The 129578-nt window shown below is 55.0% G+C and overlaps 6 protein-coding genes across 8 annotated transcripts; 3 read left to right on the top strand and 3 right to left on the bottom strand.

Annotated features, from left to right (window-relative positions):
- Positions 1–7882: 7882 nt before the first annotated feature.
- SH2D5 (SH2 domain containing 5) lies at positions 7883–12979 on the top strand (the record flags this gene model as incomplete). 3 transcript variants are annotated; one of them, XM_084243416.1, is made up of 9 exons in its annotated part: positions 7883–7969; positions 8259–8339; positions 8727–8801; positions 9710–9856; positions 10758–11006; positions 11164–11332; positions 11437–11545; positions 11957–12116; positions 12776–12979. In XM_084243416.1, the coding sequence occupies 9 exons, from the start codon at positions 7883–7885 to the stop codon at positions 12977–12979; spliced, it is 1281 nt and encodes a 426-aa protein (XP_084099542.1). The 3 variants fall into 3 exon arrangements, with proteins under 3 accessions (XP_084099542.1, XP_084099541.1, XP_084099543.1); XM_084243415.1 differs by having other exon boundaries at positions 8256–8339; XM_084243417.1 differs by having other exon boundaries at positions 7888–7947.
- A 4257-nt stretch (positions 12980–17236) lies between these two features.
- Positions 17237–45918, top strand: KIF17 (kinesin family member 17; the record flags this gene model as incomplete). Its single annotated transcript, XM_084242589.1, has 14 exons — positions 17237–17467; positions 22573–22719; positions 23619–23720; positions 28473–28662; positions 28758–29210; positions 31339–31448; positions 32857–33004; positions 34455–35011; positions 37074–37285; positions 38590–38821; positions 42971–43229; positions 44316–44386; positions 44706–44826; positions 45740–45918. 14 exons carry the CDS (start codon positions 17237–17239, stop codon positions 45916–45918), a joined length of 3012 nt encoding a protein of 1003 aa, XP_084098715.1.
- Positions 45919–48553: 2635 nt separating this feature from the next.
- On the top strand, positions 48554–55848 carry DDOST (dolichyl-diphosphooligosaccharide--protein glycosyltransferase non-catalytic subunit; the record flags this gene model as incomplete). Its single annotated transcript, XM_084243562.1, has 11 exons — positions 48554–48707; positions 48908–49018; positions 51930–52016; positions 53054–53157; positions 53297–53391; positions 53630–53723; positions 53922–54070; positions 54456–54603; positions 55066–55186; positions 55282–55388; positions 55466–55848. 11 exons carry the CDS (start codon positions 48554–48556, stop codon positions 55613–55615), a joined length of 1320 nt encoding a protein of 439 aa, XP_084099688.1. The 3' UTR covers positions 55616–55848.
- Positions 55849–56565: 717 nt separating this feature from the next.
- On the bottom strand, positions 56566–68099 carry PINK1 (PTEN induced kinase 1; the record flags this gene model as incomplete). Its single annotated transcript, XM_084243712.1, has 8 exons — positions 56566–56858; positions 57508–57744; positions 58061–58188; positions 58931–59094; positions 59549–59731; positions 62204–62304; positions 63555–63842; positions 67704–68099. The coding sequence occupies 8 exons, from the start codon at positions 68097–68099 to the stop codon at positions 56601–56603; spliced, it is 1755 nt and encodes a 584-aa protein (XP_084099838.1). The 3' UTR covers positions 56566–56600.
- Positions 68100–77999: 9900 nt separating this feature from the next.
- CDA (cytidine deaminase) lies at positions 78000–94112 on the bottom strand (the record flags this gene model as incomplete). Its single annotated transcript, XM_084242004.1, has 4 exons — positions 78000–78116; positions 81375–81432; positions 87109–87220; positions 93959–94112. The coding sequence occupies 4 exons, from the start codon at positions 94110–94112 to the stop codon at positions 78000–78002; spliced, it is 441 nt and encodes a 146-aa protein (XP_084098130.1).
- A 19573-nt stretch (positions 94113–113685) lies between these two features.
- On the bottom strand, positions 113686–114993 carry FAM43B (family with sequence similarity 43 member B; the record flags this gene model as incomplete). The annotated part of the gene is made up of 1 exon (XM_084242878.1): positions 113686–114993. The coding sequence occupies exon 1, from the start codon at positions 114676–114678 to the stop codon at positions 113686–113688; it is 993 nt and encodes a 330-aa protein (XP_084099004.1). The 5' UTR covers positions 114679–114993.
- Positions 114994–129578: the final 14585 nt, after the last annotated feature.

Genomic DNA, 129578 nt, shown 5'->3' with positions numbered 1-129578 from the left:
TTCTGAATGGGTGAACGGGAATCTCATTTTAACCACTGTATGGGCAGTTTGTGCAAGACCGAGTCTGAACTTCTCTTGTAAAAGTAAAGACCTTGTAAAGACCCCAGCTCAAAACACAACCACATTGTGAGATACAAAGAGTCAGGATTTCAGCATGGATTTGGAGGTGCAGGTGACACAATTCATAACACTGTCTTGGGATTTTTTTTTTTTTTTTTAATTTCCATTCCAGCTCACTTTGGGGGCAGGGGAGGGTGAAATGCTACGGACAGCCCTTAGCACACACCTGGGAAAGTGGGGTAAAGATGCTCTGGGGGCAATGACTACCCACTGGCTGAAGCAGCTGGAGCAGAGGCAGGACCAGCTGTGAACCAACGCAGGGCTGAGGCCGAGCCAGACTCTCCTGCCTGGCTCCAGTTGTCCTCCTATTGTTGAGATCAGCTTCAGGACAATGTTCCTCCCACTCACATTCGTCAGCTGGCAACTGCAGCACCAGATTTCTGGGATTTGGGAAAATAAGGTAAGATTGTGCCGGCAAGCTCACGCCTGTAGGCAGAGAGACGGTCACTGACTCAGCCGGAAATACCAGGCGCAGCTGTCGCCCTGACACGTTCGGGGATCGGCACCCCATCCGGCTCGCCTTCTTTGTTCTTTTTCCTGGTTAATACCCACGGCTTCTGGGCCCCATTGACTTGAGTCATGAACCCAGTGGCTGCAGTTCCACACCTGATGGTCTCCACGGACCGTGCTGCCGTGAACCTGAGATTAGCTCCGCGGGGCAGGCACTGACTGACCCAGATCCTCCCTGCCCCCCACCCCCCATTTTGCAGACCCTCTCCCATTTCATGCTCTAGTCCTAAGGGGCACAGACTGCCTCTCCTGGGACACGGCCGATGCCCACTTGAGCGTGTTTTCTGTGGCGCAACCTCTGAGCTTGCACATCTGATACACCTTTAGTCTCTGTGGCTGATAGAAACTGGGGGTTTCTGTGCTTCCATGAAATTAGATTCATTGAATTTAGTAATCTGGGGGAGTAGCTAAGGTGGGCAGCTCCATGACAGCAGGCCCCAGAATAACGTCATCCATTCCGTGTTAACTTGTATTGATGGAGGCGTGGGGCGTTCAATTCCCAGCCAGGGTGGCTGTTTGTGTGGCGTTCGAGCATTCTCCCTGGGGTTTTCAGCCACTTCTCTTGTTCCTCCTACCCCCACCAAAGATGTGCCTGGCAGGCTCAGTGGCCTCTCTGAATCGTCCTGAGTGAGTGTGGGTGACGGTGTGAGCGGAGGGCTCCTGTCCAGACTTGGTCCCTCCTCCTTGTACCCTGAGTTGCCAGAACAGGCTCTTGTCAGGGGGGCTTAGAAGATGGATACAAAGTGCTGTTCTGAAGTGTGATATTTTTGTGACTACAAATATGCTGTAGGAACTTAGCTCTTGTTTTTCTCAAGCAGCCTGTGGTAAAATTGATTCTACTGTGTGTCGTTTCATTTTGCTTAAAGTGGAGGTTTCCATTTTATTTAGTACATAAATAAAAATGAAGGAATGAGGGCCTTCCTAGTGGCGCAGGAGTTAAAGCCGCAGCGCTATCAAGCTATCTGCAGCCACTGCAGCAGTTTGACCCCCTGCCAGGATGCTGACCCACAAGGCTCAGCAGACCTCTCCTTGTCTCCCCTGCTGCTCCCCTCAGCAGTGTATTTCAGTCAGTCTGCCTGTTCTGCTCCCCACTCTGTCTCTGGTGAGTCCTTTCACCCCCCCACACCTCTGGCCTACACCCCAGTTCTTGTATGCATAAATAAAAAATGAATCTTTAAATAAAAATGAAGGCATGAACTTCAAATGTATAAATGCTTTGGGGCTGGAATCTGTTTCCCCGAGTGGAACTTAGGTGTTGGTCAAACCACGAACCAGCGTCACACAATCTGTCACACACGCTTTCCAGACACAGTTTGTATGATGTTTTGTTTCACTGTAAAGTGCGACATCCCTGGGGGCCCACACAGTGGCAGTCACGCTGATTGGACCCTCCGTCTTCTCCCTAAGAGGATTTAGAAGAGAGACTCGCCTGGGGCTTTAACTAAGTTTGTCACCTGAATTTAATTCCTTGATCTTTTTGACTTGAAACAGACCCCTATTTAAAGAATTGCGTGCATCGGAAATATGAGTGCTGGCAGCACAGTGCGGCTAACCCTGTGTGTATCCCTGAGTATTCTCCAAACAGGGACTATGGCTTCAGTAATTGACAAGTCCTCTTTAAAAATGTATTTACAATAGCTAAGCTGTGGAAACAACCCAAATGCCCAAAAATAGATGACTGGATCAAGAAGATATGGTCCATATACACCGTGGAATATTACTACGCATTCAAAAAAAGATAAACTCATGCCATTCACAGCAACATGGATGGAGCTGGAAGGGCTCATGCTCAGTGAAATAATCCAGAAAGAAAAGGAAAAATACCGGATGGTTTCACGTTTAGGCTGAATGTAGAGGATCCAAATAAGGGATGAGGGGGAAAAAAAGTAATAAAGATCAAAGTCAACAGGCAGCTATAAACCAGAGACATTCTAGAGGGGGATTGGGGTGAGGGGAGCAGTAAGGGACTAGGGTGACTGGGTGGTGGGAATCGCATGGGGGCTGTAACTGAGATGAGAAAGCATACATTGTACAAAAATGAAGAAAGATGTAAAAAATATGACATAAAAGAAAACAAAAAAATGTATGTGCCCTCTTAGAAAGCTAGTAATAATCGACTCTTTATCCTCTGCGTACCCTGAGTTTCATATATTGGATTTTTGGAAAGCAGGAGCAACTTGTAAACCATTGTGATCCTCCTCATCACTGGACTCAAGGTTTTCATGTGGCCTCGTGGAAGGTTCCAGTAAACACTTGCCATTCAATTCGATTCCAAGGAAACCCAGGAATGCAGAGTCTAGCCCCAGCTGGTATTTGCCCAGCACTTCACTCACGGTGGGGTCGTGCACTGTGCTCAGCACTAAGCCCACAGCAACTCATCACCATCCCCCGCCCCTGTGAGTCAGGTGTTAGTAACAGGTGCTCCACTCAAGGATTAAAAGTGATTATCCTGTTTGCCCAAGGTGCCACATCTACAAGGGGAAGTGCCCATATTTGGGGCACAGCCTCTAAGCGTTACATTTCTGCTGCCTCTGGACAGGCCCCCGGGCGCCCAGGGAGACAGGAGGCACGAGTGCCCAGCAGGCCAGAGCTTCCAACCCACCTCCTGGGAGGCCCCCACCAAGGCCCCCAGCTCAGGGCTGCCTCACCCGTGCCCACCTCTGGTGGATGCCAACGGTGCAGCCTGCTCCCCCACTCGCGCTGACACCCTCCCGCCACCCCTCAACCCCCTCCCCGCCCCGGTTTTCGGAGGTGTTGCCCACCACTGGCAATTTTTCTGCTGTTTCTTCTCTGCAGATTTCAAGTCTGATACACACCAGAGGGTTCGGGGCCTCCCCTTGCTGTTTGATGCTGACGCCTGCAGGGCGCTGCCCCGGCGGGGACAGAGGTGCTCCCAGCTCAGGGCTGTGCCGGCGGCTGGACGGCGCCCCCCGGCGCCCCCCGCGCGGGCAGCGTGACCGAAGGGCACGGCCGGCAGCCTCCGCGGCGGCCTCCCGGCGCCGGCCCTGGCTGGGCAGGCTCCCAGGGCGACCGCCGGGCAGCGGGAGGGCGCGCCGCCCTCGCCTCGCCACCGCCGGGCGCTCACTCCCGGCCGGGCCCGGCGCGCACGGCGGGGCTGCAGGGACGGGCGGCTGCGCGGGCTCCGCGGGGAGTCGCGGGCGGGCCGGGAGGGCTTCTCGGAGGAAGCGCCGGCGGCGGCCCCGCTGGTCGGCTGGGCGCTCGCGGGGGCCGGGGCCGGGCTCTCCAGGGACGGCGCCTCCGTCCCGGGGCGCCCGGCACCCGCGCCCGGGGAAGCGCCGTCCGCGGCAGGGGCCGCCCCCCCCCCCCGGCCTCAAGGCGGAGCCCCGGGCGCGAGGGCGGGGGCGGGGCCAAGGGCCCTCGCGCCCGCTGATTGGGCGGCCCGCCGAGTGGCGCCGCTCTGCGGGCGCCGATTGGTGGGCGAGGGCCGGGCGCCGCGGCCAGGTGCTGCGCGCAGGTTCCCGCGGCCACGTGGGGGGCGCGCGGGGCGGGGGGGCGCGCGGGGCGGGGGGGCGCGGGGCGGGGCGGGGCGGGCGAGGGGGTGGCCGAGACCTGCGGGGCCGCGCCGGGGTCGCCGCGCGGAGCTGGGCGGCGGCGCCCGGGACTCGGCGGCCGCGGTGAGTGAGCGCGGGGAGCCGGGCCGGGGCCGGGGGTGCGCGGGTGGAAGCGGGGTTCGGGCCCCGCGCGCGGGCATGGGCGGGGGCGTCTGGCGTGGGGCGGCGCACCTCCGTGTCCCCCCGCGTCTCCCCGGGGTCCTGCCTCGCGCCCGGGCGCCGGGGAGGGTCCGCGCGCGGGGCTGGGGCTGCCCCCCCCCCCCGGCCGGGCCGCGCCCCGGGGCCGCAGGGGAGCGGGGCTGACGGCCCCGGGGCGCTCGGCACCCGCGGCGGGCGCCCGGGGTGGCTTCGGCCCGCTCGGTCCTGAAACACTTTCCTCCCCGCGGCGTCTGTCGGGGAGGCCGCCCGCTCCTGGGTCACCCCGTCGCCCGTGTCCTGCTCACCCCGTTGTATTTTCCTCCAAATCACTTAAGCCCCCCTGAAATGCTGGCTTCCTGTGCAGCCCCATCCGGGCGGGGGCCGCTCGAGGCCGGGGCTGTCGTGGTCGGGCGCAGCTGCGCTGGGAAAGAGTCTTGGAAGAAGCGGATAAATGAACACCCGCGGGGGGTCCCTGCTGGTGTCCCCCCTTTACAGTTGGGGGAACAGGAGGCTGACGGGGTCGGCAACTTGCCCAAGGTCACATCACCCGACCTCGCCTCGGGGGCTTGGTTCAGCCTCCTCCCACCTGCTGGGGCAGGTGTGTGTGTTGGGGGGCGGGGGCGGAGCCCTCTGTGCAGCTGAGCTATAGGTAGGGGGTGAGGCAGGCGAGTGGGGGGGCTCTGGCAGCCCCTCACCATCCTGGGGGAGCCAGGCAGGCAGAGAGCGCAGCTGATCTGCTCAGGGCTCAGCCCCCAGCCCCTGAATGTTCTGGCTGCCTCCTCCTTCCCCCCTGCTGCCCGGGGTTGGGGCGATCCACCGAACTTCAAACATGGGTCCCCTGTTTATTTGGGCTGTGTGAGCAGAAGGGCACTGTGGTGGCGGAGGGGGAGCACCCCAGAGACTCTTGGCCCAACTTGACCCCCCTCTTTATGCTTCGTGACCCTGGACAAGGGAAGTCACACTCCGTCACCCCCCGCCCCCCAACTACCCTTTGTTAAGCCCAGAGTCTGCTGACCCCATGGCCACCCAGGTGGTGGGCACAGCTCAGGTAGGTGTAGCCCCGCCGCGCCGCGGGGGCTTCTGTCCTGGACTCTTGAGACAGAGCAGCCCAGCCATTCCCCTGGCACCCTCGGGGGGCAAGCGCAGAGCCCCAGCCTCGCTCCGAATGCGTCCCCTTAGGAAGATGCCGGCCCGGCCAAGCTCCTGGGCAAACCCTTGGAAAAATAGGTCCACAGAGATAGGTGGGTGTTTGTGCCACGGCTGGGTGGGCAGCTCTGTTCGCGGGGTTGGGGGCGCGCTGCCCTCCCTGCACCTTCAGCTCTGGGGCTGCGATGCAGCGTGTCCCTCCAGCCGGAGAGGGAGGGAGGGCGGCTGTGTCCTGGGCCTAGGGACGGTCCGGAGGTGGGAGGGGTGTCCGCAAGACGGTCTGTGAGCCCCCCACCTGGACACTGGGGAGTCCCCCAAGAAAACTGCAGCTCTGGATCTGGAGGGGGAGCCATTCAGTGTCTGCGCCCCTGAGAGTGCAGCTCTGGCTCTTTCCTGGGGCTGAGGGCTGCCCGGAGGGGCTCGGCCCCCTTCTTCGCTGTCTTCTCACGCCTCTCCCCGCTGCCGCTGCTGCTTCTGCTCTGTCCCCTCTCTCCCTTTCACCTGCTTGTTCTCCGGCCTTTGCCGGAGGGTGCAGAGCGCCCAGCCCGGGTGTGATTGTGAAGTTACAGGCGGGCGCCCTGGACGCCCCGCGTCTGCCCTGGAGGGGGCTGCCCGCCGCCTGCGCCCTTCCACGCCCAGCCTGGCTTCGGTGCCACACAGACTGTGCAGCGGGTACCGGGCCGGCGTGGGAAGTGGTCGGGGCAGGAGGGCCCGGAAAGGCAGGAGGGGTGCAGGGGCTGGAGGGCTGGGAACCGCCTTCTGGGGTCTTCCTGCAGGCTGCTGGGGCGCCCCGCCCCGCTCTGAGCCTGGGGCTGGGGGGGGGGGCGAGGGGGGGCAGAGGCGGGCGGGGCCCCTCCTGGGCTCCTGGAGCTGAGTGTCAATTCCAAAGCCCCCTCCTTCTCCAAGGACCCCCGAGGTGGGTGGGTGGGCGCCGGGCGCTCCCTCTGGGGCGGCTTTGGGCCACATCCCGAGACTGTCCTTGACGGCCCCGCGCGGGGTGCCTGCGCCTGACTCCTGACTCCTCACCTGCTCGCGGCCCCCCGGAGCCGAGGTGAGGACGCGGAGGTGCAGAGAGGGCCGGAGGCATGGCCAGAGCCGCGCGGGCTCGGGACCCCATGCGCAGCGTGACCAGCTGCCCCCGGGTGACAGCGCCGCCGGGGTGCGGAGAGTGGGCGGCGTCTACGTGGCCCCGGGAAAGACTGGTCTTGGGGCGCAGGGGAGGCCGGTGGGCCTTTCTTCAGGCCACCTCCCCGCCAGCCGCGCTCCTGGGCTTGGGGGAGCCGCGTGTCCTCCCTGCCCTGGGGCCAGTCTCGGGAGGGGGGTTTCCTCTCCCCCTCTCGGGGGTCTGGGAGCGGGGCCTGGAGGAGGCCAGACCCGGGCTGGGCGGGCTGCGGGCCGGGCTTCCCTCCCTGCCTCCCCACAAGGCGCCAGCGGGGCCCGGGACGCGGGAGGCAGCTCTGGCCACCCAGCCCCTGGGGGTCACGGCTCCTGCCTGGGCCCTGCCGTGGCCCCCCGCTGCCCACCAGGTGGAGCCGAAACGCGTGGAGAGCGGCTCGCAGCCCGGCTCTGGCCCCGGGCCGGCTCTCAGGGGTCCCCCTGCTTTCGCCCCCGTCGCCCCTGAAAGGTTCGGCGCGGTAAAGGAGAGGAGAGCCAGGCTACAGTTCTCGAAGGGAGGGAAAGGTTATTGCGCCCAGGGCGGACCTCACAGACCCAAGGCGGGGGTCCGTGGAGCCGCGCACGTTGTCAGGGGGAAGCAGGGTTTATAGGGTGAGGGGAGGTCAGGTGGGTAGTTGGGCTCCTACGGCGGGAAAAGTTTGTGGGGCAGGTAGAGGTTCTTTGTCTGAGACGAGACTCGTAGGGGGTGGGGGGAGGCTCATCGTCTGAGTCCTCCAGGCAGGTATCCGCGTTCCTGCCCCCCAGGTGGGCTTCCTGGTTGGCTCCTGCATTCCGGCCTCCTGCATGGACCTTTCAGTACCCCCACTCTCGGGCGGCCGCTGCCGGGCTGCGCCGCCCCTGCGCCCCGGCTGGTTGCCGGTCCGTGCCCGCTCGCTCCAGCCAGGGCAGAGGCACGGCTGGCCCAGGGGGTGAGCGCCCCCCACCTTCCTCCGGCGCTCCCCGACGCTCCCTGCTCCGTAGGCCCCTCGGCGGCACCTCATCTCCCCGCGCTGCCCAGGAGGACGCGGTGCCGCGAGGGCAGGAGGGCATCTGCCATTTTGCTCAGGGCTGCGTGCCCCGGAGCCTGGCCCGGGCGACAGCGGGGCCCCGGTGGGGCTGGGCCGGAGGAAGAGGCTCACCAGCCTCCTGGGGGAGCCCCTGGCCCATCTGCCCCGAGCCAACCTCTCGCCCTCGCCCTCTGCAGCCGCAGCCTCGGGGCTGGGAGCTGGGCCCTCGGGGCCATGCAGAAGGCTGGGGCCGGGGCCCGGAGGGCCTCCGACTGCGGCCCTGCCCCTCTCCGGCCCAGGTGCATCACCAAGTTTGCCCAGGTGGGTGGGGCTGCCCTACGGGGGGTGCCCTGGGGGCGGTGACTGGGGCCAGGCCCTGGGATGGGAGGTGCCCAGAGGCAGCTCTGGGGTCTGCATGCAGAGAAGACCAACGGGGCCTCCTGGGGGCCGAGTGGCTTGACCCAGGGTCACCTGCTGGGAAAGCAGAGGCCAGACCCGCCCCCAGTGCTCTGTCAGAGTGTGTGTGTGTTGGGGTGGGGCGTGCACGGGGACCAGGAACCACAGGCCTGACTCTTCTGTCTCTGTCCTCCTGCCCCCCCTCCTCAAGCAGTACGTGGGCTCCTTCCCCGTGGATGACCTGGACACGCAGGAGAGTGTGTGGCTGGTGCAGCAGCAGCTGTGGGCACTGAAGGTAGGGGGTTGGAGACCGGGGAGGTGTTTCTTTGGTGGGGATCACAGTCTGGTCCACTCCAGCCCCCCCATCACACGGGTGGAGCAAGTGAGGGGCAGAGAGGGGCAGGCCCATAGCCAGGCCGCTAGAACTGGCACCTCCACCCCTCAGGCAGTGGAAGCCACTGGTGCAAGATGAGGGGGTGACCTTAACACAGCCACCTGTGGCCCTGGTTGGGGGGATGGTCAGCCAGGAGTCACCCACACTCCCCTGGCTGCTGGGGGCCCCTTGTCCAGTGTGGTCCCGGGCAGGTGGTGGGGGATGGCTGACAGCCCAGTGACTGGTACTGAGGCTGGGCTGGGCAGGGCCTGGGAGGTAACGCCTGCCCCACCAACTCTCTCCACCCAGGACTGTCCCCGGCGCCGGGCCGTCATCCTGAAATTCAGCCTTCAGGGCCTCAAGATCTACAGCGGGGAGGGTGAGGTAGGAGCCAGTGGGTGCGGGTGAGGCCTGGCCAGGACAGGCAACCTTCTCCCTCTGGACCCCTGGGCCTCTGTTCAGCTCTTGCACTGCCCTTGAGTCTTCCTGGCTCCCAAACTGCTCTGGGCCTTTCTATGTTACCTCTCCAAGGGCCCCCCAGGGCAAGCTCTGGCAGCAATCTCACCCCACCCGCCCAGGCCCTCCAAATTCTTTTCCTGAGCAGCCTCCTGGCCTGTGCATCAGGAACACCTGGCTCCATGAGGATCCTCTGGCAGACTGGGGGGTGCAGCCTCCCCGGCTGTGTAGCAGGGGAGTCCCGCTGAGATGCCCATCGTCCTCGTGGTGCAAGTCACCATGTGTTGAAGACCTACTGTGTGCCACATGGTGCCCAGAGCTCTAGGAGCTGCTCCTTTAAACCTGGTGTGAAGGGGCACCCAGAGCTGGGCAGCACGGGCCCTGGGTCAGGTACCCACCACGGCTGTGAGGTCTCACTGACCCCACCTAGCCCCAAGGTGCTGCTTTGACACGAGTCATCCGGCTCCGCGGGCATGGCAGAGCAAGGAGGATTCAGATGGGGTCTCCTGGCTCCAGAGACCAGGCGTGCAGTCCCAGGCCGCCACCACCGCCTGCTCTGTGACCCCGCGGGCCGCGAGTCCTTTGCCTCTCACTTCCGCATGTGGGCCTGGGCCTCCCACCAAGCAGGTCTGAGGTGGGGAACAGGGGACCCGAGCCTACTGGCCACGTGAAGTTTGAGGGTTCTGGTTTGAAGCGGAGTGTGGGTGGGCCTGGGAGGAGGGACGTGTTCGTTGCCCTCGGAGCCACATGGTCCTCAGCTGGGCACGCAGGCCAGGCGGGAGAGCAGGTGTGGGCCCGCGGTGGGCAGGGGTGGGTCACACCTGCTGCCTCTGCAGGTGCTCCTGATGGCGCACGCCCTGAGGCGCATTCTCTACTGCACCTGGTGCCCCAGCCACTGCCAGTTTGCCTTCATGGCCCGAAACCCCCGGAGCCCGGCTAGCAAGCTCTTCTGCCATCTCTTTGTGGGTAGCCAGCCTGGAGAGGTACCTGGGGCCCAGGGAGGGCCCACCCTGAAGCTGGGGCAAGGGCTGTGGGGGGCATCAGCCTGGGTCCTGGGCACGTGACCTTGGCGGGCTTAGCCAGGTGGGCGTGCGCTCCCGCAGGTGCGCGTCTTCACAGCACTGGCACCTTCTTCGGCTCTGCCCACTGAGGGCGCCATGAGAAGTGAGTGGCCTCATATCCCAGGGTGGGGAGACCAGACCACGTGCTTAGCCAGAGGAGGCTCACACAGCCAAGCCTTACTGGTGCTGCTCCCTCTGCCTGGATGCCCTTCCCGTTCACGGCCTGGCCACCCAGCCTGCCCTTGAAGGCTCGGCCGGTGTGTCTGTGCAGCCCACCTTGGTCCCCTAAACCACCCCTTCCTTCTGGGCTCCTGTGGCGTGAACTGCTTTCCATCACCCACCTGCTCCTAAGAATGGACACCGGAGTTCTTCGAGAGCAGGGCTGGGCCCATGTCTTGAACTGTTCTGGATCTCAGCCCGTGTCCTGGGGTGGGGTGAATGGGTGGGCAGGCCGCCAAAGCCCTATGTCCACCGTGAACCACAGAGGCTGGTTTGGTTCTGTCCAGCAAGAATTCACTGCCACGTGGCATTATGTCAGGCTCTGTGCTGGCTGCTGGGGTGATTGGAGGTGGAGATACGGCCCTTGATTTTCTGGAGCTCCTGGTTCCAACATGGATGATGTGTGTGGCAGTGGAATGTGGGAGGCTGGTAGAGAAGACTGCATGATGTTGAGGTTTTGAGGGATAAGTAGGCGTTTTCCCAGGAGAATGGGGAAGAGCTTCCCAAGCTAAGGGGCTGTGTGCACCCATGGTGAGTGGGTTGATGTCTAAAGGGGATCCGTAAGATGTCTCCCCAAACTGAGCCCATATTCCCTCCCCCCCAGGTCCAGATCCTGCACCTGCTTCTCTGCCGGTCCTTCCAGCTCGCGTACCTCTTACAGCACCCTGCGGAACGGGCACAACCTGAGCCCTGCCCGGGGCCTGCGGGGGATGCGCCCCTGAAGCCACTTTCCAATCCTGGGGGTCCTCCAGGCCTGGTCCGGGAACCCTTTGGCCGTGATCAGCTCTCACAGAACGTTCATGCGCTGGTCTCCTTCCGGCGGCTGCCGGCGGAGGGGCCCATGGGTAGTGGGGTAGGCAGCATCCTAGTCAGGGAGTGCGAAGCGGGCATGGGGGCTGGGCACGGGTTTAGGGGTCATGTGCGGGGAGGCTGGAATTCAGTGGGAAGGGGCTTTGCCTGACCTGAGATGCCTCTCTTCCCACCCCCTTGGGCCTCTCTTGGTGCCCCAGAGGGAGCTTTCAGAGTCAGAAGGCCGAACCCGCCATGCCCGCCTGGGGAACCCCTACTGCTCGCCCACGCTGGTACGAAAGAAGGCCATTCGCAGCAAGGTGATCCGCTCCGGGGCCTACCGAGGCTGCACCTATGAGACGCAGCTGCAGCTGTCTGCTCGGGAGGCCTGTGAGTTGCAAGAGCACGTGCCCCACCCCCACCCAGGGTGCTGCCTCTGGCTGGCGGACTGGGCAGGGAGCGGAGCCTCTCCCTGACCCGGCTGGTCTCCATAGTTCCCACTGCATGGGAGGCGTGGCCCCGCGGTCCTGGTGGCCCCTCGTGCCTGGTGGAGACTGACGGCAGCCTGACGGAGAACATCTGGGCCTTCGCCGGCATCTCCAGGTAGGGGGGTGATGGTCAAGGGTGCCCAGCTCCTCGGGGTGGGCAGAGATGGAGCCCATGGCCTCCCCATGCACTTACCCACCCTGGGCCTCATCTCCTCAAACATAAAGTGGGTGTCATGAAGAACCATCGTGTCCTGGCTGTGGAGAGGCCCACACAAGGTCACCCACGTAGATCCCTCAGGCCCACAGCTGCCCAGACGTCAGCTCTTTCCAATCTTCCCTGCCTGGGTCGTAAAGTCGTCAACTAAACCGCTTAGAAACTTTTCAGACAGAGTCTGCGAGCTGCTTCTCTCCGGGCTCGGCCCTGTGCTTCCGACAACTGTGGGGCTGTTAAGTTGTTGCCCCTGGGAGCTTCCTAAGACGGGGCCCAGACTCGGGGTCTCCTTCAGCCTCACCTGTGCCCTCCTAGGCCCTGCGCCCTGGCTCTGCTGCGGAGAGACGTGCTTGGGGCCTTCCTCCTGTGGCCCGAGCAGGGCGCCAGCGGCCGCTGGTGCCTGTCAGTGCGGACGCAGTGCGGCGTGGTGCCACATCAGGTGTTCCGGAATCACCTGGGCCGCTACAGTGTAGAGGTAAGAACTGGGGGTGCAGGTTGGGGGAATGAGGAGGGGGGTTCTGGACCCGCCCCTTACCCTCAAGCCTCCCCGCTCCTAACCTCTGAGATCCTGAGCCCCTCACCCTCTTCCGGCCCCCCATCGGCTCTCTCTGGCCTCACCCTGATTTAACTCTCCAGTCAGGGCCCGTCATTGGCCCTGCTGCCCCGGGCCCCACGACCCACCTGGTCCCTCCTCTGTTGGGCTGTTGGGGCCAGAGCTGGCTTTTGAGGGGACCACTAGTAGCGCAGGGCTGGGGTCATGCCTCACATTTGGAGGGGAGACCCGGCTTTTAAATGTCTCGCCGTCCTACGCCCTGAGCGCTCTTTAGAAGAGGAGGAAACTGATTCAGAGAGGGCAGGGTCTTGCCTAACCCAGCACAGCCTCTGAGGCTCCGCCGGGTCACAGATTTCCAGGGACTGGGAGGGGGGCAAGGATTCTTAAATGCACCCCCTCATGCTGAGGGCACCCTTTTGAGTCCAGGGGTTCGTGGTGGTGGCGCTGCCGTGAGCCGTGCATGACCTCTGAGCTCAAATTTCCCCCGATAAAGTGGGGCAGGATCTGGCGCGAGGGGTGGTTGGTGCCCTTTGAGAGACAAGGAGAGGAGGGAGCTGGAGCTGAAGCCCCTTCCCCCCCAGCACCTGCCGGCCGAGTTCTCCAGCCTGGAGGCCCTGGTGGAGCACCACGCTGGGACCGAGCGCAGCCTCTTCTGCTCCCTGGACATGGGCCGCCTGAACCCCGGCTATGAGGAACAGGACTGTGGGCCCGAGGGCAGGCCTCCACGGACACTGCGGCCCCTGAGCCACGCCAAGTCCGAGGCAGAACTGCAGGGCCTGGGCTAGAGGCTGGGCCGCCCACCCACAGGCCCCGCCTCGCTCTGACTCCTGGGCCTCGGCAGGAGGCTGTGTCCTTCCTCCACCCAGTCGCTGTGCCCCAGGACCATCTTCCATCACTTCCCCGCCTGTGGGAGGAGCCCTGGAGTTGGGGATGGCAAGTGACATGTGATGGCTTGTGTGGCCCAGCATGAGTACAGGGTCGGTGGGGCGCCGGGCGGCTGTGGGCGGCAGGTGGCTGGATGCTTGTTGCCTCCGGGCTTCACTTTGCTCCTGGCGCGCTCTGAGGCGGGCAGTTACATTTCAAGATGATGGAGGTGTCGCTCTAGAGGCGGGGCCTGGGGGCCCTGACTCCCTGGGAGTCTCCAAGGGCAGGAGGGAGGGAGAGGTGTTCAGGGAGGCAGGCGTGAGTTCTCCCTTTGGGCACAGGCCTGGGGCTGGGGCCAAGCTGCACCCGGGCTGCCAGATGGAGCAGGGCCTGTTCTCACCTGCGAGAAAAGCAGCTTTCCCTGCGTTCTGAGGAATGGCAGAAAGGACAGGGAGGACGGCGCGGGGCCACCCAGAGCCCGTGCGCAGGTGGACCCCTGTGTGCAGGTGGACCCCCGTGTGCAGGTGGGCCCCCGTGCGCAGGTGGACCCCCGTGTGCAGGTGGCCCCCGTGTGCAGGTGGACACGAGGCTGCCAGAGCACCGCCCGGTTCTTCCTCAGGCTGGCAGGACGACAGCGTTGAGAATAACTGCCGTGGCTTCCAGTACTTTGAGGAAACTTCAGACCCTTCTGTGATTTCATGTTGGAGCATTCACTGTGTCCCTGGGGGGGGGGGGGGGGGACGCTTTCTCTCTTTGCGGCGGCTGACCTGAGGAGGAAGGCATAGGCAGGTTTCTGCAGAAATGCAGAAGTGATGATTCCGTGAAAGGCTTCGAGGGGCTGAGAAAGGCAGGAATCTTTCAGGTGCAAAGTGATTTTGGACCATTAAGTATTGGGGGGGTGACATCTGTGGACGTTTGTCACTGACCTGCTTCTTGACATGAAACATGAGCATTTGGCCTGAGGAAGCGTCTCTTGACAAGCCATTAGCAAACGCTGTGAAGAAGGAAGGGCTGCGAACCAGCGACAGGGCGTGGGATCTGTGTGCTGCTCAGCGAGGCGGGTTGGTGTCCCTTCAGAACCACGGGCTTGTGATTTCTGCCCTCGTGGAGTGATGCTTCCCCCCAAGATGTGCACCCTGGGCTCATTTCCTTTGCCCCTTTGGGGGGCGTCTGCCCTGAGCCTGAGGCTTAGAGGGCTGACTCGGGCCCTGTCATGAGGCCCAGCCTGGGTTTGATGACTCCCCGGGAAGCCACCCCATGCTGGCCTTCCTTTACGAGACACTGACCGGGGCTGGCAGGGGCCGCACTGGGGAGGGGGTCAGAGCTGAACCATCCAGAGGCAGGACTGATGTGGGTCCTGCCAGAGGGCGGCCATCGGTGGGCAGCAGGGGACCCCGAGAAACGATTCTCATCTCGGGCGATGGTCCTGCGGTGACTGGCCCGTCTGGGCATCTCCGTGTAAGGAACCTTCCCGGAGGACAGAAGTCTGCTGAACAAAGTAGGGAGTCGTTCGCCCTGGATGAGCTGCTGTTCCTGAGGCTGAGCCCTGGGCACGAGTCAGGGCTGCTCCCCCCGCTCGCCTCCCTTCACGGGAGTGGCATGGGGCAGGTCAGAGTCTTGGGAGAATCACATTTCTGACGCCCAGAAGATGAGGGAGCCCCAGCAGAACAGATCGCAGGCTCTCCAGCTTAAACACTTCGCCCAGGAACCGGCCTCGGCCAGGGACTTGCCATGTGGCTGCAAGGGACAGGCGGAAGCTGTCCTCTGGGGGCTTTCTCTGGAACCACAGCACTGATTTTTACGGGGACTCATTTTATAGCCATTTTTCTGGATCCCGGGCCCCTCGTGGGAGGCCCCAGCCTCACAGTCCTGTCCCCCACCCCCACAGAGAGGGTTTGGTGCCCCAAGATCACAGGACCAGATGCACCTCTAGGAAAACCTGGTAACTGGCCCGGGCTGTGCCCAAAGCTTCCATCTGAGGGATCGGTTTGTTGCCCAGGTCATGCATGTGGACACAGTATCAGGGGTGTCCCGCCCACTTCAACATTCCCTCCCGTGATCCCGTGGCACATTGTGGCGATGCCTCCGTGTCTTTATTACACATCCCAGTGTTCTCTGTTGCAGCCAGCGCCACCAGCTCTCCTGTTGTGTGGACTCGAAACAAATAAAGTGCATTTCTTCAGATTGTCTCGTACAGACTTTTTCTTTGAAAGGCAAAGTGTCCGATTCACCAGTTTTTCTATTTGCTCGGACACACCTGCAGCTGGTGCTGAATGGTGAAACAGACGGATTGTGTTCTCAGGGGCTCAGGATGTCCTGAAGGAATCAGGTAGGTAGGTAGGTAGGTAGGTAAAGTCAAATCATGTCTCTCCTTAAAACCTCCAGTGGGTATTTCCTCCAGGAAAAAGACTCCAGACCTTGTGCTCTGGCAATGTAGACTTTCCCTCTGTTCCTGCCACAGGACCTTTACACAGTCTGGATAGGTCTCCTTGTCTTTCCCCCCAGCCTTAGCCTGATTAACTCCTCGGTCTTACCATCTGGGGTCCTGTCCATCTCAGGGAGCTGCCAGTACAGCCCCGGGCCCCCCACCCAGCTGGGTGAGTCTCCTTGTTACATGTTCCATGGAACAACTGGTCCTTTCGTTTGTAATTACTCTTTTATTCTTGTGATTTGTGTTTGTGGGATATTTGTTTCCAGTGTCAATCATCCCAGTTAGACTAGACTACAGGCCCCAGGGGAGGCAGGGGGTGGCTGTCCTCCGGCACCTATCACGGTGCCTGGCAGGTAGCTGACAGCGTCTGTGCTGAGGGGACTCCAGAGGGGGCATGACAGATGCTAGTCTGGCCAGAAGGACTTGCGCTGAGCTAGGAAGAGAGGCCGTGTAGGGGCAGGAATGGGCACAGTGCAGGTTTTCCATGATTCCAGCAGACGCGATAAAGGAGGAGAGAGTCCTGGAGCCCTCGGTAGCTTTCAGCTTTTATTAGGATTTACCAGCTACACGGCAGGCAGAGATTCTGGGGGGCTCGGAGGCTGGCAGGCCTCCCAACCCCCAGCAAGTCTTCATTCTGTCTGGGCTCTCCGGCGTTCTCTGGTGGTCTCTGCTTCTCTCGTGGTTCTGCTTCTGCTCTCCTGTTGATTCTTCCAGCGTCCCCGTGACGCCGCCCTTATAAGCCCAGTCTCAGCCCAGGTGAATCCCATCTACCTGTGCCCACACCCTCCTCCAGGTGCCCGCCATCAGGCATGCATTCAGGACCACGAGGATCCATCATCTGTCCTGATGGCGGGAGGGCAGAAAAGCCTGACACTTTACTTACCCTACAGGCCGCCTCGCTACGCAAAAGACTTGCTTTCAAAACTTTTGGGTTTTTATCAATCTTGTCTTTGAAAGAAGACGGAGCTCATTAGGAGGAAGTTTGCCCTGTTCGAGGGCCGTGACAAGCTCTGGGCCAGCCTTCCAGAGTCAGCTCAGGGATGTAGATTGAGAGCCCGAGGCCCCTGTTGCTTTTCTCAGAGGGCCTCTCCCCGCTGGGGTCAGGTGTCTCCCCGGTGGGTCAAGCCTCTCCCTGGGGGGGGGTCAAGCCTCTCCCCACTGGGGTCAAGCCTCTCCCTGGGGGGGGTCAAGCCTCTCCCCGCTGGGGTCAAGCCTCCCCCCGCTGGGGTCAAGCCGGCCTGGGCTGGAGCGGGCAGCCCCGGGCAAGCGCTCACCCTCTGCTCTGTGCGGGCCGCGCGGATCCGGAGGCATCGGGTGTGCAAAGCCAGAGCCGCCGCCCCGGGTGCCCCCGCGCCGGCTGCAGCCGGGGAGACTCCCGCGGGGCGCCCCTCCGCGGGGCGCGCGGCCCCTCCGGGAGCCCCGGCTGTGACGCCGCGCGCGTTGCCCGGCAACCGCGAACGCCGCGCGCAGGCCAGCGGGCGGCCGGGGCGGCTCCGGGGCTCGGGTCCTGCGGCGCCTGCTGCAGCGCGGATCCCCCACTTCCCCCGCCCGGGCCGGGCCTCAGGGACAGGCGAGCCCGGGCGCCCCCCGCGGGGGGCGGGCCCCCCCGCCGCGAGGCCCCGCCCCCGCGCCCGGCGCCGGCCCCGCCCCCTGGCCCCGGCGGCCGGGGGACCCCCGCGCCGCGCTCGGGGGCCCCGGGCCGGGGCGTCGTCCTCGGCGGGCCGCGCCCCGGGGGCCCGGCCGCGCCATGGCCGCGGAGTCCGTGAAGGTGGCGGTGCGCTGCCGGCCGCTGAGCCAGCGCGAGCGCCAGCTGGACTGCCGGCCCGTGGTGACCGTGGACTGCGCGCGCGGCCAGTGCTTCATCCAGAACCCGGGCGCCGCCGACCAGCCCCCCAAGCAGTTCACCTTCGACGGCGCCTACCACATGGACCACTTCACCGAGCAGATCTACAACGAGATCGCCTACCCGCTGGTGGAGGTGAGCGCGCCCCGGGCCCGCGGCAACTGGCTGGCAGGACCCCGAGCCGCCAAGGGGTCCTGCGGGGATGTCGGCCCCAGCCGGGTGGTGGGGGGCCCCTCTGGAGCGGGCGCAGCAGGACCCACGGGTTCGGCCTGAAGACCTGATCAGGCAGGAGACGGTGGAAACCACCTCCAAGGTGGCCGCCTGGGCTCAGGGCCCCCAGGGCCACCCAGGGCCCTCACCCCAGCCCCGCAGACCCTCTCCCGCAGGAACTCCAGCCCCAGGACCGCGCCACTGTCATCAGAGAACTTCAGTCCTCTGGAAGCCCCTGCCTCTTGCCGGCCCTTCCTTGCCGTCCCCGGGACCTCTCCTCCTGCTCTACCTGCTCCTCTTCCTTCCGCTCGGCCCCCCAACCCGTGGCTTTCTTGCCCTCAGCGCGCAGAACTTTCCCTCACATCCCTCTGGCTCCTGACGCCTGCAGGCAGCCAACCTAGGCTTGAGTGCGTGTGTCTTGCTAGTTCCCTGCTTCTGCAGAGAAGCCGCTGGCCTGGCCCTGCCTGCAGGAGTGGAAACCCTTTAGCTCTGGTCTAACTTACCATTTTCCTCGGAATAGGGAGGCAACAGAGGTTGCTCACTCTTTGTAAGGTTGTGCTTTCCAGAGCACTCCCGCTGGGCGCAAGTGTGGGCCTCCCCTCAGGAGCCCCTCACACCTCCTCAGGCCCTGGGGCGAAGAGCCTGGCCAGCTCCACCGAGGGCGTCTGGCAGGACTGGGCTGGAGCAAGCCTCCCGCCCGCAGCCGAGCCCTCATCCTTTCCGCAGCCTCTCCCCAGCCATTGGGTGAAACTTAGTGAGATGCCACAGGTTGTTCCGGGGGAAAAGTCTGGGAAATGCTGCCGACAGGAGGAGCCGCACATGGGCCTCCCTCGCCTAGCTGCGACCCTGGGGTCTGGAGACTCCCACAGCAAAGAAACTAGTTTGCTATTAACCAAACTAGATCGTTTCCAAAACAGATTTGACCATGGAACCCTTTTGTTCTCCAGCTCGCCACAGGGGCCCAAGTTTACTGCTACTTGGGGTTTTCAGACACCTGCCTCTGGACTCCCAGAGCTTCTGCTCAGCACCCCATGCATTCTTTCCTTCCACCCGTTCCTTCATTCAGCTAATGAACAGCAACTCCAGAGCAGCCCCATCCAAGGCATGGGGACCACCACCCTCAAGGATCTGTGGGCTCTGCCCTCAGGGAGCTCACGTGAGGTGGGGAGCTCCGAGCGAATAGCTGTGATCTAAGGCAAAGTGTGGGGGGAGAAGCCCAGGGATTTGGGTGCACAGAGAAGGCTAGGAAACCTCGGCTGGGAGAGGAGGTGGGGGGGCTTCCTGGAAGTGGTGAAGGTCTAAGCTGAGACTGAAGGGAGAGAGCATTCAGCCGGCTGGGACGGTGGAGAAAGGACCTTCCAGCTGGGAGAGGAAGGAAGAGCTGCCGCGTAGCATTGGGCCTTCACACAACTCTGTGGACACGCGCAGATCTGGAGTCCTAATTCCTGAGGGAGAACCCGAGGCCTGGAGTGTCACAGAATGAATTGGGGCCAATGAGTTGGGGTTGGTTTTGCTTTCCAGCAGGTGCCTAATCCCCTGCCCCATCCTGTTTCCTCCCCTTTAATGAGCAGCATGCAAATCATATGCTCAGCATGTCTTGGGAGGCTCTGAGCCCAGAGCAGCTGCACCACCAGGGCCGGGTAGCCGCGGGTCTGCTCTGCTGGGCTCTGATCCCACCCGCAGGGAGCCACCTGCCCAGGACTGGGCCTCCAGGTCCCGCAGCATGAAGCCCCCAGGGTGGCGCTTCTGACTGCCCGTTTGCTTCTGTCCCTTAAATCCAGGCTCCTGAACTTCTCTGTCACTAGGTGACCTCTTTAATTCCCCTAGGTGCCTCCCCGGAGCTCCTCCCCTCCACGGCTGCCTGCTCCCTGGTCTGTGCGCTCTTTCTCAGCCAGTGGCTTTGCGTCTCCTCCTGTTCACCCCCACGGCCTTAGAATTGCCTCCCCACCCCTGCCCCACCCAGGGCCCAGGCGCCATGGCTTCTACCCTGCCCAGACTGAGGACAGTGGGCCTGGTTTCCAGAGACATCCATACAGTCGAATCTGTAGGTCTGGCCTTGGATGGGGCACAGAGCTGTTCCTCTGTAAGGGGGCTGAAAGAGGCATGAGGCGTTTTAGGACAGACACTGCTTATTTCCACTTCAGCAGGGATGTGTTTACTGTGAAGTAGAAAAAATCCTTAGCACATTCGACCTATAATGTGATTTCATGGGAATTATTGCTGGGAATGACACCAAGTTAAAAGGAGCCAATTAGCAGTAGAGTTCATGAGAATCATCTAGCAAATAATAGCACAGGGGGTGGTGGCTGAGCCCCATGGAGGGGATGCAGCAAGAGACATTTAGCACCTGTACCAGTGTGAGCCTGCAGGATTGGGGGTGTCAATTGATGTGTGAAGCTTTTTTTGAAATCTTATGTGTTGCTTTACAATGCATGTAAAATAGTTTTCTTCCCTCCAGTGTTGTTTTGTAGAACTTTTTGTGATGGAAATGTTCTGTATCTGGACGGTCCTGCTAGTACCCACCGGCCTTATGTCAGGGCTTGAAATGAGGCTAGTGACCCTGAGGAACTGGATTTGTATTTAATTTATTTTACATTGATTTATTTATCTAGACTTTTCTAATATGTAATAGTCTCTAGGCCTATAAATGTTTCTATCAACACTATATTAACTGTGTCTGCAAATTTTGATCTATTTTCATCTTTATTCATTCCAGCCAAGTTTTAAATTTGCTTTTGGACCCACACGCTATCTAGGAATGTGTTTATAGTTTTCAGGGGTTTGGAGGTTGTCCTGTTATCTTACTATCATTGATTTCTTTTTTTTTTTTTTAAGATTTATTTATTTATTTATTTATACAAGCAACAGGTACAGTCAGAAGCGTGGGAGGGTGAGAAGATTCACCAGAGCCAGAGCGGGGAGCAGGAACAGGCAGGCTGACGAAGTACACAGCTGAGGGGAGCAGTGGGCGCAGCAGGAGAGGTCTGCGCACCATGTGGGACCCTCGCCCAGCAGCCGGGGATCGAACTGGCGCTGCAGAGGCTGCGGACAGCCTCGCAGCCCAGTGCTCAACCACTGCACCAGCAGGGGAGGCCCTATCATTGATTTCTTTTTTGAGTCCATGAATGTGGTTACATTTAAATAAGTAACATGAGCCAGGACTTCCTGGCTCTCACCTAACGCTTTCCAACACAAATAGAATGTGAACCACAAACATACTTAAGCATTTCTAGTGGTCAAAATTTTAAAAAATGAAAGCAAACCCGTGAAATTAATATTGATCATGCATTTTATTTAATCCAGTATATCCAAAATATTGTTTCTCTGAAATATAAAAACAACTTTTATTATCATTATATATGAGGGAGATATTTTATATTTTTTCTTCATACTCAATCTTCAAAACCTGGTATTTCCACTAATAGCACATCTCAACTCAGATGCTGAATTGTCATTGGCTAAAAGGAAACATAAAGTTACGTTGAATGCAAAGGTATTTTTTACTGCTTCTATTTTTTTTTTAAAGATTTATTTATTTGTGCATATAAGAACTGGGTTATAAGCCAGAGGTGTGGGTTGAGGGAGGATTCACCAGAGACAGAGTGGGGAGCAGAACAGGCAGACTGACTGAAATACACTGCTGAGGGGAGCAGCGGGTGAGTCGGGAGAGGTCTGCTGCGCCATGTGGGTGGCTCCCTGGCAAGCCGGGGATCTAATCCGTGCTGCAGTGGCTGGTGATAGCTCCCTGCGCCACCAGGGAGGCCCTACTGCTTCTATTTTTAAGTGTAAATGAAATAAAATAAATTGAGTTCCTTCCTGGTTGCACCAGGCCCATTTCTAGCTCACAACTGACCCACTGGGTGGTGCAGCTCTGTTTATTTTTATTTAAAATCCCTTCTCTGGCTTGGGTCGCACTGACATTCTGGAAGCTGCGCTGTGTTGTTTCTGGAGCTCCATGTTCCCCTGAGTCAGAAGCTGGCCCAGGCTCCTGGGGTGTTGCTTAGTCTGCCTCTCTCCCGGGTGCTGGCTGTGGCCCTGGGCCTGGGCCGAGCTGCTGGAACCCATGTGGTGGTCCGGGGTTCCCTGGGCTGCAGAGAGGCTGTGGCTCGACTTCTGGTCCTCCTTCGCAGCGGTCCCGGGGGGCCCCTGAGCCCGGTTAGGTCTACAAGATGGATGGTTCCAGGGGGACCGGGTGAGGACGCCACGTGGACCCTCAGGGCCCGGGAGCAGCTCCCTGGGCCCACGTTCTGACACATCACTCCCCCTCCGCCTTGCTCAGTTCTAGAATTTGTTACCTCCGGCGCTGTGTGCGGGCAGGAAGGGGGATGTCTGCCTTGTTTGTTGCTCTGACTCCAGCTGGCATGAGGCTGGATAGAACAGAGAGAACCTACAGAATGGATAAAAGCTGGGGTGAATGGAGAAGACTTTAGGGGTCCTACTCAGTTTGCCTCCTAGCTTCCCAGTTTCAGCCTTCACCCCGCAGCCCTGGCTCTGCCTGCTCTCCCCGCTGCCCGCTCAGCGCCCCCAGCCTGGAGCGACTTTCTTCTCCTGTCACCTGTCAAAATTCAAGCCACCCTTTTGACTCCCCCAGCCCTACTCTGCCTTCCTTGAAAAGCCTAGTTCGCCCCACTCTGCTCTTTCCCCCTCTGCGCTCCCCCCTTGCCCTCTGTCCGGCCCCCCACATCCCGGCAGGTGTTCAGGAGCACCCCTGGACCCAGCCTTTCACGCGCCCGGCCTGATATACGCCTCAAACCTGGCACAAACCTTAGGAGGGGCGCTGTTCTCATCCTGCATTACAGACGGGGAAACTGAGGCTCAGCACCTACATAAGACCAGCCCCGGGCTCACCGTCAGTACAGGGTGGCACAGCTCTTCCCCACAAGCCTGCCCCGGCAGCGAACCCCTCAGGGCAGCGCCACACCTTCCCCACCTCTGCCCTGCCCACCCCCGTTTAGGGAGACGCAGGGAGGAGCCCTGGGTCGGAGGGAGTCAAGAGGCAGCCCCTCAGGCCTGGGCACTGTGCCCCGCAGGGCGTCACCGAGGGCTACAACGGCACCATCTTCGCCTACGGCCAGACTGGCAGCGGGAAGTCCTTCACCATGCAGGGCCTGCCGGACCCGCCCTGCCAGAGGGGCATCATCCCCCGGGCCTTCGAGCACATCTTTGAGAGCGTCCAGGTATGGCCCTCCAGTGGGCGGGGGCGGGGCAGGAGCCGGGCATGGCCACGAGGGCCCCGGGCGTGGCCTGTGCCCGGACGGAGGTGGCTCGGGAGCCAGCCTGGATCGGCGCGGGGGTGGGCGCCGGCGCGGCTCTGCGAGGTGGTGAGAGGGGCACTGAAACAGAATGTTCTGCCTGCCGGCTCTGCCTGCCTCGCTTTTCCATTGTGACCTTTTGCTTGACCTTTCCCGCGGGTCCGAGGATCCCCAGCAGCTGCTGAGACGTGGTTGTCATATTGTGGCGCCCCCTTTTGTTGAGCAGAGGCCAAGCCTCCTGCAGAGCCCCCCGTAGTTACGGCACTGAACTCCCCCGGGCCCAGGAGGTGACCATTAGCCTCATTTTCGAGATGCCGGGACTTGGTGATGGGCTGGGCTGAGGCGGTTATCCAGAGCCCGGGCAGCAGGCGAGAGCGACCCTGGAGACCGGTCGGCAATGCGGGGCTTCCGACAGCGGGGGGACCGGGGCGCCGCCAGCTGCAGGGACGTGGCACCTGGTTCCAGGACTGGTTCTGGTGACCCACAGGGACGCCGTGACGGGCAAGCTGCCACGCATCGGCCCGGGCCAGGCCTTGGTCCAGGCCTTACCTGTGGCTTCTCCACGTGGAGGCTTGCAGAGGGGGCGGAAGACAAGTGCGTTAGGAGAATCATGCAACTCTGAGGAGTCTGACCACCGCCCCCCACACTGGCTGGGGAGGAGGGGGAGCTGGGCAGGCAGGCAGGGGCAGCCGGAGCTGGGCGCTCCCTCTCCGTGCCGTCCCCCCTCCTGCCGTGACGTCCCCCGGCGTCCTGGCTGCAAGCGCGCCAGCCCAGGCCAGAGCGGCCGCAGCTGCTGAGGCGTCCGTGCTGTCCCCTCCCGCCAGTGCGCAGAGAACACCAAGTTCCTGGTTCGGGCCTCCTACCTGGAGATCTACAATGAGGATGTCCGCGACCTGCTGGGGGCCGACACCAAGCAGAAGCTGGAGGTGGGCACAGACCTGGCACGGGCAGGTGGGGGCTGGGGGAGGGTGTTGGTCTCAGGCCGTGCTCCCTGGAAATACGGGCAGGAATCCTGAGGGCATGGGTGCTGCTTCAGACTGGAGCGGGGACATGTTGAATTCTGAACACCTGAACTTGAATTTCAGAGAATTCTGAGAGCCTGGGAGGCGGGAGGTGGGTTCATGGGACGCACAAAGAGTGGCTGCACCTTACCTGGGGTGATGCCACCCGTGCCTGTTGACCGTGATGGAGTTTCATGATCGATTTCATTCGAAGGAAGAGCTTTCCTTCTGAAAAGTATTTCGAGAAGTGTCCCCGGGCCCTAGCCGGGAGAGGCGGCCACGGGTGATGGTTACGGAGGACTCACCGCCAGCAGGCTGCTTTTTGCTCATTATCCCATTGGACACAGTAACCTCATTAGCGAGATGTTTTCACTCCCAATTTACCGGCGCAGGAAGGGAGGCTTCGCGAGGTGAATTATCTTGCCCAAGTTTCACACAACTGTAAGTTGTGAGTCTGGATTTGAACCCAGAGCTGTCTTGAGCTCAAGGTCCTGAATCTCAGACATTTCATGTTACGGCTGCTGCTGGGCTCAGATTCAGGGTCTCTGTTCCCCTGAAAGGGGGCAGCCAAGGACCGTCAATGCGACCCCTTTGGGTGGTGGCGAGGGTTGATGAGCTGGCCGCAGAGGTGGCTGCTCACATGCGAGTTATTTCATGCAGTCGGGGTTCCAGAAAGGACCGTGAATGTGATGGGGTGGGGCGGTGGGGCCATGGGAGAGTCAAGGACTGATGGGAGTGGCCAGCTCAGCGGGTCCCCTGCATGTGTTTCCTAAGTTGTCCTTGGTTTCCCGGGATGAAAATCGGAGTGAAAATATGCCCGTGGGGTGAAGCAGAGTTAGATGCTTTGAAGGTTCCATCAAGACAGGTGGGAGTTGGCTAACCTTTAGGGGAGCTCGCAAGCCCAGGTGACCTGCCAGGACTGGATTGCAGCTGGTGGCAAGGCTGGTCCCAGGTCCAGCACCCTTGGGCCTTCACCTGGTGCGAGGCCTTGGTTATGTCTCCTATCTGGGACTCCAGTGCTGGGCAGGCCTGGTCTGATCCCAGGAGGAGAGGCCAGTGTGGGGAGTTTGGCCCAGAGGTGGCCGCAATGCTGGAGGCTGCTCCCCCAGCTCTGGTGCTCCTTACCGGACCCAACCCATGGGCACCCCCAACCCCAGAGGCCCACAGCTAGTGCTGGGGTGGGCCCACCGCCTCCTTCTGAGCCAGAATCCTGGAGCTGAGAAATATCAGTCCTTGCTGAGCATCAACGTGGAGGTGACTGTGCAGGTTCCATCTGCCAGGTGCGAGGCCAGGCTGGGGAAGAGGACTTGTCCGGGGGCCACTGGGCTGGGAAGCCCGAGTTGAGGTCGGACATTTCCCTTGACCCGAACTGCTGAAATCTTGCCAGGGCATTCACCTTGTCGGCCGGGGTGAGGGGTGGCGGAGAACCAGATGAAGGGGATGCTGCTGATGCCCCCCAGTCCTGCCGCCCCCTCACCAACCTGTGAGTTGGACAGGCTATTGGGACCTGATTCCTACTGCATCCCCTACCGTGTCGGGGCTGGGCTGTTTCCCTGCTCAGCTTGAGCCTCCCTCCTACTTGCCCAGGTTTATTTGGGGAGCTGTGACGTCTCCTCTGACTGGCACCCACTCTGTGGCCCACCTGAACAAGTCAGACCCCAGGGAGTGGCTGACTTGAAAGACTTGCTCTCGCTGCGCCCATTGGGGAAAAGTCCTAAAACAGGGGAGCCCAAAGACCCTTAGGAGCTTCCAGCTCGGGCCCCTCTGGGTACAGAGAAGAAGCGGAGGAGCCCCAGGGAGGGCAGGGATTTGGGTCACACAGTGACCCTCTGGGGACCAGAACTTGTGGGATTGGGGGCTCTGGTGCTTTCCTCCCAGTATTGTTCAGGTTTGGCAAGAAGCAGCCAATAACGGGGTTCTAGTGGAGGGAGGGGGGACAGAGCCCCAGCAGTGGGTTCATTCATTCAACCCACCTGGGAGATGTGCAGGGTGCTGGGTGCTGGGCCAGCACTTGGGGGTGAGCCCCTCCCCCACCGGCCCCTTCCCTGCTCCTGCGCCCTCACACGCACAGTGATGCTTCACCCTCTTTGCAGGCGCTCCAGCCGCCCACTGGAGTCTCTGCTGTCTTCTCTATCCCGGAGCTGCTGAGTCATAGCTCAGCCCCCAGACAGAGAAATGGGGGAGGGAGAAGGCTCCGGAAATTACTCCCACATGCCAGCCCCCAAAGGCCAGCCTTATGGGATCAGGGACTCAGTCCTGGTTCCTCCCCTTTGCCACGGTTCAGCAGGTGGGGCCACGCCTGGTGCAGGAATGGCCCCTTCCCCAGAACCCGCGGGCCAGGGGCTGGCAGCCTGTGCACCTGCCCCAGCTGGGTCACGGGCCTCAGGTTTGGTGAGTCAGGTTGCCTGGGGGTTGCGTGCGTGGCTACTGGTGACAGCTGTGCTCTGAGACACGCCCCATGGGTGTCACCAGGCTTTTGCTGTGCTGCCTCGTGGAGGAAGGGCGGGTGATGTTTTGGGGTAAACCTGGCCTTAGGAAAAGGCGCTGATCTTATCCTGTATTATAGATGGGGAAACTGAGGCTCAGCGTGCCAGGGTAAGACCAGCCCGGGAGCGCACAGTTGCAACGGGTGGAGACTGGATTTGACCCAAGTCACCAGGCTCGGCAGCACGAGCTCTTAACCCGTGCTTAGCTCCAGGCCTGCCATTTTGGTAATAAGAGGCTATGAGATCAGCCAAGGCCGGTGAGAGATTTTGGGCAGCAGTGACACCTCCACACCACAGTGAAACCCAACCCAGACCCAGCAGGAGTGAGGGGGTGTTCTTAGGGGCCTAGGGGTCCCCTCCATTTGGTTCTCCACCCTGTGTACAGGTAGAGGGTCAGGCCCCTCCTCCCCGGGGGTGTTTCTGGTTCTAGACAGACTGAGGTGGATGGTCCTGCCAGCCAGCCTCTTCCCTGCTGGTTGCCATGGCGACGGGTTCCAGCTGGGAGATGCGGTTCCAGCTAACCAGGCAGCTGCGGAGAGGGAGTGGGGAGGAGGCACAGCATGGGGAGGGGAAGGAGCCAGGAGGGGGGCAGGTCTCCCTGGGCCTACAAATGGGTTGGGTGGGAGATCCCGAGGTGGGGGGTCGCCTGTTGCTCCTTCCCTTTTCCCGCTAGTGAGGTTGCTCGGGCCAGGACAGAACAGCCTCATCCTCTTCATGACCCGTGTCCACTGAGCCCTGCGAGTCGCGCTGGAACTTTCCAAAGATCCAGGCCTCATGACGGTATTGCAGAGACAGGGGTTCATCTTCCCCTCATAGGGGAGGAACCTGGGGTTTTGACAGGAGACTCACTTCCCCACTAGCAGGTGACAGGTCTCTAACCGGGGCCTGGCTGACTCATTTCTTCCCGAAGCCTGCAGCAGCCTTTCGCTCACCTGGGCCTACTACGTGCTAGTGTGTCTGTAGGGTCTGGGAGTGTGGTAGAAGCCCCCCGGCAGCCCCTGCGCAGTCAGCTGGCAGGGAGCACCGCACTGCGGCGGCCCGCAGGCTGGCCTCAGCCGGGCTCTGTGTGGGGTCTCCTGACTCTGCCCCTTGCGCTCCGTCTCAGAGCCACCTCTTAGGTCAAGGTCAGCTCTTTGTCATTTCAAGCTTCGGTTACTGCCTGGCGCTCCAGCCTCTCTCTGAGCCCTGCCTCTGCCGTCTTCTGCTGTGACCCCATTGCTGCCCTGTCACTAAAAGCTGTGTGACCTTCAGCAAGTCCCTTAACCTTTCTGTGCCTCAGCTGCATAACTGCACCGCAAAGCCCCGTCCTCCAGGTTGGGTCTGGCTATCTCAGCAGTTTCCCATCACATTGAGCCTGTTCTCACCCCCTACCCCCCACCTCAGTCTCACCGCACCCCCCTCACCCCCCGCCATGCAGGAGGGTGCCCAGGCCCACCTGGAACCCCGAAGCTGCCCAGGGCAACGCATCTGTGGCCGCTGAGGCTCTGACCAGCAAGCAGAGCCCTTTGTCCTGACTCATTCTGCTCCTGCCAGGGTGGTTTTATTTCCTCGCACTTGAAAAATATTGCCTTTCACAACTCTGTATCAGCAGCAAAACAATTTGGCTGCCTGGAGAGCAAGCAGGGAGCAATCAGATAAATGAATTTACTCACTGCTGTTGCACCAAGGCCTGGGGGCCACTTGGAGCTGTGGGCCAGAGGGAGTGCTGGGCAGCAAATGACCCCTTCCTGCCGGGGCCTAAGGGTCTGGTTGTGCCCTGGAGCCCAGCATAGGGGTGATGGGAGCCACTGTGGATAAGGCAAAGGAGAGGGAAGCAGTCAGAACCCTTGGGGGACTGCAGGAGCAGCCTCATGTGGCCAAAGCTCCAGACTGAAAACCACCATCACGACAGCAGCACTAGCCACATGCGTGGTGAGGACGGCGGCTGTAAACTCCCAAGCGGTCCTATGTGCCAGGCACTGGGCCAAGCATTCAGGGGCCTTAGTTGACTGAATCCTCGCCAGCACCCTAGGACATGGCTACTAATACCCATTTTACAGATGTGGAAACTGAGGTTCTGAGGTTAAGCCACCAGGCCAAGGTCCCACAGGCTAGAGGCAGCAGTGGGTTTGAGGCTGGCTCCACGTGGCACAAACCCTCAGCCGTTACCCGGTCTCCGAGGGCCAACCTGCCCTGCCCTTCCCGCCCACAGCTGAAGGAGCACCCAGAGAAGGGCGTGTACGTGAAGGGGCTGTCCATGCACACGGTGCACAGCGTGGCCCAGTGCGAGCGCATCATGGAGACGGGCTGGAAGAACCGCTCGGTGGGCTACACCCTGATGAACAAGGACTCCTCCCGCTCCCACTCCATCTTCACCATCAGCATCGAGATCTACGCTGTGGGTATGTGGGGCCGGCGGGTGGGCGGGGGCCGGGCACCCCAGCTGGAGGTCCTCCCTGCCCGGAGGGCCTCACCCCTGCGCCCGGCGTGCCCGCAGACGAGCGGGGCAAGGACCACCTCCGAGCGGGCAAGCTGAACCTGGTGGACCTGGCGGGCAGTGAGCGGCAGTCCAAGACGGGCGCCACCGGGGAGCGGCTCAAGGAGGCCACCAAGATCAACCTGTCGCTGTCGGCGCTGGGCAACGTCATCTCGGCCCTGGTGGACGGGCGCAGCAAGCACATCCCCTACCGGGACTCGAAGCTGACGCGGCTGCTGCAGGACTCGCTGGGCGGCAACACCAAGACCCTGATGGTGGCCTGCCTGTCGCCCGCCGACGACAACTACGATGAGACGCTCAGCACGCTGCGCTACGCCAACCGAGCCAAGAACATCAAGAACAAGCCGCGCATCAACGAGGACCCCAAGGATGCCCTCCTGCGGGAGTACCAGGAGGAGATCAAGAAACTCAAGGCCATTCTGGCCCAGCAGATGAGCCCCTCGAGCCTGTCAGGTGGGTGGGGCCCCGAGGAGGGCGGGGTTCCCGGCGCCCGGGTTAGGGGGTGCAGCTCAGCCGGCTGGAGCGACCAGGGCAGGGCTGCCGCAGAGAGCAGCAGGAGGCTGAGCAGTCATAGCCGTTCACGCCCCGCTTCTTAGCCCCCGCGGCCTCAGTTTCCCCATCTGTAGAGTGGAGGTGGCGTGGCGGGGCTGCAGCGGGGCGGATGGCGTGACGTGCGCGTGTGGCCAGGCCCCGGCACACGCGTTCCTTAGAGCACACGCAGGCTTTAACTTGACCGTGGGGCCCCGCACCCGGGTGCCCGGCTCAGAGCCCCCAGTGTTTCCACCATGTGGTCCTGCCCACGGGGCACAGCCGTCCGCTAAGGCTGCCCGTCCTGCCCCCCTGGTTGCTCGATCCAGGGAGGGGCCCTGAGGCCAGCCTCACCTGCCTCCTTGCCACAAGCTGACTCAGGGCCCCCCTCCTTGTTCTGGAAACCCTTGCTTGCTGGACTCCTCCTGCCCTGGCTCCCGGCCTGCCTGACCTCCCCGCGGCTCCTTCTCCGGGCCTCGCCTGACGCCTTCCCACCCCTAACTCCTTGGCTGCGTCAGACCCTCCTCTCTGCACTCGCTCCTGCGGGGGTCCCTCTGGCCTTAGGGCTCAGCTGCCCTCTCTGCACTGGCGGCTTTGCCACGTGGCCCTCGGCCTGGGCATGGGGCCGGCGCCGGTGTGTGGAAAGGTGACGCGTGGTGCATGCGGAGGTCAGGGCAGTGGAAGGAAAAGTCTGATGATGCTCCGGGACCCTGGAAACAGGCAGGTGGGCGGCTGGCGCATAGCGCCAGTGTCGCTGGGGAGGTAGGAGGAGAGCTGGGTGGGGGTGGGGGAGCCAGGGCCCCGTGGGGTCTCTGCGGGAGAGGGCGGCGGGGCAGAGAAACCGTCAGGGTTGACGAGGTTGAATCATGCTGGTGGGTTTGGGACTCGGGTCCAGACCCGGCCCGCGGAGATCCAGGGCTGGGCGTGCCGCACTAGACCCAGGCGGAGCTGGTGCGTAGTTGGTGCCGCGTCTGGTGAGACAGGCTGAGACTCGGGGTGTCTCCCCCCAGCCCGGCCCCGGATGTCAAAGCGTCGTCAAATACAGACAATTTAAAAAGAACCCGCTTACGAGGGTGCGCCCTCGCGCTCCGGACTTGAACCTCTGCTGCCTCGCAGTCCTTCGAGCTGGCAGTGCCTGACCCCAGGGCTGGCTCTTCCCGAAGCTGCTGGTCTGCGGCCGCCCCTGCCCGCCCAGCCTCGCCCTTGTCCTTCCCCACCAAGTCAGCGTTTCCCTGCCCTGTCACCCCGGGGCTGGGCCTCAGTCCCTCTCGGGGTTCAAAGTAGGAAGCGTGGGGTCACCCTTGGCTTCTCGTTTTCTCCCAAAGCCATGTCCAGTCCGGCAGCAGACCCCGCTGCTCTCCCTGAGAGCCTGGCCAGAGTCTGCCCGCCATGCCCCCTGGCTCTGCGCTCTGGCCTCGCTCATCTGGATCTCGCAGCAGCCCTTGCGGATCGGCCTGTCCCGTGCTCTGCACACAGCAGCCGGGGAGCGCCGGGGAGCGCCCTGTCTGACAGCGCCCTCTCTGCTGCCTGATTTTCCTGGACCACACCTGCCCCAGGGCTTTTGCACTTACTGCTCCGTTCCATTTGGGAAACCTCCCAAGCTCTCTGCCCCCTGCTCCCCCCACCCCTTCCTCCAGGCCCCTGCTCCCTCCTCACCTGTCTGGGGCATCTTCCCTGAACACACTGTGGAAGCTGCAGCCTCCCCGGCTCCGGCTGCTGCCACCTCCCTGCTTTCTCTCTCCACGCAGAGCACAGCTCCCTGCACCGTGTCAGGCACATTTTCTTTGCTTTTCTCCCCCCGTGGGACTCTCAGTGTGGACGCGAGCCCCATCTGTTTGGTTCAGTGCTGCGTCCCCACCGCCTTGGACCTGCAGGCCCCAGTAAATATTTGTTGAACGGCGGCTTGTCAGCACCTCCCGTCATGGCAGCCTTGAAATCCGCTCAGGGCTCCGCAGGCTCTGTTGGACGAGCACGTCGCCCCTCCCGATGGCTGCTTAGCTTCTGCTGACCACGTGTGCCTCGGTCACTGGCCCTCGTTTCTGTTTTCCCCCAGCCCTGCTGTCCAGCCAGGTGCCCCTAAACCCCGTCCAGACAGAGGAGAAGCTGTTGCCCCCCGCTGCGACCCAGCCCGACACGGAGGCCGAGAAGCAGTTGATTCGGGAGGTGAGAGGGCAGGGGGCGGGCGGGCAGCGGGGACCATCTCCGGAGCCTCAGCATCTCGCCCCCACCATCACCTGGGGGTGGTCCTGCCGTCTTGCTCTGGGAGCCCCAAAAGCTGAGGCTCAGAGAGGTGCCATGACTGCTTCAGGTCTCACAGCTAAGTCAGTCTTGAGCCAGGATTTGAACTCGGGCTCCGGATGCTGGGGTGCAGCTCATGGGGAGAGCAGAAAGGAGCTGGGGGCATCTAAGGAGCAGGATGGGCTGCACTGGACTATGGAGAAGCCACTCCTGGCGGTGGAGCCACCCTTGCAAAGGTGTCATCCGGCCAGATGGCCAGGCGCGCAGGTCAAGTTGACTTAGATTTACCCCTCGCGCATCAGCTGCTGCGTGACCCAGTGCCCCTGTGGGCCTAGTGCCCCTGTGGGTGCTCTGTGACGAGGCTGGCGGCGGGAGCGAGAGTGGGAGGCGCAGGGGGGAGGCTGTTTGGACAAGGGCTGGTGCTGATGGCAAAGATGGAGGGAGGAGCTGATGATCACAACCACGTGCCGTCACTGGTGGGCGGAGGACCAGAAGATCACAAACAAACACATCCAGTGGTTTTTTTTTTTTAAGATTTATTTATTTATTTATTTATTTTGAATTATAGAGGCATGTTTTATTTATTTTATTTATTTATTTGTTTGTTTGTTTATTTACACAAGCACTGGGTACAGTCAGAAGCGCGGAGGGTGAGAGGATTCACCAGAGCCAGAGCGGGGAGCAGAGCAGGCAGACTGACGAAATACACTGCTGAGGGGAGCAGCGGGCAGCAGGAGAGGTCTGCGCGCCATGCGGGACCCTCCTCTGGTAGTCGGGGAGCAGCCGGGGATCGAACCGGCGCCGCAGAGGCCACGGGCAGCTTCGCAACCCAGCGCTCAACCGCTGTGCCACTGGGGAGGCCCTAAAGATTTATTTTTGTACAAGAATTGGGGTACAGGCCAGAGATGCAGGGGGTGAGAGGATTCACCAGATAAAGAGCAGGGAACAGAACAGGCAGACGGACCGAAGTACACTGCTGAGGGGAGCCGCGGGGGAGACAGGAGAGGTCTGTCCCGCCATGTGGGTTTCTCCGTGGCCGGCTGGGAATCGAACTCGTGCTGCAGTGGCTGCGGGTTGCTTCATAGGCTGCGTCTCAATCCCTGCGCCACCAGGGAGGCCCCAAACACGCCCAGTATTAACCCGTGAAGGACACAGGGAAAAGCTCACAGGGGTCTCCCCGCACCGTGGAGGCCATTTTATGTTTGTTCTTTGGATTTATTTGTCTTTCTGGAGCATTTGGATGACAAGAAAGGAATCCTGAGAGTTAGGTTTTGAAATGGTGATAAACGCCCCCCTTCCCCCCGCACCCCCCATGTCCACCCCCATCCCCCAGGAGTACGAAGAGCGCCTGGCCCGGCTGAAGGCCGACTACGAGGCGGAGCAGGTGTCCAGGGCCAGGCTGGAGGAGGACATCACCGCCATGCGCAACTCGTATGACGTGAAGCTGTCCACGCTGGAGGAGAACCTGCGCAAGGAGACAGGTGGGCCTGGCCGGGGGGCGGGGGGCCGCGCCCGCCCACCTCAGGGGCTGCCACTGATGCAGCACTCTCTGGGCACCAGGCCCAGTCTGGTTAGTCCTGGCAGTAGCCCGCTGAGGGAGGTTCCTCAGTCACCTTCACTTTATAGGTGAGGAGGAAACTGAGGCACAGAGAGGGCAAGTAACTTGCCCATGGTCACACAGCTCTAGAGTGGAGCCAGGGTTCGAACTTGGCGGCTTAACTCCAGAGCCTGTGTGAGTCTTGACACGTCATCGTGAGGCCGCCTCGGTCATGGCTGGGCCCCAGACCAAGGCCGACTCAGACTTGTAAAGTGTCTGCCGTACTCCTGCGAGTGTCTGCGTTTTCTGTCTATTCTCACTATTGAGCCCATGCATTGCTGAAGTAACCACATCGCACAATAAGCTTGCAATTCTTAGCAAGAACATTTACCTTCCTGGAAACTTTTGTCTTCTTTCCAGCCTTCTAGAAGATTCCACCCCACGACTCTCATTCAAACACCCATGGTGCCAGGCAGCCCAGACTTCCTAGCTCACCCAAATACTGTAAAATCCACCCTGTAATAAGGACGGTGTTGGGAACCCCACTGGTCCCCTTTATTGGGTATTGTCGCATGCCAGGTGCTGGGTGCTTCCTCTAACCCTGAGGTACGTGGGACTAGCACATCCTTGTGCTGCAAGTGTGGAAACTGAGGCTAGAGAGGTGCGGGCCTCCCTCTCAGCACAGGGCAGGCCAGCGCTGTGTCAGGTCGCGAGGGATGAGGAGCTGGACGGGGTGCGGAGAAGGTCCGCGCCCATGAGCGGGAGCCCCGGGAAGGTGTGTGTGAGCACGGTGCCCCCCAAGGTGGAGGGGGACGCCACTCTGGGTGAAGACCCAGAGAAAGAGGGGAGGGCAGTTTCAGGCTTTTTCTGTCCTTCGAGGTGTGCCCTCCAGCCTGGCTTAAAGATTAGGCCTCTGTGGCCAAGTCATTCATTCACGGTGTTCACTGAACTCCCACGGATCTAGCATAGCTCTGTCGGGCATGAGCCCTGAGCTGGGCACTCCAGCAGGCGGCCTGGGGTCTTGGATGTGAAATCTTTTCATCAGGAACCCCAGCCTCAGGGGCAGTAAGGCCACGGGCTTATACATTAAGAGCAGCCCCAAAGCAGGGTGGTAGGAGCCCAGGATCTCTTGGTGGGGGGAGGTCAGAGAATGCAGAGATTACAGTACTAGTCAGGGAAGGCTTCCTGGAAGAGGCAGAAGGAGACGGATTGAACGGATTGAATTCTAATGTGGGGAAGGGCAGCGATGGGGAGCTAGTATCTGGGAGTGGAGGGTGGAGTGAACAGGACTGTGGACTCTTACCCTCAAGCTGATTTTGTGGACATGGTGGGCTTGGGCAGAGTGCCCCCCTGCTAACCTTTAGAAAACCAAGGGAAACACCCCCTCTTTGCAGAGACTGTCCTGAAGGCAGAAGTCCTCTGCAAGGCTGAGGTCATGTCCAAGGCTGAGTTCGCCAGCAGGTCTGAGTATTCACCCACCTTCCAGTATGAGACGGCCATCAAACCCGAGATCTACTCCATGCCCGACGCTCTGCCCAGTGAGGACGCCTCCAAGACCGAGGGTGTCCCCGGGCTGCGGGAGCTGCCCGAGGTGGAGACCCCCAAATCTGAGGTTTCTTTTGGGTCTGACGAGTCTTCCACATTCGAAGAAACCTGCATGTTTGAGACTTTCCCTGGGCCTGAGGAGCCCTCCAATGTGGAGTTTTTTATGCCTGAGCTGGAGGCCAAGGGCAGGTACTTCCAGGACGAGTGTCTCAGCCAGGAGGCCACGGAGCCGCTGCTGGAGCGGGAGCTCTACTTCGGGGAAGAGGAGCCACAGTTGCTGTCCCTGGGGCTCTTGCCTGGCCTGCCCGACCCGTTCGCCGAGGTGGAAGCCAAGCTGGCCAGGCTGGCCTCCTCCGTGGCCGGGGTGGATGTGCCCGCACCAGATGTATCCCAGGTCCCCACTCAGGTAGCCATGTCATGTGGGATGCCCTGCAGAAATCCAGCAGGGGAGCTTGGGCAGAGGTGCAAGGATGCCGATCCTCAGACACTCTCCCGCCATCTCCGTGGTGGCTCTGGCTTGGTGGCCGGTCAGGGTCACTCATATTCAGGGGGCTGGGAAGGAGGCACTGTCTTATGCTCTCTGAGTCGGTAGGAAGGTTGGCATGGAGATGCACGCTGTGCCAGATGGGCACCTGTTCTGCCGCCTGAGGGACACCTACAAGGGGAGTTTGCTCAGTTGCCATAGTTATATAAGCTTCAAGTTGAGCAGCGGCGAGGGGTGAGGTGGGTTCTGCAGAAACCCAGCTTCTTTCAGGAGCCACAGGGCCCCTGTGCTGCTGCTCTTCCACCTCCTGTCCCTTCATCTGGCCGCTCTTCCCAACCCTCTGTTCTTTTTTTTTAAGGATTTATTTATGCATACAAGAGCTGGGGTACAGGCCAGAGGTGTGGGGGGTGAGAGGATTCACCAGACACAGAGTGGGGAACAGAACAGGCAGACTGACAAAATACACTGCTGAGGGGAGCAGCGGGCGAGACAGGAGAGGTCTGCTGCGCCATGTGGGTAGCTCCCTGGCCAGGGATTGACCTCGTGCTGCAGAGGCTGCAGACAGCTTCATAGGCTGCGTCTTAACCCCTGCGCCACCAGGGAGGCCCCAACAGCCCTCATTTTTTGTTTAATTTTTTCCCTCCTTGTGTTTATTCTCTCACTCTCTCTCTCTCTCTCACACACACACACACACACAAACATCCCAACTCTGTCACTTTCTTACTTGTGTGACTTTGCACAATCATGTCTAGATCTCGGCTTCCTCATCCGTGGAATGGGGGTGCTGGCATGCAGGTTACCCCCAGCTCACAGCATTAGCTCCTCTCTCCCCCATTTTCTCTCTCCCATCTTCTCCCTCTTCCCTGTTCTTCGCCCCTTCCCACACCTCCTCTCCCAGCAACAGGCAGGAGGTGGGGGTGCGGGTGGGGGCAGCCTGGATGCTGAGTGGGAGCAGAGGATGACTCTGGCCCCCCATGTCCCTCTCCCCCCACTTTTTCCACAAGCACGCCTCCCCGACAGATCCGCCCGAGCCCGGCACCCTCGGCGCTGAGGCGGCCGCCGACCTGCCCAGGACTGTGCGTGGGGCTGGTGGCGTGGCAGGGGGGAGACCCAGGGCCCTGCTCTTCCCGCTCACGGCTTCCCCTCCCGAAAGTGGGCCCGCCGAGGCCTGTGGGCCCGCCGAGGCCTGCACGCCGGCCAGTGGTTTCCAAGCCTTCCTTAGCCTAAAGCGCAGGGGCCAGTGCGTGGGGGGGACAGGGCCGCAGGGCAGAGCCAGGCGCCAGGCACTGTTGGGGCACCCCCATGCGGGCGGGGGGCATTTGAACAGTGCTGCTCGGGGACCCCACACTCTTCTCTTCTGCTTAAGGACGCGCAGCAGGACGGCGGGAGTGAGAGGAAGGCCCCGGCTCAGCCCCCGCCCGCGGAGCAGGAGAGCCAGCTGCCGGCCCCCGGCCCCCCGCCCTGGGTAGGAGCCGATGCAGGTGGCAGGGGGGCCCTGGCTGCCGGGGGACATTGAGAGGGCGCCCGAGCAGAGCCGGGGGCGGGGAGGAGATGGAGTAGAGGGACAGCAGGCCAGGCCCTGCGGCTGGAAAGACCTCAACTTTCTCAGCACCCGCAGCTAAAGCCAGAGTAGCTGCAGGCGGGATGGGGGGCTGGGGGTGCAGGGAGGCAGGAAGCTGGGGGGGTGTGGGAGGGGAGGCGGCCACAGAAGAAACTGGGTTTCCCTGCAAGTGCCGTGGGAATCCATGACGGGGTCCAATCAGGAAGGGGCTGTGACCAGTTCAGAGTTTCCAAAGGCTGCGCGGCTGCTCCGGGGCCCGGGCGGGGCTGGCGGGGTTGGCGGGGGCCGAGAGGTGCTGCTGGCGGACCTGGCAGCACTACCAACCCGACCGGGTGCGCTTCTGTGCAAGCGGGTGTCTCCGAGCTGGGGGTGATCCGCGCCAGCCTCGGAGGGGCCAGACCCCTCTGGTTTCTCCGTGCTCAGGAGGCTGATCTGGGAGCGGACGCGAGCGAGGAGGTGCTGCTGGCCGCCGAGCCTGGCGCGGGGCTGGAGGTGGACGTCCAGGCGGCCCCGGAGGCTCAGCCTCAGCCCCCGCTGGCCACGGCGACGGCGAGGAGGGACGGCGCGGGCGTGGCGGTGGCCGCGCTGGCTGAGGAGCGGCTGCCCGTCGTGGACCAGCAGCAGGTGCTTGCCCGGTGAGCGCTGGAGCTGGGGCCGGGGACCCCGGGCGGGGCGGGAAGGCGCCAGGCCTGGGCTCTGGGTGCCCGTAGATTCTCGGCCTCCCATGAAGCCCTCCCCAGCTCTCCCTCCTGCCGGGGCAGAGGCGGCCTGGTCCCCTGGGGGGGGGGTGGAGGGAGGTGGGGGGTGGGCGAGCGGCCTCCTCCCTGCCCACCGTCCAAGCACAGACGTCAGCTAAGCAACTGCCACACGCGGGGCACCCGCAGGCAGGGAGGGGGTGATTTGTCGTCTTGGCCTGAGAGGGGCTCCTGGAGGCGAGAGGCGGGAGGTGCTCAAGGCCCAGAGGGCCAGGGTCTAGGCAGCCGTGAGAGGCCAGTCAGGCTGGGCCCGCGCCGCCGCCACTCCCTCCCTCCTCCTCTCTGCGCCTCAACATCTCGTCGACAGAACGGGCCGCGGTGGCGGTTCCTGTTGAGATGCTTGGGAAGGTCCGAGGGGATGGTGCCCGCAGAGGCGGCAGCTGGCCTCCCGCCCGCAGAGACCCGGGGCACGAGCCACGGCAGCTTTCATGTTGTGGTCGGGAGTGCATCAGGGAAGGGCCACAGGAGAGGGGCCGCCAGGATACGACCTGCGTGGCGCCGCCTTGGTGGCAGGGAGGTGGCGGCACAGCCAGGGCGGCCCAAAGACGCAGAGAGGGCACCGCCTGGTGTTGGAAGCTCGGGCAGCGAGAGTCAGCTGGAGGCTTCGGGGCTGCGGGCTGCGGAGGGAGATGAGAGAGCGCGGCCCTCTGTGCCCCCTGGGGCCCGGGCTTCTTCCAGATGGGGACCCTAGAAGAACTTGCACCGGGTTCCCCTGCGCCTGAGCCCCCTGCGGGGCTTGCAGACTCTCCGACCTCCTGCCCCGCCCAGGAATCCTCCTGACGCCTGTAGTGACAGGTCCCTGGCATCGTGGCTTTGGAAAGTGCCAGCGTCGGGACACTTCTGCGGTGCTTCATGGGCAGCGAGGAGTCCGCAGAAGCCTTGCTCTGTACTTGGTTAAAAGCTGTCCTTGAAAGGGCAAACCTGGAAACGTGTGTCAGCATGTGGAGATACACGTTCCTTCAGCGTCGCGCCCAGACGGCGGGCCCTGAGCGTGTGGCGCTCGACTCACGCCGTGTGGTTCTTTTTGAAAAAAGGCATAGGTGTCCTAGTGCAGGAACATCCCCTGAGCCTCCGTGTCCGCCCCGGGAGCTGGGCGTGCGGGGAGGAGGTGGTGACGTCGTGCGGGACAGAGGTGCAGGGGCCGGTGGACCCCGTCACGCTTGCTTCCTCCTCTGCGCTGGCAGTTTGCAGCTGCTGGAGCAGCAGGTGGTCGGCGGGGAGCAGGCCAAGAACAAGGACCTGAAGGAGAAGCACAAGCGGCGGAAGCGGTACGCGGACGAGCGCAAGAAGCAGCTGGTGGCCGCCCTGCAGAACTCGGACGAGGACAGCGGGGACTGGGTGCTCCTCAACGTCTACGACTCCATCCAGGAGGAAGTGAGGGCCAAGAGCAAGCTGCTGGAGAAGATGCAGAGGAAGGTGAGCCCCCGACTCTGCTCCTGGACCCTCGCCCAGGTGGCCCCCGGCAGGCCTTCTTCTGTTCTTGACCCTGACACTCACACGCGCCCGCTGTGTGCGGCGCCCCGCATCTCGGCTCTGGGGGAGTGTGGGTTCCAGGGGGAGTGTGTGTGTCGGAAATCACACAACAGACAAACAAGCAAGAAGAGTCTTGGGGTGATAACACTAGGAAGAGACACAGGGTGGGGGGTGTGTGTGGGGTGTGGGAGGTCACTGTGTTTTCATCCTTTTTTTTTTTTTTTGTGGGACCCTCGCCGGTGGTCGGGGATCGAACTGGCGCTGCAGAGGCTGCAGGCAGCCTCGCAACCCAGCGCTCAATCGCTGTGCCACCGGGGAGGCCCTGTGTTTTCATCCTTATTGAAGTATTGCACAGATCACGCACACCCTAATTCGCTTCCACGAAGCGAATGCACCCATGAAACCAGCACTCAGATCCAGAAACTGCACATCAGCAGAACCCCAGGAGTTTCTCGGGCCACTGAGATGGGGGTCAGGGAGGTTGTCAGGGAGGTAGTGACTTCCGAGGTGGGACCTGAAATATGAAGAGCATTCCAGGCCCCAGGGGGCTTGCAAGGGGTTCCTGGTTCCAGGAACTGAGCACAGACCATGAGGGCAAGGGAGGTGAGCGTCCCCTGCAGGGACCTGGCACAGTCAAAATGCCCCCCCCATGCCCCTCATTCTGGTCCCACCCAACACTGGCAACCAAAGGATTCCGCCGAAGCATAAAGTGCTGCCTTTCTCTTAGTTAAGCCTCACATCTTTTTACATTTTCTTGACCATTTTTGTGCCTTTTTCTTAATATACCCCTTGTTTCCTGTTCCGTTGGGTTTGTTCTCCTGCGCTACCTTATCGTGTGGTCCGCATATCTAAGTTTTTAAAAATCTCTTTCCTGGGTTTGCGTAGTGTCCCATTTTGCACGTCCTCCTTTTTGTCCACTTTTAAGTTGTATTGATTTCTGATTTGAAACTCGTATCTGTGCAGATGCGTCAGGAAATTTTATTCATGTTGAGCTGTTGGGTTACATTTTCCATCTGCTCGGTTCTGTGTGCTTTGGAGGTTCTGCTGAAATGCTGTGAATTTCATTTCTCTTTCTGATAGTAGCTTTGATTGGATGCATCTGCCCCTTTCTGTTTAATCTGCAAATGTCTTGTTTCTCTGCACTTCCGGTAACAGATGACTGCAGAGGTGAAGGTTCGGGTTGCTCCCCAGTCAATAGCACCCTCTTCCGTTCATATGGAGAAATGCAGCTTTACCTTAGTCTTAATTTTTTTTTAAGTCAATGAAATTTCTTTATTTAAGGCTTCTACCCTTTTTGGTTTCTGTACAATTTGCAAAACTATTCTGGAATCTCAGTATATACGCAGAAATCTGCAAAGAGTGCAAATTTAGGAAATGGTAAATGCTTTGCCAGGTACTTTTAAAAACTCTGCTACAACTGGGCTTTTCCACTGTCATTTTTTTTTTTTTAGATTTATTTGTTTTTATTTATTTATACAAGCACTGGGTACAATCAGAAGCGCGGGAGGGTGAGAGAATTCACCAGAGCCAGAGCGGGGAGCAGAGCAGGCAGAAGGACTGAAGTACACTGCTGAGGGGAGCAGCGGGCGGCAGGAGAGGTCTGCGCGCCATGTGGGACCCTCCTCCGGTGGCCGGGGAGCAGCCGGGGATCGAACTGGCGCTGCAGAGGCTGCGGGCAGCTTGCAACCCAGCGCTCAACCGCTGCGCCACGGGGGAGGCCCTCCACTGTCATTTTTTAAGAAAGATTTATTTATTTATGCACAGAAGAAATGGGGTATAGGCCAGAGATGCAGGGGATGAGAGGATTCACCAGAGACAGAGTGGGGAACAGAACAGGCAGACTGACTGAAATACAAAGCTAAGGGGAGCAGCGGGCAAGACAGGAGAGGTCTGCTGCACCATGTGGGTAGCTCCCTGGCAGGGGCTCGAACTCATGTGGCAATGGCTGGCCATTGCACTGAGACTTTAACTCCTGAGCCACCAGGGAGGCCCCTCTCGTGGTAGTTTTAATGTGCATTTTTCTTACTGTGAGCAAAGTTGAGCACTTTTTCACATTTTAGCACATTTGTAGTTTTTTCCCCTCCAACTCATGTTCACCTTTTTCACCTGTTCCTCTACCAGAGGTTCTGAAAAGGGCACTTTGTCTCCTCTGCTCACAGAAGTCCTCAATATCAGGAGTATTATAATTTACATTAGGAATATTCACTTCAGGTCTGTGATTAATATTTTTTCCATTTTCATTTTTTTTTTTTACTTTGCTCTGTGATGTTTGTGTTGTATAACATTTAAAAATTATTTTGTCAAATAGATCAAAATTTTAATTACTGCATATGATTCTGAGTTTGGGCCAGTCAATTCATGTGTGTTTTCTTCTAGAATTTGCCTGGCTTCATTTTCTTTTACATTTTAATCTTGGATCCACTAAGAATGTATCCTGCTAAAGGGCCAGTTCAGCCTTGGCCTTTTATCCTCCACTGCATTCAATGCTGCTTTTATTGACTACTGAATTTCCAAAGGCATTTAGATGTATTTCTGGATTTTCTACTCATTTTTAAAAAATATTTATGTATTTAATTATTTATACAAGCACTAGGTACAGTCAGAAGTGCGGGATGGTGAGAGAATTCACCAGAGCCAGAGTGGGGAGCAGAACAGGCAGACTGACGCAGTACACTGCTGAGGGGAGCAGTGGGCGCTGCAGGAGAGGTCTGCGCGCCATGTGGGACCCTCTCCCCGCGGCCGGGGATCTAACTAGCACTGCAGAGGCTGCGGGTAGCTTCGCAACCCAGCGCTCAATTGCTGCGCCACTGGGGAGACCCTCTGTTATATCTTCTAATTGTATTTTACTTGTAAAATGAAGGCTAGTGGTTAAAGTATTTTAAAAAGTCATCATGAACTAGAAGAGAGGATTTCTTAACTCATTCCATGAGGCCAGTATCACCCTACTATGTAAATTAGACAAAGACAAAACAATAAAGCTATAGACTAATGATCCTTTTACATACAGACCCAAAATATTCTTTTTTTTTTTTTTTTAAAAAAGGTTTATTTATACATACAAGAACTGGGGTACAGGCCAGAGTTTTGGGGGGTGAGAGAATTCACCAGAGACAGAGTGGGGAACAGAACAGGTAGATCGACTGAAATATACTGCTGAGGGGAGCAGCGGGCGAGATAGGAGAGGTCTACCGCGCCATGTGGGTCACCTCCCTGGCTGGGGATCAAACTTGTGCTGTAGAGGCTGCGATGAGCTTCATAGGTTGCGTCTTAACCCCCTGCGCCACCAGGGAGGCCCCAGACCCAAAATGTTCTATCCAATATTAGCAAACCAAGTGCAGCAACATACAAAAGGGTTGCTACACCATGCTGAAGTAGGATTTATCCCAGGAATGCATGATTGCTTTAACATCCCCTAATCAAGGTATCATATCAATAGAAAGGACAAAAACAATCACACAATCATCTCAATTGATGCATAAGAACATTTGGAAAATTCGAAACTTGTGATAAAAACATTCACCGAACAAGGACTATAAGGGCATCTATAAGCGACTGACAGCTAACACTGTACTTAGTGGTCAAAGGCTGGACAATGTCCCCCTAAGGTTAGACACGAGCAAAGGATATCTGCTCTCACTGCTTCTGCTGAGTTCTGGTCTGGAGGTTCTGAAAAGGGCAGTTAGGCAAGAGTGTGATCTGAATCAGGAAGAAAGAGGTAAAATTTTCTCTATTTACAGATGACGTGGTCTTTATATATATAGAAAATTCCAAGGAATCCACTAGAAAACCTACTAGAATCAGTGAACGAGTCCCTGCTTTCTGTGGGGTTGCAGACGCAGTAGATACTAATTTAAATGCTGGGCAGAGAGGTGGAAGAGTGATGGAGGGGTGGACGGATGGAGGGATGGGGGTGGCAGGAAAGGAGAATGCATACACGGGAGGTGGCTGGGCAGCCGGAGAGGAGCTGGACGGACGGCTCAGTCAACAAACAGAGGAGTGGCTGGGGGGCCAGGCAGTGGCCGGGCAGGTCGAATGGATGGTGAAATGACTTGGTGTCTTTCCTGCTCACTGCTTGTCATTCCTTTGCTCTAGCTGCGGGCAGCAGAGGTGGAGATCAAAGACCTGCAGTCGGAATTTGAGCTGGAGAAGATCGACTACCTGGCCACCATTCGCCGGCAGGAACGGGATTCTCTGCTCTTCCAGCAGCTCCTGGAGCAGGTGCAGCCCCTGATTCGCAGGGACTGTAACTATAGCAACCTGGAGAAGATAAGGCGGGAATCCTGCTGGGATGAAGATAATGGCTTCTGGAAGATTCCTGAGCCCATCATCATAAAAACCAGCCTCCCAGTAGGTCAGGAGCTTGGCTGTGCCCTCAACTCTCCCCGCCCCCCTCCACAGTCTGCCACCCTGTAGACGGACAGGGAGACATGGGCCTCTCCCTGCTGGCTGTGGGGGCAGCAGACACATGACCTGGCTTCCCAAAACATTGGGGGCCTGAGAAAATGGTATATTCTGGAGCCAGACAGATGTGGGTTGGGATTCTGGCTCCACCACTCCCTGTGGGACTCAGGGCCTCAGTGTCCTCATCTGTGAAATGGAGATTAGTAACAGCGCCCTCCTTAAAGATCACTGGGTGACTTAAAATGTGTTACTGTATTACAGCCTGTAGCCATACCTGGCACCTAGTAGGTGCTTGCTATCACTATCACGATTGTCACTGAGTAATTACAATGTATAATTACAACTCATCCTACAACAACCCAGTGACAGACGAAGATGATTCCATCTGTTTTCCATCTGAAGAAACGTCATCTCAGAAAGTGTGATTTCTCCAAAGTCACAGTATGGCCGTGGTTGTAGGCCAGGGATAGAAACCGCTGCTCAGACTTTCAGGCCTGGGTCAACTTCTGTGTGTCACTGAGCTCCTCCCGAAGGTCACTGTCCTCCTCTGGGCCCCGGTCCCCTGATCCTCACAAAGAAGGGCTGGTAAGGTCGAAGGTCGCTCCACCTCTGTGGAGTCTGAGAGCACGCCAGGCTTGCAGCGGCTTCTCCTCTGCTCAGGGGCGGTTCTGCCCCTCACGCAGCCTCGTGCTCTCACTCCACTGTGCTCCCCATCAGTCCTCCCCATTCATATGTGCTCCTCTGGGTCTTACATCTCTGGGGTTTCTGGCCAGCCACTGACACGCCAGCTGCTGCAGTGCCCACAAACTCTGGGCAGCAGCCTCCTGCCTCCTGCTCCCAGCCACCTGCTCTCTAGTCCGCAAGCAGGGAAATGGCTTCTTTGGCATCTGAGTCCTCCAGCTTATTTTCCAGAGTCATCCCTTGGGCTGGAACGTGTCCCTTCCTAGCTCTGGGCCATGCCAGACCCCCCGTTCTGGGGAGCGGCCTCTGGCCCGCATGCCAGGCAGCAGTGACTGCAGCTCTTGTTTTCTCATAGCAGTTTCCACAGGGCCTCAGAGCAAACCAGCCCGCAAAACCTCTGCAGTGGACAGCGGCGAGCCAGGCCTGGTGAGTCCCCTGCGAGCTCGAGTAAGGAGTGCAGCCTGCGGGCCTGTTAGTCAAAGTCCAGTGACTCTAGAGAACTCGACTTCCACTCTCATCCCACCTAAGGATGAGTGCAGGGGCCGAGCCTGGGTCCTTTCTGAGTAACTTGGGTGGCCCCTCGCTGCCTCAACGCCACCCCAGGCGTCAGGGCGGGTACAATAGGGTACATCCAACTGGGCGGTGGGCTCAGGGCAGCCCCCCTCCCAGCAGGTTCCCAGGTTAAGGGCACGGGTAAGAGTTACACAAAGGAGGAGCCTTGCCCCGTAAGGATTTCGAATCTCAGCAGGAGGAAGACCGCTATAAGCTGATGCTCAGCCGGAGCGACAGTGAAAATATCGCGAGCAACTACTTCCGGTCCAAGCGGGCCAGCCAGATCCTCAGCTCAGATCCCATGAAGAGCCTCAGTGAGTGCCCTGCCCTCCTCCAGGCCTCCAGCCCCTCAGAGAGCCCTCCTGGCCCCTGTCAGCCGGGAGAGGCACGGCGGGGTGGATCTGGATCATGTAGGCCGAGTTCAAACACCCTTGCCCCGGTCTAAGCCTCAGTTTCATCAGCTACTCAGCGAGGAGGGTGGTGACGCCTGCTTCTCGGGGTTTGGTGGGGGGCGGGGGGCGCCGCCAGGGCCGGGCACATACAGGTGTGCGGCCCACGGCTTCCCCACCCCGCCGCCCCTTGGCTGCTGCGGAAAGGCTTGAGTCATGTTCCCCCTGACGGGCGGTGGGTGCTCAGTACAGCCTGGGGCCCTGCACCGCTGCTCCCCAGCACCCTCAGAGGCTGGTATTGGGGCGCTCTCCAAGTGAGCCTGGGGGGCGAGGGGGGGCGAACAGAGCCACAAACGTTAACACCCGCTTTTGAAAGCAAGGATCAAAACTCAGTCATCCTTCTGCTTTTAAAACTAAAATCAAAGATCACAGCGCTCCCAATAAAACAGCAGCGATGAAAAGCAAGTTTCTGTTTTCTGTTGAGGTTATTTAAGAGGCAAAGGGCAGACCTGAGGGAAAGAGGCAGGAAAGAAACACCCGCTAGTCACCGGCTATTGTGCCCCGGAGGCAGATGAGGAGACTGAGGCGTGGAAGTGGCTGCCCAAGGAGGCGGAGCTGGGCTTTTCACCCGGGCGTGTGTGGCCTGAGACCCCTGGCCGCCTCAGTCTGGGGCTTGAAAACTCCAAACTCCCATCCCAGGCCCTTTGGCTGCAGATGGGGCGCTTGATCAGCTTTTCAGAGCTGGGGGTCCCGGCTGTAGGCCCAGGCCCAGGCTGGGTGGGGGTGGGCAGAGTCGCTGACTCCACACCCGCTCACCAGTGCCTCCTCTTCTCCACAGCACATCACAGCTCGCCGCCCGGCTTCAGCTCCCCGCTCGGCAACACCTCTGCCATCCCACCCGCCCCGGCCCCCGAGATGCCACAGCCCCGGCCCTTCCGCCTCGAGTCCCTCGACATCCCCTTTGCCAAGGCCAAGCGTAAGAAAAGCAAGATCAGCTTTGGCAGTGAGCCCCTGTGAACACAACTGCCGGCTGCTGCCCTGCCTGGGCTTCGGGAGCTCCCCCAGGGCAGCCCCAGCCAGGCTCCCTGCATCTGCCCCCACAGTGACTGGGGGCCCAAGGCAGCCTTACCCTGGAAAGACATATTCCCTTCCCTGTTCCCCAGAGAGCCCACCTCAGCCCAGGGCCACCTGAGGCTGGACTGTCCTGCGCCAGCTTTCCACACCGCGTCAGTGTTTCTCTCTGCTCACCTGCCACAGAACCCGCCCTCAGTGCTCACTGGTGTTCTGCACCCCGGGGGGCTCAGGGCCTCAGCTCTGCCACCAGGCCTTCACCAGCAGCCCTGACGGAGTGGGCAGCAGCGTCCACGTGGTTCAAGCTCAGTGTGCTGGTGATCGAAATTGTGCCTCTGTCCATCCACTTGGCCCACTTCCTGGGCGAAGCCCTGCGGGCAGGGCAGAGGAGTCCTGGAACGGCTGTCCTGGGCTGCCCACTCCTGACTGGCCTGCGGCCCAGAGGCCACACATTAAGCTGCTCCAATAAACTGCCTTTTACCAACCAGTGCCCCCTCCCTGGTCTTCTGACCACACCCCGCTGGCTGGCCTTCAAGGGGCTTTCTGGAGTGGGGTCCTTACTGCCTGGTACTTTTAGAACAAGCAGGTCCAGGGTTTCTGACACTGTGAGTACAAGAGCATTTTTCTGGGGAGAGCATTTGAACTGTCATTAGATTCGCAAAGGATCTGTGATACAGGAAGGCAAAGTCCTTGCTCTGGAAAAGAGGCCATGTGTTGCTGAGGCCCAGAGAAGGTGCAGGTTCTCAGAGGCTGCGCTGGAGAGGGGCGTCTGACATCGTGAGAATGAATCTGGGCCACCCCAGGTATCTAGGACACACCCCTCTCTGCCTATTGTGTCCCAAGCCTGCCCTGTGGAAGGGGCCCATAGTTTGAGGGAGAAGACGTGGCCTTGGGTGCTCTCTTAAGCCTCCTTTCATTTTCATCCCTGAAATGCAGATAACACCCTCCCCACGGGAGTCTTGCGAAGGTTATACATGAGATGGTCTGTAAAGTACCTGGTGGAGCAGGTGCTGTGTTAGCCCCTTTACTCCTCCTCCTCTGTGTTCTGTAATCCCTACGTGGTGGGTCCCACAAGCCACATAGCTCATGCTCTGGAGCAGCTGGGGCGGAGGGTGCTTAGGTAATGACAGATCTAACTAGAGGCAGTCCCAGAGAGGGTGCAAGATCAGCTCTATGGGGGGCCAAGTGCCTGTGTGAAGGGAGCACCACTGGGCGTGGATACCATGGAGAGACACCAGGAGACTTAGGATGGGAATGCGGGGCAGTGGCACCTGGCAGTGGGAGCTGCATGAGCAAAAGGCAGGGGGTGGGGAAGTTCAGGGTGTTGAAGGTTGGAGGGCCTTTCACTTGTCCCGAGGAAGCCCTGGGCAGGGAGGGAGAGGTGGTGGGAGGGAGAGGTGGTGGAGGAGGCCGAGATGAGTATAGGCCTTTCGTTGTTCCCGAGCTTGGCAGACTCCTGAGCATCCGGTTGCACCATCAGGTCTGAGTTTGCGGTGCCCTGAAAGTGTGTGCAGAAGGGCGGGAGGGCTGGGCTGCCCTGCAGGGAACGGGGATGACAGGCTTAACCTGGGGTTGAAGCCAGAGGGGATGCAGACTGAGGCCATGAAGGAGAAGCCGGAGGGAGGTTTGAATCTCGCCTCACACTTGACTTGGTGGGCAAGAGTGAAAGGTCACCCAAGATCTGCTACCGTCGCTCTCCACCGCCAGCCCCAGGACCGTGGCTGGGGCCCGGGGAACGGCTGAAGTCTCGGGGCGGCGAGTAGTGAGTTACTGAAACCCGTGGTGGCCTCAGGCAGGTCCGAGGTGGCCGCGCGGCCCCTGGAGCCTCATCGCCGGGCGGAGGGTGGGGCCCGACGCGCACCGCGCTCTCAACCCGCGCGGGTCCTCCCGCGGCCCAGGCTGCCCCAAGCGCCCGGCAGCCGGAGAGCCGGGCCTCGCCGCCGCTCCTCTCTCCCGCCTGCAACGCGGCCTGCGGGGAAGTGAAACGCCCCGAAAACGGGCTAGTGAGGGGCGGCGCCGGGACGCGAACCCAGGTGGGGCTTCCCAGTGGCCGCCAGGCCGCCGGCCGGCAGGAGATGCCCGCGCCGTGGCCCGTGGGCCCGCGAACGGCCGGACACTCTGGAGGACCCTATTTCCCGATCTCCTCTCCCCGGAGCGGCGGGGCCCGGCCTCCACACACTAAGAGAACCCAGGCGGCCACAGAGCCCGAACCCCGAAGGTCAACGTCACGGCGTAGCCGATAAGGAGGCGGGAATCCAGGCTATGGGCGGGGCCAAAGGGCTCTCGGTCTTGTTGATTGGCCCTGGCTGCAGAGCTGTCCCTCTGGGATTGAGCCTTTTCCTCTGGGGAGGCGGAGCCTCTCGCTTCTTCCGCCAATAGCGCTCAGAGGCCCCGCCTCCAGTCCGGTCACTTCCGGCAGTGCTCCCCGTTCCTTACCGCCCAAGCTGCGTCCCCGGACTCCTGACCCCGGCGAACGCGGATCACTTCCGGGTGATACTTCACCACCGCGAGCCGCGATTGGACGGCCGCAGGGGCCGCTTCCGGCGCCCAGGTGCCCGGGTTCTCTGGCTGGAGGAGGAAGATGGAGCCCTGTGCTGCAGCCCGCGCTTGGTCCCTGTTGTGGCTGCTGCTGTCCTTGCTTGGTGGGGCCTGCGCCAGCGGCCCCCGCACCTTAGTGCTACTGGACAACCTCAACTTGCGGGAGACGCATTCGCTTTTCTTCCGAAGCCTGAAGGGTGAGAGCGGGGCCCCAGGGGGCGGCGGGCTGAGAATCTGGGCTGGCCCAGGTGCGCTGCCCGCGCGCCCTCCTACTCGTTCTCCACTGGCGGGCCGCCCGCGTCTAGCCTGTAGCCCGGGGGAGGCGGTCGTGCTCTGTGAAGGGGTGATGCCCCTTTGCATGCCGTCTGCTTCAGCTTCCTGCTTTCTTCTTGTGCAGATCGGGGCTTTGAACTCACTTTCAAGACGGCGGATGACCCCAGCCTGTCCCTCATTAAGTACGGGGAGTTCCTCTATGACAATCTCATCATCTTCTCCCCTTCGGTTGAAGGTAAGGGCTGCGCGTCTCCAGAATCGGGATTCGAGGCCCAGGATTGATTGGTTGCCGCCTTCTGAATCTTGGGCATATTCTGGATCATGGGATGGGTCACCAGCTCTGGTCGCTGCTATGCCAGAGAAGAGGGGAATGATAACGCCTAACCTGGGCCCAGCAGGGCACAGCTGATGATTGTGGGATCGGTGTTGCTACCTTTGCGAAGGGAGTTTCTCTGTAAAGGAACTGGTGGAAAAGATGGAGGTTACCCTTAATTGGGTTTGCCTGTGTGCGGTGTGGAAAGAGAAAATGGTATAATGTTAATGTGGTTTGCTGTAAAGAGGCGTTGTGACATCCTATTTGAGTCTGGACGAGTATGTCTAGGGCTTAGTAGGGAACTAGTTGTTGAACAGAATGAATACCTTGCTTAGACTATCCAGTTTTGTTACTTAAGTATTTCTGTGACAGAGAACTTGCTACCTTATGAGACAGTCCATTCCATCGCTGGACTCTTGTTAGAAGTTCCTAATTAAATTCCCAGTTTTGTTTATTTGGGGGTGGGAGAGGGAAGGAGGTATTTATATTTCTCAGGGTTTTAGAGAATAAGTCTGATGCTTAATTTACATAGGCATAGTCTTCACAATCTCATGACCTATTCAGTTGTTTTTTCTCCAGACTAAATATCCCTGGTTCCTTTGACAGTTTTTCTTTCGTTGTGCTTTTTTGGGGGAGCTTCCTAGTTATTCTCCTTGTTAGTAGTTTCAGTTTTGTCTTTTTCTCAGAACATGTAAGTTGTCCGTCTGGGTTAAGAACAGGCTGCCATCTCTGTCTTTGATTGATGAAGCTTTGGAAGTTTTTTTGCTTTGTTGGCAGCTACTTAATTTTCTGTAGTTCATGAAAATTGGGTGAGCCAGTCTTCATGAAGATTGTGTTTGGAACTCTGAAATAGGGACTGAACGGCGACTGAGAACTTGCCTTTGAGATATTTCCATTTGTTTTTGAAGAAATAAAAATGAGCATTTAGAATGAGTTACCAAACCCTGTGTCGGGATGTGCATGGTGGAGTGGAGGGCCCACCCAGGTTGCACTCAAGTGTCGGTTTGGGACATGGAAGGAGGTGTGGGGTAAGACGGATTGGGCAAAGGTTGAAATGGGCTGTTGTGTTGTGCCAGCAAGCACAGGGCAGTTCTGTATTGATTTGGGCATGAGGCATAAAGGAGAGTCCTAGAGCCCTCAGTGGCTTTTTCAGGCTTTAATGCTTTTTCTACGCCAGTTGTTGTGGGGCAAGGCTACAGGATGGCAAGGCTGGCAGGCCTCCCCCGTGATTCTGTACTCTTTCGGCTTGCTCTTGCATTGTCTTGTGATCCTGCCTGTCTGGGGTCACTCGTTCTCTCGTCTCTGAATGACGCCGCCCTTATAGCCTCAGCGCTCAGGTGTGCCCACTTATGCAGGCCCACACCATACTCCACGTGTCCGCGCTCCCAAATGCCTCTGCATTCAAGGCTGCAGGTGATAGCCACAGAGGCTGATGGCGTAAAGCCTGACCCATTCCTTTGCCCTGCGTGTTGGGTATGAGCGTAAAGCCATCTCACACACCTAGGCCACTCTGGATCCCTTCTCCGACCACCTGTGCTAATAATTGCATAATACTTTCCTTTAAATGGATTCAACTAGAAAAAAACAAACATCTTAAAAAGGGGCCAATAAATGAGGCCAGAACCACTACTGGAAATGGAGAGCTGCGTCATCACGTGCTCGCAGCAGCTGTGACTATGCTGGGGTTATACCGACCTGGCGCCTATTGAGGGGGAGGCTTCCTCTTACCTGACTTGATTAGCTGTTGTGAGATAAGTGGTAAAGTCTGGCATCAAACTGTGACCTTTGCTGATGAGGAGAGCCTGAAGCAGCATTAGAAGAGGATTAACTTTCTGCAACCTCTGTGGCCCACATCACTTGTCACCTTTTTTTTATTTTGGCCCTTTGTGGATTGGGTCCAACACTTTGGAAAATGCTGCCCCAGGAAAGCCTCCCGGGCACTCCCAAGGAGAAGCGTGTATCTGCTGGCAGTGTGTCTGAGTGGGGTGTGGGCTGGGGGTGGGGTTTAGGGTAAAGGCTTCTGCTCCCAGCCATCTCAAGGTGCGAGAATGCTGCCTTGGCTTTTCCCCTTCCATTTAAAGACTAGGTGAATTTGCGAGCACTCCCTCCATTTTTATGTTGAATGTTGGGGTACACTTTGGGAAAAACTCCTGAGCTTACAGCGGTCCTACTCATTGCTTATTCTGAATGCTTCTGTCAGTGAGCTGACTGGGTTGACCAGAAAAGGGGATAATCTCACAATTATAAGTGTTGGAAATTGATGTGCCTTAAAAAAAAAGGCAGTCTACTAAGTGATTCCACTATGGCTACCACAAATCTAAATGTTGGGTGAATAGGGGGTTACTCGTGTTAGGCAAATGGGTGCTAGTCTCAGGTGACAGCAACGTCCTCAGATTCAAAAGTGCTCCCTCTCAGGCAGCTTAGATGGAAGTGAAATTGGGGGGCACTGGAAAAAACTTGGTGACCCCCCCCAATAACTCTAGTGGTGACAAAGATACTGACATGAACGTTGCAGGTGATGACTGAGTGTGATTTCCGGAAATATGAGTGGGTAGACACAGCATTTCCAATGATGACACCCGGGTCACTAACTTGACAACTCTACTGGCCAACGTTTGACTATGTCACTCACAACTCTGATTTTTCACATCTGGGCACCCAGCAAATTGCCCTGTGGCCGGCATATGGGGTAACACCCCTCCCCTGTGGGCCTCAGGGGCCACTGTTCTGTGATTGACGGTGGTTGCTCTGCAGTCACTCCCACCTCTACCCACAAATGTCAGAGGGGCACAGGAGGAACCGTGGGGATCACTAAGCCCAGTGCTTCTTGCAGACTTTGGCGGCAACATCAATGTGGAGACCATCAGTACCTTCATCGACGGGGGAGGCAGCGTCCTGGTCGCTGCCAGCTCGGACATTGGTAAGTGTGACCCGGCAGCGGGTGCCGTCCACCATTTCTCTGGGGAGCTTGAAGAGCTTTACACGCGGATGCTGCCCAGCTGGTGCTCCCCAGGCAGGACTTGGTCAGGGAGGGGACCCCAGGGCCCTTGTCCCTCTGCTGTCCTGTGGGTGGAGCCAGTGGGACCTTGTGTGTGTGTGTGTGTGTGTTTTTTCCATGGTTTCGTTTGGTTTGGTGGCTCTTGGAGGGAAGGAAAGCAAGTGGGCAGCCGGCAGGGCAGAGCCCATCACAGATTTGTTCCTGTCTTGGGCGTTTGCACAGACGCTTAGATGCAGGGTGAGAGCAGGCTCCGTGCATGGGCCTGGCCCCCGCTTCACAGCACTGATCCCTCGCCAACCTTGCTGCCTTCTCCCCAGTGCTGACAGATTTTTATTTTTTTATTTTTAACATTATTTATTTTATGCAAGCACTGGGTACAGTCAGAAGCGCGGGAGGGTGAGAGAATTCACCAGAGTCAGAGCGGGGAGCAGAGCAGGCAGACAGACAGAAGACACTGCTGAGGGGAGCAGCGGGCCGCAGGAGAGGTCTGCGCGCCAAGTGGGACCCTCGCCGGCGGCCAGGGATCGAACCGGCGCTGCAGAGGCTGCGGGCAGTTTCGCAGCCCAGCGCTCAACCGCTGCGCCACTGGGGAGGCCCACTAACAGATTTTAAAACCATATTGGGCGAGCCTCTAGGTGGGGTGATGATGAGAAGAAAGAACCCTGTAAGCCCAGGCTCACCCGGGTCAGGTTCGCCTGAGGCAGCTGTGCTTCAAAGGCGTTTTTGCACAGAACCAAGGTCACTGTGTATTCGTGGGGAAGAGGGTCGGGTCGCTGTTCTTGGTCAGCTGAGATGCTGACCCTGTAGGTCGAATACCAGGCGGCTGCCCACAGGGCCCAGTCTGACCCAGTGGAGCTGTGGAGCTCTCGGGGCGACTGGGAGATGTGCCAGGATAAGTGACACGACTTGGCCCGGGGCCTCCCACAGGGCTCAGCCAGGCACCCCTTGGGTCTGTGCAGGTGACCCTCTTCGCGAACTGGGCAGTGAGTGTGGGATTGAGTTTGACGAGGAGAAGACGGCTGTCATTGACCACCACAACTATGATGTCTCAGACCTTGGTCAGGTAATGCGGCCTCTTGCCATCCAGGTTTGAGGCCCTTAAGCAGCATCCAGCCTGGACCAGGAGGGTGTCGGCAGGGGCTCCCTGGTTGCAGGGTGCTCTTCCTGACTGCCCGCCTGCTCCCCCCCCCCCCCCACCGCAGCACACGCTCATTGTGGCCGACACTGAGAACCTGCTGAAGGCCCCGACCATCGTGGGGAAGTCATCCCTGAATCCCATCCTCTTCCGAGGTGTTGGGTGAGTGAGCAGGGAGAGGCCAGCAGAACCTGCGGGAAGAGGGGATCGCTTTCTTTTGTCAGGAAATCAACCCGAGCATGACTGGGGGTTGATCCCTTGCCCCGGTGGCAAGGGATATGCTCGGGGGCGAGGAGAAAGGAGCCAGATTCATCCCTGCAAAGAAAAGACTCTTTGGAGACCCCAGGTCCTTTGGGCTCAGTTCTTGGGGTCAGCGGCGGGCAATGCTTCTCTTCTGCAGGATGGTGGCTGATCCTGACAATCCTTTGGTCTTGGACATCCTGACAGGCTCCTCCACCTCCTACTCCTTCTTCCCGGATAAACCTATCACCCAGGTGAGAGGCCTTCGCAACCCCGAGGCCTCCAACTTTGGGACAGTAACTGCACAGCACTGTGTTGTGTGACGCTGATGAACCGGGGGGTGGGCTGGCGCAGGGAGCATGCAGAAAACCATACTCTCGGGGCGCATGAGGAAAGCTGTCTGCCTGCCCTCTACGCGGGCATTCCTTGGATGACACCCATCTCATTCCCAGTATCCCCATGCGGTGGGAAAGAACACCCTCCTCATCGCCGGGCTCCAGGCCAGGAACAACGCCCGGGTTATCTTCAGCGGCTCCCTGGACTTCTTCAGCGATGCCTTCTTCAACTCAGCAGTGCAGAAGGCCACGCCCGGCTCCCAGAGGTAGGCCTCGGGGCCCTGGCCTGTGTGATGGGGTCTGTGCGGTGGGGAGGAAGGAGCTTTTTAACTGCAAGTGTCAGAGGCTAAGTAGTAGGTGTTTTAAAATTAAGAGATTTGGTTGCTGTATTGCTGGAGTTGGCCCTGCAAGCTTTTCAAGGGAGCAGTGACTTATCTGGAGCCGTTTTGAAAATTGGGTATTTACGTGCAGAAGACACCCAGAAAACCACCACCTCACATTATTTCTTTTCTGTGTTCCTTTAACCAGATACCTAGATGTACGGCCTCCAGGTGGAAATGAGCAATTCTGCCTGGTGGCCAGTGGTTAGTCTTGCCTGTCGGGCAGATGGAGCGTTGTTCTGGTGCTCTCGCCGCGCCTCTCTCCTCGCAGGTATTCCCAGACGGGCAACTATGAGCTGGCTGTGGCCCTCTCCCGCTGGGTGTTCAAGGAGGAGGGTGTCCTCCGCGTGGGGCCTGTGTCCCATCATCGGGTGGGCGAGAAGGCCCCACCCAACGCCTACACTGTCACTGACCTCGTGGTAAGAGTGCTTGGAGTGTGAGGGCCCCCAGTTTTGGCCAAGTTGGTTCAGCTCAGAAGCACTTATTGGACACTAAGGTGTTGGTTGGGCCTGAGGGCCCTGAGTCAGGCTGTGTCATGGTTGCCAGGTGCCTGGCGGAGAACCGCTGTCCTCGTTGGAAGCCTCCTTTGAAGAGGCATAGTTTTTTTGTGGGGGGGGGCTCACAAGAGAAGCGGCATTTGAATGGGGTTTTGAGGGTGCATCTGCCAGGTAGGAGCAGTGAGAACAGCAGGAGAGCAGTGACTACAGAGCCAGGGTGCCTGAGAGGGTGGGACCTGGCTCAGGGGCACCCTCCCTGGCCCTGGGAGGGGGTATGGGCCTCCTGGGAGTCCTTGCCAGACTCATGAGCGGGGGCTCCAGGTGGCCCAAGGGTGGCACCTCTGCAGGCCCCAGCCACCCCAGCTCACTGGCCTCTTACCTCAGGAGTACAGCATCGTGATCGAGCAGCTCTCAAATGGTAGGTGGGTCCCCTTTGATGGCGACGACATTCAGCTGGAGTTCGTCCGCATCGACCCCTTTGTGAGGACCTTCCTGAAGAAGAAAGGTGAGCGAGTCCTCAGCGCAGGACAGTCTTGCCGGGCGCGCACAGCGAGGCTGGCAGCAGCGGGCCTCTGGTGACCGGTGCCGCCTCCTCCCCAGGTGGCAGGTACAGCGTGCAGTTCAAGCTGCCTGACGTGTACGGGGTTTTCCAGTTTAAAGTGGATTACAACCGGCTGGGCTACACGCACTTATACTCGTCCACCCAGGTAAGCACCGGTCGCCACCTGTTCCCACCCCTGTGCCCCGCCCGGTGGCCAGGGCCGTCAGCGCTGTCCCGTTGCAGGTGTCAGTGAGGCCCCTCCAGCACACGCAGTATGAGCGCTTCATCCCCTCAGCCTACCCCTACTACGCCAGCGCCTTCTCCATGATGGCCGGGCTGTTCATCTTCAGCATCGTCTTCTTGCACATGAAGGAGAAGGAGAAGTCTGACTGAGCGCTGGGGCCTGGGGCTCTGCCGCCAGGAGACAGGGCGTGTTGAGTGGGATCCGGAGGTGTCCCCTCATGGTGGGTTGTCGTCTGTTTTGTTTTTTGTTTTTTTTTTTTTTTAATTTTTTTAAGCCGTGGGACAGTGGCACAGCCTTACCTCAGCGGAGATGCAGCATTGAGAACCAAGGAGTGGGGCCTAGGGAATAACCTTTATGATGTTTTTCCACCCGGAGTTTAAGTGGTATTTTTTGTATGTGCAGTCACTCTCATTTCTAAAATAAAGAGAAACATCGCCCTCAAACTTCATGTGGCCCCTGTGGTGCTTTGCTAATGATGGGGCGGCTGCTCAGTAATGACGGGATAGAAAATAGTTAATTTTGTCAAAGACTGGACTATTGTTTTCTTTAATTATGAAATGAGAGTCTCCAGCTTTTCCTCAAGGGGTGAAATAAGGTTATTATTACTACATCAAGGCAGATGGGGAATCACTGAAATGGGAAATCTAGGTGAGACTTTATAATAGAATTCCAGAATTGGTTGAAAAAACCTTAAGTATATTTTTGATTTCTGCCACCAAGTACAGATAGAATTTGTATTTTATTTATTGGTTCTAAAATCATTTCAAGAAGAATCACTTTTCTTTATGGTATGAGTCACTCTTAAAGCCAAGTGTTCAGCTCCAGGCACACAGGCTTTCTGCATTTGTATTTAATTAATAATTCCTGCTAGTCAAAGGGAAATTTGCAAGTTTAGTCCACACAGGTTACGATGCGTCTAGACTCACAGCTAGCTAACGGCCCATGAACTGTGACTCAAGCTGTTCCTTTCACTTGGAAAACCTGAAGCCTTCTGTAGGTGGCCCAGCCCGCTCCGCGCCATCTTTCTCCTGACTCCACCCTCACACATAGGAGCGCCTTCCTCAGCCTTCACAGACATCACAACACAGATGCAGTGCAAGCTCTTTTAGTAACTCGCCAGCCACGTCAGCGCCGTCACGGGGCTGCCCTCCAGGAGCAGAGCAGGAGTACGGCCTGGCACAGCGTTTCACATTCCAGGTTGGCTAGAAACAGCATCTTCATCTTTGTTTCCACACAGCTCTTCTCCGTGAGCCGGTCAGCCAGCAAAGTGGCGGCCGATTGTTGCAGGAGCCAGCTAACCATCTTGTCTAGTTTCAGGTTCTTTGGGGCTAGAATATGTTCGCCCCAGAGGCTTAAATGAAGCACATTAGCCGCTACTCGGGCAGATGGTCTCTGCAACAGGAAAGGAAGCTGCAGCTTAGAACATCGGTGATGAAGTTTTTGGCCTACAACCCCCTTTGTTAATGAGACTCCTCACTTTAGTGTCTTCCCTTCTCTAGCCCCCACCCACTTCTTTGCCCACAACTCTCTTCTGGTGCCCTCCCTTCACCTGACACTGGCTGTCCTGCCCACATTCACATCTGCCTGCAGTGGGAGCCCTGGTGTGTTGGTGCCCATTCACTGTGCATGCCACCTGAATCTGGCCTGCCTCCGATTATGGCTTCAAATGTGAGCTTTTAGCTTCCTTAATAGTAACTGGAAACTTCCAGATCTGTGCTTGGGACATGTCTTCACACCTACCTGTCACGAGATTTGGCGGTTTCCATAAGCTATGTCTCCATCATGCATTTCTTTAAAATGCATCTTTTCCCTCTGAGTAACCTAAGCAACTAGGAAGAGCTGATGTACGGAATTCTAATTTGGTGGGTATCCTCCCCCACTGTTTATCCTTAAGTCTATTTTGTTCTGTCCTTGGCCTTTACTTGGTAAGACAGAGGTGTGCTCTGGCACTAGTGCTTGCCCAAGCCTGGTCGTTCTCCTGGAACTTGACCTGAGGTGCCCCCCGACACCCAACCCCCGCCACACCAGGGGACAGCCGCACCTTGCTGGCCTCTCGTTGGAGCAGCGACCTCACAAGGTGTCTGGCGTCTGGAGGCGCTGACTCGGGCAGTGTAGGCAGCTGGGCTTCTTGGTAGTTGCGGCTTTCAAGGTGGGCCCTGCCCTGGCCATAAAATGGATTGGAGACTCCGAAGATTTCGTAGGCGAGCGCTCCCACTGCCCAGGCATCGGCCTTGCTGTAGTCAATCACCACCCTTGGACCAGGGCAGGCCGTGGACACCTGCTCGGGAAGGCAGTGGGTGAGCAGTCAGGCTGCTGGTGTCACGCGGCCGTGCGGACTTCTACAGGCCCCTGACTCATGGGCTGACCTGAACTCTGTCCCAAGGAACCCAGAATTTGAGTAGTGGCTCTACTTTGTGCTGAAAAAATTCCCATCTCCTGGGAACATTAGGGAGATCCAGGTTAAAGGAAAGCATAGGAGGGGATTAGTGCCAAATTGTGCGACGGACGGAGTGTTTAGTAAACAGCGAGGCAGCAAGTCTCATTTGATCATTTGGTGGGAGGGTGACGGGCACTACGTGCTCAGCGGGACTCACCTCAGGAGCCATCAGGCAGCCGTTTCCACCCCGATCCACATACCAGCTGTTAAACGGCAGCTGCAGGCCGATGCGCTCGTCAGCCAGGCAGCAGCCGAAGTCGGAGATCACCAGCCAGGGGCAGCCGTCTGGGGCGGGGCAGGCACAGGTCAGTGACTGATTCACCCACTGCTGCCCACCCCCCCCCCCGCCAGGCCTATGTCCTCCCTTATCAGGATGTGTGGGGAGCAGAGACTGTTCGCTTAGGGGCACTGGCAGCAAGGCCTGGGGAGCCCACGAGCCCGAGCGCTGAGTGGGAAGGGCAGCTGTTTGAACATAGAGATACTTTGAGGGAATCAAAGCCCCTATGTGAAGAACTGGATAATTTTCTAGTCACCGGAGCTGGGCCAAAACCAATGGCGCTGCTGTGATTTACTCAACAGGAGGTGCTTGGCCCAAATGACCTTGAGAGTCTTTGCACCCTGAGAGACTTTGCTTTGAACTGGAAACCCCCAGTCCAAACCTAAAGTCTTTTAGTTCGTCTAGTTATCAAATTTATGAATCTCCTTTGCACTATCCCCAGGTGTTAGGTTTACTCGAATGCTTCCAGTGACGGGGAGCTCATCGCCAGCGGCAGCGGGGCTCACATTTGGACAGCTTTCACTGTTCCAACATTCTTATGTTGTGATAAAACCTACCTTTTCTTTTACTCAAGAAAACTTCCACTACTGAGGTTTCTGATCTTTAAGTGGGCAACAGAAAAGAATGACATTTGTCATTCCACAAACCCCACAGAGCATGAAAGCCCGCATTTGAAGGGGCTGTGACAGAACATGAAAACCACAGACCTGAGGATGCCAAACGCTCCGGGTAGTGCGGCGGGGCCCCTACCTGCGTCCATCTCCACAAGGATGTTGTCAGATTTTAAGTCTCTGTGCGCGACGCCCTGTTGTACCAGGTGATCCACCCCTTCCAAGAGCTGCAGGGTCATGATGGTGGCGAGGCGGGGGCTTGGGGTGTTCGCGCGAAGATACTGGCGCAGGGTGCAGGGGTAGCTGGGGGAGGAAGACGGGGCCGTTGGCACATCAGCCAGCCCTGCCCTGTGCTTACTGTTAGGGCGGTGCTGCTCCCCGGAGCTTTGGATACTTTTTTCAAGTCTCCTTTCTGTGCCCACCCGCCTGTGATCCTGCAGTTAGGAAGAGCTGGGGCTCCACAGGGTACCGTGCGCAGGCACTCCCCTAAAGCTAGGGGTGCACAGGGTGGGGAAGGGGAACTGCTGATGCTCAAAGGACAGGTCACCCCGCCACAGAGAAGGAGCAACAGTCAGGTGACTGTGTGTTCTGACACAGATGAAATTTTTTTTTTCATGACATCCTAGAGGGAAGCTGCTCTCTAGGACAGGCACACCCTGCCCGGTCCTGTCTCCCAAGGGCGAGGCTCCTCCTCCCCGACACCCCATGCCAGGTGCAGAGTGACCCGCTCCCACTCGCTCCAGGCCCTCCCACTCACTTCTTCATAACGAGGAAGAGTGTCCGCCCGTGGCCCAGGCCTTCCGGGTGGAGACGCGGGGGCAGCACGTCAGGGTAGTCGACCAGGGCCCCTGGCAGCAGCGGGACAGCTGAGGTGAAGGCGCGGACAACGCGGATGATGTTGGGGTGTGGGGTGAGCTGCTTAGGACCGCCTTTGGATTTTCTGTCACAGACAAGTGGGAAACGTATGAGGTCGCTGAGATACAACAGTTGGAGAGGTGATAATCTAAGGTCACAAAAAACTGACATCCATTTATTCACCCACTTAATTCAATATTTACTGAGCTCTGCATGTGCCAAATGCAGAGCCTGGAGCTGGAGGAAAACAGCCCCAGGAAGGTGACTCATCACATCTGACAACTTCGCCACTCGAGCCTCACTCCATCTGTCCCTGAACCCCGGAATCAGACAGCCTGGGTTTGAATTCCGGATCTGCCACTGCAGGTCCTTGGCCAAGTTACTTAACCTCTGGGCTCAATCTCAAATGCAAAAAAAAATAAAATAAATCTCAAACTATCGTTAGTATCTGTAAAATAACTAGACTCTCGTCGCAAGGCCTAGCGTCACTAGGCTTGTATGAGCTCAGTGACCTTTGTTGAACGAACAGATCCAGAAGCAGCTCACAGCGAAGATGTCACCTGCCTCCCTGCTCACCTGTTCTCCAGGAGCCCCACACCCACAGCCCTGCTGAGGCAGGTGGCTGCCTGCTGCATATCAGCCCCCCCATCCCAAGCTGACTGAGTTAGGGGCATCTGACTCGGGCCGGGAACCTGCAGTCACAGCTGATGTCCCCCGTCTGTGAAGAGTAAGTGGAGAAACGTGGCCGTGCCCCGGCAGTCAGCAGGAGCGCAGGCTAAGGGGATGCATGGACTTGGCTGGGGCCGGAGGTGTGTGAGCCACAGGGAGGGAGAGCCACAGGGCAGGACGTAAGGACGCTGGTGAGGGGTGTGGGGAGAGGAGACGAGCGAAGCCCGGGGATGTGGAGACAGCACTGAGAGGGCGTGAGCTGGGCCGGGTTCCCGAGGTGCAGATCCAGCCTGCGAGCAGCCCTCTACTGTGCCTTCACTGGGGGAGACTCTGCCCTGTGCAGTCACAGGGGTCAAAATGCTGCCCCCACCCCAGTGGGGGTATCAGACCCCAGCCAAGGTTCGCGTCATCACGGGGACGCTCTGCGGGGTGTCCCAGGAGGAAGGGAGTGTGACTGCTGGGCGGGGAGGCGCTGCATGCATGTGTGAGGCCTGGGATGGGATGGGGGGCTGTGGCGAGGGCAGCCCACGAGTAGCTCATGGGTTGCCTTGGGTGGGGCGGGGGAGCACAGGTCATGCAAGTGGGACATCATAAGAAATTGGGGGGGGGAAATCGGGGGAGAAGTGAGAGGAGCAGATGACAAAGGGCTGAGCTGGAGGTCCCTCGTGAGCAAAGGCTGAGTAGGGGTACCCCAGGGTGCTCTCAGGAGTGTTTCTCCTGAGGCGGTGCTAGGTTGCAATAGCACTTGAGGCCTCAGACCTGCCGTGCTCACCTAAACACCAGACAACCACCTACCTACCTAGTAAGCAAAACACAAAGAGAGCTGACTGCACCGCTGGGGAGAACCAACAAACAAGGGCGCGGGGATGAAGGTCTGGTGGCACAAATGCGACGACGAGGACAGCCGAAGCAGGGAAAGGCCTGGAGAGCGGCAGGGAATTAGAATGGGTGGTAGGGCTGGAGGGCGTCCCGTCAGCAGCTGAACGAACACCACAGGCATCACCTGAGGGTAGTTTTAGCTCCCCCAGCTGCTGCCGTTCAGATCCTCCTCTTCCCTACAAAGCGCTCAGGAGGAGGCGGCCGTGCTGGGCCCACCAAGCAGCTGCTTCTCTGGCCTTACGGACCCTCAGTCATACCCGAGCTGCCAGACCATAGACGGTTTCTCCTTCCTGCTGCTGACAACTAGATCTACAAGACAGCTCTCCAGTGAATGGCCGGGAAGGCAGGCCCCACCTGTCCTGCTTCAGGTGAGCCACTGTCGCCTTGGCGATGAGCTTGCGCTTCCGGCTCTGTGGGCCCGGGGCTGCTGCCCACCGCCTTCCCTCTGCAGGGAATGTCTCGTTATGCTTCTTTGCCCAAGTGGTGCCTATTCATCCTTCAAAAAGAAGCACAAACTGTCCCTCTGAAGGGACATACCACCCCAGGGTCCCTCAGCACCCCCAACTCACTCTGCTCCTAACCTGTCTGGCTCCCCTGCCACATGAACTCTTGAGGAACAGGCCACTTTTGTTTTTCAAAATCTGCCGACACCATCAGGTGCACGGCAGCCAGTGGGAGAGTGTTTTCCCTCCACTAGGGACAGAGTTCTGTTTTTACCAGGAGGTGCTGCTCCGCCAGGGGCGGCCCCAGAAGGCAGGCGAGTCCTCACACTCTGACCGGTGCTTTGGGCGGCTGTCTCTCCCTGCCCCAGGGCGCCTCAGCCATCGGCACCTTCAGCTGGAGATGATCTGCCATCTCGCCCACGCTAAGTGACCTTCCAGCTGAAACGCTGCCCTTAACTACCCCCCTGTAAGCAGTCGTGTTGGTGTCAGCCGCGGCGCTGAGGACACAGGTAATGATTTTGCTGTCAGAGAACCCACAGGTGGTGCGGCGGGCAGTGGACACTTACCTGTAAGAAACTGCTCCGTACTCCCCAGCCAAGGCCACTCGGCTGGCCGGGACCAGCTCCTGGCTCATGGTGCTGAAGATGGCTTCGCTGGACGAGCCGGCCTGGAACACACCACAGGGACCCCGAGTTACACAGACTGAGGGGTGGCAAGTCCGAGCCCTCCCTGTAGTGGGTCCAGGACAGCGACTGCCCAGAATCGGCTCTGACCTGGAGAAGATAGCCCCTCTGAGGAGCCCAGCTAACTAGTTTCTCCCTCAAACTCCTTGCTGCTCAGGGGCCCAGGGCAGGAAGAGACATTCAGAGATCAGGGCCCGGGAGCCTTCCTCCTGCCGGAGATGTCCCTGGGCAACCCCAGGCTCGGCACAGACCCCGGATCACCAGAAATGATGAAACTCCTTCAGCCGACAGGCAGAGCCTGACCCGCCCTCGGCGGCCAGAGCTGTGGAGGATCCCAGGGGCGCCGTCCCCACCCTCAGCAAAAACCAACAAATAAGCAAACCAAAGAGGACAAGCACCTCACTTTACTCATCTCCCTCTCAGGACATGTAAAACCTGTTCAGTATCAGGAAGACCCTAAAAAATCATGGTTTTTCGCTTTTGTGACTGCAATTGCGGTCACGCCCCAGCCAGGGGAAGTTTTGATGCTGAGACTGGATGTTTCCCAGGTGAAGGATTGGGCTATTTGGCTACTGGCCTGGTGGTGCAATCGTCTAACCACCTTGTTCCCCAAACCAAGAAATGGCACCCGGCAGCGCCCCCCACGAGCTCAGCGGGCCCTGGAAGGCAGCACTGGGCGGGAGAGGACACTGGGTCTGGATGAATTCTCCAAACCCACCTGGGAGGGGCCAGTCAAGAAATCCTCTCAGTGGGTGGAAATCTTTGTTTTTTGAGGGGAAAATGTTCAATTCCCCAAATTCTTTTCCAAGAGTTGCGAGCAGGGAGGTGAGAAGCCCCTGAACTTGAGGTGAGTGGGCGGTGAGCTTAGAGGGAAGGCGCATGGCGCCTCCTCTCAGGTGCAGCAGGGCAGGGGGTGGACCTGACCAGCACCAGCAGCCTGGCGCTCAATGGCTGGGGCACCTGCTGCTCCAGGTGTGGCGCACGGGCCGGCAGCAGGTGTCCATGGAAGCCTGTTTGGTGTGCAGGTCCCAAGCCGGCCCCCAGCCCGCTGGTGCCCGGGTGGCTGGACGACCCACAATCTGGGACCCAGGTCTGAAGAGCTCTGAGGTGAGAGGGCGAGGAAGGTTATGGAGAATCTGAGTCTGTTCTAATCTACTTCCTGGGAGAAGGTGCTCCGTGCACCAAGACTGGCGTTTTGAGAGCTGCCTACTTTAGATGAAGGCCCCGTCCTTACCGAGATGTTCCACATCATCTTGATGGCTAAGGGAAACGTGGGGGCCAGTGGGGCTCGCTCCTCCTCCTCTCCATGGGGGTCGACATCTGGGCCTCTTCCCGGAAGGAGCCCACTGCTCTTTGCCACCTCCAGGTTCTGGGGTGACACGGGCATGGTGGCTTCGTACACGGCAGCACTGCAGCCCTTGCCAATGGACTGCCCGATGAGATACTCCTCCAGCCGGAAGCCCTGCCAGCGTCGAGTGTCCAGCGGGTCAGGCAGCAGCTTGCTTTTCGGGGCAAAAATTGCCTGTGAGAAAAAAAATCATGCACTGTGACCCAGGGTGCCCGGGAAGCCCCCAGTAAAGGGAAACGGGGGAGGAGCGGCTTCCACTGACCAGACCAAGAGCTAAACAAGGCACAGCTGAGCTTGGTTTTACTACTCGGCCCTGCTTTTCTCTCTCATACTTTGGTAACCCCCTCCCCCACCTCCAGAACACTGGGTTAGCCTGAGCCCCGGGTAGGCCTGAGCCCCGTGCTGTTTTCTTCTTGCACACACCTCTGGTAACGTTTACTTATTTTTTGCAAAGGGAGAAGTTTTGTGAAAAGAAACACCTGCGCAGTCACAGGCGGCAGGAGAGCTGACCTGCAGTAGTTTACCTGATAAATTAGACACAGGAAGAGGCAAAGAGTAAAGGGAAAATAGAGCGAGTCCAGCAACACGCTGTAACGCAAGTGGTGTAAACACCTTGCTAGACGCGGTATTTTTGGACTGGGCTGACCTCAGGTAACAGCTGGAAGGAGGAAATGACTACCCTTGCCGGCTGCTGTGTGCCCTGGTCACACTTATCTTTCTCTGCTTCCCTCTGCACCCCTAATTCCTCTGTCCTGCTCTGCCTGGCTCATCCCTACTCACCCCTCGAGCTCCAGCTCCTCGGCCCTCTGTGACCAGTCCCGGCAAGCACAGCCCACGCACTCTTCCCTGCTGGAGACTTCCTCTCGCGCTCAGTACCTTTTAACTAGCCCGAGAACTTTTAACTTTCTTTAAAAGATGAATGTCCGTCTGCCTTGCCAAGTAGTTGTTAAGCTCCATGGAGCAGTAGCAGAGTTTTTAGAGTAACCCTTCATCAGCCACGGGTTCGAGAATGAGGTATACTACTTTACTCTGTACTTTGAAATATAGACTCACAGAAAGTTGAAACAACACAGACAAACCTAAAAAAAGAAAAATAAAACCCAAAACAGCAGTCTTATGTACCCCCTTACCTAGCTCCGTGGTGGCGACCCCCGACAGAGCGCTGTTAAGAGCAGGGAAGTAGCCCTGGCACAGCCTCCTGTGACCTGTGGGTGCCTGGACTCAGCGCCCGCTGGGTTCACATTCTCTCTCACCCACATCCTCTCCTGTCTGCAGTCCCCCCAGGAGCAGGGCGTCATCACCCCCACACTCAGGTACAGAACCGTGCCGTTGCGCCACCTCTGTATCTGCGCCGGCCCACTCCGTCCCCGGCAGCCACTGACCGGCTCTCCATCTCTAGTTTTGTCATTTCAGGAATCTTAGAGAAATGGAATCTCACAGTGTGTGGCCTTTGGAGACTATTTTCACTAGGCATAATGTCCGAGAGGCTGGCTTCGGGGGTCCCCTGTGTCAAGAGCTGATTTCCTTGTTATTTAGTATCCCATCAGACAGTGCACCAGAGCACCTGCTGCAGGACACTGGGGTTGTTTTTCACATTGTGTGTTACAAGGATGCTGTGAACTTTTGCACACAAGATTCAGAAAACTATTTAAAAAACACTTGAGGTAAAGAACATATAACTGAAAATTCAGCATCTCATCCATTTCTACGGCTACAGTTCAGGGGCATTAAGTCCAGTCCCGCTGCTGTGCGGCCCTCGACTCCGTCCATGTCCAGCCTCTTTTCTGGCCAAACTGAAACTGGGCGAATTAAGCACCGACCCCCTTCCTGCCTCCCCTCGGCCCTGGGGACCACCGCTCTACTTTGGCCTGTGATTCTGACTACTCCCAGCAGAACCGTGCCGTGTTTGTCTTTTTTGTGGCGGGCTTACTTTGCCTTGCAAAATGTCTGCCCGGGTCACCCACGCCCTGGGAACAACACTCCAGTGTATGCGTGTGTCATGTTTTGCTCCGTCCAGTGCTGATGGACACGTGGGTTGCTTCTCTTTCACATTTTGACTACCGTGACAAAGGCTGCTACGAACGCGGGTGTATAAATATCTGCTCAAGTCCTTCCAATTCTTTTGGGTATATATCCAGCAGTGGAATTGCTGGATCTATTTTTAATTTTCTTTGAGAACTGCCATACTGTTTGCCATCACGACTCCTTGTGTACAGGTTTTTGTGTGACGTAAGTTTTATTTTTCTGGATAAACGCCCAGCGTTACGATGGCAGGTTTAGTTTTGTAAGAAACTATCCACTATTTTTCAGAGTGGTTTCACCTTTCTATAGCCTCATCCTCAGTCTAGTTGCTCTGCGTCCCTACCAGCATTTGGTATTATCTGTATATTTTTAAAATTTTAGCTGCTCTATTAAGTATGCAGTGTTATCCTATTATATTTTTTAATAAGCATTTCCTTAATGACTGATGACCACTTTCTCACAGGCTATTCTGCATCTGCTCTTGGGAAGCACAGTCACAAGCTTTCTGCCTATCTTATTACTGGATTTTTTTCATATGCCTCCATCTAAAGGGAGCTAACATACTCCCGTCTAACAGCATATGCAATTTTAGCACTGGAGTTGCCAGATCTGGTGATTTTTTTTTCAAAATTAATGATGTAAATTTAAAAAAATTGGAAATTGACAGATAATTAAACTATTAAAGACACAGGAGGGTAAAGTGTGAGAGAAGGGCACGCAGGTGATAAGCTTAGGAGGATCAAGCTCCTCAGTTTAAAAAAGTGTCCAGGATTTAAAGTAGGATTTGTCAAGTTTTCTACCCTTGGCCTCTGCCAGTGAAGCCATAGCTCACGACACGGACAGCATCTGGGGACAAGGCCAGCTGTCACCTGTCACCCCAAACTGGTCCAAGCCCAAACATGAGATGTCCTGGGCTGGAAACCAAGAAACAAGGGAGACACTACTTTGTCCCTCATCAGCTGTGTCCTTGGGCGGGTCACCCCAACTCCACCACCTCAGCCCTAAGCTATAAAACACTGGGGTTGAACTAACACAGTCAGAGGTTCTAAACTCCAGGGAGACCTCCTGGATTAAACAGGGAATTCTGCCAACAGATGCACCGCCTTGACCTCAATGGTCTTCCCTGCAGATTCTGGACTAGCCAGACCCATAGGGGGAGAGTCAATCCTTAATCTCTCTCTCTAAACGCACCCCGTTTGTTATCCAGACAACACTAAACTTTTGGCTGGATAGAAACAGAAGTCTCTGAGCTACTTTAAACAATTAAAAAGCCTAAGCGCCCTGGATGTATCTAGTCACCGTAATCACAAAGATTAACCAACAGCCTTTAGGTCTGGCGTTTTCTCCTGTTCCTAGTTTTTCCTTTAGCTTCAGCGATGTCACCGGCTGTTTGGCTAAACCGTGGAGGCAGCCTGGCTCGGTGGTTGAGGGCACAGGCTTTGGCGAGTCAGACTTTGGGCGCTGCCCTTTATAGCTCTGTGGCTCCGGGCAGTTACTTCACCTTGCCTCGCCCACAAGTGCGGACGGACCACCTCCAGGACAGACGCTCTATTACTGAGTTGCCATTAAATTTTAGACAATTAACAAAGGCACTGGCCAGGGTGTAACGGAAGCTATATTTAGGGTGCTGTTTCCTTGAACACGCTGTTTAAGGAAAACCGTCAAACAAGTGCGAGGTGGTGGTGGCTTATCAGGAGATCAACAACATGAAAATAAGTCATAATCGGTGATTTCCAATGAATTTCTGGCTCCAAAAGGCGTGCATACTGACGCGGAGTGCGCGTCACCCCTTGCCCCGCCCATAGCCGATAGCCACGCCCACAGGCCCCGCCCCGCCCCCGGCTCTGGAAAGCTACGCCCACAGCCCCGCCCCTGCTTCTAGCAAGCCCCGCCCCCAGCCCCGGCCCGTTCCCTTACGCGCCCCCGCCCCGCCCCCGGGCTCTGGCCCCGCCCCGCCCCCTGGCTCTGGCCCCGCCCCTCCCCCCGGCCCGCCCCGCCCCCGCTGGCGCTCACCTGGATCTCCTGACAGGCCGAGGCCGCCCGCCGGCCCTCCGCCTGCTTCTCCTCGATCAGCCCCAGCCCCAGCCCGAAGGCCAAGAAGACAGCCCGGCCGCAAGGGCCCGCGCAGCCCCGGGCCCCCGCCAGGAACCGCCGCTGGAGCCGCGCCGCCAGCCCGGCCACCGACTGGCGGAAGAAGCGGTAGCGGTCGGGAAGCCCGAGCCCGAACCTGCGCGGCTCCGCGCCGGGCCCCGGGGCCTGGCCCGGGCGCTGTCCGCGGCCCCGGCCCGCCGCGGGGCCCGGCCACTCGGGCCGCTTCCAGCCGTAGGCCGGGCCGGACTTGGCCGTGAAGCGCAGCAGCAGCGCTCGGCCCAGCTGCAGGCCCCGGCCCAGCGCCTGTCGCACCGCCATGGTGGCGCCGCGACCCGGTCGCCGCCGCGGGCGTCCCGGACGCGACCGCAACGACAACAAACGCGGGCGACGCCGCCGCGCAGGCGCGGGCCGGGGGCGGGGCCGCCGCGCCGGCAGTTCCCGGGCGGGCCGCGCGGGGGCGCTGTGCGGACGGGGCGGCGGGCGCGGCCGTGGGGCTCGCGGGTCAGGCGCTCCGGGAACGCCTGGGGACGGCGCCGGCCCTGGGCAAATGGAGACACTGAGCAGGGAAACGAGCGTTCACTGCGCATCACACTCCGGGCCAGGGCCTGTTAATTTTCCCACCAGCGAGATGGGACGGTCGTTTGTGTAGGGAAGGAAGTGGAGACAGAGCAAGTGACGGGTGGAAACGCGCAGTGTCAGCGCTGAGCTCGTTTTCACGTTGCTGGGACTACTGAGCCCCTGCCCTCCCCAGGCCCAGAGGCTCCTCCCCACATGGCCACCGTCCCCGCTCCCTCGAAGGGACCCCAAGAGGAATCTCACCCAAAAGTCACTGAGGCCACAAGTCATAACCAGTCTGTTCTGGTTAGTGACCGGACCCTATTACCCAAATCTACTAGTAGGAATATCTGATAAAGGGAATCCCATGCAGTGATTCTTCTTGCCTTTTTAAAAGGGAATTTTTAGACATAACTAAAAGTGGGATCGCATGGTGAATCCCATGTACCACTATCCAGCATCCCCAATCAATATTCACCTTTCTCATCTTGGCCATTAGTTTAATCCAGACCCCAGATACTATATTATTTCATTTATAAATACTTCAGTATCTAAGAGGTAAGAACTCTTTTTTGAAGAAACAATATTATCACCTCTAAAAAGATTAACTCCACTATATTATTTACTACCCGGTTGAGATTCAGATTTCCCTGTTGTTTTGTTCTACAGTTATTCAAATTGGAATCCAGTTTCGTTGGCAGGTGGTTCTTTTTTTTTTTTTTTTTTAAAGATTTATTTATGCATACAAGAGCTGGGGTACAGGCCAGAGATGCGGGGTGGGGGTGAGAGGATTCACCAGAGACAGAGCAGGGAACAGAACAGGCAGATAGACCCAAGTAAACTGCTGAGGGGAGCAGCAGGCGAGACAGGAGAGGTCTGCCCTGCCATGTGGGTAGCTCCCCAGCTGGCCGCTATCGAACCCGCGCTGCAGACAGCTTCACAGCACCGCGCTCAACCGCCTGCACCACCAAGGAGGCCCTGGCAGATTGTTCTTTAACAAAGAACTAAACCATGCCTGGGCTAAGGAGGCAATATTTTGCAGTGCTGCCATTAAATAAAAAAAGTTCCTGACCCTTTATGGCTAGTTGTGGGTCAGAGGCTCTGGAAGATAAGTAAAATGTTCTCATAGGTATGGCCCTGTGCCTGTGTGTGACTGGATGAACTTCAGGGCAAGGAGTCAATTTGATATTTATCTCTTGTAAATGTCCATCCTCTTAAGTCTGTTCCATTTCTTCTAAGACTCAAGTCTTCCAAATTTGCTATTGACTTTGTTTCCCAAAGATCTTATAGCAATCTCAACACTTGCAGGAAATGAGCACTCAGATCATTTTTATTCTGTACGTTTGCCCCTGGCAGCCTCTGCATCATCTGGGAGTTAGTGAGACAAGCACGCTCTCTGGGACTGCCAGGTCACTGAGTCAGAACTTGGAGTAAATTTAACAAGATCCCTACGGAATTTCCCATTGTTTTGGGCCAGCCATTTTAGGGGGTGTCTTCACTTTGATTCTTCTGATGATTATGTGATGCAAAAGGCAGGATGGACACACACACACAGAGAGAGAGAGAGAGAGAGAGAGAGAGAGAGAGAGAGAGAGAGAGAGAGAAAGGCAAAAGGCTCTTTCTCCTTGAGAAAGCAGCCAAGTAGCTGTTGCTGGAGTCTGCCTCCAGTCATCCAAAGAGTCTGACCTCCAGGGTTGCTTGGCCACGGGATGGACCCATGGCTAGGGACAGGGGACCCATTGTATTAGCAGTGTGGATGAGTGTGGGTGTGCGTGCGTGCATACATGCATTCTGAGCTCTCTTATCGGGAGAAATGACAGGGCCCTTGTGCTATGATGGGCTATGCATCCTATTTATTTGGGAGAGAGAAACATAAATAGATGAGTTTCTTTCTAATTTATATATAGAGGCACAAGGAAACCCATTATCGGCTTTCATATTTTTGACTGATATAAAATGCTCCATTGTATTTGTCTTATTTTTGGAGAAAGACAAGGAAGAGAAGGTTGGAGAAAGGACCACAGGCTCACCTATGGAAACTTAGTTGGGGCAAAGGTCTCATTTAAAGTGTAAATCTGGGCCTCCCCTGTGGCGCAGTAGTTGAGCGCTGGGTTGCGAAGCTGCCTGCAGCCTCTGCAGCGCCGGTTCGATCCCCGGCTGCTCCCAGGGCACCGGAGGAGGGTCCCACATGGCGCGCAGACCTCTCCTGCCGCCTGCTGCTCCCCTCAGCAGTGTACTTCGTCGGTCTGCCTGTTCTGTTCCCTGCTCTGGCTCTGGTGAATTCTCTCACCCTCCCACGCTTCTGACAGTACCCAGTGCTTGTATAAATAAATAAATAAATAAATAAATAAATAAATCTTTAAAAAATAAAGTTTAAATCTATGTGTCTGCTGTGTGTGATTATCATCACAGCTCTCCTCTTTAATGTTTACTGAAGTTCAGGAGAACAAGAGTTTCTCCCAGAAATTTAATGTTTTAATTACAAGGATTTTCTTTACTCTCCCAGGAATGTAACCTTTTACCTGGAGGCTTGTTATACATTAAAGGATGCATTTGTTATCAGTCTTTGGGATTTCTTCTCTTAAGGTGCAAATACACTCTCTAGATGTGGATGCTTAACTCACTCACCTGCTGGAAATGAAAATTTCCAGACTGATGTTAGCTAATCCTCCATGCAGGCCATGCAGTTTCATGCTCAACAGAGCAGTGGACTGGCTCGCTGCTCCATCTGTGAAAAATCTTAAGTTGTTTCTGACAGTTCTGAACCAAGCACAGCGTGGTGCTTAATTCTTTAGCAACTGTCTGGACAGAGAAGCTTCCAGCAGGGATGGCAGGGGTTCCCTGTTCTCCGAGCTCAGGTGGATACTGATTTATTGTGGCAGGGACATAGGGATGATGGTCCTGATTCCATTCGTCCCCATCTGTTCCCTGAGAAGGAAAAGTCTTCCCATGATGGCACCATCTTGGGCCTCAGGGGATCACCCCAAGGCCCTCCCATCCCCCATCTCTTTAGTGTGTCCCAAGAAGGTGAAACATGGGGTGTAGGGTTTTCTACTGAGACATCTGTTTCTATTCCAGATTTCATACTTTATACGAGAGTCTCATTCATTCAGAGATCATTTATGGAACATTATGTACCAGGCAGCCTTTGAGATGCTCAGCCACAGGAATCAGAGAATGGAGAGGTCAAAGGGGTTCTTCTCTGGCACCCACTCTGCTTTGTGGGTGTCTGTGTCTTCATCGTACCCTTTTCCCTCCAGGAATTCTGTAAAACTGCATAGTTTTAGCCAAGTACATAATATTCCCAAGAAGCATCATTTAACCTTCCTCCAAGGGACATGGGTGAAAAAGCTGATGGTAATGGAAAAAAGGAAAAAGACCAGACTTAAAAAGAGAGAGAGAATTGTTAAGGGCTGTTTGACCTTCCCTTCTGGACAGTGTCCTCTGGCACCGTTTCAATGCTTTTTGTCTCCTCTTGGCAAGAGACGGACACATTTTCCCAGGACAGCAACATCCTTTATCCACAAACCATTTCAGAAATGCTACCTCCAAATTGCCAGCAGAGGTGGAAGGAGTTTTTGTTGAAACTGTTGACAGAGCAAAGCTGCTGCCAAATCAGAATCTGGCTGCTTCAAACTCCTGGGCTGTATGTAGTGTGGGGAGATTAGAAGCAGACAAGGGCGCACCCAGAGTGAGATCTCATTGGGAAGAGGTGTCTCCTTTTGCCCGGGGCAAGAAGGGTAAAAAGCAACGTGATCAGCAGTTGTGGCAATCTGTGGTTCCTGCAGTCGAATTAATTTGCTTCCCAGCAGGGATTATTCAAAGGACGAACATGGCCACATTACCTGCTGCTTAAAGACCTTCACCAGCTCTTTGTCTTTGCCCATTGCCTTAGGATAAACCCAAGCTCCTTAGGCCAGCACTGAAGGTTCTTCATGCTGTGACCTCAGCATCTTCCTTACTGTCCCCCTTCCCTGCTCTTTATAACGGAGCAATACTGAATTACTTGCAGTTTTCCCAAGCATCATGCTGATCCCTCTGTCTTGATTTACCTATTTAAAGAATCATACCTAAGGTCACCTCCTCCAGGAAGCCACCTTTGACCTTTCCTAGACTGGGCTAGAGGCCGATTGTCTATTCCCCCCTCCAAACCGTGAGTGCTGTAAGGACAGGGATAGTGATTTTTAAGTCTTAGATTCCTAGCACCCAGCAAGGGCACTGCTGGGTACCCAGTCCTTGTGTGAGAACCATCTGGGAACACAGGCCTTCCTCCATGGGCAGATTCACTCCCAAGGGGTAAGGAGGAAAGAAGGAGCTGGTCCATCTTTCCAACCCCCTCCCCCAATCACATGTCTCACTCTTTCCCAGGGGAAGCAAGGGAGAGAGTGGGGAGGAGCCAGAAAGAAGCAACAGGGGAGCCAAATGTGGAATAGCTCACTTCCCAGAATCAACTATTGCATTTGCTCTCTGAAATTTACATTATAATATTACTAAATGAATATCCTTTCTATGACTTCCTTCTTTTTATCCCGTTTTTAAAGTCTTTTAAATAAAACAATAAACAATAAATTATAAAATAAAAATAATATATATAATGGTTTAAAAAACACTAACAGTACATCTAGAGGTGTTTAGCAATAATCCCAGGATGTGTGTCAAAAGCAATAATCTCTGTTGCAACTCCTCAGACCAGAGGCACTATTTTACTTTTAGCTGTTTCTTCCAGAGTTTCCTCCAGATCTCTAGTACCTCTTGATTTATTAGACTGAGATAATGGACTGAGCTATTTAAGGCTCAGAGCTGACCATGTCACCCTTCTGCCTGAAACTGATGGCTGCCTTTGGAATAAAGGTAAACTCCATAACAGGGCTAACGAGGCCTGCTTCTGCTGGCTCTCCTGCCCCCCTTACCTACCTTTTTTTCCCTCATCCATTTGCATCTTTGATTTTAATATCTTGGGATACTTGCCTCTGCTACTCATGCATTTGTGCAATCCCCTGCCCTTGACTGTGGACTGGACTTTAGTCAGTTGCTTCTAAGGAACAGAATTTGGTAAAAGTGATGGGATGTCACTTTCATGGTTAGGTTACAAAAAGACTCTAGCTTTTCCCTTGCTCACTGTCTCTTGTTATCTTGCTTGCTTCTTCTAAGGGAAGCCAGTGACTGTATTACAACCTGCTCTCTGGAGCGGTCCACACAGCAAGGAACAGAATGTAACAGCAACAGCACACAAAAAACAGCACACACAACAGCACACACAAAAGAGCTAAATCCTGCCAACAACCATGTGAGAGAGTAGATCCTTCCTCAGCTGAGCCTTCAGATGAGACTGCAGCCCCAGAAGACTTGTTAACTAGAGGCTTATAGGAGACCTTGAGCCAGATTGCCCAGCTCTGCACAGATTCCTGATCTGCAGAAACTGTGGGATAACACTTTTTTGTTGTCCTAAGTTGCTAGATTTTGGTGCAAATTGTTACACAGCAATGATCGTTGTATCTCTTTTTGGTTTGTTGAGTCATGGAATTGTAAATTGTCCCCCTTTTGAAAAATACTTCATCCCCTGAAAACTACATTACCAGATTGGGTGTTCCTGCCATGCTTGTTTCTGCATCCTCTATAATCATATACAAAATATTATATTTGTGGTTCTTAGGCCATTCCATTATTTATTCTTGAACATGTTTTCTGACTTCATTTCTAACACAGGCACCTAAAGTGGTCCTAGCATCTGTCAATTAGAGTCATGCCCCCTCCCTGCCAGGAGGAAATCCTAAAGACTCTTGTAGTTTACATAAGCAATTAGCAGCAGCTGGCAAGAGCAAGCAAAACAGACATGCTTCTATTTATTTCCATGGGACTTTGTGACCCTGCTTTAGGGTCCCCAAAACAGACAGTTCCAAACAACAGAGGCTGTGCTGCTCTAAAACGGCAGGTCCTCAGAACAGTAGGACTGCGAGATCAATTGCTTTTATTTTAAACAAACATCCCAGCCTCTCCCTAGCCAGATGAGTATTGCTCTTCCAAGCCGACATTGTTCAAATAATTTCTGGAATCCTCCTTTGAGAATTGCCTCTCCCAATCTGTTTCCAAGAAGACTGAGAACACTGGGCTTTGTCCTTCTTCTCTGCCCATCCCAGGCCCCATTCCCTGACCTGGCGACCCTTCCCGTGTCCTGACTGAAAGACCCCCTCCTCAGGGCTGCCTTGACCATTCTTCCGTCAAGCCCTGTCTTCCTGCTACCAGCTCCTAGGGCACTTTCTCGCCTGTGGGGAGCACTTGGCATGAAGAACAATAATGGCTTAGATCTCATTTTCCCACTGAGAGCTCTGTGTGGGCAGGGACTTTGTTTTATTCACTGCTGCATCCTCAGGGTCTGGCTCACCCCTGGAATACAATAGATACCCCATAAATAATTGTTATATGGATGAGCAGATTGGCTGTAAATAGCTGCGGCTTGTTTGCAAAAACCAAATCCATTCAAGGGACCCACATTTGTCACCCTTAGTAGAAGTAACAGCTGACCTGGAACAAGAGCTTAATGAGCGCCCAGCACTGGGCCGTCATAACGCATATTTGGTCAGCACAACTGTTCTGTAGGGCGGAAGCAATCATCCTCAGTTTAGAGATGAGGAAATTGATCTTAGAGGAATGAAATAACTTGCCCACAGCCACAGCCTGGAGGCTGCCCCACTCCAGCGCTCAATCTTGGGGCCAGGAGGCTCTACCATTTATTTTCCTCATTAAATTAAAAAAAGTTTGGAAATCAAAAATACAGCTATGTGCAAAGAAGTGTCATGAGTCTGTATTCCCGGCAAACAGACTTTGAACTGAACTTAACATTCGGGGGTATTTTCTTCCGGGGGTCTCTCTCCTTTGCCTTTCTCTACACTCCTTTGAGGAGACTGCTCAGAAGAGCGTGGCACTTGAGTGGAATTTGTAAACAGCCCCTCTGCCGAGCCCCTGTAGACTGCCGAAGCCCTTCACCGTTTCCAGGGAAAGGCAGAATGGAGTTTCGGGTCTTGCAGCAACGCTGGAATTGCTTTCCTGTCCTCCAAGGTTGGGATTACTGTCCTGTCCCCCGAGGCGGCAGCGGGTAGGTCTGGTGTGCGGCGGAAAGGCCAGTCTTGCCAGGTGCCACGCTGCCGTGCTCCCGTCCAAGTGGCTAGGACCCGGGGAGGGGGCTTACCTGTCCAATTCCTGTGCCCCTGGCTGCTTACTTGCCTTGGAAAGAGGAATCCTCAGCTCTATTCTTACTCCAGCCACTGAGGCGGACCCCCAGGCCAGCTTCTGGGGGGTGTGGGGGCATTAATAGCCCTTTTCATGGGCCAGCCTGGGCTCTTTTCCTTATTCAGTAGTCATTTTCCCAAGTGTGAGAGTGTGTGTGTGTGTGTGTGTGTGTGAGAGAGAGAGAGAGAGAGAGAAAGAGAGAAAGAGAGAGAGACGGGGGGAGGGCCCTCACTGACCTTCCTCATACTGGAGAATACCTCAGGGCCCCAGCACCCCCCCCCCCACCCCTGCACTTGGTACGTACCTGAATCACAGTGTATTTCTGTGCACTAAAGCTGTCTACGTCTCTCTCTCCCTGTCAGACTGTGAGCTTCTCAAGGGCAGAGACTGCTTCTTATACATCTTTCTCTCTGCAGTATTTGTAGATACTCCGTAAACAGAGGCACCCAGACATCAGCTGTGGGAAAATGCAGAAACACTCTGAGGATCAGACAGATTTCAGCTCTGCCACATATCAGCTGTGTGATTTTGGGCAAGTGACTTAACCTCTCTGAGCTTTGATGTCCTCACTGGTGAAGTGAGAGCAATATATACTCTGAGCTTGGTAAGTGAGAAGTAAGTGGGCTCATGTACATGAACCCCCTGAACATGCACTGTGTCTAGACCACAGTGGGAGTTACAGCAGGTGGATTTTGGTCTGAACTTTGCTGTGCTAGAGCAAGTCACTCAGCCTTTCTGAAGTCCGGCTCTTTATTTGTAAGGAGGAGGGAACACCTACTTCACAGAGCTGCTGAGCACTTTGCATTAAAAATAATCCATGTGGGTCCTCTCTGGTAGTGGTGGGTTGAGCGCAGTGCTGTGAAACTGTTCACGGCCTCTGCAGTGTGGGTTCGATCCTGGCCAGCCCAGGAGATACCTACATGGCGAGGCAGACCATTCCTGTCTCGCCTGCTGCTCCCCTCAGCAGTGAATTTCAGTCAGTCTGCCTGTTCTGTTCCCCACTCTGTCTCTGGTGAATCCTCTCACCCTCCCGCAGATCTGGCCTGTACCCCTGTTCTTTTTTTTTTTAAAGATTTATTTATTCATGCATACAAGAACTGGGGTACAGGCCAGAGATGTGGAGGGTGAGCGGATTCACCAGAGACAGAGTGGGGAACAGAACAGGCAGATTGACTGAAATACACTGCTGAGGGGAGCAGCGGGCGAGTCAGGAGAGGTCTGCTGTGCCATGTGGGTAGCTCCCTGGCTGGGGATTGAACTCATGCTGCAGTGGCTGCCAACAGCTTCATAGGTTGTGTCTTAACCCCTTGCACCAACAGAGAAGCGCCCCCCCCACCGTTCTTGTATAAATAAATAAATCTTTAAAAATATATATAATTCATGTGGAAGTACTTGATGCATAGTAGGACCTCAGAAAAACCTTTGTTATGCTGTCTAGACAAACTCAGGCCTCCCCCTTTATGCTTGGCATCTCTGAGATGCCCCATGGAGGGCAGTGTCCAGGACTGCAGGGAGCTGAGTCCATCACAGATTCTAGAAACAGCCGCTGGCAGTTAGCCCAGCACAGCGGGGTCTCTCCTTGGGAGAACAAAGGGGAGAGGAAACTAAAAACTCAGCTCTCCACTCTGAGGGGTGCACAGTATCAAAGGTCCCACTGCTTCTCCCAGCAGAAAACCCAGGCTTTTCTATAAAGACACGTCACCCAGGAGCCATGAACTATGAGAGAGACACAGCAAAACATGCACCCGAATCAGGATGCTCTGTGATGTTTATAATTAGAAAAGTCCTCAGAACAGGGTAGAACCTTGGGAAGCCTGATGGGGAAGCAGTCCAGACTCAGCTGGAATTTTTAATGTTTGTTTTTTTTTTTTAAAGATTTATTTATTTATTTTATACAAGCACTGGGTATACTCAGAAGCGTGGGAGGGTGAGAGAATCCACCAGAGCCAGAGTGGGGAGCAGAATAGGCAGACTGACGAAATACACTGCTGAGGGGAGCAGCAGGCGGCAGGAGAGGTCTGCGCGCCATGTGGGGCCCTCGCCAGCCGGCTGGGGATTGAACCGGCGCTGCAGAAGCTGTGGACAGCTTCACAGCCCAGCGTTCAACTGCTGCGCCACCGGCGAGGCCCTCAGCTGGAATTTTAAAGAGGATTCGGAGGAAGGAGGGATGTTGCTCTTGTCCCGAGAAGGGACGAGGTGGGCTGGAAGGAGGGGCTCCGGCCCAGGCCGGAGTGGAACCTTTATCACTCGGGTTGGAGATTCGGTGTTTGAGTGTAATGTGGAAAAGTCCTCTCTGCCTCATCCCTGTAGGACCGGGGTCCAGTCGGCAGGTGTCCCCAGGCTGTGACAACATCTTCACGAAGTTCTCCTCGTGGCTGTCCCTGCGAGTACGTGTCGGGATCCAGGCTCTCCCCGGCGGTGGGTGTTCTCTGGCCTTCACTGGGTCTTCTGCAGGTCCTCGGGCCCAAAGGAGACCGGCAGTAACTCCTGGACCGTCTTCATCATGTACGTGCCATCGGGCTTGGTCATGTAGACGGCCCAGGTGCAGCCAAACTGGAAAAGAGGCAGAGCCAGCATGAGGGCAGCAGTGCGACCACGGGGTTAGGGCTGAGCGGGGCTTGAGTCTGGCTCCGCCTCTGTCTACGGGCCTCTCTTTCTGTGCCTCTGCTTTCTCATCTGTAAAGTGGGGAGGACAACCTGGCTCATCGCGCGTGGGGAGGAGCAGGTGAAAGGAAGCACAGTGAGCAGTGAGCATTGTGCTTTTTGTGGTCTATGATGACGGACTCGGGACCCAGGGCTTTTTTTTTTTTTTTAAAGATTTATTTATTTTTGCATACAAGAACCGGGGTATAGGCCAGAGGTATGGGGGAGTGAGAGGATTCTCCAGAGACAGAGTGGGGAACAGAACAGGCAGACTGACTGAAATACACTGCTGAGGGGAGCAGCGGGCGAGTCAGGAGAGGTCTGCTGCACCATGTGGGTATCTCCCTGTCCGGGAAGCGAACTCGTGCCGCAGTGGCTTTGGACAGCTTCATAAGTTGCGTCTTAACCCCTTGTGCCACCAGGGAGGCCCCTGGACCCAGGGCTTTATAAGAACAACATGCGACCCCCGGGACAGCCTTCCTCTTGCTGTGACAAAGAACAGCTGACATCTGCTTCCCTTTCATTACTTCCTTATGCCTCACAACCAGAGAAGTTGCTCCCCTGCCTCAGTACCCTCCAGCTACTGCACACGCGTGACCTCATTACCTACCCTTTGAGGTAGGGACTATTATTATACCCATTTCACAGATGAGGAAACTGAGGCTTAGCAGGGACAGTCAGCAAGGCAGAATATCAGTACCAATCTCTCGCCCTGTCTTTCTCTTACACATGAGGAGCTACCACTTCTTGTCCTATGACTTGGGGGCAAATGACTGAGCTCTTGGGGGCTCAGTGTTTTCACCTGTGAAATGGTTTCAGAGACAGAAGAATATATTAGGCAGGAAGACAAGTCGAATGGCAGGTCTTGGGGTCGGAGTCACTGGATCCAGGCTCTACCTGGCCAGGTGTTGTTGGAATTAGGTGGCAGGGGAAGGCACCCAGCACCGTGCCAGCCTGAGCAGATGCTCAGCCCATGGTAGCCATCGCTGCGGCTGCTAGGAGCAGACGCTGGGGTTTGCAGCCTGCTGTTCCTCCTCACTGCTGTCCGGATCACCGCGTTATTACCCGGCTTTTGGAAAACTAATGTTTTAAGGAAAATGTCTCTGCTTGGCAGGCCCGGCTGAAGGTATGGGTAAGAGCGAGCAGCGGGGCACATAAGCGCGAGGTCCCCGCCTCCACATCTCCTAGCATTTGCATTTTGGTTTCAGTTTTGCTTCTCCCTCCTTCAGCTTTTTCATTTGCCGTTCTTGTTTGCCAACATCTATTCTGTATGGAGAAAACAGCAATGAGCAATTAGACCTAGTCAGGGCCTGGGAGCCAGGAAGTTGGCATCTGAGGTGGTTTCCTTATATGGCCTGGGAAGTGACAGGCGTCCCCCCCCAAGCGAGATGATGTCCACACTGTCAATCCAGTGCCTCCGTGCGGCATTTTTCATCTGGACTTGGGAACTGAGCTCTGCGCACCGTGTATGGTCTGCGGTGCTGGCAACAAGAACGGGGATGCTGGCATGTGTGACAGATGCTGTGAAAACCCAGGGCTCACATGCATGGTCCAAACAGCCCTTTGCTCCCAGATTGAGACAACTTGGAAAGCAGGACCCCCCACGGAACAAGCAGCTCCCATGCAGCAAAGCACCACCATGTCTTCTCCACAACCTAGAAGGATTTGTTCCATGTACATGACTGCAAAGGCGCGGGCCGCAGTGAGCAGCATGGCTCTGTGGTCAGCCTGCATTGGTCACGACAGCCAGTTCGCTATGCATGGGCTGTGTGTCCTTTAGCAGGTTGCTTCGGAGGGAGGGGTAATGACAGATGCTTCCCTCCTGGGTGGGGGTGAGGATAACATGAAGTGCTGCATCTAGAGCGGCTGATAACGTCACATCAGAGCTCAGGGGCCTAAGGGATCTTCTAAGTGGGGGGCTTTAACGATTTGGGGCTCTGAAGGACACAGGTCTGAGAGTCCACAGAAGCTCCTGACACTCCCTCACCCCCAAATGTACATATAAATATCAAAAAACTCCTCTTTGTTTTCAGAGTTGAAGAAATTGAAAATTTCCATCCAGATGATCTTTATAAAAAGTATATTGCGTCCCTAAAGTCCCCTCTTAGAGATAAATGGCTTTTCTGAATTCTTTTTCTCAACTTTTGTTACAATGTGGTAAATATAGACAGCATAACATTTATATTACCTAAGCTTTACCATTTTATGATCAGTTTAAGTGTACAGGTTGGTTCCCTCTGTTCCTGGAATAAAATATACCCTCCACCCCATGACCTACAAGACCTCTTGTGATCTGGCCCCTGCCCACCCCTCTGTCTTCAAGTCCTGTCCCCTTTGCCTTCTTACTCAGTGTTCTAGCCTCTTCGGCCTCTTGTTGCTTATCAAACTCATCAAGGGTGTTAAGCTTGCTGGCTCCTCTGTCAGAAAATGGCCTCCTCTACACCTTTGGTTGCCTCATCTTTTCTCATTATTTATATCTCTGCCCAAATGTCATCTTCAGAGAGGTCTTTTCTGGTCATCTAAAGCAGGGCTTGGCAAACTCTTTTTCTGTAAAGGGCCAGATAATAATTGTTTTACGGTCTGCAGGCCATATGGTCTCTGTCATAAGTGTTGAACTCTGCTGTTGTAGGGTCAAAGCTACTATAGACAAACTTTGAACCAATGGGCATGAATGTGTGCCAATAAAGCTTTATTTACAAGAACAAGCAGTAGACTGGATTTGCTATAGGCCATATTTGCCGACCTCTGACTCTGATCTAGAGTATCACCTGCTGCCCCTTCTGCCATTCCAACTCCTTTTTCTATGTTTTTTATTTTTTCTTTGAAATCCTCATCCCTCTCAGAATTGATACTGTTTGTTTATTTATTTTGCTCTTTGTTTATTGTCAGTCTCCTGCACTAGTCTATGAACTCTGTGAGGGCAGGAGCTGGTCTGTCTTTTCACTGCTGTCTCCCCAGAGCTAGTTTAGTCCCCAATACAGAGAAAACACTCAGCAATTATTTGTTGAATTTGAGAATAATTTCCAGTGATTCATGGGAGCTCAGAAATCGGCCCACTGAGCAAACAGGACAGTAGCTGCGTCTCCTGGTTGGTAGCCCGCCTTTGCTCCCACAGCTTGAGAAAGCAAGGAGGCATCCTGTCTGTATCCAGAAAGAGAATCTGCTTACCTCTCTCATGACTTGCCTGCAGGCCCCACATGGTGAGATAAAATCATCTTGCAAGTCACTGGGGAAACAGAATCAAACATGGATTAGTCTCCTGAGGTATGAGGACAATTGCTAAGATTCAGGCCTGAGTCCCGCCCCACTCCAGATGAGGTCAAACCCCACCAGGTGGTTCCCAGCTCACAGACACACTGTGTCCCAGAGGCTGAGGAGAAGATGCCTGGCGGCTTTCCACACTCCCAAGAGGCCAGACCACAAGCAAGAACGTTGTTTGTGTTAGTGCAGCCAATAAGCATTTAGTGAGTACTTACTGTTGCTGCCCACACCCTGGGGACACAAAAATTAAGGAGAATTTGTCTCTGACCTTCAAGAGATTGCTCAACCCAGTGGGTGATATAGAAAACCAGATGAGTTATCATTTTAGACAAAATGCAATAAGTGCACATGGTAAGAGAAAAACAATCCTGATCTGTGGAGAGAAAATGTTTTATGGCATTTGACGCCGTCCTTGGAGGAGGCACAGGTCACTATTACTGAGGACCCACTGTGTGCCAAGATCTGTCCCAGGCACTCGACAGCCATTATTTCATTTAATTCTGAGGACAACCTGAGTGTCAGAATGACCACTCTACCTGCAAGGAAAGAGGCTCAGTGTGAAGAAGAAACAGGTGCTATTTGGAAGTTCTGCATTTTTCTGTAGGGCAGGAAGTAGTATGTGCAAAGGCTCTTAGGCATGAGAGAATGTGTGTGTGAGTCAGAGGAAAATGGGCTCCTTGCATTTGAGACAGTCTGGAGGTGAGGAGCTCACAGTCAAGGGATCACTTCTGAGGATTTAGGGACCTACAGGCCATCCTTCAGCTCTGAGCAGGATGAAGGATGATGCTTAAAAATGTGGGTCTGCTACTCCTAGCCAGCCTATTTGGTCGCCATTTTGTCACCTAAACAAGGTAAAAGTGGTCCGGCCAGTTAGAAACAGGAACCCAACCCTTAAGCCCTTCAAATCAAACAAGAGCGCAAAGCTGGATCATACTGAGAAGGTTATGCATCACGAACTATGTCCAGAATGCCCAGGGGGCTGAGGACTGATGCATAACATGTGCATCAGGAGGTATGTCCAGAATGTCCAGGGGGCTGAGGACCGATGCATAACACATACTCCCGACTTATACATCACGAGGTATGACCGGGAACGCTCGGGGGGCTGAGGACCGATGTATGACAAGGGACCCCAGAAGCTGATCAGTGGAGCGCCTTGTTGATAAGATCAGAACCATGGCTGGGGATTAGGGTGTATCATCAAGTAGATTAGAAGTACCTGGAGGGCAGACTCAGAATCCCTAATCTTCTACATCCTTCCCCTTTCTTTCATCTCCTTAATCTCCTTACAACCAATTATGTGTGTCAATAAAAGGGCCAGGATCTTGCTCTTCAGCAGCATCCAGCATTATGTAGCCTGCTCCACGACTCCCGTTTGTCAGTGTGGTGTTGTCCGACGCAACAAAAAAGACAGATTTAACTGCAGGAGGTCTGAAGCCTGCTGGAGCACTTGAAGTTTAGAGAGCGGCCACCACCACCCTTGCCCTTCTAGACCCACAGCCCTTTGATAAGGCTAGAGGAATGTGGGATTTAAAATTTGCTTCTTGATCAGTTCTTTTTGTTAACTATGGTGACTTTGACCAGATCATTTTAATCCACGCAGGGTCATTTCTTTGCCTGTAAAATGTGCGCAATAATGTCATCTACTTTGTAGGAATGCAAGACAATAAAATGTCCTAAGATAAAAGATGTCCTAAGTGCTATACAAACTTTAGAATGCTACACATAGATGGTTATTGCCTGTATTAATCACAGCTTGATAATTAATGGCTTATCCTACATTCCCTTACATATATAAACTGGCATCATTTTAGAACCTTATCATGTATTGTTTTATTATATACTACTAGCTTTATGTATTATTTCATCATTAACTTATTTGATTACATATTAACAATACTTACATTAATATGTGCCCAGAATGTGACAGGCATCCAGCAAAGCACCTTACATGCACTGTCTCATTTTATTTTATTTTAAAGATTTTATTTATTTATTTATACAAGCACTGGGTACAGTCAGAAGCACGGGAGAATTCACCAGAGCCAGAGCAGGGAGCAGAACAGGCAGACTGACGAAATATATTGCTGAGGAGAGCAGCAGCGGCAGGAGAGGTCTGCGCACCATGTGGGACCCTCACCCTGTGGCTGGGGATCGAACTGGTGCTGCAGAGGCTGCGGGCAGCTTTGCAACCCAGCACTCAACTGCTGCGCCACCGGGGAAGCCCACTGTCTCATTTTAATTAACAGATATTTATGGGACACCCACTAGGTGATAATGCCTCACTGACAGGCACCGTCAGTGCTGGGGATGTGGCAGTGAACAGAACAGACAAAATTCATTGCACTCAAGAGTTTTTGACGGATCAGGGGAGCCAGCCAGCCATGTATCGAGTAGAAACAAAGAGAAATGCTATGAATCGAATAAAGCAGTGGAGGGAGAACAAGGGATGGGCTGTTGTATTTCATCCTCGTGATAACTCCATTTTATAGATTCTGGTCCATGAAAAGGTGGAGTCTGAGCACACCCCAGCTTCAGAAAAAAAGCCCACGGGACCACAAAGGGTGAGCCCTCTGAGCCAAATGAACCCTGAAGATGACCAGGTCACAGTGCGGTGGCCAGAGCCTCTTGTGAGCTCTCTGGAAGCTGGAATCTATTCTCTTTCACTTCCCTCCACACATGCTGACCACCAGCCTGAAGGAACAGCCAAGACCAGGCGGAGGATCCCTGACTTCAAACTCCACCTTCCTGTTTGGGAAGGGAGAGGATCTCTGCATGGAAATGCTATGAAGCAGGCAGGGCGCGGTCAGGCCCCTGGGAGAGGCGCTCTGTGTGAAGCCAGCTCCTCTCCTCTATGAACCAGCCCCTGCCAGGCTCACCACTTTCCTTCCCAGTCTGTGCCGTGCGTGGCCACGGGGATGGCTCCCTGGCCAAGGCGACCTGCATTAGGTTTCCAAGGGTGTGTGTGAACATGCATCCCACTGGGAAGCTGATCTGGCCTAGGGGTCAACCACAGAACACAAGCCGGTGCATCCAGGCAGCTCCGAGAGTTGGAAGTCAGCCTGACGACAGTGGAGATACTTACCTTGCACATCTGTGTCGGGTGCTCAGCTTGGGGCCTCACATCTATCAGATGAATTAACACCTGTAAGGTTGTTGTCCCCTAACAACCCTAGCAGGCAGGTGCTCTGTACAGCTCATATTACCCACATGATCATGAAAGCGAAATGACCCGCCCAAAGTCACAGGGCCAGGATCGGACCCAGGCCCTTCGTACTCTGCTGTGGGTAGCTTTGCAGTGATCACATAATGATAACTTGCAAACAAGAGTTTTAATTTACTGCGTACTCTGTGCCAGGAGCTTTTCAGAAATCATTTCCTGAGTCCCCACGACAGCCCGATGGGTCAGTGTCACTGTCCTTCACTTCACAGGTGAAAAGCCAGACTCGGATTGTTGCAGCAACATGTCCAAGGTCAGCAGCAGAGCAGGATTTGAAAAAGTTGTCATGAGCCTGGGAGCCTGGACATTTAACGATGACTCTATATTCCTGCCAACAGTGAGAGCTGAGTGCTTGGAGGAAGACGTACCCCAGAATGCTGCTGGGGGCATTGGCTGTCCCCTCCTCACGTCCCCTTTCTCCTGAGCCCCTGCCCTGCACTGCTCAGGCCTTGTTCTGAGCAGTGACGGTTCCCTGTGGTTTGCCCTGACCTTGGTCATACTGAAGCCAATTATCAGACTCAACAGCCTGGAAATCTTTTGACTGTGATGGTAACAACGGCAACCCCAGTGGGGCGAGCTTCTGTCCCCATTAGCAAGATTCCATTTGTGTGCTCTGCTCTCCTCATCTTTCACATCTCCAAGGGGCTCTCTCGGCTGTTCACACCCATCAGTGTTAACAAGGGAGCTGGCATTTTCCCTCCATCCTCTAAATCCATACTCTCAATTTAACAAATCATTAGTGCAGTAATGACAGTCCCTGGCTTGGGGATGCTGGTGCAGGCTGAATACCCAGAGATGAGCGGCTGGGTGCGGGGAAAATGCAGGTTTTGTGTAAATAAGGAGATTTGCTAATTATCACCAGCAATACCCAGTCATGTTTAAAAGCAGATAATGACTGAGAGAAAAAGCCTGTCATTCGGGGCGTTCTAAACAGAGCGAGGCCGTGATGCCATTACCCTCGTGTTGACTTTGACATTTCCCCCAGAATGTCATTATTTTCTTGGGTCAGCTCTGAAATTGAGCGATTTTTCCCCACTTTTTTTTTTTTTTTTTGCAAAGTGTAATTCACATTCTGATCTCTGCTCATCTGCGTGAAATGTTTCCAGCATGACCTCATTATTCTTCCCAAAGCCAGAGGGAGGCCAGGACAGACGTCGGTCAGGGGGAGAGTGCTTGGAAGTTGGGGTCTCCTCCCCAAGTGTGCCACTGGTGCCAGAGACTTGGGAAAAAACCTACAATACCTGGACGACCTCAGGGTCCAAATGCTGCAAAGTTTGGGATCTTATAAAAGAAAGGGGGCCTCATTTTCATCACAGGACGCCATCCTTTTTGTTGGGGGTCCCTACATTTCTGCTGCTTGCCTTTCTGCCAGGAAGATCCTGTAGTTCCACCACCATGAAGAAGTAATTCACTCTAAGGATGTGACCCATGTGGCCAGACACCCCCAAAGACCGGCCCTGGGCCAGTCATGCAGCCTTTTCTGGGCAGGTTAAACATCTGCCGTGTTATCCTCTCTGCATCGTTAACTTGCTGAGATTGCTCTCTCTCCCAGACAATGTGAGGGGACACACAAGAGCAATTCACCACTAAATGAGAGGCGTAATGGTGTCCAAATTAATAAAACAGCCCGTTTACATGCTTGAATCCTAAAATCACTGAGTCTAGGTCCAGGGCCAACAAGAACTTAATAAGTTCTCTTTGGGGGTACGCATGTGAGAACTTGGATACTTACATTTGGGGCATGCAGAGAGAGCTGGTGAGCGCGCTGTTCAGCTGGGACTTGGGCTGGAATCTGATTCGTTTGAGTCATAGTTTCCCTGGCTGGCAGGCCGCCAGCAGCTTGTCTCTGTATCCCGGTTCTGGCACCAGGAGGTGAGAGCTGCTGAGTGAAGGAGTCAGCTTGGATTCGGGGACCAGCTCGAGGAGAGCAGGGAACAGAGTGTGATCTCCTGGCACAGCATGGTGCAGTGGAATAGGCACTGGAGTGAGGCCCCGGAGACCAGGTTTTGCCCCAGCTCTGCCACTAGCTCCCAGGAGCTGCTCATCCTCCCTGTACCTGTTTTTTCAACTGCAAAATGGGGGGAGAGGCCAGGGAGTTTGTACCAGGTGATTTTAGGTCCCTCCAGCTTCAGGTATCCATGCTACCTTGCAATTGCTTCTTGGGGTTGTGTTGCACTTTGTGCTGTTACGAGGCCAGAAGCACACCTGTCCTTGTCAACCAAGATGTCTTGGTTATTTACTTGCTCTGTAGCTCACTGAGGACAGAGTCCATTTCTCATTTATCTCCTTTATCCTCCACACTCAGCCCCATGCCTGGCACACAGGGTGCGCAAAACAAACACGTGAATGAATAATAGGTGTGTAGTGGATGTTGGCTGAATCAGTGCATAGATATTGCTGTCACTTGACTTTCCTACTCACCTGGCGATAGCAATTGCCCTGAAGTCTTTGTACCCTTCTGAGATGGCCTTCTGGATGGCCGTCCGCTCTGCGCAGACACCCAAGGTGTAGCAGGCATTTTCTATGTTGCACCCTGTGAAGAGAGGAGAGCCTGGTGGTATTTCCAGCAGACCCACTTCCTGTTGCGTGTGCCGAGGAAGAGGCTTGCTTGACTCTCGACAAGGTCGGAAGAAGGAAAGGCAACGTGGGGAGACCCTCTGACCCACCGGGCTGGGGCTCTTCCCGGGGACCTCCAATTCTCATTGCTCTCAATGCCTCCATCTCAAAGCACAGGCTGGGAGCCGGGGCAGTGTAAGGGGCAGATTAATTCACCACGGCGGGGTAGCTTCGCACTTCTTGACCAGCGGGTTAGGTAACTGCAGGGACCTGCGGCTTTCATATGTTTCCTGTCTTTGACCCAACTGTGTTCTCTGCCTCTCCCATATTAAGATCCTGCCAGCCTTGTCTAGCAAATCTCCCAGCCCTGCCGCAATTCAGGGGCACTTTCCCCATTAGATGGGATTCATGCAAATCTTAAATTTTGCTGATGTGCTGTTAAAGCAAACTGCCAGATTGCAGAAGGCCCATGTCAGGACCTTGCCAGTGTCAGCCCTGGAGTCCAGAATGGCCTCTTGGATGCACAGACCTCTGTAAAAGAGCCTGTAGTTTCTGTCTATCCCTGGGCTGCTTTGCCCTCTAGGCTCTGAGAATTTGGGAAAGAGACTGAGCTCCTTGAAGCTCATTGTCCTCATTTGTGAAGTGATAATGACAGGGCCTTCCTTACAGGCCTTTCCTGAGAACAAGTTGAAATCATGTAAAGCAATTAGTACAAAGCCTGGCACTGAGTGTTACACAGCTGTCAGCTGCTCTGATTAATTGCATGAAAATCAAGGTTTTGTCAGTGGTAGACCTGTGAGACAGTCTCTGTTCCTTCCAGACAGGGTGTGTCAGTTGGCCCTGCCTTGGTCTTCCAGGCACTTTGAAGGCCTTTCCATGCTAGAAGGACCTACACAAGCTGGTGCCAACCTACTTACGTCTTGGACCTCATGTCCTTTTACTCTCCAGGCCTGTGGGCCTGCCAGATGTTTCCCAAAGACCCCAGTGTAGACTCCTGCCAAAGGGCCTTTGCACTGGCTGGTGCCTCTACCTGGACACTCCTCTTCCTATATGCACATGACTCACCCTACTCAGGTATCTGCTCACATGTCACCTCCTCTGACCAGCCTACCCTGATCACCCTATCTCAAATTACTTCTCCCCCCCAGCACCTCCAATCCTCTTGCTTTTTCTTTTTATCACTTTCCATTTTATCTTGCTTTCATTTTCCTCATGGCACCAACACTTTCCTGAAATAAATGTCTTGGCTACTTAAAGCCCACATCATAGTGTAAACACCCCGAGGACAGGACTTTTGTCCATAGTATATATTCCGGCTCCAGAGCCTAGAACAGTGAGGCAAGTGAGCCCTTGTTACTTCCTACTAGTGGACATGCCCACGTCAGAGCTAGATTCCTGCGATGCAAAGAGACCTCCAGCCTGTTTGGTGTAATTTCCCAGGCTAGCTTAAAAGAAGAAAGGGGTGGGGGAAGCCCCTGACCAGACACTGATCCTGAAAGACCAGGCAATTTTGTTTTGCCTTCATAAGCCCAGACAACAGCCACCAGCCACGCAGGCAAATCACCCCCATTTCCGGCTGCCTTCACTGGCTCTGAAACACGCGAGACAGACTGGATAGTGCCAAGCCGGGAATCCATGAATAAAAGAAGGGGTCAATTAGTACTACAATTACTAACTGCTATTATTACTTGCTTTCTTTGATTCTCTCATTGCTTTTCTTTTACCTGTCAGGTACTCTGGGGAATACTTTACCTGTGCCAGGTCATTAATCCTGTCGACAACTCCAAAAGGCAGATACTATTACAGCCCCATTTTACAGAAGGTAAATTCTGATGCTGCTGGTGAGAGGCAGGACTCACGTTCTGGCCTGTCCCTTACACAGGACTATCCTTTTCCCCTACAGCATTCAAAACACCTCTTCTGAGGTGGTTTGGTGCTTAAGTCGAATGTCATCAAGACACCAGCAAGGAAGGCAGTTCACCCAGAGGAGATTCGGGCTGGACATGCTGTGCACCGCTGTCCTCTGAGGGGTCCCACTGGGATGGGCACAGAGCTCCTCAGGCAGTGGCCTCAGCATGTGGGAGGCTTAACACAGGCCTCTGAGCCCCACCCCGGGAGCTGCTGCTGCAGGTCTGGGTGGGGCCCAGGAACTTGCATTTCTAGCAGGTTGCCAGGGAGTGCTAAGCCTGTGGTCTGGGCCCACTTCAAAGACTCACTGGATAGAGCAATGTCATGTCCAGGAGCTTGAGGAAATACTGCACCCTCCTGGGTTCCCAACAGCAGTAGGGCCGCAGTTTCAGGGGTGAATGATATTCTAGCACCTTTAGAGTCAGGGCTTTTAGTGTTGCTCATCTTGTAATGAGCCCCTTTAGAGTGACAGTAGAACTGGGTGGGGAGACCATGGAAATGGCGTGGGGTGGACAAACAGGGCTGTAGGTGGGGAATCCGCTCAGGGAAGCCTGGTTTGATGCCCCTGGGAGTGCCAGGGTGGGGTGAGGGAGGGGTGGCCTTAAAGTAAGTGAAGGGAGAAAAGAGTCTGGGGAGGCCTCAGAAGGGCAGAGACTGGTCTGGGGCAAGATGGACCAGATCTAAAGAGTAAAGCAAAGCAAATGCTATTGAATGATTAACCAGGATGTCCTTAAGTGTCCTGTGGTTTGTTCCTCCCAGAATTCATTACAGCTGATCCAGTAAAATGGCTCCTCCCCTAAATGCCTGGGACACAGAGAAAGTCCATGTCCCTGGAGAGAAGAGAGGGATCAACAGACCAGTGTTTGAGAGGATGAACTAAGGAGACTAGCTCCCTCCCTCAATGATGCAGTGAGCATCCTCTGTGACTCTCCACCCATCTCCTCCAGCTCCACACAGCTGGGCTGGTTCCCTGACCCCTCCTGGGCCTCCTCTGCCCCACAAGCATGACACATGTCCCCTGCTGCTCTGTCCTCACCTCCCTTTTCCTCAGCAGCTCTTTCTTCCCTGGCGGCTCCTCCTCCCGGTTCCGAGGCTGTCCCCACAGCATGCTAGAAGTTACTCATTACCCTCGTGGTGGTCCATCTTGGAGGGCCACAGGCCTCCAGGGTTGAGTAACAAGAAAACTATCCCTATGAGGAGACCATGCCAGCGGGCCTGTCCTTGCAGCCAGACCTGCTGTTGTGGAGTGGACAGGACACAGCTGCCTCTGAGGGCACAAATGCCACGGAGGCTGGAGAAGCACAGAACAGGGACATCTGCCCTACTCTAAGCCTGCTAAATTCAGCAGTGCTGCTGATCCCCTCTAACTCACTTCCTACAGGGTGAGTTGCCCTCTGGGGTTCGTCCAGTAGATCAAGGTCCCTCACCCTCCCAGGCCCACCTTACGTCACCTACACCCACTTCCTTTCCATCTCCATAAGGAGACCTAGGAATTCCGGGAGGCACCCTAGGTCTGGCCCCCTCCTCAGCATAAGTCTCCTCTCCCTCTGGCACATCCATCCTGCAGTTAGTGGGGGCAGAAGAACACGGCCTTTGGAATCAGGTACAGCCAGGCCTCCGTTATCTCGTTCATAAAATATGGGTGTGTTGGCTATTAGTTTGGCCTTCTGGGCAGCCCCACGCTCCTCCTGTGGTTACAAATCCACCCAGGCCCCTGGGCGGAGGAATACATGAATGAGCTGGTCAGATCACACTCGCCATCATGACAGAGATTAACCAGGCACACGTGTGCCTGCAGGTGGACCCACGAGAGATTTCCCTGAACTGCCCATCTTGAACTAGGGGCAAAGAGCTCTTTCTGTTTCCGAGGCTGTAGGATAAACCACATGCTTACTGGACACACGTGCCCTGATGCCACCTGTAGGATAAGAGAAAGAAACCAGCACCCAGAAGAAAAAGGGCCCAGGGCATTTGTGTTTCCGAATTCCCTGACACTGATCTATCCCTGCCCATTACAAGGAAAGGCTCTGACTAACATCCGTGACACTCACCACCCCCTCAGGTGGAGGCTGAGAGGTGACACTTCCTTACCCAGTGCTTCCTGAAGGCTCCAGCCACTGAATCGGCTGCCTCACCTGTCAGCTGTCAGTCTGCCACGCCCCCAGAACAATCCAGCTTTGCCTTCCGCCTCCTCCCTCCTGCCTCATCATTGCCCAGGGCCACCTGGCTGGAAATCTGCGCACCGCCTCCTTTCCTTCTTTCTAATGCTGCCCACCCCAGACCCCGTCCATTCGTCCCCCCAACCTCTCTCAGATCTTTCCTTCCTCTGTCTGCTGTCCAAGCCTGAGCCGTTCATTTGCGTCTCCAGCGAATGTGAATCGAGGCCCGGCAACAGCCTGGGCACAGTGCTGGCGCCGGGGAAGGTCAAACAAGACAGACACTGCTCACTCACACTCTTTCCTCCACCCGGCTGTCCTTGAGCATCTGGCAGACTAACTGTCCTCCAGCACCACGTTCATGTTACTCTTAATTCCCTGGAGGTGCAAGGGGTTAAGACACAGCACTATGAAGCTATCCACAGCCACTGCAGCAGGAATTCGATCCCCAGCCAGGGAGCTGACTCCCATGGCGCAGCAGACCTCGCCTGTCTCACCTGCTGCTCCCCTCAGCAGTGTATTTCAGTCAGTCTGCCTGTTCTGTTCCCCACCCTGTCTCTGGTGAATCCTCTCACCCCCCGCACCTCTGGCCTGTACCCCAGCTCTTGTATCATAAATAAGTAAATCTTTAAAAAAATTAACATTCCTTGGCTCCCTACTTCCCATTGCAGCAAATCTCAGTGTCTGCTTGGCCGGCAAACACCCTTCATCAGCTGCCTCTAATCATCATTATCACATCACTATCCTGCTAATAGCAGCAGTAGGAGGGCACCCACATGATGTTCCTATTGTGGGTCCAACACCACACTAAGCGCTATAGGCAGAAACCCACCTAGAGCCTCCCAACCGGGATGAGACAGAGCCTGTGCCAGGACTGATGTGGCACAGCCAGTAACAGCCAGGCAGGCCCCCAGCTCTGCACAGCCATCCTGCACAGTGGGATGTGCCCTCCCCTGGCAAGTGTGCAAGCTGAGGCTTGGCAGGGAGAGGAGAGGGGTGCAGGGTCATGCAGCAGATAAACAGCAGCACCACAGCGAGCCCAGGAGCCTCTAACCCCAGAGCCTTCACCCCACCCCATTGGGTCCCCTAAATCCCACCGTAGGACTGTTCCTCTGCTGACACCAGATCCTTCCAAGCAATTTAAACCACCATACTCCTCCCCACATTCATGCACTCCTTCCACAATCACCAACAGTGGACGGCCCACCCTCATGGCCTGGCATCACAAGCTGGTTGGCAGGACCACCCCTCATTAATGTGCATAAAATGGGTGCTCGGAAAATCATTACTGTGCATACAGTGGGTACTTAGCAAATATTTGTCAATGACTGAATCACTGTAAGGATGGGGCAGCCCCTCTCTCTGCACCTCTGGAGCAGAGGTGGAGGCCCTAGAAAGAACCAGTGGCTGGTTGGTCCTGGATCCCAGGGCACTGTGCACGCTGTGGTTAATGTTTAATAATCATCTGAGCGAGCAGGGCAGGCCTGAGCTTCCATGAGACCCTCAGGGGTTCTCTATTGCCCATAGAACAGCAGACCTGGGGGTCAGGGGAATTCCGACTCCCATCTCTGGGTTCGATACCCAGCTCTGTGATCTTGGTTGCTTAACTTCTTAGAATCTCAGCTCTCCTCTCTGCAGAGAGGGTGGGAAGGGTTGCGTGGATATTAGTCACGCTCTCGTCACCCCGAGCTCTCCATCAAGGTTACTCCTCCCGCTCAAAGATGTGTAAGACCCAGGTGAACAGGTCTGAAACCTCAAAAGACAAGAGATAACATGAGCCTGAAGGAGAACTTGGCTCTGGAGCTGCTGGGGGTGCAGATGGACAGAGGTGAGCTTCTGGGCCTTTCGGCTGCCCCTCCTAGCAGAAGGGGGATTCCTGCCTGGGTTCTGTGCCAGTTTGCACCCGTGACCTCCCCTCCACCTGCACCCCAAGTTTCCCTCTGTCCTGAGAGAGAACACAAATTTCAATTTTTGTTCAAGTTAACTTTTCCATGCAAACAACAAGCCACAGACACGGAGCTTAGGAACAGACTGGTGTAGCTGCATGCCAGTCCTCACTTCCCCAGCAGCCTGGCAGGGCCGTCGCTGGTCCTGCCAACCAGCTTCTGATTCGGTGCAAGGCCTGCATCTGCCAACTGTGGGAATCCAGTCACCCAGCCTGCTGCCTTCCCAGCCTTCCCAGCCAACCAACTTGCTTCCCAGCCTTCCCAGCAAGGTGGATGAGTGGACAAGAGCAGGGTTTGGGGGACGGCAGCCAGCCCTGGTCTACGCCCAGTGCTCCGTGTGACCTTAACCTAGTCAAGCCCTCTCTGGCTCTCGGTTTCTTCACTGAAAAATGGGCATCAGGCGCAGGCCGGCGGGTGGGGTGAGGGCTGAGGGGGCGGCTGGTGGGAGCCTGGTATTGGCCTGTCTCTCCCCAGAGCAGCGGATGCGCTGGATTCGTGGCTTCGCCTTCCCCTCCTCCTAACCCCAGCACCTCCCGCTCCCAGACAGCCTGGATCTGTGAGCCCCTAAATTTGCCCCACAGTCCGGGAGGGCGGGGGCAGAGGCAAAGCCGAGTTCCAGGGGAGCCCAGCCTGGAGGGGAAGCTGCGCGCTCTCCCCGCTGTGCCTCCCGCCTTCCCGGCCCACCCGCCGCCCGCACCGCCTTACCGGAGAAGATCCTCCCGTCCCGGGTCAGGAGGGCCGCCCCCACGGGGAAGTGGCTGTAGGGGCAGTAGGCCGACTTCTTGGCCTCCTGGCAGGAGAGCAGCAGTCGCTGGACCTGCTGGGGCTCCAGGCCCGCGGCAGGACGCTCCTGGGCCATGTCGGTCCCCTGGGGCGGAGGACAGAGAAGACCGAGGTCGGCCGGCCTAGGCGGGCCCACCCCCCGAGGCTCCTCCCTGAGGGTGTGCCCTGCGGCTGGAGGTGCGCTCCTGCCGGGCGGGGCGGCGCACCCCACCCGGGCACCCCACCCCGCTCCCACCTGTGGTTCGGGGAAGGCGGTGGAAGGACACGGCCCGCGAGTGCATCCGTCTTCCTCACGGCCCGCTCTCCGCGGGTCCAGAGGTGCCTCTGTTTAGGGGTGACTGTGAACGCCTTCCTGGGGAAGAGTGCCCAGTGGGTCAGACTGAAGTCTAGAAGGTCAAGCTCCAAGGATTGAAATGCCTTAGCTTGGGGCCTCTCCGGTGGCGCAGCGGTTGAGCGCTGGGTTGCGAGGCTGCCGCCGGTTCGATCCCCGGCTGCTCCCCGGCCACGGAGGAGGGTCCCACATGGCGCACAGACCCCTCCTGCCGCCCGCTGCTCCCCTCAGCAGTGTCCTTCGGTCCTTCTGCCTGCTCTGCTCCCCGCTCTGGCTCTGGTGAATTCCCTCACCCTCCCGCACTTCTGACTGTACCCAGTGCATGTATAAACAAAACAAACAAACAAATAAATAAATAAACATGCCTCTATTAAAAAAAAAAAACTTTAAAAAAAAAAAAAAGAAATGCCTTAGCTTGTTGAATGCCTTTTACTCTCATCTGAGAGATGCCGATGGGGTGAGGCTGAGAGGGCAGGGCTGGGACAGCGGCTCTGGCTTCCTGAGTGAGGAAGTGTGAGGCAGAGCAGCAAGGAGGAATTGTTTTTATAAACATATTTATTGAGTAGAAGAAGTGGGGTGTAGACCAGGGGTGCGGGGGTGGGGGTGTGTGTGTGAGAGGATTCACCAGAGACAGAGTGGGGAGCAGGACAGGCCAGTCTACTGAAATTCACTGCTGAGGGGGGCAGTGGGGAGACAGGCGAGGTCTGCTGGACCTTAGGGGTAGCTCCCTGGCCGGGGATTGAACTCAGGCTTAGGTGGTGATAGTGCTGACTCCAGCCCCTAGGCCGCAGGGAGGCCAGGAAGAATTTTATTCTCACCTGTTCCTTCCCCTTTCAATTCCATGTTGACGCAACCCCCAGAATTTAAAAGCATTTCAGCTGACGGGGACCTCTAAGACCCTCTACCTTTTAATTTCATGGGCAAAATGGACATTGGACCACCACCAATCGGTGGTCAGTGAAATGGGTTTGCATCCTTGCTCCACCACTGGTGCGTTCCTTGACCGCTGTGAAGCAGATTCCTCACCTCTGCAGTCGGGGGGAGTGATAATCTGTTATCCTGCGAGGATGGAAGTCCGCCATTTATTAGTTCATAACCTTGAGAACGCCAGGCCCTCTCTCTGAGCCTGTATCCTCATCTGTAAAATGGGTGCACTGGAAGAATCTCACAGACTCCTCAACAGGATTGAATGAGATAATGTACACAAGTGAGCGAGGTTGGAGGGCCTGGAGAGCCCCTTTGGGATTCTATGAAAATTAGTGATTGTCATCAAGTGGCTTGGCCCTGGGAGAAGGGCAGAACACCAGTTAAGAGTGTCCAGAGGAGTCCAGCTGCTCCCAGATGCCCAGCGGGAGTGAATTAGGGGCTTCTCTGAAGACTTGGATGGGGAAGGAGATGGGAGTGGGGAAAGAAAAGGGGGGAAAGTAGGGGTGGCAGAAAATGAGGTACCAGTTCCATGCCCTGCATGCTGGCATTGGTGTGTCCTGCTGTCTGGCCCCCTTGTGTTCTGTGCTCAGCCTCAGGGAGACCCAGCTGGGTAGACACTAGAGTTGGACAAAGATTGTCTCATTTCCTCTTCCTCATTCCTCCCTTCTCTTAAGACTCCTCATACTCCCCTTTCCACATATCTAGCCCTCCAGAGAAACACGGGGCTCCTCCTGCATGGAGACCTTTGGCATCTAGAGCCCTTTCCTGGATGGGAGGCGGGCTGCAGGAGAAACCGGCTGGAATGTGCTCTGCCTCCTCTATCCCTGTACCACCAGCACCCCAAAGGCTCCTCCCGGGTTTGAGAAAAGATAGCACAGAATGTACTGGCACAAGGTGTGCCCACTTAACATGGGGGTCATGCTGAAGCTTTTGGGGACCAGGTATAATGACAACTGGGAAAAGGTTATGGTGTTCCCGTGGCTGTCAGACCTAGCAGGACCTCAGCCAGTTCCTTGTTTCCTGTGGTTTCAACCCACTCCAGCTCAGCCCAGCCCTGCCCAGGCTCAGGATGGACCCCTCGGTCCACAGAACCAGGAGAACTTGGACTCATGGTGGCCCTTGGCACCTTAAAAGCTCTCTACCTGTGCTGGTCATAAATTGAACCTGTTAATAGAAATAAAAAGTCTTAGCGCTGGTTATGCAAAGAGCTTATTAGGTAATCAAATGAGGATTCCAACCCAGGAAAAAAATCTGACATGTTTTATTCTGTGAGCTCTGCTCCACCTGTGACAAGTTAGAGTTCAGTTTATACATCGTGTTACAGTATAACATAGTGTGGAAGAAAAAGAGCGTGAGTCATTGATGGTAAAAGTGTAATTATTTTGACAGGTGCTTCTGGTTTTCATCTGTAGGTATAGATCTTTGGATTTCCTTGATTGTTGTCTTGACCTAGTGGAATGGCGGTGCCGTTTATGTACAGAGGAAGGCAAAAGCTATGCCTGAATCATTTTCTTGACTTTTAAGGACGGTACTTTTAAGTCATTTTCTTGACTTTTAAGTGCAGGGTACCGCGGTTAAAGTCTTCAGCTGGTTGTTGGTCACTGGTGGAGAGTGAAAATTGATGTGTCTCTGCAGGCATGGGGAGTTCACAAACAGGGCAGAGCCAGTTTTGACTTAAGCTTATGCAGCTGGCTGCGCTTCTTGCCTGGACCAGGGAAGGGTTGTCCTAGAAGTTCATAAATCTGTTCGCAAGCCAATAATTAACTTTTTGCTTAAACGTGTTTGAGTTTTGTTTCAGTCAATCCTTCGGTTTCTACACTAACACTGTTTATTAGGATTATTGTAAAAAAGGAATGAGGTAAATCGTGTGTAAAGCTCTTAGCACACTGGCCCATGGGGAGCACGCAACGCAGGTGAGCTCCTATTACAATCCCGTGCATCAGGCCCTGTGCAGGGCGCCACGTGAGTGAGGCTCAGTACCTGCCCTGGGAGGTCTCATACTCCTGTGAAGAGACAGGCAGGTCAGTAGACAGGTAGAAGATGCCAGGACAGAGGATCAGGTCCTGAGCGCCCTGGCAATATCCAAGAGCCAGTTGCCCGGAGGGAGTGGTGGAGAAGATGGTGGGAGAGAGATGGGTTGGAGAAGGCTTCCCAGATGACAGGGGGCCCAGGATGGGTGGATGCTCAGAGTGGACAAAGTGGGTACAATGGGTTGAATTGTGTCCCCTCAAAAGAGAGAAGTCCTAGCCTCCAGAGTGTGACCTTGTTTGGAAATAGGGTCATTGCAGATGCAGATGCAATTAGTTAAAATAAGGTCACATTGAAGGGGGTGGGGGTCATTAATCCAAAATGGCTGGCGTCTGTGTGAGAAGATGGTCTTGTAAAGACACAGAGACACAGGGACATGGAGACGTGTCGATGCGGGTAGAGGAGGGAGCGAGGCATCTGCAGCTCAAGGGAGGGAGGGATGGCCAGCCACCCCTAGAAGTAGGAGAGTGGCAAGGAGTAGATTCACCCACAGACTCCTCAAAATGAACCAACCCCATGGACACCTTGATCTTGAACTTCTAGCCTCTAGAACTGTGAAAGAATAAATTTCTGTGGATTTAAACTACCCGTGGTCCGTGGCTATGGAAGCCTAGGAAACTACCAGAATGGGAACAGCAGGTGCTGGCAGTGCCTCGCCAACAGCCTCCGCCACCCAGAGGTCCCCTCCTGCTTGAGCAGACATTCCTGGAAATGCCCATGACTTCCTACCAGAAACATACCCTGGTCGCTGGTGTGCTCAGTCTGTGCACAGGGCGGAAATGTCAGGGAGTTAGCACCCCCTAGAGGGATTAGGATCGAGAGTATTTCAGTAATTCCTAAAGTCAGCAAGAGACAAGCGTCCTAATAGGACAATAGGTAAATAACTTGAAGAAGAACTTGAAATAAATATGGGTGGGAAGAACTCCTTTATGCATTTTCAAGTCTTCTAATTTGGCCATATAAAAATGGACTTTTGCCCATTGAAGAATGTCTTAGACAAAACTAACAGAAGTTTGAAAAAGTGTGTCTGTGGGGTGGGCGGGACAGGGGGAACCCTTTTCGATGGTCAGAACAATAGCAAATAAATAGTAGAGCAACTGTGGAAGGAAGACAGATCAATAAGAAAAAGACTGGAAACGCTAGAGCGAGATGGACGAAGGATATGAATTGGCAGTTTTCAGGAGGGGAAATCAAATGACCAGGAAGTCTTTGCTCAACCTGCTTCTAATCCCAGAAACGAAGTGAAGGCAATAAGATGTCACTTGACAATTTACATTTGGCAAAAAACATTTAAAGGGGCCCTCCCTGGTGGCACAGGGTTAAAGTCTCAGCACAATCAAGCTATCACCAGCCACTGCAGCCTCAGTTCGATCCCCGGCCAGGGAGGTGACCCACATGGCTCAGCAGACATTTCCTGCCTCGCCTGCTGCTCCCCTCAGCAGTGTATTTCAGTAAATCCGCCTGGTCTGCTCCCCACTCTGTCTCTGGTGAATGAATCTGCTCACCTCTCCCCTCCATTTCTCTGGCCTACACCCCGGTTCTTGTATGCATAAATAAACAAAATAAATCTTAAAAGAAAAGAATTTAAAGGTAAGATGATGATCGTATTGGCAAAGGTGAGGGAAGCTTGGCACCTTGTTGCTGGGGTATCAAACTAGTATGGCCTTCTGGAGAGAGAGCTGGCAGGTCTCAGTGAAGTCGTGTGCGTTTATCTTGAGATTTGGTACATCAGCCCTGGATAAATAAAATAAATCCCTGGGGTACCCTGTGTACCTCGTGTAAGCAGATGTGCCTGAGGTTTTCTGAAAAGTTTTAGTTTAAAACTTTCAATTATCTGGAATTAATCTAGAGTTAGAAAGCAAACAGACTGTATGAAATAGTTATCAGAATAGTTAAAATATCACAGTAAAGGCATATAAAAATATTTATGATTTAATTGGTGACAAAGTCACAGTGACTGGGATTTATTGTCTACGTTTATAATGACAGGAATAGTAAATTTTAGTCAGAGGTTAACAGGAAGCAGGGCATCATTTTTTCTTCTAAGTTTATGGATTCTGAATTCTATCCAGTGACTCACAGGGAGTCCGTGTGCCTTGCTTTATTTTAATCCTTTTGTCCTTGGTGATAAATGAATCTCTGATAAATAACAGATTACTGGCTTTAAAAAAATCTCCTCTGAAAGTCTCTGTCTTTTGATCAGACGCTTCAACCACTTAGTCTTATTATAATTATTGATATATTTTAGATGTTTCCCTTGCCATCTTATTTAAAATATATGTCTGTTAGAATTAGATTTGAGTTATAATATAAAATTTTCAGGGTCTCCCTGGTGGTTCAAGGAGTTAAGCACAGCATTGTGAAGCTATCCGCAGTCTCTGCAGCATGAGTTTGATCCCCGGCCGGCCAGGGAGCTACCCACATGGCGCAGCAGACCTCTCCTGTCTCACCTGCTGCTCCCCTCAGCAGTGCATTTCAGGACATCTGCCTGGGGCAGAAATGAGAATCTTAGCACTTGTCTGTAGATTCTTCTTACCTCACCATGTTATGTGTACATTTGTTGATAGTCCTAATTGTCCCTCTTTCTTCCTCTGCCATTTTGTACAGGTGGTTTATAGGTGGTAAACTTGAGAGTTTGGTGTGTTGATCACAGAATAGCCAGGTGGGGTTGTGATAGACAAGAATTGAACATCTCCACACTCCCTGGGATGGGAGCTGGATGGAGTGCCTGCCTGGTATTTGGATTTGGTTTCTAAGGGAGGGATAAGAATGTTCTTGTTTGATTGAGATACATTTGCCTTGGGTTGGGCAGTAACGCACTGTGGTTGTCTCATGGAGTTTAAGAATGGAAAGTCGAGTGGAATGGATGTTGAGGAACTGAGGAGTGGACTGTGGCAAATGCTGGAGACCAGATTTCTTTCTTTTTTTTTTTTTAAGATTTATTTATTTATACAAGCACTGGGTACAGTCAGAAGCGCGGGAGGGTAAGAGAATTCACCAGAGCGAGAGCAGGAAACAGTACAGGCAGACTGACGATACACTGCTGAGGGGAGCAGCGGGCAGCACAAGAGATCTCCGTGCCATGTGGGATCCTCGCCAGGTGGTCGGGGATCTAACTGGCGATGCAGAGGCTGCAGGCAGCTTCGCAACCCAGCGCTCAACTGCTGCGCCACTGGGGAGGCTCTGGAGACCAGCTTTCTCAGCACCCTCCAAGCCTCCTTCCATCAAGATGGCTGCTACTAGAAAGACTGGAAGGCTGGAGAGGACTTTTTCAGACTCTCTTGCAGCTAGGGATTCCTTTTGTCACCTGACTTCTGCCAGGAAGATGCACATGAACCAGAAATGGGAGGTGGAATGGAGCCCTGGGAGGAGGTGGCCATGGCTCTTCTGGGGGCGCTGTGGTGGAGGTATTTCGGTTTTTTTGAGGCAATTGTGGTGAAAGCTCTAGTGCCGGGAAGGCTTCCAGCTTCTGGGGCCATGCGGGAGGCAGCCACTTCCTGCCTAGGCTGCTTTCCTGACTGCAACTCGAGCAGAGCAGCGAGGCTCTTGAGTCAGCAGCCGTGGCAGGAGTCCCCCTGCCAGCCTGGTCTGTAAGGAGATTTGGGATTATTCCTGCAACGTCTACCCCTCAGCCCTTCTAAACAGTCTGAAACCACCCTAATCACCTTGTCAACTGTTTCTTTTAAACCTGCTGGATGAGCTCTGTCCTCTGCAATGGAACTTGCAAAATGGGGGTGACAGTAGCACCTCCCCCACAGGGCTGTTGTGAGATAATGAAGGAGAACCACTTAGTACAAAGCCTAATGCACGGCGAAGGTTCAGTAAGCGTAGCTGCTCTTATTATTGATGATGATGTCATAATTATTACACATCTTGGGACTTAGGGGACCTGCTTGAATGAGTCACATTCTTTTTTTCTGCTGTCCACTCTTTCCTCAAGCTGCTATCTTTTCTAGCCTAGGGTCAAGAGACAATAGACCATGCTCCTGTGTCTACAGGAAGCTCCTAGTCTGGATTTTCTTCTCAGAGCCCAGGGACAGAGGAGGGGGCAGGGCTGGTGAGAGAGAACAACTTCTAGAATGCTCTGCAGTGGCCTCCTTCAGGTAGCACTTGGCATTTGCAGATTAATTTTTAACATGGCTCAGGGAAGTCCAAAGGGCTGAATTCCCACCTCTGAGGTCATGAGAGCCCATTCCTTTCAAGGGTCCCGAGGTAGAGTAGAGACTGGACTGTGTTGCAAGGGGGTGGGGAGAGAGCTGGGGAGCAGGCACCACATGCACCTCTGTGTGCATCTCTGTGAGCCAGTTGTGTCTCCTCCCCTCACAGGTCGTGGCTGCAAGGAGGCAGGGGAGGGGCAGTAAGAGTCTGTCTGCCTGGGAGGGAACAGCAGGAAAAGCCCCAGAGAGGCGGTGACCCTGCAGCTGGATCTTGAAGAATGAGTATTTCACCAGTGAGTGGAGCAGGGAAGGGCATTCCAAGAAGAGGGAACAGCTTGCACAATGGCTCAGAGATGTTCTTCACCCTCCTGTTTCCCTGTAGGCATTAATGGGACAATCTTTACAGTGTCTAAAGGTATGTGGGCTTGTTCTGAGACCCACAAAGGAACATTCTAGAAAGACTGTTCTGGGCCATGGTGTTACGAAGGAGCAGACCTCCCCAGTGATGGGCTGGATTGGATGATTGTGAAAGGGAGAACACGAGAGTGTGACAAGTGCTAGTCAGAAGCAGGGCCCTGCGCTGGGTCCATGACACCTGCCATTCTCACAGCCACCCAGGGCAATCAAGGCTCCGAGAGGTGAAACTTATTGCACAGGATCCCTCAGCAAGCAAGAGAATGGCAGGACCAAATGCCTCAAGATTTTTGACACTTAATGCCATTAACAGAACATGTGACAGTAGGTTCAACAGAACATGTGACAAAAACAGGCAACCACATTTCCTTCCTGGGCACAGGCAGCTGGGTCATGGCTGACTCTTTTCTATAGCAAGTTCTGGTTCTTTAAAGAGAATGCCCCCTGCTTTCCTTGGCTGGGCCTCAGGAGGGGTGAGCCGTGGCATTTGAGAAGGTCCCTTGAAGAGGTGGACTGTCCATATGCACTGTCCCCAGAGCTCACGCCGCGCCGGTCAGTTTGGATGTTTTGTCATCTGTGTGCTGGAGGAAGGAGGGGCTGCTTTAGGCACAGTGGCTCCCTGGAACCCCTCTAGCCTCACCTCTGTTAGCTTCTCACAGCACAGCCCTTTCCCTGTTTCCTTACTCCTCTCTCTCTCAAATGCTGAAATCACTAGTGCTGAGGTTGCCAGTGGCCTTTGTCTTGCCAAAGCCAATGCTTGGTGCTCTGGGGTCGAACTTAACGTTGCAGCATTAGTCAATGTGCTAATTCCTCTTCCTTGTTCCATATCCCTGGTTTTCCTCCACCTCTCTGCCCCTCCACCCTAGGGTCCTTCCTTCTCTGCTCAGCCACCCAGCACGTTCATGCCTCAAGCCTGGGGTGTCTCCACTGCTGTCTGCATTCACTCCTCCCCTGCCCAGGAAACCACCTCCGGAATGACGGCTTGAAATGCCATTTGGCATCATCACCCCCAAACTTATGGCGAGTCCCCTGCCCGCTCCACTTGGATGTGTGTTAGCATCTCAATTCGAGGAGCTCCAAAACAGAGGTTGCTTGCTCCCCACCCAACCCCCACGTGGCCCTGCCCTTGCCCCATGGATGCCCGCCCAGGCCAGAAAGCTAGAAGTGACCCCCAAATGCCTGGCTTCTGCTCCTCCCCACATTCTCTTGGCCCACGTCCACTCTATCTCTACGTTCACTCAGTGCCCACGGTCACTCTATCCTCACGTCCACTCTATTCCCACAGCCTCACTATCCCCGCATCCACTCTATCCCACGTCCACTCTATCCCCCAGGTTCTCTCCATCCCCAGGAGTCCCGGCTATCCCCACATCCACTCTATCTCTGTATTTACTCTACCCCACATCCGCTCTATCCCCACATCCACTCTGTCTCACATCCACTCTATCCCCACATCACTCTAACTCCACTTCCACTCTATGCCCACGTCCACTCTATCCCTGTGTTTATTTTACCCCACATCCACTCTATCCCCAGGTCCACTCTATCCCTGTGTTCACCCCACATCTACTCTATCCCCACCTCCACTCTATCCCCAGGTCCACTCTGTCTCTGTGTTTACCCCACATCCACTCTATCCCCACTTCCACTCTATCTCTACATCCACTCGATGACCACATCCGCTCTATCCCCACTTAGCACTCTAGGCCCACAGTCTAGCTCTACTTCTAAATATGCTTTGAACTCAACTGTGCTTCCCCACCTTCAGCCAAGTCCAGGAGCCACCATCTTCAACTGCACTACTAATTTGTTCTGCTGCTTCCTCTTGTTCTCTCTCTTTTCTTTTAAAAAGATTTATCTATCTATCTATCTCTCTATCTATCTCTCTATCTATCTATCTATCTATCTATCTATCTATCTATCTATCTATCTATCTATTTATTTGTGCACACAAGAGCTGGGGTACAGGCCAGAGGTGTGGGGGATGAGAGGATTCACCAGAGACAGAGTGGGGAACAAAACAGGCAGACTGACTGAAATACACTGCTGAGGGGAGCAGCGGGTGAGACAGGAGAGGTCTGCTGCGCCATGTGGGTCAGTTCTCTGGCCGGGGATCCAACGCAGGCGGCAGCCGTGAGACTTAACCTCAGGATAGTGCTGAGACCTAACCCCTAGGCCCCTTGCCCTCTCTCTTTTAATTCCATTCTGTAAAAAGTGGCCTGAGTCACCTTTTGAAAACACAAACATTCCAGAAAATTCCACTAGTTAAAATGCAACTCAAAGTTTCAATCATGGCCTCCGTGGCCCACCCACCTGTCTTGGCCTCAACTCTGGTAGTCTACCATCACCCGCCGTCCATCAAACAACATCAAACACACCAGGGTAGTTCTCAGCATAGAATCTTTGCACAAGCCTTTCTCTCTTCCTTGGGGTCTTTCAATAGCATCCCTTTGAGACTCTTTTCTGACCACATCCTAGCCTTGACTTTCTCCCATTGTTCACTTCCCTTCACTACCTGATCTATTGCTACCTGATCATGTTACCTGTGGGTTCACTGTCTGTCTGGAAGGACAGACAGATGCCTATGTTGTATCCTGCTGTGACCTGGCCACCTAGACCAGTGTCTGGCACAAAGTGGAGGTTCAAAAAGGTGTATGTGGGAGAGAGGAAGCCCCCAAAATATAGTTCAGGGCAGACTCCAGGGCCCCAGAAAGAACCCGAGTCCATAAGACAGTTGGCAATCTTGGTTACTTAACCTGAAATAACTGTTGGGGCCACCCAGTCGGGCTGAAATGCCTTTCCCCATTCAAGAGTAGTCAGGCTAAAGTCCACCCAAGGCAACTCTTAACCAGGTCTACAGCTACCACAGGCCGATTTCGGGTGACCTCAGATTCTCCAGGACCAGTTCTCTCTGCACGTGGGCCACACAGAGGGTTCCCCAAACAAGGAAACGAGTCCAAGTAATATGGTAATGGTAATAAGTGCATTTGCTCAAGCCATCATTTTCTACCAAGCAAGATGCTTTGGTTAAATGTTTTGCACGTGTTTTCTCAATCTTCAGAAACTCCCCTCGAGGCTAGCATATCAGTTACTTATTGCCACAAGACTGTGGGTTCAAAGAATAGTCATTTTATTTGCTCACAATCCTGCAAGCCAGCAGTTTGGGCTGGACTCAGCGGGTGGTTTTCCCGTGGGTCTTGCCCTCTTGCGGGGTCACTCATGAGCAATCATGCAGGGGCACAGCGGGTTTGGACAAATCCCCTTTCTCATCTGTGAGCCAGAGGACTGCACCGCAGGTTCTAAGAATCCTTCTGGGTGAGACATCCCAGCACCGACAATTCATGTGAACCCTTCTTGATTCTGTTTATTTTCAGTCACATGTTGATTAGCTCAGCAAACACCTGCTCCTCCTTTGCAGGGGCAGGGTCTGGAGAGCTGCATGCAGCAGGCATTTATTAGACACCTTTAGAAACAGGAGACAATGTGAACACACATTGACAGGAGAGGTGGGATCCACTGGGCAGCTAATCTAAGAGGAGCGAGTGAGACTTAAATCAAGCTGGCGGGAAGCCCGTGGTGGAGGCATGAGGCTAGCTGCAGATGAGGTAGGGAAGGGCTCCAGGTTTTTTTCTCTGAAAACTAAATGACAGAAAATGTGTGTGTGTGTGTGGGGGGGCCCTCCCTGGTGGCCCAGGGGTTAAAGTCAGTGCTATCAAACTGCAGCTGCCACTGCTGCATGAGTTCAATCCCCAGCCAGGGAGATACCCACATGGCGCCGCAGACCTCTCCTGTCTCCCCGCTGCTCCCCTCAGCAGTAGATCCACCTGTTCTGCTTTCCACTCTGTCTCTGGTGAATCTTCACACCCCCTCACCCCCCTACCTCTGGCCTACACCCCAGCTCTACTATGCATAAAAAAAATCTTTTTAAAAAAGAAAAAGAAAGTGTGTGTGTGCACGTGTGTTTTTGTTCACAAGTAAGGAGAAAGGTAGAAAGGGACTAATCCCAGGCTGCACTGGTAGTTAATCTAGGAGTGTTTGGGCTGAAGGCCTGGGGAGTGAGGGAATAGACGGGGACCAGGGGAAGAATATTAATTTTTTTATATATCTTTGTTGTCTCACTGGTTGCAAATAAAAACATGTTGCTTTTATAATCTTGGCAGAAGCAGCTCATACATCTATGGTTACATCCATGCAGACATCTCTGGCTGCTGACAGCAGTTTCACCCCGTGGTTGTCATCCTGGGTGTGCCTTCCCTAAGGACAGCAGGTGACTTCCTGGGGTTCGTCCTGCAGACTGTGCCTGTGTAGGGTGGAGTTTTGGCGGGGGGTAGATGTGCTGCAGATCCCGAGTCATCTGTCCTCTGGGGACTGAGGCAGGTGGAGAGAAACAGGAGTGGGCAGTGTCCACTTTGATCTTATCAGAAGGCCCCTCTCCCCTCCCTGCATCTGTGCCCCCATTTCAAAGGCTACTGAATGATCACATCTGAACGTTGTTGGCGGCAGGAGAGGCCCTGGAGCTGTGTAGGCCTGTGGGATTTGAGATCACAGACGTGATGATGGCAGGAGAAGCAGCCTGCTCTTCCTGAGCCCAGCTTTAGAGCTTCAAAGGTGGCCGGGGAGCCTGGGCTCTGGAGCCTCCCAGCCATCAGCTAACTGCAGATGGGGTATGCCACCCATCCCTCAAGTCCAGTGCGGGGGGGGGGGGGGGAGAGGGGAGATGGCGCTTATTGTTTGAGCTCCACAAGCTGTTTCCTGGTCATGTCATTCCCCCTTCAGGAAGTCCCTGCAGATGTCTATTTTAAACCTCCCTTGTGTAGTTTGCATTCATTTCCTTGGCAGTGGGCGCCTTCCTCCAAACGCAAGCCCCTCCTCAGGGTGTTATTAAGTTGCCTCACTCCAGCTTTTTTGTTGAAGCCTATAAGCAAGCACCCTGCCCCCGGCCTTTGGATGGCACTTGAGGCTTTTCAGAGCCCTCTTGCACTCCAGCCCACCTGAATGGACCCTTAGACGAGTCCTCCCAGGCAGGAATGGCTGGGAGTGTTCCCTCTGTATTAGAGAGAAATGGAGGTTTGGAGACACTAAGTGAGCTGCCCACGTCCCAGAATGAAGAGGTAGTTCCAGGCCTTTGTCTCCACAATCAGCCTGCTCGGCTACATTCATTGTCTCTGTTGAAGAGACTCACTAAGTAGATCAAGTTTACGTCAGGCAAGCCCACTCTCTGCAGGCAGCCGGGTGGACCAGGGTGGGTTTGTGGACACTCCAGAGACTGGGCCATGCCCTCAGCTGCCTGCTATAGCTCTTGACAAGGCCAGAGCCTTGGGTTGGACTGAACAGGAGAGGCTTGTGGAGTCAGGGTCAGGGCCACGTGTCATTCCAAGGCACAGGGGGATAGGTGCAATGACAGGGAAGGACATTCCCCCACACAGAGGAGGCCAAGAGAGTGTGTGAGGGCAGCTGGGATGGTCGGGCTGGAGGCCTGGAGCCTGGGGCCTTCTGGATCCATGAGCTGGCTGCTGTTCTGCAGTTGGATGCTCTAACACACCTTGAAGTCTTTCAACAACCCACTTTTCCAGAACTGGGGACCTGATGAGAACATAACAGCAGACCGGCCAGGGCTTGCTCACACACAAGGGGCAGAAATCCCAACTCACGTTGGTCGAAGTGAAAAGTACAACTAATTGACTGTGAACTGAAGACTCCGGGAGCAGTTCTGGGCAGTCCTGAGGACTTTGGGGCTCCAGCAATGTCATTGGACTGGGTCTTGCTCTCTTTGTCCTGCTCTGCTTTTCCCTGTGTGGCCTCTCAGGTGCTTCCTCATGGTGCCAGATGGCTGCAGAGACACCAGACATATTCTTCCTCTCTCAGTGGCGGCAGGGAGTGAGCGCTTCTTTTCCCAAGAGTTTCAACAAGCCCTGGAACTAAGTTTCTCTGTCTCTGATCATGTCACATGTCCATCCCTAGAAGGGACAAGGCTGAGAAGATGCAATATTTGATCAGCCAACCCTGTATCACATGTCCTTGCCGTGGGACGGTAGCTCCACTAAAATACTGAGAACCAGGAGTGGGGAATGATGGTTCACTGGGAGCCCCAGGGCAGAGGGTCACAGGGAATGTGTGAATCGAGGTAAGCAATGTTTTCTAACAAAGAACCCTAACTTGCCAGTGCCCAACACAAGGACATTTTGTTTCTTGCTTCCGTTGGTGGCAGGGGTGGGGCTCTGCTTCATGTGGTCGTTCGGGGACCCAGAGACTCTGTCCTCTTAGACATGCAGTTTCTGAGGACACCCTGGGTGACGACACCCAGCAAGCAGGCAGAAGAACAAAGCAAAAGGTATATTTGTACAGCTGGGCCTGGGAATGAAACTCATCAGTTGCATTGGCCAGAAGCAGTCACATGACCACAGCTTGGGGGCAGGGGAGATGGGGGAGCTTGGGTGTGTGCCCAGGAGGAAGAGGAAGAATCTCCACCAAAAGGGGCAATGGAAGGATCCTGGGCTGGCTAAAGCAAGGTTTCCGGAGTTTCCTGGCATGGCTCAGCTCCTTTACCCTCCTTGCCAAGGGTGCCCAGCCTGCAGCTGTCCTGGCCCAACCTTCCCAGGTGGGGTTTCCTTTATGATGGCCTGAACCCAATTGCTCACTCAACCTCCTTTGCACTCTTAAGTTGAGTGGTGATAAAGCTCAGTTATTCTGGAACATTTGATGACCTCATTAGTGCCCCACGGACAGGCAGGCAGAGCTGCATGCTAGTCCCCCAACCTTCTGCTTGGGACAGGCTAGTCCCTAGCCCAGCAGCATCTTCCTCTTCTCCACAGCCTGGAGCTCATGGCAAACAGGGACCAGAGGGAAGCTGACCTGTCACTCAATGGCATCCAGCTGAGGCTGCCCACATCCCTGCTGGCAGCAGCTGATCACTCACTCACTCGCTCACTCATGCATTCACTCACCTCTGAGTGCTTATGTGAGCGTGGCATTGTGTTTGGTGCTAAAGTGGATGAACATTGACAAAAGGCTTGTTATAGGCTCTAATCTAGCGTGAGTCAGCACAAGATGCAGCACATGTTGGTTTGATGAAATTAAGACAAGCTATAGTTGAATCTATGGGGTGTTTGGTGGGTAGTCAACCTGGGACATAAACAAGCAACATAATCAGCATCAGAGGCCAGACCCCAGAGCTCCTCCTCCGGAGTAGTCAGCTCCAGGTAAAATGATCATGAACAGCAGCAGCTGCTGCTGGTTAGGTACATCAGACGCCGTGCTATTACGCTCCGAGTGCAGTGCCCTACTTCCTTCGCCCCACACCCATAGGAGCTCTAGACTCACCTATCCCTATTTTATTTTATTTTTAAAGATTTGTTTATTTTTATACAAGAACTGGGGTATAGACCAGATGCGCGGGAGGGTGAGAGGATTCACTGGAGACAGAGTGGGGAACAGAACAGACAGACTGACTGAAGTACACTGCTGAGGGGAGCAGCGGGCGTGACAGGAGAGGTCTGCTTGCCATGTGGGATTCTCCCCGGCCGGCTGGGATGGAACCCGTGCTGCAGAGGCTGCAGAGAGCTTCACAGTGCGGCGCTCAACTGCCTGCACCACCAGGGAGGCCCTATCTCTATTTTAATAGATGGAAAACCAAGTCTCCAAAGGTTGTCAGAAAATTGCCCAGAGTTACACGGCCATCAATCAGCAGTCCTGGAGTTGGTCTTCGGGTCTGTCTGCTGCCCAAGGCCAAGTGCTGGACTGTTCAAGTCCTCCTCTGTGTTGTCAGCCCTGTGCTGAGGTGGACTGGTCCAGAGGCTCTGGAGCTCAGAGCAGAAGCTGGCTATGAAGGCCTCAGTTTCCTCCCCTGATCTCATCTCCTGGGCTGCCGATTTTCTCCCCACCAATAATCCTCCGTCTGAACAAGGGCGTCTGAGGATAGTTCTCCTTCTGCAGCTCCCGGCAGAAGCTTGGCAGACGGAAACCTTCCCCACCCACTTGGTTTCCTAGCCACGATGGCTCTGCGTTTGGCCGGTTCATTCATGCACTCATTCTGCGAATTATTACTGTCCCCTGCTCTCTGCCCTGCCCTTGGGAAGGTGGGAAATGACGACACAGAAGTATGAGCGATAAGACACTTAAAAAAAAAACCCACCATAACCCCAGGACTGTAAAGAAAGCCCAGGCCACGTCCTGTGTGAGTTTGAGGAGGGGTAACCCCAGATTTGGCAGGAGAGAAGAGGTATGCGTTAAGGAAAGTTCCAAGGAGGTGGAATTTGAGCTGGTTCTTGAAGAAAGAGTAGGATTTAAAAACCTGTAACCCAAGGGGAGGACATTGCAGGGAGAACAGTCTGGGCAAAAGCCTAGAGGGGGGAGGAGGGCGATGTGGGGGCCCAAGGGGCAGGTCCAGGTGTGCAGAGGCGCAGCAGGGTCAGGCGGCAGCCGCGCTGTGACACGCATGACTTCTCAGTCACGGCGGCCTTGGAAGGGGGTGAGGACAGCTGAGCCTCTTCCCCGGGGTCCCTGGAACAATCTGGATGCCCGAGCAGCTGCTCTCACTGGGGCCATGCCTTCTGTTGTGGGGGAGAATTGGGGTGTAGGTCAGAGTCACGTGGGTGAAAAGAATTCACCAGAGACAGAGTGGAGAACAGAAAGACACTGCTAAGAGCAGGCGAGGCGGGAGGGGTCTGCGCCACAGTGAGGGCCCCCCAGGCTCTATTAACAACTCCCCAGGCATCAGGGATTGGTCAGGGTGACTAGTTTGGGGTGTGTCCTGACTGAGGACCTGCTTAATGGCCCAGTTCCCATGGTAGTTCCAGCTACTCCTTTTATCCCTTCAAGCCTCCCAAACTCGCTCGCGGGCAAGGAGTGGGGCTCAGTGTTTAAATTTAGCAATGATACCACGACACTTTCCATACAGCCCTTGGCTGCCTGTTGTTCTTGGAAAGCCCTTCATTGCCATGTTCCTACACTCCGGGGTCACCTCTCAAGCCCAGCCAGCCCAGCAGGCTTTGACAGCACTAGAGCTGGAAGGGAACTTTCCAGAGCATCTCTCCCAGTGATGTAACCTTAAAAAAAGATCTGTAGGAGCCCATTATTATCACAGAAACTCCAGAAAAGAAACAGCTAAGGTGCTCCAGTTAGAACAGTTTGGGAGGCCTCCTCATCGCTTCCCTCAGCATGAAGGGGGACCTCCTGGGAAGTTGAGGAGTTAGAGGAACACGATTTGAAAACACTGGTCTACACACCAACCCCAATTTTCATTTTAAAGGGAGGAAATCTGAAGCCAGGAGAAAAGATCCAGGGGCTCCAGACTGGGGTGGTGGGGGATGGGGGTGGCGTCCCCACAGAGGGAGGGGACCCAGCTCCCTCCTTTGGTAGCAGTGATGCCCAGGGTCTGCTGGCAGTTGGCAGCTCACGTGGCTCTTCTCATCCTCAGCCCTCCACCACGCACACTGACAATGGAGGTGTGGCCAGGACAGCAACTAATAATCACCAGGTCAGTGGAACAGGGGGAGCACCCCTGAACCCTAATCTAGAGGAAAGGATCCTCTGGTTAAAGTGATCATCTCCACATGGATCATTCATCAAAGCCCTTCACAGACATGATTCTATGTAATTCTTACAACCAGCCCGTGAGGTAGATATTATCCCATTTTATCACTGATAAAAAAACGAGGCTCAGAGAGGCTGAGCTGCCCAGCATCACACAGCTGGTAACTCGCCCAGGTCTTCTAACCCCAGATCTAGAGAGGACAGTGTGAACCAGGGAAGGAAGGAGCTGACATGTGTACGGGTGCTGTGTTCTGGGAGGCAGCCAGGGAAAGGTGAAGTAGCAGGGGCTGAGGCTGGGATTATACAGCAATTTCTCCTTTTAATCTTATCATCTTGATGAGCCTGTAAGAGCCACAAGGGAGGGACTCCTGGGGGCCCAGGGCCTAGTCAGTGTCTGCAGACATTTAGTAAAAATCTGCTGCATAAATCTGATTAAAGAGGGTGTGCCGGTAAGCTTGTTTCCGAGCGAGGTTGTTGCAGACAGCAGAGGCTGTCGCAGACCATCCTCTCCAGGCCTGCACCTCCCCCCTCTCTTTTGCAAACGGGGAGAAACTCCAACAAAACCCCTGACAGTGCATAAGAGGGGAGCATGAACAGGCAGCACATTCTTGCTCAGCAAGTCCCTGTCACTCAACATGTGGCATCAGCCCCAGGGTCCCCTTCAAAGTCTCCGGCCCCTGTCCTGCCAGGGTGAAGCAGCAGTGGGACTGGCAGCTCCAGGAGACAATTCTGCTTGCCGGTGATCGCGGAGGCCACTTGTGTGGGCTCGGGATCAGCGCCCAGCTTGGCGCAGGAATAAAGCAGATCGCCAAGCTCAAGACTCACACAGTCAGGGTCTGCAGATTTCTCCAGCTCTGCTCCTCTGAAAGAAGAGCAGCCTACCCCCTTACCACCTGTCTCCCTTCCCAGCCCTGGGAGACTCGGATATTCCTCCTGCTTCCAGACAGGTTGTGGTTGATAAGAAGCCCCTAGCCCAGGCCCCTCCCTACCCAATGTCCCAGAGACACTTGCCTTTGGGTGCCCAGGACAGACATCCTGGGAGGCAGCCAGCCAGCCAGCTCGCCTCCGTGGCTTGGCTCATGGGATCTGCAGACACAGGGTGCCGCCGCCCTCCTCACCCATGTGAGGGAACAGCTTCTTGGTGGCGGTGCCCCTCCCCCATCCCTAGAGGTGGCTCCAGCTGCTAAAGGAGGTGACTTCTTAGGGCCCCCACAACAGGCCTGGCATCAACACAACACAGTAGTGATGACAAGGCTGAAAAAGCAGGTCCACTTTATTTACATTGACCATTTGGTGACACATAGATCTTTGGGCTTTTTGCGGCCTGGTGGAGAGACACCTGGGCAGGGACCCACTCCCTCTGGGCGGTCTGGCACCTCCCCCTGCATCATGCCGTGGGAATCCTGCTGCAGTAGGGCTCTGTCTGACAGACCCTGACTTGGGGCACACCTCCCCCCCGTGTCCACGTTGGGGTGCTCGGTGTCCTCAAGCACCTGCAAAGGCTAGCCTTACCTCCTTTGGAGGCCCCGTCTTGGTCCTGGTTGTGAGGCACCTCTGGGGAGCCACAGCCACACGCACTCTGTCTGCAGAGATGGGGGTGTGCGAGGGGTGGGGGTTGGGGTGCCAGGGCACAGGTTTGGGCAGTGCCTGGTGCAGAGCTGGTACCTGACCTACCCAACCTGTTGTTTGGGTTGCTAGGGCCTTTCCAGTCTCTCCAGAGGCAGAGCAGTAAAGTCCTATTAGTCCTCCAAGGGGCAGGGGCCCAGAACAGGGTCTGAGAATCCTTCCCTGTGTATCGGGCGGCAGATTCAGTTCCCACTGTGGCCTCCCTTCTCCAGGGTCTTGTATTCCCCTCCAAGGCTTAGAGTGGCCAAGCGTGGTGCACTGGCACCACCCTGACCAGGGTACAGGCCCACCCTTCTGGATTTCTGGAAAATTCTACCCCCTTCTCTTGAGGGGGCGTTCTGGAAGGGAGCAGGTGGTCTACGGGCAAAGAGGCGTGGTGTAAAGCAGAGGGGGCGATTCCAACGAAGGGCGCCGCAGTCTCCGGGTGAGGGGGGAGGTGAACTCCGAGCACTGCGGCTCTCCCCCAGCCAGTCCCCCAACCAAGGGCAATTCAGGCTTCACCCTGAGCCAGGATGAGGCGCTGGGCGGGCAACAATGGAGACCACGAGGGAGGCAGAGCGGAAGCGGACAGGGCCGGGGTTGAGGCCTGAGTCAGGCCGGCCGGGTCGGGGGCCACAGTCCCGCCCCCTCCGCTCTCAGCGCGCCAGGCCCACCCGCTCCCGCTCCCGGGGGCCGGCTCTCCAGCGGCGGGGCTGCGCGGGGGGCGGCGGGGCCGGGGCGCCCCGCAGGCTGCACGTCCTCAGCTCCCGGGCCAGGCTGAGCACCTCGGGCCGCTCGCGCGGGGGGGCTCCCTCCTCGCGCCCCTCGTCCTCCTGCTCCTCCTCTTCGTCCTCCTCCTGGATGCTGCTGAGGCGCGGGGCCCCGCGGGCGCGCTCCGCGGCGGGCGGCCGGTAGGCGCACTTGGCGTTGAGCAGCCGGCGCAGCGGGGCGCGGGGCACCGAGGCGGCGGCGCCCCCCGCGCGGAGGTGCTGCTGGCGCACGTGGCGCGCGTCGCTCTGGCGCTGCAGGCGCTTGAAGTCGCTGAAGGCCGCCAGCGCGGTCTGGCGGAGCAGGCGGGCCAGGGCGCGCGCCTTGTGCGCCCGCGCCAGCAGCACGGCGTGGCAGCGCAGCACCACGGCCTTGTGGCGCGCCTGGTGGCGGTAGACCCAGGCGAAGACGCGCGGGTGCCGCCCGTCCGCCGCGCAGTAGGTGATGCGCGGCAGCAGGTAGGCGTGCGCGGGTCTGCGGCCCCCCGCGCCCCCCGCGGCGCCGCGCTCGCACGGCTGCATGCGGATGCCGTGGGGCCCCAGCGTCAGCTTCATCTTGGTGCCCCCGCCCGGCCCGCAGCGCGCCCAGATCTTGCCCACGGCGTCGTCGGTGCAGCCGTCGCCCTTGGCGTGCAGGGTGACGGCGTTGCCCAGGTACCACACGGTGTAGGTCGGGTCCTCCTTGTTGAGCTCCACTTTCTGGCGCCGGCTGCGGAACACGCGGCCCAGGCGCTCCAGCGGCCACTCGGGCAGCAGGTCCGGGCAGGAGCGCAGGAAGCTGGAGAGCAGCGACGTGTAGGCGAGCCCCGGGCTCAGGCTCTTGGCCTTGCACTTGGCCTCGTCCTCCACCAGCACGAATTTGTTGCGTCTCCAGGGCAGCATCGCGGCGGCGCTGGCCCGGGGGCCGGGGTCGCCCGGGGCTCGCGGGCGCCTGCCTGGGGCCGGGGGAGCGGGGCGCGCGCGGAAGCCCGCGGGCCCGGGGTGGCCGGCAGCTGGGCGGCGCCGGAGGCAGTCGGTGCCCGGAGAGGCCGGCAGCGCTCGCTCCGCAGATGCCCGGTGCCCCGCCGCGCCGGCTGCCGAGATGCCCGGGCGGCGGCCGAGCGTCCGAGAACAGCTTCTCCCGGGAGCCGCTCCAGCCGTCCGGCCAGCCTGGAGGGGTCGGGGCCGGGCGTGGTGGGGGCGCCCTTCAGGCCCCGAACAGGGGGTGCCCGCGGTCCCCGCCGCCCAGAGGGTGGCGGCAGGGAAGTCGCGGGAGCCGGGGCTGGTGCGGGCTGCTCGGAGGGGCAGACCGAGCGCGCGACTGCAGCGGGGACTCCTCCGGCGTCGCGGCTCCACCTCCGCGGGCGGCTGCATCACCGGGCGGGACCGCTAGCTCCGCGCCCCTCCCCTCGCCTCGCCTCGCCTCGCCTCGTCTCCTCCCCCGGCGCGGGCGAGCGCGGCGCCCCGACCCGGCTCCTGCGCGCTGGGACGAGTTTAATCATTATTTTTGAGGGGTGGGGTTGGGGAGCGCGGTGGCGGAGCAGGGGCCTTCTGGGAGGGACCGGGGGGGCCTTACAGTGCAAATTTCTCTGGCCCACTGTGGCCTCCAAGCTCCCCTTGCTGCATTCCGGACCCCCTCCTCTCTTTCTAGGATTCCCGCGCCCCTTCACCCACACCAGGTTCCTGTCCCCATCCCCGGGAGTGCTTTTGGGTGGGTTCCTGATGGCCGGCCTGGCACGCAGCCTCCTGTCTGCACAGCAGAAAGCCAGCTGAGGTGGCCGAGCAGAGCAGTGGAAAAGTACTGTCGGCTGGCGAGGCTTTCTCCCAGGTTCTTCCAAGGTCGTGGGCCTGGCCGCTGGGCCTCAGCTGGGAGACCGGTCAGTCCCTGCTCCCGCGGTGGGCAGCGCTCCGCGCTGGGCGAAAGCAGGGAGGGTGCTCTTTGAGGGTGGGGGTACCTTTCTCAGCAGTCCTGGGTCTGTGGGAATTACCAATGAAAAGCTCCTGGTCAAAGGGCAGCCTCTGGACTCCCCGAGGGTTAAACAGATAAAACTCCAGTTTGTGGACTCCCAACACGCTGGGGGTTTGCATTCATTGTCTCCCTTAATCCTCAGGTCCGCCCAGGCTCGGTTACATGACTTGCCAAAGGCCACAGGGCTGATAGGAGGTGGAACTAGGGCTCCCTGCAGGCTGGGGTGACCCTTGAGTGGTCTGGCACCTTTCTGCGAGTCCACCCTATGTATGCACAGGGCATTTTCCATCCTCCCTTGGGGCCCCTGGCAGGGACTCTTACTTGGGCGTCGTGCTAGTGTGCTGGACAGAGCTGGCCCTGGGCGTGGGGACAGGCTCCTCCCTGTCAGGACTTGTTAGCCACAAGCTCCCTGGAACCCCAGGGCTGCTCTGATGGGCCCAGGACTCAGCTTGGCTCGGCTCTCCCACAGCCAACTCCCAAGCTTTACCCTGGGATGGGGTCAGGACATTTGGGGATACCTCCAGGTCGGGGATGAGCTCAGAGGTTTGGGCCCAGCCAGGCCAAACCAAGTCAGTTCCCGGAGTGGGGGCCATTGGGGGCTGCGGGGAATCGGTGATCCTCAGCCCAGGCAACTTTAAATAGTCACAGTGGTGCGTGCTGGGTTCTGAGTCCTTGTGGGGGGCAAAAGAAGAACCCCACCAAAGCTGCATCACAGAATGTCCTAAAATGACATTGAGTGAAGAACAGGAAGTCACTTGGAATGGCAGGCTCTGGTGCACCGCAGCCTCATTTTCTTTTATGTTCAATATGGAAATGTCTTTATTGCCTTTCGCTGATTATAAAAGGAGTACATGCTTGGGGTAGAAATCCACATAAGAAGGACGTGGAAGTCTCCCACTGTTCCTGTAGATGTGGCCTCTTTTCCCCAAGGGAGGACAGGCTCTGAAATCATTCAAGTGCTTTTCATTCGCCTCTCTCGGGCTAATGGAGATATTAACTCGTCCAACTCCTTTTGTGGAAAGAGCTTCAGTTAGTTTTGACCTGAAGGGCCATTCACTGAAAAATTCTGCCCCCTGCCTTGGGTCTTTTATGTCCACCCCTGGATCTTCCTGCCATGGGATTCTCTTCCTCCCCAAATGGCCGGGGAATGGTGGGATGGACCCGCAGCACAGTTTCAGTTTGCAAATCTGCAATACCGCCATGCTTTTGTGAAGGCATCGCCTGCTGAGGTTGCTAAGGTTAACACTTGAGGACACAGACAATCAGCTGTTATTTTGTATAAGGGTTGCGTGCATTTTTTTGGGGTGTGCTACCCCTCCGGAGGACAGGAGATCAAGGAGCTGCAGGTAGATGTGCTATACCTGAGAGCCGCCATGCCCCGCCATGCCCTGCCTTGCCCTGCTGTCCTCACTTCTGTTCCCATTGCTTCTGGAAAATTGGGGTCTCCGGGAACTGTGTGGAATCACAATGTGCGATAGTCTGTTTTTAAGTGAAGTCTCCTGGACCTCAAGAGCTGCATTCACATAACTAACCCTTTTGTTACCTTGTTAACAACTCACCTTGGCAGGAATCCCCCAGCCCCCTCCTCACTTCGCAGTCTCCTTACAACCTCCAGGCTTGGCCTTGGGTCTTCTTGTCTCCCTCCAAACTTGCTCCTTTAGAGGGTCAGCTGCCCTCAGAGGTTCCCCATTCTTTCCATTCAGGAGACAAGAAAAGTAGATCTTTATGCAGGCAGAACGCCAGGCTATGTCCTCCAAAGAATCTTGCTGCCCCTCACTGCAGTCCAGGTAAGAGCTCCCCGCTCTGTTCTGCTCATCACCACGTCGCGACTGGATGGGGGTGGGGGTGGGGGTAGAGTTGGAGTTTTTCTCTTTTCAGTTTAATTTTTATTTCTGTCCTATTATACTTGTGTTTGTTTAAAAAGTCAGATAGATGCCTTCTAGGAGGCTTATAATTAAAAAAATGCAATCTCAAATCTCACTTCCAAAGACAGCCACTCTTTTACACACTTCAGATGGCACTTTTGTCGTGTGTCTCCCTGTTTCAAAATAGCATGCCTAATTCTGATTTTCCAGCCTTTAGAACTTTCTCTGTTGCCTCCTGGTTACAGAAGATGAGGATTCAGTGCCTCCAATGTTCCCTCATCACACACATCCTTCCTCACACCTCCTTCCCAGTTGAATTAGGACATTTTGTTGTTGCAGTGATGTCCAGGGTTTAATTACTCATGATGCAGATATGGTTAGACGTTGAGCCTTGAAATGGGCTCGGATGCCATGCCTCTCTCTTCTTAGACAACTTTCTTTGCTTTTTTCCAGAAGTATATAATCACCTCATTAAAACAAAAATAAAACAGATGCATGCACCTATCCCTAATTCATTCCCCAATTGTCCAACCTGGTTAAATACCTTTCAGATCTGTGTTTGTTAGCAACAACCCCCACCCCTGCCCTGAGGCATTGTCCCAGGCTCCAATCTGCCCCATCACCCAGCAAATCCCTTGTCCTGGGACTCTGCTCTATTACCACCTGGGTATTGCCTTTGCCTCTTGCCTTTCCTCTGTGTTGGAGCCTGTTTTCTAGATGCCTTGTCTCTTTTCCCTCCTTGGTCTATTCCTTGCTTTGGAGAACTTATGCTATAGTAGCTTTGATTGATAGTTTGGCTGGGTGTATGATTCTAGATTGGAAATAAATTTCCCTTGGAATTTTGAGAACCCGATCTGTTGTTACTGTTGAAAAGTCAAATGGCATTCTGATACCTGATCTTGTGTATGAACTGATTTTTCCCTCTGGTTTGCAGGACCTTCCAGAAGTCTAAGCTTTCATAATGATGTGCATTTACTCTGGGCACTTGCTGGGTCTTTTAATCTGGAAATCAACTTGGGGGACAGATCTTTGTGGTCATTCTCTCCATTTTGTTTCTCTTTCTGTTTTTTAAATTCTACTTGGATGTTGGACCTCTTGGCTCCATTCTCTAAGTTTTCAAATGTTCTTTCCAATTTTCCACTTTTTTAAATGTTTTGTTCTATTTTCTGGGACATTACCTCAACTGTATCTTCCAACTTTTCTAATAGAATTTAAAAAAAAAGTCTTTTCTCATAGTTTTTCACTTTTAAGAGCAATTTCTTGTTCTTTTTCACAGCATCTTATTCAGGGACATAATATTATCTCCTATGTCTCTACGTATGTTAGTATAGTTGTTTTAAAATGCTTTATTTTTAATTAGGTAAAATACACATAAAATAAAGTTTACCATTCAACCATTCTCAAATGTACAGTCAGCAGTGTACATGTATTCACAGTGGTGTGCAATCAGTCTTCAGACCTTTTTCATCTTGAAAACCTGAAACTCAAAACCTATTAAACAACAACTCCTAGCCCCTAGGCCTGTCTCTAGTCCCTGGTAACCACCATTTTACTTTCTGTTTCTATGAATTTGACTACTCTAGCTACCTCATATAAGTGGAATCATACAGCATTTATCTTTTTATGACTGGTTTACTTGACTTAGTATCATATTCTCAAAGTTCAGCCATGTTATGGTAGGCATCAGAATTTTCTTCCTTTTTAGAGCTGAGTAATATTCCACTGTATGTATATAGTCGTGTGTCATTTTTTAAAAAAGATTTATTTATTTATGCATACACATTCTGGAGTATAGGCCAGAGGTGTGGAGGGTGAGAGGATTCACCAGAGACAGAGTGGGGAATACAATGGGCATATTGACTGAAATACACTGCTGAAGGAAGTAGCGGGTGAATCAGGAAAGGTCTGCTGCACCATGAGGGTAGCTCCCTGGCCAGGGATTGAACTCGTGCTGTAGTGGCTGTGGATAGCTTCATAGGTTGTGTCTTAACCCCTTGCGCCACCAGGGGGGGCCTAGTCATGTGTCATTTAACCTCATTTTGGGTGATGACAGAACACATATAGGCCAGGTGGTCCCAAGAGGCCAGCCCATGTAGCCTAAGTGTGTAGTGTTAAACCACCTAGGTTATATACCCTATGGTGTTTTCACAATTGACAGAACCACCTACAGGTTAAATGCACACGACCAAATTCCATATTTAGTTTTCCATTCATCTGTTGATGGATGTGGATTGCTTCTACATATTAGCTGTTGTGAATAATGCTGCATGAACATGGGTGTACACATATCTCCTGGAGACTCTGCTTTCTATTCTTCTGGATATATAACCAGAAGTGGAACTGCTGGGTCATATGGTCATTCTATTTATTAAAACCTTTTGAGGAAGCACCTTACTGTTTTCCATACATGCTATTGCATTTTGTGCATTGTGTAAAGGTTCCAATTTCTCTGTATCCTAACCGCTAGTTATTTTCTGCTTTTTCTTTCTTTTTTTAATGGTGGCCACCCTGATGGGTGTGAGCTGGCACCTCATTGTGGTTTTCATTTTTATTTATTTCCCTAATTAATGATGTTGGACTTTTAAAAAATTTGCTTGTTGTATTCCTTTATCTTCTTTTTTTTTTTTTAAAGATTATTTATTTATACAAGAACCGGGATACAGGCCAGATTTGCGGGAGGGTGAGAGGATCCACCAGAGACAGAGTGGGGAACAGAACAGGCAGACTGACGAAATACACTGCTGAGGGGAAGAGCGGGCAAGACAAGAGAGATCTGTGTGCCAGGAGAGGTCTGCGTGCCATGTGGGACCCTCGCCCGCCTGCCAGGATGCAACCGGCGCTGCAGAGGCTGCAGATAGAGGCTGCGCTCAACCGCTTGCGCCACCAGGGGAGGCTCTCCTTTATCTTCTTGGAGAAATGTCTCTTCAAGCCCTTTGCCCATTTTTAAATTGGATTATTTATTTTCGTGGTTGACCTATGGGAGTTCTTTTTATATACTAGTTATTAACCCCTTATAGTTTTAGATCTTTCAGGTCTTTGATCTATTCTCAGTTAGTTTTTTTTTTTAATAGAGGCATTTTATTTATTTATTTATTTATTTGTTTGTTTATACATGCACTGGGTACAGTCAGAAGCGTGGGAGGGTGAGAGAATTCACCAGAGCCAGAGCGGGGAGCAGAGCAGGCAGAAGGACCGAAGTACACTGCTGAGGGGAGCAGCGGGCAAGACAAGAGAGATCTGTGTGCCAGGAGAGGTCTGCGCGCCATGTGGGACCCTCCTCCGGTGGCCGGGGATCAGCCGGGGATCGAACCAGCGCCGCAGAGGCCGCCGGCAGCTTCGCAACCCAGCGCTCAACCGCTGCGCCACCGGGGAGGCCCTATTCTCAGTTAGTTTTGGTCTGTAGACAAAGGTCCAATATCATGCCTTTGCATGTGGGTATCCAGTTTTCCCATTGTCTTTTGTTGAAAAGACTGTCCCTTCCTCATTGGGTGGTGTTGGCAGCCTTGTCAAAAATCATCTGGTCCTCTTTGCAAGCATTCATTTCCGTTCTGTCCCATTGGTTTCTATGTTCGTCTTTATGCCTGTGCCAGTCTGTTTTGATTACTATAGCTTTGACATCAGGATGTGTGAGACCTCCAAATTTATTCCTCTTTATCATGATCATTTTGATTATTCAGGGTCATTCAAAATTCCATGTGAATTTTAGAATGGATTCTGTTTCTGAAAAACTGCCAATGTGATTTTGCTAGGGGTTGCATTAAATCTGTGGATTGTGATGGGTAGTATTGATATCTTAACAATCTTTAGTCTTCCAATTTATGAACACAGGTGTCTTGCCATTTATTTGTATCTTCTTTCTTTTCAGCAACATTTTGTCGTATCCAGCATATAAGTATTTCACCTCTTTAGTGAGGTTTATCCTCTTACTATTTTATTATTTCTGATGCTGTTATAAATGGAATTGTTTTCCCTTAATTTCCTTTTCAGATTGTTCATTGTTAGTATGTACTGTGTTGATCGTTCATTGTTAGTATATAGTGTGTTGATTTTGCATCCTGTAACTTCGCTGAATTTGTTTATTCTAAAAATTTTTTTGTGGATAAATCTTTCAGGTTTTAATTAGAGGTGTTTTTATTTTTATTTTTTTTAAAAGATTTTCTTTATTTATGCAAGCACTGGGGTACAGGCCAGAGGCACAGGAGGGTGAGAGGATTCACCAGAGACAGAGCGGGGAGCAGAACAGGCAGACAGACTGAAGACACTGCTGAGGGGAGCAGCGGGGGAGACAGGAGAATCTCCCTGGCCGGCCGGGAATTGAACCGGTTCTGCAGAGGCTGCAGACAGCTTTATAGCACGGCACTCAACCCGCTGTGCCACCAGGGAGGCCCTAGAGTTGTTTTTAAAAGTCTTCTTCAGTTTCAGTTTTGCTCATTGTTCTGCTCCCTGAATTCTTTTTTCCTGTTTTTTTTTTTTTAATTGTTCATTAAAACTTTTATATCTCTGACTCTCATGCTTACAGTTTTCCTCTGCTCTCTGGTAATCATTGGTGTTGAGTCCTATCTGAAGGGCAAAATGATGACTGGAAACTTCTTGTGTGGGGGTGGAGAGAGGTGAACAGGACTTGGCCTATATGGGCCTCATTAGCTGATGGCTACTCAGCTGTTTTGTAAGGAAACCCTGACACATTCTCTCTTTGACCAAACTTGCATCAGGCTCCTCTGAGACTTTTTCTTTGCTAAGCCTCATCCTTGCCAGGCCTGCACACCCACCTCTAGTAAAAATCCTAAGTTGATTTAGACAGAATCCCCCACCTTCAATATCTGATCAAATTCCTCATTCCCCACTATCTCCTTCTTTAGCAAGGATCCTGTCCAGTCGATTTAGCCAGAATCCCCACTTAGCCCTAATGTACCTGCTTAGTAATTTGCCATCTACTGACCCCCACCCTGCAGCTGGACTAACAAGATACTCTTGTATTCAAAAGGAAACCCAGTTTTATACAGGGACCCCTGCTACCCAAAAGTAGGATATGCCTATTTGGTATGATTTGGTTATTTTTGAGGTCTGGGAAAGCTACTACCATTAGTTTATATGGGAAAAAGTTGAGCATTCCCAGAGCCCAAAATGACCTACAAAATCATACCAAATAGGATTGTTCTTCTTTTGGATAGTGGGGGAAACCTGTCCTGAAGTCTTTTCCCCCCTATTGCAACTGTTTCTGAACAAAACCTGTTGTCTTTTTTTCTTAAATCACTTTACCACCCAGCTCTGGGTTTTCCTCAGCCCTCATAGTTCTTTCCTTTTGGGCTGGCCAGTGTCCCCAGAAAGGGATGCTAGAGTGTCCTGTCCATGGGGAACAATGTGTATAAAGCTGTCAGCATTCCAGGATAGAGGGTGGTCAGTATGGGCCGAGGGTTGGTCCGTGTCCAGCAGGAGCCTCCCTCCCCTTCAGCTGTGCTTGGTCCTGGGTCCAGAGATGCTTAGGGTCAGTCCCCCACTTTACCCCTCCAGAGTAAAGCTTCTGGGCAGGGGCTAGGGAGGGATCTCCATGCCGCTCAGGAGAGGGGCCTGTAGGTGGGGTTCCTGATGCAGGCTTCCCCCTGCCTCGGTTTCTTGTGCCACCTGCATCCCATCACCAGAGGGGCCTGGACTTGAGCTTTTTACCCTTCACCCTGTGTCTTCCATGCTCTAAAATGTCAGCAGCCTCAACTGCTATCACCACTGCTCTCCTTTTCTTTGTCAGTTTATGCCACTGTTCTTCTTCTGTGGTCATCTCAGTGAGGCTTGAGGGGAGAACAGGGAGTTTGTCTCAGGGAGTAGTTTTCTGATGGTTCATAATTGTGCTCAGGATTCATGTATCATATTCTCTTGATCTCATCATGTGTTCCCGAGAAGGTAAAAGTACCTCAGGGCACTGAGGTTGATGGATTCCTCCAGATTTAGATACGCACTCAGCATTCATTTTGCCAAATAAGGAGGTAGGAGCAATGGCTATCATTTCTCCTGGGTTGGACATTCTAACATTTTGCAGATCATTTTATTAAGTGGGTGCTGAGTTCACAACTCGACTGCGCGGGGACATATCCAGATGTGGAAAATGTCGCTATCATAGCCAGCTTCCAAAACAACCCCCTGTGAGCCTCAGCTCCTCGTTTTCATGCCTTTGTGTGGTCCCCCTCCCACACCGACAGGCTGACTTAAGGCATGAAAAAATGACTGTGGGAACGATGTTGATTTCTGAGGCTAGGACATGAAGCGCATTGTAGCTTTTGTATGTGTGTTCTCCCCTGGATCACTGGCTCTGGGGAAAACCAGCTGCTGTGTTGTGAGGATGTGTGAGCAGCCCTATGGAAAAATCCACACAGCCAAGGATGGGAACCTCCCGCCAGCACCAACTCACCATCTGTGTGGGTGTACCATCTTGGAAGTGGACCCTCCAGCCCCAGTCAAGCCTTCAGATGACCATGTGCCCAGCTTACATCCGGGCTGCAACCTTGTGAGAGACCCTAAGCTAAGAACTGTGTCACCAAGCTGCTCTCGAATTTGTGACCCATAGAAACTGTGAGATAATGAATGCTGTTGCTGTCATAAATCACCAACTCTGGGGGATTTGTTGTTTTTTTTTTTTTTTTAGGAGAAGATGTCTAATATGAATCTCTGTCACACTGACCACCAAGCTCTGAATGATTGTCTCCCTCCCCCCGACCCCAACATCCCTATTGAAACCCTCTGCCCACATATCCTTGCCACAGCCTTGCCGTCTTCCAGTCCTCTAACCTCTGAGCACCTGCTTGCTGCATGTCCTTTCCACATGCTATTCCCTCTTGTTCCCATCTCCTCCTCTTTGAGCTTAGTCATCTTTCAAGTTTCAATATCTCTGTTCTAGGGAAATAATTCCCAGACCTCTCCTGACTTTCCTTGGGTTCTGCCCCCCAGAGTAGCCTTCAAAGATTGTAATCAGTTCATTATTTGTATCATCATATATTTAATGTCTGTCTCTCTACTAAACCTCCTGACACTTGGATGGCAGGGAAGGCATCTGTTACACCGCTAACCCCTCCAGGGCCCTCGACGGCATCTGGAACACAGTAGGTGCTCAAAGGTCTGTGTGGAAGAGCCCGGGGTGTGTGCCCACCTCTGATTATTTTCATCCTTCCTCTGAAAGAAAAGCAGCTTAGAGCCATCCCCTGGTTGATGGGAGGTCAATACATTATTCTTAAAGGACAGCACTTACACTTTTATTAAAATAAAGTCTCACTTCCGAGAATGACTCATTTTGTGACCTTGGGCTTCCTGCCGTTCCTCTCTGGGAAAGGTAGGTAGCTATTGGTACAATGCTTCTCTGGAAGGCTGGAAACTGTTTCATTTACGGAGATTTTGACAAGGCTTTCAGTGCTCTTAAAGCACAATTTTCTTAATACCCAGGTGGTTGTAAGTGATTACATAAGTGATGAATAGCAATGAGTTATGATTTACTGCATGGATCTATCTCAATTGTAGGCAGGGTTGTGTGTTTGTGTGTGTGTGTGCGGTTTGGTTCTAGATTGGTATACATTTGTGTGTGCATATTTTTTTAAAGACAAGTCTATGTTTTCTCTAAAATGCTCATGAACATCCAAAAATCTGCAGATTTCTCTGAAGCTATAGCTGAAGTTCTCATTTCTAATTCAATTCATTCCACTCTCTACATTTCTAATAATCTAAACCAATATTTACATAAAGCTTAATATATACCAGGCATTATGCAAAACCTTTCCTTTATCATAGCTGACTCACAAGTACTTAGTACTGTCTCCAAGTAGGAATTATTGTAATTCCTATTTTACTGATGAGGGGACCAAGGGTCAGAGAAATTAGGTAACTTCCCTAAGGCCACACAGCTCCTAACCCACAAAGCAATAACTAAAATCTGTCTCGGAGGCCCTTCACCTTTGGGAAAATTGTGCTTGTGCTTGGGACTAAGAAAATAAAAAGAGGAACATGGCAGAAAATGGCGATTCATCCTGAAGGAGATGAAGCATACAAGGGAGCTTCAGAACAGCACTAGGATGTAATCAGATGGGGAGGTTCTGAGCAGTATGAAGGTAGGAGGTGAGCAAAGGTGATGGATGAAAGTGTTATTTTCAGTGCATCTGTGTGTGGGAGATAAGCTCTGGGTGCATCCATCAAATTACAGTCCAGTTCAAAGCAGAATAATGTTCGCATAACAAACCAGACAATCGAAACAAAATGTTTGGATACAGCTGGATCTCAGGAACGCAGACAAGAGGCCCCAGCACTGAGGGGCAGGTCAAAGAGGTGCCAGGTCAGGAGATCTCCATCGTGTGCTGAAACTCACCTCCTCCCGACTCCCTCCTCTGGACCCCTCCTCTAGCCACAGAGTCCCCCTTCTGCCATTCAGGGATTGCTCTGAACACTCGCTTTGCGGCAGGCACTGGGGCTAGAGCAGAGTAAGGCCTATGTGGTGCCCTCCACTGGGTCTTACAGTCTGATTTGGGAGAGAAACGTGTGTCAGAAGAATAACACAGTGAATAAGCTGTTGGCAAATAATTATTGAAAAACGCGCAACAGGAACTGCAGGCCGTGAAGAAGCTCCTGATGCAGCAGGGGATCAGAGGCAAGCAGTCATTTCACTGGAAACCTAGAGGTGATGCCAAGGGGAGTGACTTAAAAAAAACCCAGCCTATTCGTTGTCCATGTGTAACAAATCATCCCCCGAATGTACTGGCTTCAGTGACAATAATTATTTAGTTATGCCTCATGGTTCCGTGGCTTGGGGTTTGGGAGCGGCTCAGCCAGGCCGTTCTTGGGGTCTGTCAGGAGATTTCAGGCTGGGCCTGGCTTGGCTCATGTGCCTGGCTGTTGGCTGAGGCCCATCCTGGTTTCTCTTTATGGCACGGCTTGAGTGTCCTTGTGGCTTGGTGGCTGACTCTCACCCGTGAGTCCAGAGGCCCAGGCGGAGGCTGCAGAGCCTTTTTTTTTTTTTTTAAAGAGTTATTTTATTTATGCATCCAAGAACTGGGATGCAGGCCAGAAGTGCAGGGATGGAGGGTGAGAGGAGTCATCAGAGACAGAGTAGGGAGCAGAACAGGTGTACTGAAATACACTGCTGAGGGAAGCAGCGGGCGAGACAGGAGAGGTCTGCTGCGCCATGTGGGTCACCTCCCTGGCTGGGGATCAAACTCATGCTGCAGTGGCTGCTGATAGCTTGATAGCACTGAGACTTAACCCCTTGCGCCACCAGGGAGGCCCTGCAGAGCCTTTTATGATTAGTGTTGGAGTCACTGTGTTTCTTTGCTGTGTCCTGGGGGCCATGCAGGGCCAGCCCCAGTTTCGTGCTGGAGGCGACTATCTCAGGCTGAGAACTGGGAGACGAATCACAGGGGGCATTGGGAGGCTGGTAGAATGACAGCTCAGGAGGGTGGATTGAGTGCACCTGCAGTGTCAAGCGCCTGTCAATGGCTGGGGGGATCCCTGTCCCACGGCCCGCTAACCACTGGACTTGCTGGAGGTCAGAGGTAACCTTGTTGCTTACCATCATTGCTTATAAATGAAAACCTCCTTTTCCTCCCTATAATCTCCACATCCCTGGAGCAGGCCGCCCTCTGCTTTTTGTGCCTGTGGTCATCTGCCAGCCCCAGGGGGCTTCTCGCCTAAAGAGTCTAACCCCGGTTCTCTGTTCTCTGCTTTGCCCTCCTGCTTACATCTTGATTTCAATATCCACAAAAATGATCTTCCCATGTTCTACCTCCCCCTCTGAGGGCTGCCTCCCCCGGCCCATCCAGCACTCGTTGTCACTGTCGGACCCTGGATGTACCCCTCCTTCTGCCACATAAAGCCTCCTGAGTTGTAAGACTTGAACTTCTATGCCCTGTCGACAACTGTTCTTTGAGCTCACCTGGTCTCCAATGCATCTTTTTCATCTACCTTCTCGTTCTTCTCTGAGCTCATTTCCCTCCGAGCTCAGCTTCAATGCCGTGGCTGCCTGGCCCTGTCCGGATGTCCTACTACTCCACAGCAAACCACCCTAAATGGAAGGGCTTAGAGCAAGTGCATTTATTGTCTTATGGTCCTAGAGGCCGGATTCTGAAATGAAGTTCATTGGCCTGCGGTCAGGCTGTGGTAGGCCCCTGTTCCTTCAGAGACTCAGGGAAGAATCTGTTCCCTTGCTTTTCCCAGCATCTAGAGGCCTCCCATAGTCTTTGGCTCAGTGGCCCTTCTTGTCTTCCAAGCCAGCAGTGCTAGGCTGGGTCTTTCTCTGTGGTCATATCTCTGCTTCTCTTTTTTTCTGTCTTCTCCTCTCACTTATAGGATCCCCGTGGGGCCCCTGGGACTAGTGGGATAACACATCATGTCCCCACTTCATGGTCAATTGAGTAACAGCCTTATTCTACTGCAACTATAATTCTAATTCCCACTGGTCATGTAATCCAATATATTCAGGGATTCCAGGGATTAGGGTGTGGATGTTTTGGAGGGAGGGAGGGAATTTTTCTGCTTCCCACAAGTCCAAATGCTTTGCCCCCTCCCTCTGTTTATGTTACTAACCTGAGCAAAACCCCAAATCTTATTTCGTGCGCCTGCCCTGGTCCTCCCTGGCTACAGCCTGGGCCGGGAAAGACAGAAGCCACAGCTGTGTTCACGAGCACTCGCCTCAAGTCAGTGCCTGGGCTTCCAGGGAATTCTGCTGTATTTCCCTGGCCCTCCTCTCTCCTTCATGTTGTCACACCTCCGCTTCCTCTTCACATCCCACACCTCCATCCCTGGCCTTACTCTCAGCGGAGACTCGCGCTTCCTATTTCCACGAGAAAACTGGAGTAAGGAGGAGAGAACTCCCCGACTCAGCAGCACGTCCTGCCCACATGCAACTGTGCTCACACTCCACCAGCGCCAGCCAGCCGGAGCCTCCCCTCAGAGCCCACTCCACACCGCCCCCCCGCCCCCGCTTTCCTCCCTGTTACCATGTCCCTCCTCCTCCCTCTCTCAATCTCTCTCTCTCTCTCTCTCTCTCTCTCTCTTTTTAAAGATTTATTTATTTATGCATACAAGAGCTGGGTTACATACAAGAAGTATGGGGGGTGAGAGGATTCACCAGAGAGAGTGGGGAGCAGAACAGGTGGATCTACTGGAATACATTGCTGAGGGGACCAGCGGGTGAGCCAGGAGAGGTCTGCTGCGCCATGTGGGTAGCTCCCTGGCTGGGAATCGAACTCATGCCACAGTGGCTGTGGACAACTTCATAGGTTGCATCTTAACCCCTTGTGCCACCAGGAAGGTCCTCATATGTCTTTTTGACTTGGTGTTTTCATGTTCTTTAGGTAAATACCCAGAACTACAGGGTTCCCTTTTTTTCTTGAAAGCAAAACTTTAAAATGTGCTTTCTACTTTTTGGATCCAAATTCTTCTCTCTCACTCTCTTGGATGTGTTTGTATCTGACTTTGGCTTCCTCTGCACTTCTCAAGATCACCAATGACCTCCAAGTGGCTAAATCCAGAGGCCTACTATCAGGCTCACCCCACTGAGCCTCAGTGGCATCTGATACAGCAGGTACTACTTCCTCCCGAACACACTTCCTTTATGTCCTCTCCTCACATTATAGCTGCCTGCATTTCCAGACTTGGGGTTCCTTCCTCTGTCTTCAAAGCTAGCCATGTTGCAACGGGGGCCCACCCTATTAGCCATGGCAATACCCTCATCTCGAGGTCCTTGACTTGATCATATCTGCAAAGTCCCTTTTGGCACTTAGAGTGACACATTCCCATAATTTGCAGGGATTAGGCCACTCCTTTTGATAAACCATATTTCATTCTTGGTTTAGCACCTGTCTTCTTGGGTACAGGCTCTAGACTCTTCCAGGAGGATTTTTGTCTGCCTTGCCAGTGCCTAGGACTATGTAGGGCTAATAGATGCTCCAGAGATTTGTTTTTGAATGAACACCTGTTGTGTTGGCCGCACTGGTTTGCCTGTT

The sequence above is a fragment of the Talpa europaea genome (genome assembly GCF_964194135.1).
Source record: "Talpa europaea genome assembly, chromosome: 9".
In the NCBI taxonomy this organism is placed as follows: Eukaryota; Metazoa; Chordata; class Mammalia; order Eulipotyphla; family Talpidae; genus Talpa; species Talpa europaea.
This window is presented reverse-complemented; position numbering and strand designations above follow the sequence as displayed.